This window comes from Rhinoraja longicauda, chromosome 6 (assembly GCF_053455715.1).
Source record: "Rhinoraja longicauda isolate Sanriku21f chromosome 6, sRhiLon1.1, whole genome shotgun sequence".
Lineage (NCBI taxonomy): Eukaryota > Metazoa > Chordata > Chondrichthyes > Rajiformes > Arhynchobatidae > Rhinoraja > Rhinoraja longicauda.
In genome coordinates, this window is record NC_135958.1 from 45,420,409 (window position 1) to 45,541,246 (window position 120,838).

At 44.4% G+C, this 120,838-nt stretch overlaps 1 protein-coding gene across 1 annotated transcript; it reads left to right on the top strand.

Annotated features, from left to right (window-relative positions):
* Window positions 1–28,718: 28,718 nt before the first annotated feature.
* Window positions 28,719–115,530, top strand: glp2r (glucagon-like peptide 2 receptor). Its single transcript, XM_078401568.1, has 14 exons — window positions 28,719–28,828; window positions 44,924–45,017; window positions 52,985–53,089; window positions 56,220–56,344; window positions 58,202–58,308; window positions 61,788–61,944; window positions 64,037–64,196; window positions 79,609–79,669; window positions 84,233–84,302; window positions 86,813–86,901; window positions 101,046–101,096; window positions 102,651–102,789; window positions 106,209–106,250; window positions 115,228–115,530. Exons 1-14 carry the CDS (start codon window positions 28,805–28,807, stop codon window positions 115,528–115,530), a joined length of 1,527 nt encoding a protein of 508 aa, XP_078257694.1. The 5' UTR covers window positions 28,719–28,804.
* The last annotated feature ends 5,308 nt before the right edge of the window (window positions 115,531–120,838 follow it).

Below are 120,838 nucleotides of genomic sequence, written 5' to 3' on the forward strand. Positions count from 1 at the left end.
ATGTAGGAGAATGGTAGGATCTGTGGGGAATTGATGGCAAATTGGGGAGAATTAAAAAATATGCAATTCCTCTAAGTTTAATCAGCAATATTTGGCTGATGGTCGGTGCAGACTTGGTGGACCAAGGGGCTTGTTTCCTGCTGCATCTCTGTCTATTTCCACAGATGTGCCTCTGCTTGACTTTCTGCCCATGACGTTCTGGTCTGGCAATCCGCCTGAAGTCTGGTGAGGCAGATTTCTGACTTCCTGTTGACATTAACCGTCAGTAATATAAAGCTCAGCCAATTAATATATTTCCATGCAAGACAAAGCTGTGGTTATTACAGCTGGAACAGTTGGTTAGTTGGGCTGGAGGAACACCTGAAAGGTGAGACTGCTCTTAAGACAACCTGAAGCCCATGAGAGGGGAAATGCAGCTACAGAGAGACTGATATGAAACGGAAATTAAGAACAGGAGGAATAGAATATAAGAGGGGTATCTGAATGATAAGCCTCTTACATTCTATTCCTCCTGCTGGCATAGGGTATTTGCCATTTGGAACAAAATGATAAGGGCGGTTAACGGTAGTTCTTAAACCCAAGGTTTTACTCTGGTACAGAAAGAAATGCACCTCCTCCAAACTCATCTATTGCATCCGCTGCTCTAGATGTCAACTTCTGTACATCGGCGAAACAAAACGCAGGCTTGGCGATCGTTTCGCTCAACACCTTCATTCAGTCCGCCTTAACCAACCTGATCTCCCGGTGGCTGAGCACTTCAACTCCACCTCCCACTCCCAGTCTGATCTTTCTGTCATGTGTCACCTCCAGTGCCATAGTGAGGCCCACCGGACATTGGCCGAGCTGTATGAACATTGACTTCTCCAACTTTAGATAGTTCCTCTGTCCCTCTCTTCCCCTCCCCCTTCCCAGTTCTCCCTCTATCTTCCTGTCTCCACCTACATCCTTCCTTTGTCCCACCCCCCTGACATCAGTCTGAAGAAGGGTCTCGACCCGAAACGTCACCCATTCCTTCTCTCCTGAGATGCTGCCTGACCTGCTGAGTTACTCCAGCATTTTGTGAAATAAATACCTTTGATTTGTACTAACATCTGCAGTTATTTTCTTACACAATGTAATAACCTCTCTCAAAAGGTCAGAAGCGCTAAATATAGTGGCAGTCGGCTAATGTCAATCCAGCAGATGTCTCTAGTAGAACCATGAACTGACACTAGGTATGATGCTGAGGCAACTTGACTTTGATCGGTACGGGTGTCAGGGGTTATGGGGAGAAGGCAGGGGAATGGGGCTAGGAGGGAAAGATAGATCAGCCGTGATTGAATGGTGGAGTAGACTTGATGGGCTGAATGGCCTAATTCTGCTCATGATACATAGATACATAGAAAATAGGTGCAGGAGTAGGCCATTCGGCCCTTCGAGCCAGCACTGCCATTCAATGTGATCATAGCTGATCATCCACAATCAGTACTTCATTCCTGCCTTCTCCCCATATCTCTTGATCCCGCTAGCCCTAAGTGCTCTACCTAACTCTCTTTTGAATGCACCCAGTGAGTAGGCCTCCACTGCCTTCTGAGGCAGAGAATTCCACAAATTCACAACTCTCTGGATGAATTTTTTTTTTCTCATCTCAGTTCTAAATGTCCTCCCCTTATTCTTAAACAGTGGCCCCTCATTCTGGACATCGGGAACATGTTTCCTGCATCAAGCGTGTCCAATCCCTTACTAATTTGATATGTTTCTATAAGATTCCTTCTCATCCTTCTAAATTCCAGTGAATATCTCGTGATCTTATGAGCTGTCACGTGCTGGACCGGTCCAGCACACTCCTGAGGCCCAGCAGGCAACAGTTTCTGTCCTAGGAAGGTGTTGTTATCCAACACCATTGGTGTAATGATCTGAGCCTCCTGTGAACAACTTCACAACAAGGAAGATAAGGCTCTGTCTGTCCACCCCTGGGTGCCTGAGAGTGTTTCTCCAGCATTAGCCCCACTCTGTCCCAAGGCCACAGCTGGATCACAACACGGTGACCATGCACCTCCTGGGGTTGTCTAGCCCACTCCTCTTGAATCCGGCAGCATTAACCAAGATTGGGCGAAGACCAGATAACTACAGCAAGCAAGAAAGCAGATCCAAACATGTGCCTATTGATCAATCAGGCAAAACTGATATCAAAACTTGTAATTAAGGTAAAATCAATAATCTTGCTGCAATCCACATCTAAAACTTGAGCTATTCTTTCCATTGTTAGGGAGGTGAATCTTTGAGCAGGATTTAGGATGTGACATTAATTGAGCAATGTGGACTTAGACAAGCCTTACACATTCCCTTATAAAATTTAAGATGAAACTCATACAAAGATTAAATTTGGCAACTGTTATTAGATGAATTACGGATAATGGTGAGTCAGAGTATTGGAGGGACATTGAAAATCTGATTGAACAACAACCTTGCTCTCAACATTATGAAAACAAAAAAGCTTATTGTTGACTTTGGAAGAGGAAAGCTGAGGATCCAGAAACCTGTCTTCATCAATGGCTCGGCGGTGGGGAGAGCCACATTCTCAGGTATATATCTCTGAAGATTAGTCCTTGAACCAGCACGTTGATGCATTTCAAAACAATTTACTCCCAATCAAGGCTTCTTCTTTCGTATGTCAACTACAACAATCAAAAGTGGTAATTGGTGCTTAAGAGTACTGTAGTTGGCACTTTGCTGCAAATTTTGCCAGTTCCGTACAACTACCCAGGGTGGAATCAAGGCATATAGTTCAAGATAAAAAAGTCTTGAAAAAGCAAAGAATTTATAAAAAAATAGAAATTTGTTGACAAGGATTTTGTGGCCTATTTAGTATTCACTCACAAGATGTGGGTAAACTGGCAAGTCAGTCGTTTTCACTTATCCCTAATTGCCCTTGTGAAATGGTCAAGAGTGACCTCCTGAAAGGGTTCAGTCCATGCAGCAAGATCTGACCGGCTCTGGGTCACGTGTTCAGAGGAGTCAAGGCATTCAGTCTGAAGAAGGGTCTCGACCCGAAACGTCACCCATTCCTTCTCTCCCGAGATGCTGCCTGACCTGCTGAGTTACTGCAGCATTTTGTGAATAAATCTCTTACATTCATCCAACCTAAAGCTCCATCAAGATGAGAGTGAAATTAATAAAACATAAAGCTGAAGCTTCTGAAATTCAATACTCGGGGATCTGTTGATGTCATAAGACAGTGAAACCTTTTCATTATAATCCCTTCATAAGTTATAACCATAAAGCTCATTGGCAGTTTCTTATTCTTTATTTACACCTAACAATGAAAACTACCAATGTGCCCTCACTGCAGACTGAACATAGAAACATAGAAAATAGATGCAGGAGGAGGCCATTTGGCCCTTCCAGCCAGCACCGCCATTCATTGTGATCCTGGCTGATCATCCACAATCAGTAAACTGTGCCTGTCTTCTCCCCATATCCTTTGATTCTACAAGGCCCGAGAGCTCTATCTAACTCTCTTTTAAATTCATCCAGTAAATTGGCCCCCACTGCATTCTGTGGCAGAGAATTCCACAAATTCACAACTCTCTGGGTGAAAAAGTTTCTTCTCACCTCAGGTTTAAATGGCCTCCCCTTTATTCTTAGACTGTGGCCCCTGGTTCTGGACTCCCCCAACATTGGGAACATTTTTCCTGCATCTAGCTTGTCCAGTTCTTTCATAATTTTATACGTTAACTTGTGCTGAGCAATAACAAAATGGCAAATGCTGAACCTGCCTCATTGTGCTGAGAGACATAGAGTTGACATTTCAGGTCAATGACCTATAATCAGAATGTACACCAAGCTACACTCCATGAGAAATTCAGTAGTTCAGTAAATATTTTACCAAGAGCACAGCAGCTCCATAAACCAAATGAATGTTAATTGCTGCTGCCAGTGCAACAGTTAACTCTTGCTGATCTTCGTCAAGATGGTCTTCAATTCCACTTCAATGGAACATCGGGGATGTAACTGCAGGTTGCACAAAGACAATGATTCTCATTCTGGCTCTCCATGCTTCTGATGGGAGATACATAGTGGAGACCAGACACATTGAGTCATATATAATGGCTTAGAAACATAGAAACATAGAAAACATAGAAAATAGGTGCAGGAGGAGGCCATTCGGCGCTTCGATCCAGCACGACCATTCATTGTGATCATGGCTGATCATCCACAATCAGTAACCTGCGCCCAACTTCTCCCCATATCCCTTGATTCCACTCGTCCCCAGAGCTCTATCTAACTCTCTCTTAAATTCATCCAGTGATTTGGCCTCCACTGCCCTCTGTGGCAGAGAATTCCACAAATTCACAACTCTGGGTGAAAAAGTTCCTTCTCACCTCAGTTTTAAATGGCTTTCCCTTTATTCTAAGACTGTGCCCCCTGGTTCTGGACTCGCCCAACATTGGGAACATTTTTCCTGCATTTAGCTTGTCCAGTCCTTTTATAATTTTATATGTCTCTATAAGATCCCCTCTCATCCTTCTAAACTCCAGTGGGGTGGGGTTGCTCTGCTGGTAAGGAATGATATTCATTCCCTTGCAAGGGGTGACATAGAATCAGGAGATGTTGAATCAGTATGGATAGAAATGAGGAATTGTAAGGGTAAAAAGACCCTAATGGGAGTTATCTATAGGCCCCCAAACAGTAGCCTCGACATAGGGTGCAAGTTGAATCAGGAGATAAAATTGGCGTGTCACAAATGTAATGCTACGGTGGTTATGGGAGATTTCAACATGCAGGTAGACTGGGAAAATCAGGTTGGAAATGGACCCCAGGAAAGAGAGTTTGTAGAGTGCCTTCGAGATGGATTCTTAGAACAGCTTGTACTGGAGCCTACCAGGGAGAAGGCAATTCTGGATTTAGTGTTGTGTAATGATCCTGATCTGATAAGGGGACTAGAGGTAAAAAGAGCCATTAGGAGGCAGTGATCACAACATGATAAGTTTTACTCTGCAAATGGAAAGGCAGAAGGGAAAATCGGAAGTGTCAGTATTACAGTATAGCAAAGGGGATTACAGAGGCATGAGGCAGGAGCTGGTCAAAATTGACTGGAAGGAGGCCCTAGCAGGGAAGACGGTAGAACAGCAATGGCAGGTATTCCTGGGAATAATGCAGAGGTTGCAGGATCAATTTATCCCAAAGAGGCGGAAAGACTCTAAGGGGAGTAAGAGACACCTGTGGCTGACAAGGGAAGTCAAGGACAGCATAAAAATTAAGGAGAGGAAGTATAACATAGCAAAGAAGAGTGGGAAGACAGAGCATTGGGACTCTTTTAAAGAGCAACAAAAGTTAACTAAAAAGGCAATACGGGGAGAAAAGATGAGGTACGAGGGTAAACTAGCCAATAATATAAAGGTGGATAGCAAAAGTTTTTTTAGGTACGTGAAGAGGAAAAAAATAGTCAAGGCAAATGTGGGTCCCTTGAAGACAGAAGCAGGGGAATTTATTATGGGGAACAAAGAAATGGCAGACGAGTTAAACCGTTACTTTGGAACTGTCTTCACTGAGGAAGATACACACAATCTCCCAAATGTTTTAGGGGCCGGAGAACCTAGGGTGATGGAGGAACTGAAGGAAATCCACATTAGGCAGGAAATGGTTTTGGGTAGACTGATGGGACTGAAGGCTGATAAATCCCCAGGGCCTGATGGTCTGCATCCCAGGGTACTTAAGGAGGTGGCTCTAGAAATAGTGGAAGCATTGGAGATCATTTTACAATGTTCTATAGATTCAGGATCAGTTCCTGTGGATTGGAGGATAGCAAATGTTATCCCACTTTTTAAGAAAGGAGGGAGAGAGAAAACAGGTAATTATAGACCGGTTAGTCTGACATCAGTGGTGGGGAAGATGCTGGAGTCAATTATAAAAGAAGAAATTGCTGAGCATTTGGATAGCAGTAACAGGATCATTCCGAGTCAGCGTGGATTTACGAAGGGGAAATCATGCTTGACAAATCTACTGGAATTTTTTGAGGATGTAACTAGGAAAATTGACAGGGGAGAGTCAGTGGATGTGGTGTACCTCGACTTTCAGAAAGCCTTCGACAATGTCCCACATAGGAGATTAGTGGGCAAAATTAGAGCACATGGTATTGGGGGTAGGGTACTGACATGGATAGAAAATTGGTTGACAGACAGAAAGCAAAGAGTGGGGATAAATGGGTCCCTTTCAGAATGGCAGGCAGTGACCAGTGGGGTACCGCAAGGTTCGGTGCTGGGACCCCAGCGATTTACGATATACATTAATGACTTAGATGAAGGGATTAAAAGTACCAATAGCAAATTTGCAGATGATACTAAGCTGGGGGGTAGTGTGAATTGTGAGGAAGATGCAATAAGGCTGCAGGGTGACTCGGACAGGTTGTGTGAGTGGCAGATGCAGTTTAATGTAGATAAGTGTGAGGTTATTCACTTTGGAAGTAAGAATAGAAAGGCAGATTATTATCTGAATGGTGTCAAGTTAGGAAGAGGGGATGTTCAACGAGATCTGGGTGTCCTAGTGCATCAGTCACTGAAAGGAAGCATGCAGGTACAGCAGGCAGTGAAGAAAGCCAATGGAATGTTGGCCTTCATAACAAGAGGAGTTGAGTATAGGAGCAAAGAGGTCCTTCTACAGTTGTACCGGGCCCTGGTGAGACCGCACCTGGAGTACTGTGTGCAGTTTTGGTCTCCAAATTTGAGGAAGGATATTCTTGCTATTGAGGGCGTGCAGCATAGGTTCACTAGGTTAATTCCCGGAATGGCGGGACTATCGTATGTTGAAAGGTTGGAGCAATTAGGCTTGTATACACTGGAATTTAGAAGGATGAGGGGGGATCTTATTGAAACATATAAGATAATTAGGGGATTGGACACATTAGAGGCAGGAAACATGTTCCCAATGTTGGGGGAGTCCAGAACAAGGGGCCACAGTTTAAGAATAAGGGGTAGGCCATTTAGAACGGAGATGAGGAAGAACTTTTTCAGTCAGAGAGTGGTGAAGGTGTGGAATTCTCTGCCTCAGAAGGCAGTGGAGGCCAGTTCGTTGGATGCTTTCAAGAGAGAGCTGGATAGAGCTCTTAAGGATAGCGGAGTGAGGGGGTATGGGGAGAAGGCAGGAACGGGGTACTGATTGAGAGTGATCAGCCATGATCGCATTGAATGGCGGTGCTGGCTCGAAGGGCTGAATGGCCTACTCCTGCACCTATTGTCTATTGTCTATTGTCCAGTGAATACAAGCCTAGTCTTTCCAATTTTTCCTCATATGACAGTCCCGCCATCCCGGGGATTAACCCAGGCTTGCCAAGCATTCTGAGATGCCTGTTTTGTATTTTTATCTAATATTGCCTGGCCTGGATTATCCTGATAAATGCAAAACTCCAACCTCTGAATTTGCTGTTAACCTGCTGGATTCTACATCCTATGCCCAGGTAAGATGATACCCCTGCTCATCTAAACCCTCAGTACTGCTGCCTCCATACCAACTGCAGTCCATGTGTAGTAGCTCTCTTCATGGATTCATTGCTATTACAGTCTGATGTTCAAGTTATACTAACCCTCTGAGTTCATAGGTTCATAACTCATAACAGCAGAATTAGACCACATCCCATCGATTCCACTTTGCCATTCAATCATGGCTGATCTATCTTTCCTTCTCAACCTCATTCTCCTGTCATCTCCCCATAACATAGAAAACATAGAAATATAGAAAAATTGGTGCAGGACTAGGCCATTCGGCCCTTCGAGCCAGCACCGCCGTTCAATATGATCATGGCTGATCATCTAAAATTAGTACCCCGTTCCTGCTTTTCCCCATATCCCTTGATTCCTTTAGCCCTAAGAGCTAAATCTAACTTTGATACCTTTACTCATCAACCTTTCAATCTCCACTTTAAAAATACCAAATGACTTGACCTCCACAGCCATCTGTGGCAATTAATTCTACAGATTCACCACCCTCTGACTAAAATAATTCCTCCTCATCTCCATTCTAAAGGTATGTCCTTTTATTCTGAGGCTATGGCCTCTGGTCCTAGACTCTTTCACTCATGAAAACATTGCTTCCACATCCACTCTATTCAGGTTTCTCACTATTCGGTAAGTTTCAGAGGTTCCCCTTTCATCCTTTTAAACTCCAGCAAATGCAGGCTCAGTGCTGTCAAAACGCTCATCATTCATTAACCCAATCGTCCCAGGAATCATTCTCATAAACGTTCTCTGGACCCTCTCCAACGCCAGCACATCCTTCCTCAGATTTGGTGCCCAAAACTGCTCGCAATAATACTCCAAATGTTGTCTGATCAGTGCCTTATAGAGCCTCAGCATCACATCCCTGTTTTTATATTCTAGTCCCCTTTAAATAAATGCTAACATTGCTTACATTCCTTACTATTGATTCAACTTGCAAATTAACCTTTTGGGAATCCTGCACCAGCACTCCCAAATGCCTTGCTCTATGATTTCTCAATCCTCTCCCCATTTTGAAAATAGTCTACGCTGTGTTTCATCTGCTACTTCTCAGTCCACTCTCCCAACCTGTCCAAGTCCTTCTGCAGATTCCCTGCTTTTTCAATACTTCCTGCCCCTCCATCAAATGCAAACTTGGCCTCAAAGCCTTGAATTCCCTCATCCAAATCATTGATATACAACGTGGAGTAGCGGCCTGCGGAACTACGCTAGTTACTGGCAGCCAACCTGAACATTTATTCCCACTCTTTGCCTTCTGCCATTCAGCCAACCTGCTATCCATGCTAGTATCTTTGACTCTCATCTTCTTTAGCAGCCTCACGTGTAGCTCCTTCTCAAAAGTCTTCTGAAAATCCAAGTAACTAACATCCATGACTCTCATTTGTTTATCCTGCTATTTATTTCCCCAAAGAATTCCAACAGATTCGTCAGGCAAGATCTCCCCTTCACAAAACCATGCTGACTTCAGCATATTTTATCATGTGCTTCCGTACTTGTAACCTCATCGTTACCAAAGGACACTAAAATGTGTGCAGACACTGAACTCGGGCTAATGGATCTATAGTTTCCCCTCTTTTACCTGAATCCCTCCTTCAACAGCGGAATAACATTTGCAATTTTCCAGTCCCCTGGGACCACTCTTGACGCTGGCGATTCCTGAAAGATCACCACTAATGACTCCACAATCTCCACAGCTACCGCGTTCACAACCTCGGGGTGTAGTCGATATGGTGACTGATCCTCCTGACTGTTGAAATCTCTGGTCTGGTCTGGGGGTCCCCTAGTGCAGACCTCCAAACCCGTAAGAAGAGCAGCAACTCTAAACCCCCTCTTATTCTGGCTGCTGATTGATCCCTGCATGGTTGGCCTCTCTCCCATTGGCCGTGTACATGTATGTGTGGCAACTGAGAAATCCAGTAGATGTCTCCAGTAGAACGCTGCACTGTGGAGCTGAGGCAAGTGTCACAGTTGTGGTACAGTGTCAGTATTAAAGGGCGGTCACGGTGGCGCAGCGGTAGAGTTGCTGCCTTACAGCGAATGCAGCGCCGGAGACCCGGGTTCGATCCTGACTACGGGTGCTGTCTGTACGGAGTTTGTACGTTCTCCTCGTGACCTGCTTGGGTTTTCTCCAAGATCTTCGGTCTCCTCCCACACTCCAAAGACGTACAGGTATGTAGGTTAATTGGCTTGGTAAATGTAAAAATTGTTCCCAGTGAGTATAGGATAGTGTTAGTGTGCGGGGATCGCTGGTCGGCATGGACCCAGTGGGCCGAAGGGCCTGTTTCCCCACTGCATCTCTAAATTAAACTAAATGAAGAGACAATGTAGTGCCTCCTCATGGCCATGTTGGGTAATACACATCATTGGTAACTGGTTGACCTTGACGTGTGACCTTTGGCGGGATGGCAGTGCAGGACAGTGGAGGCAGCAGCACATTTCTTGGTCCTGATACATTTTGTGAACATCTGCAAACATCTTCTGCATTTTGACACCATTGTGTTGCAATGTTCAATGTTTACTTATGCTTGGGATTGGTTATTTTAGGTAGAATGTTTATTTACGGTGTTATTACATAGAAACAAAGAAACATAGAAAATATGGAGGAGGCCATTTGGCCCTTCGAGCCAGCACCGCCAATCATTGTGATCATGGCTGATCATCTACAATCAGTAACCTGTGCCTGCCTTCTCCCAATATCCCTTGACTCCACTAGCCCCTAGAGCTCTATCTAACTCTCTCTTAAATTCATCCAGAGAATTGGCCTCCACTGCCTTCTGTGGCAGAGAATTCCACAAATTCACAACTCTGGGTGAAAAAGTTTCTTCTCACCTCAGTTTTAAATGGCCTCCCCTTTATTCTTAGACTGTGGCCCCTGGTTCTGGACTCCCCAATATTGGGACCATTCTTCTTGCATCTAGCTTGGATTAGGAGACCAAAACTGCACACAATTGCAGTATGTTTGCAATAAGCGTATTTCTGATTTCTACGCCTTTTTGTACTTGTAGTTTTACTCTTTCCCGATTCAATAAACCTGTGGACAAAAGAGTTTGCATCTTCAGTCTTGATAAAGGAAGGTGTTTAAGCTGACTGTCAAGATATACACAGTCGTATTTTGAGGACAGCAAAGTGAAACGGCGGCTCTCCATCGGATAGAATAATGCAGTCATAGCCAACAGTGGACACTACTGCAACGCCATGACACACGGCCAGTGCACGACTAACCAGGCATTCCTCACCTAACTAGACCATGGCTGAGGGAGCAACTTCGTTTACATGAAGCTGAGATTTCCATTCCAGCCACAAAGAGTAAAGGAACATGAAGAATGTAAGTGTTGGAGTACCTATCCTTTAAGAAAGTAATGGAACCACTAGGAGGTAGTGACCATAATAGACAATAGACAATAGACAATAGGTGCAGGAGTAGGCCATTCGGCCCTTCGAGCCAGCACCACCATTCAATGTGATCATGGCTGATCATCCACAATCAGTACCCCGTTCAAAAACTCAACCTGCAATTTGAGGTGAGTTGAAATCGGATGTGTCCCTATTACTGTTGAGGAAAGGTGACTACAGCGGCATGAGGGAGGAGCTGGCCAAGTTGACTGAAATGGGACCCTAGCAGGGATGACGGTGGAACTGCAATGGCAGGAATTTCAGTGAACAGTTCGGAAGACACAGGATCTTTTCATTCCAAAGAGGAAGAAAGATTCTAGGGGGAGAATGAGGTGACCGTGGCTGACAAGGGAAGTCAAAGACAGCATAAAACTAAAGAAGGCGTATAACATTGTAAAGATTAGTGGGAAGCCAGAGGATTGGGAAGCTTATAAAAAACAATAGAAGGTAACTAAAAAGAAATAGAAGGAAAAAAGGATGAAATATAAAGCTAAGCTAGCCCATGAAGGTAAGTTAAAAGAGGATATCAAAAGTTTCTTCAAATATATATAGATTGAAAGAGGCAAGAGTGGACTTGGACCGCTGGAACATGATTCTGGAGAAGTAATAATGGGGAATAATAAAATGGCAGAGGAATTGAATATGTTTTTTGCATCAGTCTTCACAGTGGAAGACACAATTAACGTGCTTGAAATTCAAGGGAGTCAGGGGGTAGAAGTTAGTGCAGTGGCTATTTTGCTTGGGCAGCTTACAACCCAGCGGTATAAATTTTGATTTCTCTAACTTCAAGTAACCCTTGCTCTCCCTCTCTCTCCGTCCCTCCCCGACCCTAGTTCACCAACTAGTTTCACTGTCCCACTGATCAATTTTACTGGTTGTTTGCCTCGTTGTCACCTTCCCCTCAGCCAACAATGAACCATTCTATATTTCCTTGATTAGCATCTGCTTTGATCTGTCATTTTCACACCTTACCCTTCCATATCTCAAGTATCCCTGTCCCCTGACTCTCAGTCTGAAGAAAGGTCTTGACTCAGAATGTCACCCATTCCTTCTCTCCAGAGATGCTGCCTGTCCTGCTGTGTTACTCCAGCATTCTGTGCCTATCTTTGGTGTAAAGCAGCATCTACACATATTAAATGGTGTGCTGGCAGCCTGGTGCACTCCTGTGTCAGCTCGGAGCATTAGAACATTAGTTGCACACTGAACAGGGATGTAATTCATCTTCATTGAGGCTGAGCAGCAGACCTCTTAAATAAATTCTAATGGAATCTGATATATCCGACACCATTTGACAAAAGGGTTTTAGTAGTGCTGATAAATGTCTGGTCTGGGATCCTTTCCCACTGTAACACATTGTTAGCATCACTTGCTGCTGCCACAGGGTAAGGTAAATTGGAAATGTTCACAGCATGGAACATAATACTGTGTAATTGCCTTTGTGAGGACATTTCACGAGATTGGGTCTGAGGCATTGAGGAGGACAGGGGGCTTTTCTCATGAGTTAGTTTCTAACAGACTGTACCTAACTTTCCAGTTCATTAGTGCCAAAGTGGAAATGGATGTCATTCAGCTGCAGATACATGCAAACTCAATTCAGAAGTTCAAACAATTCAGAAGTTCAAACGGGTATAGCTCGATCTTGTCGTGTTGGATCATTGGTTTCAAGACTTCTCTTTCTGATTTCAGACTGCTGGGGAGAATTAGTAACCGGTGAATGTGTCTATTCCTGGCCTTCCATGTTCCAACAAACACCAAGATTATTTCCAGCCTCATGACAATGCCAATAATCTGAGAGAGCAACAGCAATGGTTGTTGGGTTTGCCAGTGACACCAGTGGCCAGTGGAGAATGCCAGCAGAGCCAGTTTAGCCCATGGAGAAGATAAAATCAGATTTTAAATTCACTGGCAGGGGCCTATTCTAGCAGACACACAATGCTGGAGTAACTCAGTGGGTCAGGCAGCATCTCTGAAGAGAAGGCAGACACACAATGCTGGAGTAACTCAGCGGGTCAGGCAGCATCTCTGAAGAGAAGGAATGGGTGACGTTTCGGGTTGAGACCTTTCTTCAGACTGAAGACCCTTACTTAGTCTGAAGAAGGGTCTCGACCCAAAACATAAGCCATTCCTTCTCTCCAGAGATGCTGCCTGACCCACTGAGTTACTCCAGCATTGTGTGTCTGCCTTCTCTCCAGAGATGCTGCCTGACCCACTGAGTTACTCCAGCATATTGTGTCTACCTTCGATTTAAACCAGCATCTGCTCTTTTCTTTCCTACCTATTCCAGCAGAGTTGTTTTTGAATGGATGTTTGCAAGTGTCTGCACATTTTGCACTGTTTTAAACTGAATTAAACTTGTTACTTCCCATTGTTCTGTTGGCATGTTGAGTAATGCAACATTATGCTGTGTGAGAATGCAGGGCCTCCAGCAAGATAGTGAGGTAAAGTAAAAACGTTTTAATGTAAAGCCACAGAAGGACCTTGAAGTGCAGAAGGAACAAAGGTACGAGGAGGCTGACAAAATAGCACAGTGGGTAGAGCTGCTGTCTCACAGCACCAGGGACCGGGTTCAATCCTGACATCAGGTTTTGTCTGTGTGGAGTTTGGACAACGTGGATTTCCTCTGGGTGCTCAGGTTTCCGGCGAAGGACGTGCAGGTTTTTTAGGTGAATTGGCCTCTGTAAAATTGTCCCTATTGTGTAAGGAAGTGGAGTCACATAGAACTAGTATAAACTGGTGATAGTCAGCATGGACTTGGAGGGCCGAAGGGCCTGTTACCATGCTGTATCTCAAAACTAAACTAAACAGCAACCCATGATAGAGTAAGGTAGATTCAAAACTACCTGACATACGATAAAGTTATGTCGTAGGAAGGAACTGCAGATGCTAGTTTACACCGAAGATAGACACAAAATGCTGGAGTAACTCAGCGGGACAGGCAGCATCTTTGGAGAAAAAGAATGGGTGATGTTCTGGATCAAGACACTTCTTCAGATTGAGAGTCAGGGGAGAGGGAAACAAGAGATGTGAAAACATAGAACATAATACGTGGAACAAATGAATGAGAGATATGTGAAAGAGATATGCATTTCCTAAATCATCGTTGCTGGTTTTCACTTGTCTTTTGCATATCTCTCATTCATTTGTTTTATGTACCTTTCAATATTTCTCATTTCCTTCTCCGCTGACTCTTAGTCTGAAGAAGGGTCTTGACCCGAAACGTCACCCATTCCTTCTCTCCAGAGATGCTGCCTGTTCCACTCAACTTTTTGTGTCTATCACATGATTCATTTATTCTGTTGTCTTTAAGTTTCATCTGTTCTCTCTTCATTTACAATAAATTAAGGGAGAATCAGTTGGGTCTTGAGAATGGAATTCTTTATACCGCAGTGAAAGAGTGAATATGATTTCAAGATGTGAATCTAACAAAATTATGAATGATTTAACACTTATTGTCACATAGAAACATAGAAAATAGGTGCAGGAGGAGGCCATTTGGCCCTTCGAGCCAGCACCGCCATTCATTGTGATCATGGCTGATCATCCCCAATTAATTCCACTAACCCGTAGAGCTCTATCTAACTCTCTCTTAAATACATCCAGTGATTTGGCTTCCACTGCCCTCTGTGGCAGAGAATTCCACAAATTCACAACTGTCTGGGTGAAAAAGTTTTTCTCACCTCAGTTTTAAATGGCCTCCCCTTTATTCTAGGACCGGAACATTTTTCCTGCATCTAGCTTGTCCAGTCCTTTTATAATCTTATATGCCTCTTAAGATCCCCTCTCATTCTTCTAAACTATAGTGAATACAAGCCTAGTCTTTTCAATCTTTCCTCATATGACAGTCCCGCCATCCCAGGGATCAATCTCGTGAAACTACGTTGCATTGCCTCAATTACAAGGATGTCCTTCCTCAAATTAGGGGACCAAAACTGTACACAAGTCACAGTGAGATTCTTTGCTTGCACACCCGCGGTATGCAAATAGTCACCACATAAAGGGAGCAGACAAAGTTACAAAGCATCCCGCACCAGGTCCCCCCCCCCTCACAGTGGTCCCCTCATGCCGGGTCCCCCGTTGTTCTTCACCACCCACCTCCCCACCCACGCCGGGACCCCATTATTCTACCCCCCTCCCCACGGCAGTCCCCCCACACCAGGCCCTCCCCCTGACAGCGACGTCCTTACTTCCACGTGCTCTGTCCTCGTCCGTCGGTCTGATGACTCCTGGTGCCACCGTGGCGTGCACGCAGGCCCCAACTGAGTGCTCTATCAACCCAGACACTGACCCTTGCTCCGGCCCACGGGCTCTGGCTCCAGCCCCCCGGGGCTCTGGCTCCGGCCCCTGGGGCTCTGGCTCCGGCCCGCGGGCTCTGGCTCCAGCCCCTGGGCTCTGGCTCCGGCCCCTGGGGCTCTGGCTCCGGCCCCTGGGGTTCTGGCTCCAGCCCCTGGGCTCTGGCTCCAGCCCCTGGGGTTCTGGCTCCAGCCCCTGGGGTTCTGGCTCCAGCCCCTGGGCTCTGGCTCCAGCCCCTGGGGCTCTGGCTCCAGCCCCTGGGCTCTGGCTCCAGCCCCTGGGGTTCTGGCTCCAGCCCCTGGGCTCTGGCTCCAGCCCCTGGGGCTCTGGCTCCGGCCCCTGGGCTCTGGCTCTGGCCCCTGGGCTCTGGCTCCGGCCCCTGGGGCTCTGGCTCCGGCCCCTGGGCTCTGGCTCCGGTCCGCGAAGCTCCACCAACACTGCCAGGCTACGCTGCCCGTCTTATTCACGGAGGAACATTATCAGCCCCTGGTATTTTGAAGACAGGCACAAGGAACTACAGATACTGGAACCTTAAGCAACGCAACAAAATGCTGGAGAAACCTCATGGGTCAGCTTGCACCTGTAGATAGAAATGGATAGATGCTACTTCAGGTCGGGACCCTTTTTCAGACTGATTAGAGTAGGGAGGGAGAACATTGGAAAGGATAGTTGGGAACGGGACAAAGCTGGCAGGTGATAGGTGGATGTGAGAGGGGGGAGTGATTGGCAGATCAGTGGAGAAAGTAACTCTTACACTCAATGCATCTTTAATTCGTACACAATAGGTCAGATCAGGAAGTTTTATACCATAGAGGTACACATAAAGGCAGAAAAGTAATATATTTCTCAAAAAGATATCTAAAAGATAAAAAATTACCTCAAGGTCAAATAGAGTTTGGCCACAAATACCATGCCATGTTCAATATCTGTTTCTTGGAAGGATTTAGCTTGTTATTGGAAAATCCTGCTCCTTGGAGAAACTGGATATGAACTCGCATAAACATAATCATTTAACATATTCATTTAAAATCTGTTTCAAATCTAATGTCGAACTGCCAAGCATGCCACATTGTGGAGTGACACCATTACTTAGGTACTTGGGTCTGATGTGTGTGTTCAACTTAGCTCCCGTGCATATCTGTTACTCTGGAGAAAGGAAAACAGTCTGCTCCTAGAATATAAAGTGAATGTGTTGGCCAATATTATCCAAAGCATTAGGCTGCTTGTACATGTGGAGACTGGGGAATCCAGATTTGACTAATTGCATTTTTGATCAGCTAAAACAGCGTGAATAAAAGGCTTCAGTAATGGGTTGTGATCTCAGTATATATATCCATACGAGGTTTGTATACTTAACTACTTTGCGAGTAAAACGATAAAGCAAAACTACAATATGTGGATGATCTCAGTTCATTGGTTGTGCTTATTGGTTACCCTCCAAAATGGTGCGTGACTATTATAATAATTCCACTTCTCTCGCCAAATATTGCTTGCTTGTCATGGGCTGCTCCTTGTATCCTCGACCAAGAAGAGTGGAATCTTCCATCAAGATTGGACAGTTGTCAAGCACTCTAAAGCCATTCAACTGTCACTGTTTCAATGACCGGAAAGTTAAACACAGCCAGTTTAGATATTACTTTGTCTTTGGGCTTGGTTTTCTTAGTTGAGCATTTATCCTGGTGTTCTAGCACGTGCTTTGTCTTTTAATTGTAATTTGCAAAATTTTGTCTGCTAATATAATTGATTTTGGTATTCTTGATGTTAATGTATTTGTTATGATCAAACTGTAAACTGCCGTGAACACAAATAAAAGCCATGGAAAGAGTTAAATTTGTAATTCCCCTCATAGCGACAGAACTTTTCTGTGAGTTTGAGAAATATTCCTCATAGTAAAGAGGTCCTTTCTCAATCTCTCAGTCTGTTAAGACTGATCCTTAAAACATCGATCAGTCTTGGACCTTTAGAATCACACACGTACCCGTGTAAACACGTTCAACGATCTATGAGGAGAATATGTAAATTGTCCTGAATGAGTGGCAAGTAATTTATATTGAACCTTGGAGCAGACAATTCCCTCCAGCTCCTCTGCTAATGGGGCTATAATCTCAGAAACACAAGGAACTGCAGATGCTGGTTAACAAAAAAAGACACAAATTGCTGGAGTAACTCAGTGTGTCATAGTTATATGACGTGGAAACAGGCCCTTCAGTCCAACTTGCCCATGCCGACCGATATGCCCCATTTACACTAGTCCTATCTGCCTGCATTTGGCCCATATTCTTCTAAACATATCCCATTCATGTACCTATCCAAATGTTTTTTAAATGTTGTGATAGTACCTACCTCAACTACCTCCTCTGGCAGATCGTTCCATATACCTATCAGTTTCCAATTATATCATTCCTCCCTCAGCTTAAACCTGTTTTCTTGATTCCCTTACCCTGGGTAAAAGACTCTGTGTACCTTATCTATTCCTCTCATGGTCATATATACTTCTATACCTCCTGTGTCCTCCTGCACACCAAGGAATAGAGTCCTAGCCTGCTCAACCTCTCCCTATAGCTCAGGCCCTCAATAGACAATAGACAATAGACAATAGGTGCAGGTGTAGGCCATTCAGCCCTTAGAGCCGGCACCGTAATTCACTGTGATCATGGCTGATCATCCACAATCAGTACCCCGTTCCTGCCTTCTCCACATATCCCTTGACTCCGCTATCTTTAAGAGCTCTTGAAAGCATCCAGAGAATTGGCCTCTACTGCCTTCAGAGGCAGAGAATTCCACAGATTCACAACTCTGGGTGAAAAAGGTAATTTCTCATCTCCGTTCTAAATGGCCTATCGCTTATTCTTAAACTGTGGCCCCTGGTTCTGGACTCCCCCAACATCGGGGACATGTTTCCTGCCTGTAGCATGTCCAATCCATTAATAATCTAATATGTTTCAATAAGATCCCCTCTCATCCTTCTAAATTCCAGTGTATACAAGCCCAGTCGCTCCATTCTTTCATCATATGACAGTCCCGCCATCCCAGGAATTAACCTCGTGAACCTAAGCTGCACTCCCTCAATAGCAAGAATGTCCTTCCTAAAAATAGGAGACCAAAACTGCACACAATACTCCAGTTATGGTCTGAACTGCACAACTGCAGAAGGACCTCTTTGCTCCTTGTGTTATGAAGGACAACATGCCATTAGCTTTCCTCACTGCCTGCTGTACCTGCATGCTTACTTTCAGTGACTGATGAACAAGGACACCCAGATCTCATTATACTTCCCCATTTCCTAACCTGACACCATTCAGATAATAATCTGCCTTCCTGTTCTTGCCACCAAAGTGGATAACCTCACATTTATCCACATTAAACTGAATCTGCCATGCATCTGCCCACTTATCCAACCTGCATCCTGTCACCCTGTCACCCTGCATCCTCATAGCATCCTCCTCACAGTTCACACTGCCACCCAGCTTTGTGTCATCTGCAAATTTGCTAATGTTACTTTTAATCCATTCATCTAAATCATTAACGTATATTGTAAATAGCTGCGGTCCCAGCACCAAGCCTTGCGGTACCCCACTAGTCACTGCCTCCCATTCTAAAAGGGACCTGTTAATCCCCACTCTTTGTTTCCTGTCTGCCAACCAATTTTCCATCCATGTCAGTACCCTACCATGTGCTCTAATGTTGCCCTCTAATCTCCTATGTGGGACCTTATCAAAGGCTTTCTGAAAGTCCAGGTACACTATATCCATTGGCTCTCCCTTGTCCATTTTCCTAATTACATCCTCAAAAATTCCAGATAATTAGTCAAGCATGAATTCCCCTTCATAAATTCATGCTTACTCGGACCGATCCTTTTACTGCTATCCAAATATTCCGCAATTTCGTCTTTTATAAATGACTCCAGCATCTCCCCCACCACCGATGTCAGGCTAACTGGTCTATAATTCCCTGTTTCCTTTCTCCCTCCTTTCTTAAAAAGTGGGATAACATTAGCTACCCTCCAATCCACGGGAACTGATCCTGAATCTATAGAACATTGGAAATCAATCACTAATGCATCCACGATTTCTAGAGCCACTTCCTTAGGTACCCTGGCATGCAGGCCATCAGGCCCTGGGGATTTATCAGCCTTCAGTCCCATCAGTCCACCCAACATCATTTAATAACTCCAAAGGGTTTTATGGATAAATCTAGACTTGATGGAACTGTGGTCGTCATCGCTAAGTCTTGTTAACACCCAGTCCATACACGTCTGAGAGAAGGCCGACAATTAGACTTCAACAAGATACTGTTCATTGTGTGGTCTCATTACTCTAATCATCAGGCTGAACACCATGCCTTCTCCAAATGTTCTCTCCAGTGAACATCTCTCCTCAACCTATGTTATAAATCTTCCTTTAATCTACAAGATGCAGAGTTAGCCTCTGCACAAACATATTACATCTTTCTTTCCAGCCCCAAATATCATTAATCATTGGTTCTACCATTAATCACTATTAACATATATGCTACTGATTGTAAATTGTGCTTGTTTAGTCTACTGTAGAATACTTCCTAAATAAGTGATTTTGGATTCACAGTATTTCATGTTCTTTTTTTTAGCATTCAATACTCCAGCCAGTCACTCAATAATCATACTTCATAATGTCTTGAAATTCCTTTATCTGCAAAATCAAGGAGAAAAAAATGTCTGTCCTATGGCTTTACGGTTTTCATTCTGTGAAGCACACATTGCAATGACACTACTTACACTCTAGACGTATGTATTGTGCTAACCACCAGTTATAACTTTCGCAGGGTCCAGCATTTACATTTGCAAGAATAGACAGAGAAGGCATAACCTTTTTGTCAGTGCTGCCCACTCTGCAAAGTGGTGATGGCTGGAGGATGAGCCCAGACCCACCTGTGGCAAGCAGATGGGCTCTCCTGGATAACGGCCGTGATGATGCTCCCAGTAGATACGATACGATACGATGTGATACGATACGATGTGATACGATAGGATGTGATACGATACGATACGATACTATACGATGTGATACGATACGATACGATACGATGTGATACGATACGATATGATACGATACGATACGATACGATACGATGTGATACGATACGATACGATATGATACGATACGATACGATGTGATACGATACGATATGATACGATACGATACGATACGATACGATGTGATACGATACGATACGATACGATACGATACGATACGATGTGATACGATACGATATGATGTGATACGATACGATGTGATACGATACGATACGATACGATGTGATACGATATGATACGATGTGATACGATACGTTACGATACGTTACGATACTATACGATACGATACGATGTGATACGATATGATACGATACGATATGATACGATGTGATACGATTCGATACGATACGATACGATACGATGTGATGTGATGTGATGTGATGTGATACGATACGATACGATACGATACGATACGATGTGATACGATACGATATGATGTGATACGATACGATATGATACGATACGATGTGATACGATACGATATGATGTGATACGATACGATATGATACGATACGATGTGATACGATACGATACGATACGATACGATACGATACGATGTGATACGATACGATATGATACGATACGATACGATACGATGCGATGCGATGCGATACGATACGATACGATACGATACGATACGATACGATACGATACGATACGATGCGATACGATACGATACGATGCGATGCGATGCGATACGATACGATACGATACGATACGATACGATACGATACGATATGAAACGATAGAACTTTATCCCAGGAAGGTAATTGGTCTGCCAACAGTCATAAAACACAACAAGACACATGAAACATGAAATTAAATTGACAAGTGGTAAGTCCAGGATTGGGGATGTGCAAAGATTGGGGAGGGGAAGAGGAATTAGTCGACCCCAAGACAGAAGGGGAGGAGTTGTACGGTTTGATAGCCACAGGGAAAAAAATCTCCTGTGGCGTTCTGTCGTGCATCTTGGTGGAACCAGTCTGTTGCTGAAGGTGCTCCTCAGGTTGACCAGTGTGTCATGGAGGGGGTGAGCTGTATTGTCCAGGATGCTCCACAGTTTGAGGAGCATCTTCCACTCCAAGACCATCTCCCATGAATCCAACTCCACCTCCAGGATGGAGCCAGCCTTCCTGATGAGTTTGTTGATCCTGTTGGCTTCCGTGGCCTTCGCCCTGCTGCCCCAGCACACGGCAGCGAAGAAGATGGCACTGGCTACCACCGATTGGTAGAACATCTGCAGCATCTCACTGCAGATGTTGGAAGAGTGAAGCCTGCTCAGAAAGTACAGCCGGCTCTGTCCCTTCTTGTACAGGGCCTCAACGTTCAACGAAGAGTGAATAAAGATAATGCCATCATCAAAGTCCACTGAGCAGTAATACATTTGTGCAAAGAAATGATAAGGACATTACAAAAGATAATATGTCCATGTTCACTTATTGCACCTTCTTGCATTTTCCAAGACAGTGTCTGCAACAACCCATCAATTAGTGTGAAGACCACACAGTGGAAGTACCCACCATGCTCGTGATCCCCTGCCACTTGTGGACATGCAGAGGAATAGTTAATGTAGGTGCCCAGGCTCTCAAAGCCCCAGGCTACTAGGAAACCATTGCCCATGTCCCAGCTGCAGCCTCTGGAAGCAGTGCAATGTCACAGAAAGGGTGTAGGTGCCGGCATCTGTGCAGAGTTTCAACGTGTGCACGCAGGCTGCACCTAGGTCCTTATGTGTCCATGTGGATGGACGAGACCCTAGTTGGACAGAGCAGCCACTCAGAGAGCTGGGCAGAGCTGATAATCAAACAGACCATGCTTCACTCTGGTGTTCATTGCCCAATCAGCACTACCAGCAGCAGACATTGCACTGTGTCAAACACCAGCATTGCCAGTGTAACCTGCCACCTTATTAGTCACCAGAATGGTATGACATCTCATTGTTGATCAAATCCTTCTGCAAACTATTCTTCATGCTCGCTTGGTGGATATGCAACTCCATGCACGCATGGTGGATATGCAACTCCATGCATGCATGGTGGATATGCAACTCCATGCACGCATGGTGAATATGCAACTCCATGCACACATGGTGGATATGCAACTGCAGTAGGGTTTGATGGACTGCTTGAAACTAAACCCACATTGCTGGTGTGGTCACAGAGTCATAGAGAGATACAGCACAGAACCTGGCTCTTCATCCCACTAACTGCCCATTAACACCAATATGAGTCTAATGTCATTTTATTACCCCCTATCAACTTCCCTCAGATTCTACCACCCACCCACACAGTTGGGGACATGTACAGTGGATAACTAAACCTACCAAGCCGCAGATCTTGGGGAGGAAACTGGTGCATCCTTAAGAAATGTATGAGAAAATGTAAACTCCATCCCATGGAAAGCATACTGCTGGGTTGCATTACAGCCTGGTTAGGAACAGCTCTTCCTAAGACTGCAAGAAATTGCAGAGATGTTGATGTAGACCAATCCATCACACAGATGAAACTTCCCACCAATGATTCTACACTGCCTCAGAAAAGTATTCAACATAATCAAAACCATTCAGCATTGGAGGTCAGGATGGAACCCATATCTTTGAGATACTGTGCTCTTCTTTAGACTTCAGCTGTAGTTGACCGAGGAGGATCGGTGCAAATCATATTGAACCTTAGTATTCTTGCAAGAGTCCTTCAAATCACCTGGGAACATGAGGTACATGTGCTCACACTTGCCCAGACCTTTCTAACCACCTGGGTTATGAAATTGTATTGGATGAGGAAGCACTCACATATACCCAGGGCACACCTTCATTACAGAGCTAAAAGATCCACATGCTCTGCACAGACCTTTGCATACTTCCGGAGTGACAACACGTGAACACGTTGAATCTATGGCCAAGATGGGCCATGCGTGGGCAGGTGGGACTAGTGTAGAGGGGGCATCTTGGTCAGACAGGGCAAGTTGGGCAGAATGGCCTGCATCTGTGCTGTATGACTCTCTGACTTCCACAGCTTCCTCAGATGTCTCAGGAGTTCAGCATATCGCCAACAACCCTTACCAACATCTGCAGTGTCCAATGGCGAAAGGATCCTATCAGGATGCATCACAGCTTAGATTGACAACTGCTCTGTCCCAGCTTGCAAGAAATTGCAGAGAGTTGTGGATGCAGTCTAGTCCATCACGCAAACCAGTTTCCTCTCCTATTGATTCCACCTACACCACTCTGCCTCAGAAACACAGGCAAAATAATCAAGGGCCAATGTAACCCATGTTGTAGCCTCTTCTCTCCTCTCCTGTCAGACAAAGGACACAAAGCTGAAAAGCACTTACCACCAAAGTCAGCGATAGCTTCTCTCCCACTGTTATCAGACTATTGAATGGCCCTCTCACAGGCAGAGAGAGTGGTCCTCACCTCCCACTCTTATCTTATTCAACCCTATTAATATCTACATTTTCTCTGCAGCTGTAACACAATAATGCTGCACTATAATGCTGTAACACTATAATGCTGTAACACTATAATGCTGTAACACTATAATGCTGTAACATTATAATGCTGTAACATTATAATGCTGTAACATTATAATGCTGTAACATTATAATGTTGTAACATTATAATGTTGTAACATTATAATGCTGTAACACTATAATGCTGTAACACTATAATGCTGCACTATAATGCTGTAACACTATAATGCTGCACTATAATGCTGTAACACTATAATGCTGTAACACTATAATGCTGTAACACTATAATGCTGCACTATAATGCTGTAACACTATAATGCTGTAACACTATAATGCTGTAACACTATAATGCTGTAACACTATAATGCTGTAACACTATAATGCTGTAACACTATAATGCTGTAACACTATAATGCTGCACTATAATGCTGTAACACTATAATGCTGTAACACTATAATGCTGTAACACTATAATGTTGTAACACTATAATGCTGTAACACTATAATGCTGCACTATAATGCTGCACTATAATGCTGTAACACTATAATGCTGTAACACTATAATGCTGTAACACTATAATGCTGTAACACTATAATGCTGCACTATAATGCTGTAACACTATAATGCTGTAACACTATAATGCTGTAACACTATAATGCTGTAACACTATAATGCTGTAACACTATAATGCTGTAACACTATAATGCTGTAACACTATAATGCTGTAACACTATAATGCTGCACTATAATGCTGTAACACTATAATGCTGTAACACTATAATGCTGTAACACTATAATGCTGTAACACTATAATGCTGTAACACTATAATGCTGTAACACTATAATGCTGTAACACTATAATGCTGCACTATAATGCTGTAACACTATAATGCTGTAACACTATAATGCTGTAACACTATAATGCTGTAACACTATAATGCTGTAACACTATAATGCTGTAACACTATAATGCTGCACTATAATGCTGTAACACTATAATGCTGCACTATAATGCTGTAACACTATAATGCTGTAACATTATAATGCTGTAACACTATAATGCTGTAACATTATAATGCTGTAACACTATAATGCTGTAACACTATAATGCTGTAACACTATAATGCTGTAACACTATAATGCTGTAACACTATAATGCTGTAACACTATAATGCTGTAACACTATAATGCTGTAACACTATAATGCTGTAACACTTTAATGCTATAACACTATAATGCTGTAACACTATAATGCTGTAGCACAGAATGCTGTAACACTATAATGCTGTAACACTATATTCTGTTCTCTAGAAAAATAACTGCAGATGCTGGTACAAATCGAAGGTATCACAAAATGCTGGAGTAACTCAGCGGGTCAGACAGCATCTCTGGAGAGAAGGAATAGGTGACGTTTCAGACTGAAGATGGGTCTCGACCCGAAACGTCATGCATTCCTTCTCTCCAGAGATGCTGCCTGACCCGCTGAGTTACTCCAGCATTTTGTGATATTCTGTACTCTGGTTATTTTTCTCTTTACACTACCTGGTGTACTTGTATGTGGCGTGACAGTACTCATGTATGATATGATGTGCCTGGATAACACATAAACAAGTTTTATCACTGTCTCTTGGTTCACATGACAATAATAAACCATTGCCAATACGAATACATTCTTGGCATTTCTACACTACAGCTCTATATTTCATAGTCAGTATTTACATTCCTTTTTTTTGTATTCACTATTTTCAATTTCCATAACTTCACAGCTTTTGTCTTTCTTTGTTCATATTCTCGCCCTACTCCTTCCTGTCCGGGATGGAGTCCCTGGGCTGGCCATAGCAAGTATTCACGGGCATCTTTAATCTCCCCCTACTCCATTCTGGGATACCCACCTGCTTCAAGAAAACCACCATCGTCCCGTTGCTGAAGAAATCCCATGCCTCAATGACGACAGTCCAGTGGCCTTGATATCCACTGTCATGAAATGCTTTGGGATGCTGGTTATGGAATACATTAAATCCAGTCTACCAAGCAGCTTTCACACACTGCAGTTCACCTATTGCCACAACAGGTCCATGACTGATGCCATCTCCCTGTCGCTGGTACACCTGGATTAGAGAGACACCTACAGCAGACTTATATTCACAGCTCTGCTTTTAATACCATTACCCCATCCAAGCTCATCTAAAAACCCACAGATCGTGGAGTCAGCACTCATCTCTGCAACTGGATTCTCGACTTCCTGACCAACAGACAACCAGTGAGGATAGGGGACATATCATCCTTTACGATAATTCTCAACACTGGTGCTCCACAAGGATGCAACCCCTTCTTTACTCCTTGTACACTCACGAGTGTACAGCCAAGAACAAATACAACAATTTACAAATTCACAGATGACACAACTATAGTGGGTCGGATGTCAAATAATGATGAGAATGAGTACAGGAAGGAGATTGAGAACCTCGTGACGGTGCAAGGACAACAACCTTTCTCTCAATCTCAGCAAGACAAAGGAGACAGTGATCGACTTCATGAAGTGAAGTGGTACACGTACCCCATTATACATTGATGGCGCCAAAGGAGAGACGATGGAAAGCTTCAAGTTCCTAGCAGTAAATATCACCAGCAACTTGTCCTGGACTAGTTATAGCGAAGCAACGGCCAAGAAAGCACACCAAGGCCTCTACTTCCTCAGAAGGCTTAGGAAGTGCAACACGTCACCAATAACTCTCACAAACCTCTACAGATGAACCATAGAAAGCATTTTATCGGGATGCATCACAACATAGTTTGGGAACAGCTCCATCCAAGACCCCAAGAAATTACATAGAATTGTGGACGCAGCCCAGACCATCACATAAACCAACCTCCCATCCATTGACTCCATCTACACCTCACACTGCCTCGGCAAGGCCAGCAGCCCAGACCATCACACAAACCAACCTCCCATCCATTGACCATCTACACTTCGCATGGGTTCAACAAGGTCACCAGCATAATCAAGGACAAGTCTCACCCCAGTCACTCCCTCTTCTCCCCTCTCCCATCAGGCAAGAGTTACAGAAGTGTGAAAACACATACATCCAGATTCAGGGACAGTTTCTGTTATAGGGCAGCTGAACCATCCTATCAGCAACTAGTGATAATACACTAAACTAACTGAATGACTCTCTAATTGTCCTCTTTAACCAGCTCCACCTACATCATATCCCCATGTCAACCTTGGTTTCATACTATCAGTGATATCTCTTTGTCCTGTCCATCCCTCCCTTCCTCTACGTAATTTTACACAGACTTGGTTCCTTTCTTGGGCAGGAAGGAGCTGCAGATGCTGATTTAAACCAAAGATAATCACAAAATGCTAGAGTAACTCAGTGGGCCAGACAGCATCTCTGGAGAAAAGGGATAGGGGACGTTTCAGGTCGAGACCCTCCTTCAGACAAGAGTCGGGGAAAGGAAATGAGAGATATAGACGGCGATATAGGGAGATATAGAACAAATAAACCAAAGATATGCAATAATTAATGATGATAAAGGAAACAGGCCATTGTTAGCAGTGGGTTAGATGAAAACGAGTACAGACAATGAGATTCAATGACGATTTTGTAGCTAGTTCATCTCTGGAACGGCAATGCTTGTGGGGTGCTCCCGGTCAGCAGTGGTGAGTACCTAACGACAGTGGTCCAGGAGGGACAAACCACAAACCAGCAACAGGGTGTTGGGCGTCCAAGGCTCATCGATGCGCGAGGGCAATGAAGGCTATCCCGTCTAGTCCGAACCGACAGAAGGTCTACTGTGGCACAAGTCACAGAAAATGTTAATGGAGGTCACAGGAGGAATATGTCACAATACACAGTGTATCGCACCCTGCTGTGTATGGGGCTGCACACGGAGGACCAACAGCATATTAGGCAGCTGGTTATAATGTTTTCGCTCATCAGGTTTGGCTGATTGGTGTATATTAAACATGATGTAATGATGTGATGTACAATATAATATCCTGGTGAGTTCCTCCAGCATTTTGTGTCCATCCTTGGTGTGAGCCAGCATCTGCAGTTCCTTCCTACACGGTACATGCATTGCCTGCAGCCTGTTCTTCCGTTAACAACATTATCTAAACAATGTGAGTACTGACACTGCAGACTAAAAATACATAACCTGCTCAGTATCTTTCTGCTGCTTATGGAAGAGTTTCATGTGCAAAGTGCTTGCTCCTTGTCTCTACGTTGTAAGTCACTGCCCTTCTGAAATATTTCAATGGCTTGAGAGGATCCTGTGAAGTCCTGATATTGCACAGGGTAAAAGCTTAAGACTGGATGCATGACTTGCTCGACATAAAGCTTTTTTTTAAAACAAACTTTTTCGTTATTAACAATGTTTTTAACATGTTAGTTAGTTATATTTTGTTTTGTTAGTAAAAACAAACTTTGGGGAATTGCAGCATTGTTGGTTTTTTGGAAAATGTGGAAGAAAATTAAACTTAATTGATTCACCAACAAAATTAAGTTTTTTTTGTGGAAATAGATAAAGCATGGTTTTAAAGATGTATAGCATGGATCAATCAATGTGATGGTGAATGGGAGGGGTAGTCACATTATATGCAAATACAGTGTGGCTGTGTGGCTACATTTTATGGTAACTGCCTGTTTGCTGTAATTGGCAGAGAGCTGTTTCGGAGCAGGGGATGTACGAGACATCACCAGTTGCTCATTCAGTAGCTGTAGTCCTCTCTCTGGGGATTGAAGGGAAAACCGGGATCTGCTAGAATTCCCACTTCTTTATTTTGAGCTGGGCTGGCTACGAATGAAAACTTATGTTAATTTGTCATGCTAGGGTCTCAAGATCTTGCAACAGCCGACCACTAAAAATAAAGGGGACCTGAGTAAAAGGATCTGTCGGTACCTGAGTTACTCCTAAAGCAGATGTTGGACGAAGGTGTGGATCATTCTGGGCTGTGAAGGAAATTGGTTGTTCTTCGATGAATTTGAAGCAAACTACTCTGAAGCAATGGGGATCTTCAAGGGCAGAGGCAAGGATGAAGTTTCAAGTTTCAAGCTGTGGCTGTTTCCTTTACAAACTCCGAGGACTGCCTTAACACTTCTTCTCTGCATGGTGTTGCTGCAGATAATGCAGGTGAGATTGTGCAACTGAGAAAACAAAGTCTGGGTATATTAAAAGCAGCCATCTTGAGGAAAGAAAAGCGTTTTTATATGAATAAAACCGTGCAGGAACGGTACTAAAATTGTGTAACCCTTCAGTGTGGTATTTTGCCGGTTTACTCATCAGTTTAGAGGCAGGATGAGTTACACAAGGATTTGCGGTAACTTCTCTCTTTCATGGAAAGTTTTTAATTTATTTCTGTTCATTACCTTTGGCATATTTATTAGCATGTTTGCACTTTTTCACTAAATCCTTAATCCGTTTAAATGGTTGAAAAGTAGTGTTAAAATGCCACAGAACTTTCACTAATGCACAAAAAAACCATGAGGGAAGAAAGGTTTTTCACTTTCCTTTTAAAATCTACATTTCCTAATCTTACTCATTTGGAACATACTGTACAAGAATCTGTTTTTGCAGAAATTTCAATAAATGCACCTATTCTTTTTAATGAGGCAGTGAACAAAAGGAGCGAGAATTTTGCAACACCAGGAAAACCAGGTACTGAACCCTAAACCCACAATTAAATGACTGATATTCTCATGACTGTGTTATCCAAGCTCAACAGGCTAATTGAATTTCTCTAAAGCTGTTTTCTCCTTTAAAACCTTTGACAAACAGTAGACGATTTATATCCTATGACGAGAACAGCACATTCAAAAATAGAAGTTTGTTCTGAGATTTGAGTTCTGGATTATTTGCTCAAGATTACTAGTCAATAGCATAACACCCACATTAATGTTCTCAATGAAGGGGAGGTTATATTAACATCAGCATGCAAGCTGGATGGAATACTGTTTAAAAACTTTGAATGGCTGATACTGGAAAGATTTTGAACTTGCAAGGTGCCTGTGTTATTTCTACTAAGCACCACGTACTGTCCCTTGAACTGAATTTGTGTTGCACCACCTGAGTGATTTCAAATAGAGATTATCAGGCTGATTGTCGATTGGCAGTCAAAATGTATAGGAAGGAATGGCAGATGTGGGTTTACACCGAAGATAGACACAAAATGCTGGAGTAACTCAGCGGAACAGGCAGCATCTCTAGAGAGAAGGAATTGGTGACATTTCAGGTCAAGACCCTTCTTCAGACTGCTAGTGAGGTGTCATGGACATAGGTCGGGAGGGATTGGACTAGAGGGGATAGGATGGAGCCGAGGTATGTGGCAATAAATTCAGTGGGACTGGAGGAGGCAGAAACAATGGGCAATTCTGCCAGGGCAATTCTGTTAAGAAAGGATCTCGACCTGGAATGTCACCCATTCCTTCTCTCCAGAGATGCTGCCTGTCCCGCTGAGTTGCTCCAACATTTTGTGTCCATCTTCGGTGCAAACACGAGTATTATGCCCAAATCGCAACACCAAGAATATTTAATGTTTCACCCGAAAGTCTCCCTTTCGTTTTATCATCATTGTCAGCATTGCACAGATGTAAACACAATGATTCTGATCTGATAGTCGGTTAGAATAACAAAGAAATAGCAAATCAAAATCAGTTTGCATGTTGGGCATCATCGGATCTTGCACAAAAAAAATATTTATTCACTGTTAACTCTACTCGTGAAAGGGCAGGATGTTGAAATTATTAATTAAGAGTTGTTTGACATTTTTCATTGAATGTTTAAATTAAATTTAAATTATGCACAAATACAATGCAAATTATATATATTTTTTACATTTTAAAAAGCCTGTGTTATATGTAAATTCAAATGGGATCATTAACTGCACTTCAAAATGTCGACATGTATTTCTTTAAGAAGATGATATTAAAGTGAATTAATCTTACCAATCCTGTCCTAAGGTGGTAACGAATAACTGCAAATATCAGTCAACTTTTAGTGAGTCCAAAATAGGAAATAAAATGCTGAGTGTTGAGTTTATGAGAGAGTATGTACTGGCCACTTTCATCTCACAGAGTTATAGAATCATAGTGATACAGTGTGGAAACAGGCCCTTCGGCCCAACTTGCCCACACTGCCCAAACAATGTCCCACCTTCACTAGTCCCACTTGCCTGCACTTTTAGTCCACACCCCTCCAAACCTGTCCAATCCATGTACCTGTCTAACTGTTTTATAAATGATGGGATAGTCCCAACCTCAACTACCTCCTCTGGCAGCTTGTTCCATACACCCACCACCCTCTGTGTAAAAATGTTACCCCTCGGATTCCTATTAATTATTTTCCCCCTCACCTTGAACCTATGTCCTCTGGTCCTCGATTCCCCTACTCTTGGCAAGAGACTCTGTGCTATTGAGACCTGATCTATTCCTCTCAAGATCACCCCTCATCCTCCTGTGCTCCATGGAATAGAGACCCAGCCTGCTCAACCTCTCCCTATAGCTCACACCCTCTAGTTCTGGCAACATCCTCGTCAATCTTTTCTGAACTCTTTCAAGCTTGACAATATCTTTCCTATAACATGGTACCCAGAACTGAACACAATATTCTAGATGCAGTCTTACCAACGTCTTATATAACTACAACATGACCTCCTAACCTCTCTACTCAACACTCTGACTAATGAAGGCCAAAGTGTGAAAAGCCTTTTTGAACACCTTATCTACCTGCGACTCAACCTTCAAGGAACCATGCACCTGTACTCCTAGATCCCTCTGCTCTACTACCCAGAGGCCTACCATTTACTTTAAGTCCTGCCCTTTTTCGACTTCCCAAAATGCAACACCTCACACTTCTCTGCATTAAATTCCATCAACCATTCCTCCACCCACCTGGCCAATTGATCCAGATCCTGCTGCAATCTTTCACAACCATCTTCACTATCTGCAAAACCACTAACTTTTGTATCATCAGAAAACTTGCTAATCTTGCCCTGTATGTTCTCATCCAAATCATTGATGTAGATGATAAACAGTAACGGGCCCAGCACCGAACCCTGAGGCACACCACTAGTCACACGCCTCCAGTCCGAGAAGCAACCTTCCACCATCACCCTCTACTTCCTTCCATGGAGCCAATTTGCTATCCATTCGGCTATCTCTCCTTGGATCCCATGCGATCTAACCTTCCAGAGCAGCCTACCATGCGGAACCTTGTCGAATGCTTTACTGAAGTCCATGTACACAACATCTACAGCTCTGCCCTCATCAACCTTTTTGATCACGTCTTCAAAAAAATTAATCAGATTTGTGAGACACGACCTCCCACGTACAAAACCATGCTGACTATCCCTAATCAGCCCTTGCCCATCCAAATGCCTGTATATCCTTTCCCTCAGAATACTCTCTAGTAACTTTCCAACTACAGATGTTAAGCTCACTGGCCTATAGTTCCCAGCATTACCCCTACAGGCCTTCTTGAACAGAGGCACAACATTTGCCACCCTCCAGTCTTCCGGCACCTCTCCTGTATTTAAGGACGACTCGTAAATTTCCTCTCTAGTTTCCTGCAATGTCCTCGGATATATCTGATTAGTCCCTGGAGATTTGTCTACCTTCACACACGACAATACCTTCAGTACTTCTTTGACGGTAACTCTGACTGCTCTCAAGACACTTCCATGTTTCTTTTTTTGTGTGTTTTTGGGGTTGTGTAATTTTAATGCCTATTTGGTGCTTTTATTGCTGGACTGTGGGTGACTGAATTTCGTCCAATTTGGATGACAAATAAAGCTATCTTGAATCTTGAATCTTGAATCTTGAATTGACTGCCCCAAGTTCCTCCGTCCTACAGTCTCTTTCCTCGGTAAATACAGAGGGGGAATACTCATTGAGGACCTTGCCCATCTCCTGTGGCTCCACACAGAGGTGATCACTTTCACTCGTGATTTCTCTGAAAATAAAACTGAATATGCTGCTGTTTCAGTATTGTTGGTGCTGTACTATCATAGAGTCAATAATTGATCCAAATCCATATCTTTTTATTCATTTCAGATGTAAGATAAGTATAACCTGCCATCTCTATTGCCTGATGCACCAGCTAATCATGGCATTACTGAATGCTAGTTCAGAATAAAATTTAAAAATCCTTGCTCACCCTTCCATCCTTCTCATCCGCATTCTCCTGTTCTGTCCACCAGTTCGCTTTTCTCAATCATCTTTCTTATTTTTATCTTTATTCATCACTGCTTTTCCAATTTCTCTCTCCTATTCTATTTAATGCAGTTTACACAAATGTAAGAAATGCAATAATTTGCTTTTATTTTTTTGAATAAGTAAAATATTCAAACTAAGCTTTTATTTTAATGAAGCAACTTCTTCATTACTTTTCCGTAATCTTGAACATTTTCGGCATTTTGTGATAAACTTTGTTTCCTTCTCATCGAATTGTGTTTGTTTACGGCATATCCTTTTTCAATCCCCACCCACAATGCACCCAAAAGAGAGTTTGTCAGAAAAAGGTTTTTTTTCCTCAGTTAATTGGGCTTTAATCATCTGGTAGTGATCCCCGTATCATAGGAAATTTAAAACAAATACTTGTCACACTCTTTGACTCAATATACATAGTTGTATTTCCAAACAGGAGGTTTGGACCTGAGAAAGCAAGAGGCGCCGCAGTTAGCTTTGGCAATGAAGTCCAGTCCACCACATCACTCAGACCACACACTAGGTGGCAGTACACTAGCATCTCCCTGTGGGATCCACTTGAAGTCACATCTAAATCATGACATCTTATTTCTCTCTGGAGACCAGTGTTTCTTTAGTGGACAAAAGGGTGCTGGTGCTCATATATCATTTCACATGATGCTACTGGCTGCTGAACATGAATCTAGTTTTCAGCTTTGTCGAGGTGCAGGGCTGGTGTACTGACACATACTGTCACACAAATAGCACTGGCCAAAACATTGAATTTCATCTACCCTGGTTAAGTATCAGAGATTTTTCTCCACAGAACATAAAGTGTTAAGTGATACTTTTAATAAATAAATTCAAATTCATGAGGGGCTTAGATGGAATGGATTTGGAGAAATGTTCTTAATGAACCAGCGGTTTGGCAACTATATTGGAACCAGGGATTAAAAAGAATTAATAGAATGAAACTGAGACATTGTTATTGTTACGATCTAGGTAACATTGTAGTGCAGTAGTTACAGCCTTGCCTCATAATTCCAGAGACCTGGGTTCATTCCTTGCCTTGGGTCAGTAGTGCCTGCATGTTAACCTGTGTGGGTTTTACCTAAGTTCTCTGGTTTCCTCCCAATCCTAAACGTGTTTGTTGGTAGATTAATAGGCTACTGTAAGTTCCCCCAGGAATTTCAGTAGATGGCAGGACATTTGGGAATTGATGGCATGTGAGGAAGATGTTTTGAGAGCTACCCTTATCTTAACGGGCTGCAGGTCTTCTTTCACTGTTGCTCTGTCTTTTGTGGGTCTTAGCCGATTCAATGGTAACGTTAGAAGGAATAAATTAAATCCTTCAGATGAATAGTTTGCTGAGATAAAGGGAAATGATATGGAAGTGTGACTAATCGAGTCACTCTCTGAAAGAACTTGCACAGGCGTGATGACATAGCTTTTTATTCTGCTGTATGCTGCAATGTAATCGCCGACCTATTTCTGGTATAAATAGCATTTGCAGAATGAACAAAGACATTTGTGGGTGACATTTCGGGTCTCGACCCGAAACATCACCCATTCCTTCTCTCCTGAGATGCTGCCTGACCTGCTGAGTTACTCCAGCATTTTGTAAAATAAATACTTTCGATTTGTACCAGCACCTGCAGTTATTTTCTTACAAAGACATTTGTGGAACTGATCTGACTAAGGAAGCCAGACAGAATAATGCAAAGTGGAAATTTATTGCGTTGTCCAATGACAGGAATTGACTACAGGTACTACCTATACATGAACAAAAAAACAAACTGCTGGAGGAACTCAGCAGGTCAGACCATGTCCGTAGCAGGAATGAACAGATGATATTTGGGGTTGTAACCCTTCTTCAGACACGGTAGAGTAGAAACAGGCTCTACAGGGTTGGAGAATAATTAGGTTGGAGGCAGTGAAGTGGAGACCGCCGGGGGTATTAAGATCAGTGACAGTTGGGAAGATAGTGACCCAGTGACCTTCTGTGGGGTCATAGTCAAGGGTGGATATGAGGAGGTGTTCAACAGCTGATACCTGGCCTTAGTACAGTGGAGGTCAGCCTGCCAGACCACCTTGTCAGCGGGTTTGATGACAATATTGAGATTGTTACTGAATTAACTGTATGTTTAGAGGGGATTAAGAGTATGTGTGAGGGGAATGGAGAATTCATGTTGGGGAGGAGGCCATTCGGCTCTTCGAGCCAACACCGCCATTCATTGTGATCATGGCTGATCATCCACAATCAGTAACCTGTGCCCAACTTCTCCCCATATCCCTTGATTGCACTAGCCCCCAGAGCTCTACCTAACTCTCTCTTAAATTCATCCAATGATTTGGCCTCCACTGCCCTCTGTGGCAGAGAATTCCACAAATTCACAACTCTCTGAGTGAAAAAGTTCCTTCTCACCTCAGTTTTAAATGGCCTCCCCTTTATTCTAAGACTGTGGCCCCTGGTTCTGGACTCGCCCAACACTGGGAACATTTTTCCTGCGTCTAGCTTGTCCAGTCCTTTTATAATTTTATATGTCTCTATAAGATCCCCTCTCATCCTTCTAAACTCCAGTGAATAGTCTTTTCAATCTTCCCTCATATGACAGTCTCGCCATCCCAGGGATCAATCTCGTGAACCTACGCTGCACTGCCTCAATTACAAGGATGTCCTTCCTCAAATTAGGAGACCAAAACTGTACACAACACTCCAGATGTGGTCTTACCAGGGCCCTATACAACTGCAGAAGAACCTCTTTACTCCTATAGTGAAATCCTCTTGTTTCTTCACTGCCTGCTGTACCTGCATGCCAACTTTCAGTGACTGGTGTACAAGGATACCCAGGTCTCGCTGTACTTCCCCCTTACCTAACCTGACACCGTTGAGATAATAATCTGCCTCCTTGTTTTTGCCGCCAAAGTGGATAACCTCACATTTATCTGTATTATACTGCATCTGTCACGCATCTGCCCACTCACTCAACCTGTCCAGGTCCCCCTACAACCTCCTAACATCCTCTTCACAGTTCACACTGCCACCCAGCTTTGTGTCATCTGCAAACTTGCTAGTGTTACTTCTAATTCCTTCATCCAAATCTGCAATTTTCATTTATTTTCCAATAATCATTATATGTTATTGTAAATTATATTGTCAGATGAAAAGGATTTCTGTGCCCATGTATATAGATTAAAATTACCGTCAATTAAAAATTATCTCCAAAGTTATCTGTTGAATTATGCTATTTGGCCATGTTAAGATGGCAAAATAATCGTGAGGGAAATGGTTCCTCCATTGTTCTTGTGTAAGTAAGATGAAAAGTTCAGATAGAAGGCTGACCTGCAGTTGTACATAAACTCCATTGTAACCTTCTCAAAAATAACATGTGTGTCGAGTTAGTAATATGCACTGAATGTCATGAAACTGCAGGATTTGCCGAACAGACTACATTTGCTGCAGTATTTATGGCAACGTAATACTTTTTTATTGATGTATTCTGCCATTCTAACACAAAGGTTATCTTTGTGGGAATGGGGTCTTGAGCTGTGAACTGGGTTCAAAAATAACAATTATTCAAAAAAAATTTGGATTGTGGGCTGTATGAATAATTTCATTCAGAGTCAGCAACAACGTTTGACTCACTAGTAAATGAGTAGATGAACTATAGAGGAACAGCATCACACATTTCACTTGGGCAGCTCACAACACAGTGGTATGAATATTGATTTCTCTAAATTCCAGTAACCCGGGCATTCCCTCTCTCTCCATCTCTCCCCCACCCAAGTCGTACCAACATCTCGTTGTCACCCAACAAACAGCTAACAATGGCCTGTCTCCTTTATCATCATTATTTTCTTGCATATCTTTCATTCATTTGTTCTATATCTCTCCACTTCACCATCTATACATGTCATTTCCCTTTCTCCTGACCCTAGTCTGAAGAAGGGTCTCGACCTGAAACGTCACCCATTCCTTCTGTCTAAAGGCACAGAGATAGCCTGTCCCGCTGAGTTACTCCAGCATTTTGGGTCTATTGCTGGTAAATGATGCAGACAAAATAAGCATTACTTTGAAATCGAAGTCACTACGATGCTATTGATCCAATCACTTATTACATGTTTCTTCTATTTTGCCATGTCACATTTCAATGTACAATGATGAATAATATGATGGTCACTGTAATTGCAGATGAACAAACTTCAGTGAGGGATGATTTATACAAACCCTGCACTGGGTGTAGTAGCAAAATTATATCATGTGGTTCATGACACTGAATGTATTGAGGATATCATTCTCTCCTCCCAGCACTGCCACACTCAAGTCTTGCTTTCCTCATTTGCAGTCAGTTCAAACTTTACTGAAGCTTGCACCCCTCATGAAGGCTCATGTCTAAACATTCTTCTTAATTCTTGTGAACAGAGAGTTAGATAGAACTCTAGGGGCTAGTGGAATCAAGGGATATGGGAAGAAGGCAGGCACGGGTTATGGACGATCACTGATTGTGGATGATCAGCCATGATCACAATGAATGGCGGTGCTGGCTCAAAAGGCCGAATGGCCTACTCCTGCACCTATTTTCTATGTTTCTATGTTTCTATCTGTGGTGGGTAATTTCAAGTGCCTGGAGATTATGTTGCGGCTGCTTTTTCCATCATAACTCCCATCTTGAAAAGTAATGAAAAGTAGTGTTGAATATTATGGGCATCACAAGGACAAACAAGTAGGAATGTACTCAAGAAATAGTATGAGAAAAAGAGGAAGGTGGAACGTGTGGGATATGAAGGTTAGCACTATATTAAAAAAAACGAGCGTTGCTTATGGTTTGACTTTCAATACATTGTTGTTAGTTGGACGTCGACTGCCTTCAATGGGACACTTACCCAGTGTGAGGTTAAGGAAAACACAATTTGTTTGGTAAATGGGTGGTGATGGGAAGCAGTAGAAATGGCAAATATATTTGTGATCTCGAGAGATAGACCAGTGTTGGCCATTTGCCATGGCCATGGTCAGGTGAAATGTCCATAAGGGTGAACAATATTGTCAAGTTACTACAAGAGGATCTGAGCAGAGCAATGCTGATCATATTACAATGTGATATTGTGCTTGTAGTGGAATCTTGAGGAAAACACAAACTGCTGGAGTGACTCAGAGTGTCAGACAGGGGGGTCAGGTTGGTCATGCTTCCTGACCTGCTGAGCTACTCCAGCACTGTGCTTTTCTCTAGATGCGGGTTGGCAATGCGAGTTGGCAGCCTGACCAAATATTACAGCTTCCTCTACATAAAGGGAAGTTTGGGAACATTTTTTGAAGGCCAGGTATTTGCAACGTTGGCCATTCAGGTACTTGTCGGCAAGGTATTGGGCACATGTCTACTTGTCCAGTTTTTTGATACATGTTCAGGTTCACCCAGAATCATTGTTACAGACAAGCCTGCAATGAAAGTACCAAGCAGGGCAGTGAATTAGGCCAAGATGGGATATTCAGTGTAGGACAGTCCATTATGAACCATCTGAATCTAGTGTATCATTTGAACAGTGATTTAGCACAGTTGGAGCAATAGTAATGTTAAACAACCTCAATAGCAGGTTATTGAGAGGAGACATTGGGTGTAATGATGTTGCATCGATATCTCTCGTTTCCCTTTCCCCTGACTCTCAGTCTGAAGAAGAGTCTCGACTCAAAACATCACCTATTCCTTTTCTCCAGAGATGCTATTTGACCGGCTGAGTTACTCCAGCTTTTTGTGTCCATCTTTGGATATCATGAGAGGCAGTTAACTGGAGGTTTGGTATGGTGGTTGTCAATTTAAATAATTCACATAGCAGGTAAAAAGAAAAGGGCAAGGTCACTGTAATTCCATCTGGCACAGATGGTACTGTGCTGAAGCTAAGGCTATGTGGGTCTCAGGGAAGAAGGCTTGTTTACAGAATTGCTAAATAAACTGAATCAAGTGTAGACTGAGTTGAACCTTTTTGAGAAAAATTACTGCTTTGCAATGTGGAGCCGTTTTAAAGTTGCAAAGATATCGCAGGAGTCTTGGACTTCATGATGTCAGCTTGATACAGCGCAGCCAAAGTGTCATTAGAGAAGATGAGAACCAGTTATCACAAAATAGAAAGCCTTGTAGACAGCCCATAAATAGAAGGGGTTACGGGGAAAACTGAATGACTCCCAAAGTGACAACAGCAAAGTGAAAGGTCTGCAGTCTACAGTGAGTCAGAGTGGAGAATTGGACAACAGGCAGAATGAAAACAAAAGCAGATAGATAGAGAGCCTTAAAGCAATTGTAGTAAACGAGTTCATGGTATCATACACGATACCAAAATATTATCTATATTAGTTAATATAGTCATTGTTGTGCATTATTCACATGTGTTAAGCATGGTGTTAGCAGTTGTTGTTTAGAAACAGATGTAATACATTGTATTTCTAATCATCTATAGTTATGGAGAAAACAGTTAATACAACAATGATGAAGTTTGTAGAAGGGTCTCGACCTGAAATGTCACCCATTCCTTCTCTCCCGAGATGCTGCGTGACCCGCTGAGTTACTCCAGCATTTTGTGTCTACCTCCGCATAGAATATGAGATGAAAAATTAATGAAGTATCTCTGGAGAAGTCATCCACTGGCATTACTGGAGCTCTGTGTGGATCATGCAGTGTTATTGAATACAGTTCAACAGTTAAACATTTGTACTTGCGAAGACAAAGAGACTGAATAAATGATGTTTGGTTACTTGCAAATCTCTCTGTCAATAACTATTACATCGTATAATTTCATTTCAGTAGCTTGCAGTGAGCTGATGCAATAATTCAATGCAAATAAATAGTTGATTGTTGTCAGAGTTTATTACTTTTTAAGGGAATACGTTGTATTAATAAAGGAGTAAGCTCCTCTAGAAACTTTAACCATGTAACATGACACTGGCTGCATGATTACGACACTTGGGATTGACGACCTGCAATGCTGTATGTTTTGTTACTGTTTACCTCTGTTATTTGCCTTAGGAAACAGCAGCATGAAGTGCCCACAGATAATACAGACTACCAAATGTTTTGTGAATGTACTCCAACCCAAAGAATGGAGCCTACACTCAGAGAAGGCGAGCATTCAGCCACTAAAATTCATTGAGCAACAATATTTGTTATGGAAAGAGTCACTTGTCAATTTAAAAATAGTCAAGGCATAAACCAAAGATGGATACAAAAACCTGGAGTAACTCAGCGGGTCAGACAGCATCTCTGGAGAAAAGGAATTGGTGACGTTTCGGGTCGAGACCCTTCTTATGTCTGCATTAGTGATTTGTCATTTTTTAAATTATTTTCTCTAGGAATTCTATTAGATGAACTGTACAGCAAACCAATAAAACCTCTGGGTTTTATCTGTGATAGCCATATGGCATGTGATAGAAGCTAAGTCTGCTGAGTATCAGTCCAAGCACTGAACTCTGGTACATTACGCCTCATATATAAAGATGTAGGAATCTAAATTGGATGAGTAATGGATGAGGTTCTATTTAAAGGGACGTGATTGTGTTTGATAATTCCCATGTTACCAGAAGAGATGGAAAATGTAATTAAAACAAAATGAGGAATTAACTACAAAAAGTAATTTGTATCGTATCTGTTGTACTTGAATATTGCGATGTATGATGAAAACTGGTGACTATGGCAACTGTGGAAATGGAAACAAGTTTCAGAAACAAGTTGACACAATAATCGTGTTTTGCTTTTATCATCGCTCTTGGTTTTTGACTTGGACTAAAGTCAGTGACTAAAACAGAGATAATAGCCACAGCTTTGTGCTCAGTGTAATGGAGTCGGGTATTAACATACTAATAACATACTCTTGCTCTTGTATTTACCATTGATTTATCTTTGACAAAATATGCACTGGTAAAATAGAACATAAATGAAACATATGTGTAGGAAGGAACTGCAGATGCTGGTTTGAACCAAAGATCGAGACAAAATGCTGGAGTACCTCAGCGGGACAGGCAGCATCTCTGGAGAGAAAGAAAGGGTGACGTTTCATCATCATCATCATCATATATATACAGCCGGAAACAGGCCTTTTCGGCCCTCCAAGTCCGTGCCGCCCAGTGATCCCCGTACATTAACACTATCCTACACCCACTAGGGACAATTTTTACATTTTTTTTACATTTACCCAGCCAATTAACCTACATACCTGTACGTCTTTGGAGTAGTTTCGGGTTGAGACCCTTCATCAGACCGTGAAACATGAAACATACTTTATTTTCTAGCTTTTGTTTCAGTGTGGCATGCTGTTATGACCTGATTCTGGTGCAATCCATATATTTTGTTATATAATTGAAATGTCTCTTGACTTTTAGCTTGTTTCAATGATGTACATAATTATAATGCAGCAATAAAATTCTTACTTGCTGCATCTCCGATGTTACATTTTGGTGAATTGTAACTAAAAAAAGCGATAAAGTGCTGGAGTGACTCAGTGGATCTGGAAGCATCTCTGGAGAACATGGATAGGCGATATTTCAGGTTGGGACCCTTCTTCAGACTGATTGCAATAGGGAGGAGAAAGCTGGAAGAGAGGCATGGTGGGACAAGGCCAGGCAAGTGATAGATGGATGCACGTGAGAGGGATAAACAGATGGGTGGACAAAGGCCAGAGATGAGAAGAAAACAAAAGCCTGTGAGATAAGGAGAGATGATGTTCAATATGTGAAGCCAGAGGAAAGGATATAGGTGGAAGGGATGGGGGGAAAGGAAGAGTGGGGGTGGGATGGTGGGAGAAATGAGTGTACATCCTGGTGGGGCACATGTAAAAGAGGGGGAGAAACGGGGGTGATATTGTTGGTTAGCTACCTCAAATTGGAGAATACCATTGGGTTGTTAGCTACCAAAGGGGAATATGAGGATCTCCTCCAGTTTGTGTGTGGCCTCACTCTGGTAGTGGAGGAAGCCCAGGACAGAAAGGTTGATATGGGAATGGGAAGGGATGTTAAAATGCAACAGGCATTGGCGGACTAAATGTTGATTTTCAGCAAAACAGGTGCCTCATCGACACTTAGTCTTGCCACTTAAAGGAGGTCGCACTGAAATGTGGTGCACAGGGTTAGAGGAGTAGCACATGAACCTCTGTCTCACCTGCAAGGGTGTTCATTGATCCATATCAATATAAATTCATTCTTGTCAATGCACTCTGCAGCCGATGTTCCCGATATGGACTTCTTTACATTGGTGTTGCCTCATCTTTATTTTAATTATTATTAGTGTTTTAATTAGATTAAAACATTAGATTATATTTTTAAACAAATTTATTCTCTTTAGTGCTTTAATTTTTGAAGTATTTTCATTGTTTTCATTATTTAAATCTGTTCCAACTAGATGCAATTGGTTGTTTGTGCAATGATGTAACTTCTTAGCTTAGCTTAGTTTAGAGATAGAGCGCGGAAACAGGCCATTCAGCCCACCAAGTCTGCAGCGACCAGCGATCCCCGTACACCAACATTACCCTACACATACTAGGGACAATTTTACATTTATACCAAGCCAATTAACCTACAAATGTGTACGACTTTGGAGTGTGCGAGCAAACTAGAGATCCCGGAGAAAACCCATGCAGGTCATGGGGAGAAAGTACAAATAAATAAATATAGACAGAATGTATACAGAGAGCTAATTCAGTTTACCAAGGGCAATGATCACAGGCTACCAGTTTACAGGGAGAGGCCACTTTAGGGATTTGCTTGAAAAACTAACAAAGCAATCTCCCCTTTGTACAAAAATCCTGTATCGAACAATGCAACATCAAAGTCCAGTTGATTAAAACAACAACCCTTTCTCTGCCTACAAAACGATTGGAATTCATTGTATATAGACTGCACGCTCATGTGAACGTTACTATTGTGAAAAAGACTGCCTGGAGGAACACACCTCTTATATCACTTATAGCATGGGAATGAAAAAAAGTTTCACACTACGGAAAGTCATAATACAGATGTTTGTCTGGAAATACAATCCGCCCGTAAGGCAAGGTACGCATTGAAAACTCAAAATAGCTGCAGACTAATTGCTCCAACTACTGTAGCCTTGCATGCTTCACTTTTGTGAAGAGGTATATTGCTCAAAGCAATTCCATCATGTCCAGAATGCAGAGAAGGTCAAAAGTGAAATACGATCAATGTGTAATTTTGTGAGATTTGGTTTACAAATATAACTAAATGGAATGTATTCTCAAACAAAAGTAAACATTTTTAAAGAATCTAACTAAAAACTAAAAATTAAAAAAATTAAAATATCTAATGTACCATTTTATTTCCCAAGACTTGGCACATTGGTTTGGAAAAATTGCAAACCCACCTAAAGTTAAAAAGTAAGGCCCCTTTAAAAGACATTTGGAATAGGTACGGGGTTAGGAACGGTTTGAAGGATATGGGCCAAACACAGGTAAGTAGGTTCAATGTAAATGGGGCATCTTGGTCAGCGTGGGTAAGTTGGACCAAGTTTCTGTACTGTATGACTCGATGATTCAGTCTATTTGAAAAGCCATACTGATTTGCAAAATTTAGCACCTCATAAATTTGTGGAGCCACATGCAATAGCCTTGGGATTTGGTCTATGAAATAAATGGAGATGGTTAAGGTTGGTCAGTTTGGGAGTAAACGTGCACTCATATATGAATTCTTTTTTGTTGCCATTTAAAGGCCATCAGTACAGTCAGATTTTTGAACCTTTAGACTGTTTTTTCCTCACAATGATCAAATTGTTTCATAGGTTCTAGGAACAACATTAGGCCATTCGGCCCATCAAGTCTACTCCTTCATTCAATCCTGGCTGATCTATCTCTCCCTCACAACCCCATTCTCCTGTCTTCACCTCATTCTCCTGCTGTCGAGGAAATTGACGAAGACGTATACTTTGGGTTTTGCTTCAAGAGGCTTTTATGCATGATATCATGCAGAGATGGCAGCAGTTCACTGCTCACCAGTTCTCTGTCTTTGCAGCAGAATTAGCTGACAGTTATACAGTGCAGAAAACAACTTTTTTGGGGTAGATACAATTATACGAAAACATACTTCGTCCTTGACTATATGTTTTCCTGTTATTACCATCTACTACATGGTCATTAATCATTTCATTAGTCATACTATACTTTTTGTTTATGTTAATCTTATTCAACAACGGATGGTTAATACAAGTCAAACCTAATACAAGGACATTCTGCCATTATTCTAACTCATCTTTCAAGCAGACCTCACCACTGCCTTCTCCCCGAACCAATCATAAGCCCCCCTTCTCTGCAATGTTTCTGTGCTCCCAGCGGCAGGGGGCGTGGGTGATCCACCCAACTATTGCTGTAGTGTTGTGTTCACCAACGCTACGCGTTCCCATAGAATGGCCTGAGAAAGGCTACGCTCCCAGACAATGAGCACAGGTGCGAGGTCAATACTACGGGATAACGTGTCTGAAACCTGTTTTTGCAAGATTCTCATGATCTTCTCTACAACTGGTCAACAAGATGCTAATTGCCACATCCGCACACCCTTTTGTTACATTTAATTCCAACCATAATTAAGTATCTGGAGATTTAAATTTTTCTTCTACACCTGCTTTCCTCTTCGTTTGGTTTAAACAATCATTAAAAAAGAACATGTAGGTGGGCTACACTAAATGCCTACTAGAAATACCTAGCAGCCTGAAAACAAAAATTAAAATCTCTACTTAGATAATAAATCATAATATCAACTGACAGACATTTTGTCAAGAGTGTTCAAAAAGGCTGGATAATATATATTTTTATGATTTTCATGTGTTTCACGCCTTAAACATAACTGGTCCAATTTTCAGAAATTTAGATGGCGGTTAAGGATACAGTAAATGAAGTCACTGAAGTTGAAGATGAGAAGGGGAGATAAATCAAGATTTAATCTTTAAGTATTCCCTCCAGTTGGAATTATCTTTATTGCTTTCACACACTCTTTTCCTTTGGAATGTTTCTTGTTTAAGTTTCTTACATGGACATGTTTACATCTTCCATCCTGTTTATTCTGCAGGTCAGTGGCTCACTGCTGGAGGACACAATCAGTCACTGGTCCATGTATCGGGATCAGTGTTTGCAGAACCGAACCAAGTCTGGGGCCAAAACTGGTGAGCAACCTAACTTGATAGTTTCAATGATTCAAAGCCGAATTACTCTGTTTAACCATTTTCCCTCTTGGAAGTGGCCCACGTTGAGGGGAACAACAGAACTGGAATCTGGTCAAATTCTTTTAAGGAAGTACAGATTGATTGGTTCCATGGCACCAATTCATGTATGCAGTTATTAAGGGAGGGCAGAATCTCATCTGGCCAACATCATTCTAATGGACCAATAGTCTGCGAATGCCCATATATACAGTGAATATGATCAGATACTCATTGGTGGAGTCTATGGGGAACAGATCATCTCAGTCCAGTTTATTGTCACATGTACCGAGAGGTACATGAAAAGCTTTAGTTGCGTGCTATCCAGTCAGCAGAAAGATAATACAGGATTACAATCAAGCCATTACAAATTGTAGATAAAGTTAAATGCCGTTCCCATTTATAGATAAAGGAAAGTGTGTCAACAGTTCTACCTTGAATAATGGCATCGATGTGGGACTTACCAATTTTTTTTTAGATTTTTAGATTTAGACTTAGAGATACAGTGCAGAAACAGGCCCTTCGGCCCACCGGGTCCGCGCCGCCCAGCGATTCCCGCACACTAACACTATCCTACACCCACTAGGGACAATTTTTTTCATGTTTGCCCAGCCAATTAACCTACATACCTGTACGTCTTTGGAGTGTGGGAGGAAATCGAAGATCTCGGAGAAAACCCAAGCAGGTCATGGGGAGAACGTACAAACTCCGTACAGACGACGCCCATAGTCAGGATCGAACCTGAGTCTCCGGCGCTGCATTCGCTGTAAGGCAGCAACTCTATCGCTGCGCCACCGTGCCGCCCTGTACAGGCCATTATGACCTGTACTAAAATGATAGACCTTTTGAACTGGTCCAGAAGACTATAATTTCTAATCTCCCTCTATCAGAAAGTCATCTCAGGCATCAGAAGTACAAGGAATAAACTTATGCCAATCTCACATGCAATGAGCAAATAGTTTTTAAGAACATGAATAGGTAACATTTTGGGTCAGGACTCTTCTTAAGACTTTTCTATCAAGCTGAGCACTGAATTTTACGCTGGGTTTGCTGGGTTATCTTAGATGCATTTTGAAGCACATCATATTAAAATAAGTAAAGTAATTTGAAGATACCATAAAATACTTGTGTTTACCCAATTTATTTACCGTCAGGACATTTCACATGTAGATTGGAGGCGACAGTTTGACGGTCAGGTAAGCGTGCGAATTTTCGCAATGTTTATGTCCATCAGCGATTACATTTAAAGTAGGCTCCCAACCCAGATATGCAACCCAGAAACCAGATATGCATCTCCCATACATTTTCAAAGAATGCCCACACACTTTTCACAAAAATCCATTTAACAATAGACAATAGACAATAGACAATAGGTGCAGGAGTAGGCCATTCAGCCCTTCGAGCCAGCACCGCCATTCAATGCGATCATGGCTGATCACTCTCAATCAGTACCCCGTTCCTGCCTTCTCCCCATACCCCCTCACTCCGCTATCCTTAAGAGCTCTATCCAGCTCTCTCTTGAAAGCATCCAACGAACTGGCCTCCACTGCCTTCTGAGGCAGAGAATTCCACACCTTCACCACTCTCTGACTGAAAAAGTTCTTCCTCATCTCCGTTCTAAATGGCCTACCCCTTATTCTTAAACTGTGGCCCCTTGTTCTGGACTCCCCCAACATTGGGAACATGTTTCCTGCCTCTAATGTGTCCAATCCCCTAATTATCTTATATGTTTCAATAAGATCCCCCCTCATCCTTCTAAATTCCAGTGTATACAAGCCCAATCGCTCCAGCCTTTCAACATACGACAGTCCCGCCATTCCGGGAATTAACCTAGTGAACCTACGCTGCACGCCCTCCATAGCAAGAATATCCTTCCTCAAATTTGGAGACCAAAACTGCACACAGTACTCCAGGTGCGGTCTCACCAGGGCTCGGTACAACTGTAGAAGGACCTCTTTGCTCCTATACTCAACTCCTCTTGTTACGAAGGCCAACATTCCATTGGCTTTCTTCACTGCCTGCTGTACCTGCATGCTTCCTTTCATTGACTGATGCACTAGGACACCCAGATCTCGTTGAACTCCCCCTCCTCCTAACTTGACACCATTCAGATAATAATCTGCCTTTCTATTCTTACTTCCAAAGTGAATAACCTCACACTTATCTACATTAAACTGCATCTGCCATGTATCCGCCCACTCACACAACCTGTCCAAGTCACCCTGCAGCCTTATTGCATCTTCCTCACAATTCACACTACCCCCCAGCTTAGTATCATCTGCAAATTTGCTAATGGTACTTTTAATCCCTTCGTCTAAGTCATTAATGTATATCGTAAATAGCTGGGGTCCCAGCACCGAACCTTGCGGTACCCCACTGGTCACTGCCTCCCATTCCGAAAGGGACCCATTTATCCCCACTCTTTGCTTTCTGTCTGTCAACCAATTTTCTATCCATGTCAGTACCCTACCCCCAATACCATGTGCCCTAATTTTGCCCACTAATCTCCTGTGTGGGACCTTGTCGAAGGCTTTCTGAAAGTCGAGGTACACCACATCCACTGACTCTCCCTTGTCAATTTTCCTAGTTACATCCTCAAAAAATTCCAGTAGATTTGTCAAGCATGATTTCCCCTTCGTAAATCCATGCTGACTTGGAATGATCCCGTTACTGCTATCCAAATGCTCAGCAATTTCGTCTTTTATAATTGACTCCAGCATCTTCCCCACCACTGATGTCAGACTAACTGGTCTATAATTACCCGTTTTCTCTCTCCCTCCTTTCTTAAAAAGTGGGGTAACATTTGCTATCCTCCAATCCACCGGAACTGATCCTGAATCTATAGAACATTGAAAAATGATCTCCAATGCTTCCACTATTTCTAGAGCCACCTCCTTAAGTACCCTGGGATGCAGACCATCAGGCCCTGGGGATTTATCAGCCTTCAGTCCCATCAGTCTACCCAAAACCATTTCCTGCCTAATGTGGATTTCCTTCAGTTCCTCCATCACCCTAGGTTCTCCGACCCCTAGAACATTTGGGAGATTGTGTGTATCTTCCTCAGTGAAGACAAATCCAAAGTAACGGTTTAACTCGTCTGCCATTTCTTTGTTCCCCATAATAAATTCCCCTGTTTCTGTCTTCAAGGGACCCACATTTGCCTTGACTATTTTTTTCCTCTTCACGTACCTAAAAAAACTTTTGCTATCCTCCTTTATATTATTGGCTAGTTTACCCTCGTACCTCATCTTTTCTCCCCGTATTGCCTTTTTAGTTAACTTTTGTTGCTCTTTAAAAGAGTCCCAATCCTCTGTCTTCCCACTCTTCTTTGCTATGTTATACTTCCTCTCCTTAATTTTTATGCTGTCCCTGACTTCCCTTGTCAGCCACAGGTGTCTCTTACTCCCCTTAGAGTCTTTCCGCCTCTTTGGAATAAATTGATCCTGCAACCTCTGCATTATTCCCAGGAATACCTGCCATTGCTGTTCTACCGTCTTCCCTGCTAGGGCCTCCTTCCAGTCAATTTTGGCCAGCTCCTGCCTCATGCCTCTGTAATCCCCTTTGCTATACTGTAATACCGACACTTCCGATTTTCCCTTCTGCCTTTCCATTTGCAGAGTAAAACTTATCATGTTGTGATCACTGCCTCCTAATGGCTCTTTTACCTCTAGTCCCCTTATCAGATCAGGATCATTTTAACCACTTTTAAAATTAAATTTCTTAATACTGCTATTAGTAAACTGGAAGTCAATCCAGTTTATGCCTTGTTACCATGAAGCTTGGTTTTCAAGTAACCCGGGCAAGATGTTATATTTCAAAACTCTCAAGTAGTTACCGACTTGTCAGTGATTTCAGCGAAAATTAGGAAAAAAGAAGCATTGACAGCGTGGGGATTTTTGCGATGTTTCTGAAGACCGTGTAATCTCGACCTGACTCGGCATTGTCGTGGTCATTGTCGTAGGGTGAAAGAAAATTTTGGCGATCTGCTATGACTTTGACAGTCGCCGGCAGTCGCCTTAAAATCACCTAAAGTGGGACAGGTCCTTAACATCAGTGGTCGGAAAGTTACTAGAGAGTATCCTGACAGATAGCAGGTGGGCTGTAGAATGGTGGATCCTGACAGATAGCATGACAGAGTATCCTGACAGATAGCATGACAGAGTATCCTGACAGAATATCCTGACAGATAGCAGGTGGGCTGTAGAATGGTGGATGGAATTTAATACTGTACAGAAAAATGTGGGGTGTTGTATTTTGGGAAGTCTAACATCGACAGGACATACACAGTGAATGGTAGGGCTCCGGGGAGTGTTGTAGAGCAGAGGGATCAAGGAGTGCAGGTACATATTTCGTTCAAAGTGATATCACAGGTAGATAGGGTGGACAAAAATGCTTTTGGCACATTCGCCTTCATCAGTCAGAGTATAGAAATTGGGAAGTAATTTTGCCATTATACAATTTAGAGTATTGTGTTCAGTTCTGAGCACCATGTTATAGGAAAGATGCTGTCAAGCTGGAAAGGGTGCAGAGAAGATTTACGAGTATGTTGCCAGGAGAGAAGGGTCTGAGCTATAGGGAGAGGTTGAGCAGGCGAGGATTATTCCTTGGAGCGCAGAGGGATGAGCGGTGATCTTATAGAGGTGTACAAAATCATGAGAGGAATAGATTGGGTAGATGCACAGAGTCTCTTGTCTAGATTAGGAAAATTGAGATCGAGACAACATAGGTTTAAGGGAGGAAAGACTTAATAGGAACCTGAAGGGTAACTTTTTCACACAAAGGTGGGTGTATGGAACAAGCTGCCAAAGGAGGTAGTTGAGGCTGGGATTATCCCGACGTTTAAGAAACATTTGGACAGGTACATGGTTAGGACAGGTTTCGAGGGATATGGGCCAAATGCAGAAAGGTGGGACATGTTGGTCGGTGTGGGCAAGAAGGGCCTTTATCCAAGCTGTGTGACTATAACTATGATTATGACTATTAAATGCTATTTATTTCAAGTGAGTTTTGATTATGAATAATAAGTTGAGTTTTTTGGTTTTGGTTTTTCTTCCATTTGGGAGAGTTATTTGTGGTTTATTTTAATTAATGTTCAACAAAATAAGGCATTTTCAATCATTGAAAGAAAATTAGTCGTAATGTGCAAATGAATTGCACTGTCGATAATGGGCCAGAAGGTTGTGGAATTGTCCTGCCTTGCTCAGGCTGGCCTTTACCGGATACAAAATGTGGTATCTGTGTATGTAAACATCAATGTGAGTTATATGTACATGTGACAGAATGTCATCATCATATGTATGATATATACATACATGTCAGTTGCTGCTATTCTGCAATAAAGTAAACAAACGTGTTTTGAAGTTTGTGTCGTCTCCAAGATGTTGTCATGGATAATACTTATTACTCCTGCAATGTGGCTCCAGACCACCTAGACTGGAGGAGTGACCAAATGGAGCGACCCGCCAAGTCCAATAGATACCCCATGAGCAACTGAGCCATTAACAGCGTATCAAAAGGGCCTGAAAGTTTTTGATAATGTAAGACATTTAACGACTGAAGTGGATTTAAATAATCAAAAAATATACTGTATGAAGTATTTTAGAACGAAAATAGTTTTAGAACTAAAATCATAGTGGAGCGTCAGAGTGGTGCGGGGAGTGGCAGAGTGGAACAGACATAGAGTTGCTGCCACACAGCGCCAGAGACTCGGGTTCCACCCTGACTACAAGTGCTGTCAGGATGGAGTTTGGACGTTCTCTCTGTGACCACTTGGGTTTTCTCCGGGTGCTCTGGCTTCCTCCCACATTGCAAAGACAAACAGGTTTGTAGATTAATTGGCTTATTGTAGATTTATTGGAATAATTGGCACTAGATTAACCCTTGGTGTGGTGGATTGAATGAGTGCACAGGTGATCATTAGTCGGCCTGAACTCGGTGGGGCAACTTGCCTGTTTCCATGCCCTGTCTCTAAACTAAACTAAACTAAACTAAACTAAACTAAACTAAACTGAACTAATTAATGCAGTGAATTCAAAGCACCATGAAATGCTCAAAAAATACTTGTAAATAAATTAATGCAATTACTTTGAAATGTAAAACTAAATTATAGATGCTGGAAATCTGAAATAAAATAATTTTAAAAAGAAAGCTACCCAGCAAGATGGGCAGCAAGTGTGGAGAGAGTTTAGAGGAAAAATTCTGTACCCAAAGAGTTGTCTCTTTCTCCCTCTCCACAGATGCTTGCTGGACCTTATGTATTACTGCTGTTTTCTGGTTTTATTCATTCATTCACCTGCCCTTCCATTTGTGCACAAGGTAACAATCCCATTCAATTAACATAGCTGCCGAGGGGTCAAATGCATAATCCATCCCGCCCCACACACCCTACATTGGGGCTCCACTGTGAAAGAGTCATAGAGCTATACAGCTTGGAAACAGGCCCTTCAGCCCAAAGTGCCCATGTCGACCTAGATGCCCCATCTGCACTAGTCCCACCTGCCTGCATTTGGCCCATATCCCTCTAAACCTTTCCTCTCTGTCTAACTGCCCTTTTGTGTCTTTTCTTCCTGTCCTTGCTGGCAAGAGGCGAGTCCTCAAAATGTATAAGTGGTGAACATGACCACAAATCACCACGACATTTGACATGTGTTCTGACGTATCTTCCAGAGCTGTGCAGATGATGTAAACATTTCTTTGAGCATCTCAGTGGGTTGTCAGATGACAAAGCCCATGATTTAACATCGCTGAACGCACACACAGTCCTCATGTCTGCGTTGCATACTGGAAAAAGGAGAACTTTTCCATTTACAGAGTATTTTCACCATGGTCCATAACAAAGGAGGAAGCACAGCTGTGAACCTGAGGAAAGTAAGTCAGGCTAACTGCAATGTGCTAATGATAAATGAATCAGCATTTTTAACACAGTTTTTAACACATTTTTAACACAGTTCAAGATAGAAATTGGCAAGATCATTTGAAATAAAAACAGAATGCTGGAAATATTCAGTCGTTAGTGCGCATCTGAACACCAGAGCCTTTGGCAGTACAGCACTGGTGAGGTTGTGCAATGCTGGAACAATATCTGTGAATCTGTACTCTTCAGTTTAATAAATGACTGAAGTGGGGGGGAGGGGAAGGGGGGAGAGGAAGGGGGAGGAGGGAGGGGGAGGAAGGAGGGGGAGAGGGAGGGGGAGGAGGGAGGGAGGGAGGGGGAGGAAGGAGGGGGAGGGGGAGGAAGGAGAGGGAGGGGGAGGAGGGAGGGAGGGGGAGGAGGGAGGAAGGAGGGGGAGGGGGAGGAAGGAGGGGGAGGGGGAGGAGGGAGGGAGGAGGGAGGGAGGGGGAGGGGAGGGGGCGAGGAGATAGGTGCTGAACCAATGCAGGAGAGGTTTGGGTCCAAAGGGTCCACTTGATCTAGTTTAAGTTAAAAATAATACTCCTTATTTTTCCATTGAATTGTGTTAGTTTGGCTAATATTCAAGCTTAATGTTTTTTATCCATTCTATAAGATAGATGCTTCCCTTTCACTAGGACAGTGACTAAGGGCATGGAAATCAAGTGGACACACTTCTGATCAACGTCACCTTCTAAAACAAGAACTTAATCGTATTAATCCAACATTTTATTAAGCAGTGCAGTCTACTGCAATGGATATACTGTATGCAAGTGATAAACAGCCATCTAAATGGGATGTTGGTGAGATTCCTACCAATTAGTATAGTTCATGCTGTTACCTTGTGAGGATTTACACTGAGAATTTCAAAACTTGCTTCACTTGGCTAAAGGTCACCACTAAAAAGTCTGTTCCAAAATTATCTCTGCGATTTAGCTGTCTATCACTCATAAAACCGTGTTTCAGTTTTAGATTTTAAACAATATTTCAGAAACAGTTTGCTATGATAGCTTGAATAATTGAATATATTTGCATCCTCTAGGAATATTTTGTAATGAAACGTTTGATCAGTTTGTCTGTTGGCCAGCATCGTACCCGGGGAATGTATCAGAACCTTGCCCCTGGTATCTTCCTTGGATTAAACCAGGTACATTTTACTTCGGCACTTTACATTTATCCTCTGTCTTGTTTAGTTTTAGTTTAGAGGTACAGCACAGAAACAGGTCTTACCATATAACCATATAACAACTACAGCACGGAAACAGGCCCGTTCGGCCCTACCAGTCCACGCCGACCACTCTCTCTGACCTAGTCTCATCTACCTGCTCTCAGACCATAACCCTCTAATCCCCTCTTATCCATATACCTATCCAATTTACTCTTAAATAATAAAATCGAGCCTGCCTCCACCACTTCCACCGGAAGCCCATTCCATACAGCCACCACCCTCTGAGTAAAGAAGTTACCCCTCATGTTACCCCTAAACTTTTGTCCCTCAATTCTGAAGCTATGTCCCCTTGTTGGAATCTTCCCCAATCTCAAAGGGAAAAGCCTACCCACGTCAACTCTGTCCGTCCCTCTTAAAATTTTAAAAACCTCTATCAAGTCCCCCCTCAACCTTCTACGCTCCAAAGAATAAAGACCCAACCTGTTCAACCTCTCTCTGTAGCTTAAGTGCTGAAACCCAGGCAACATTCTAGTAAATCTCCTCTGTACCCTCTCCATTTTGTCGACATCCTTCCTATAATTTGGCGACCAGAACTGCACACCATACTCCAGATTCGGCCTCACCAATGCCCTGTACAATTTTAACATTACATCCCAACTTCTATATTCAATGCTCTGATTTATAAAGGCAAGAATACCAAACGCCTTCTTCACCACCCTATCCACATGAGATTCCACCTTCAGGGAACAATGCACAGTTATTCCCAGATCCCTCTGGTCCTTCAGTCCACCGAGTCCGCACCGACCAGCAATCACCGCACATTAACACTAGCTTACACACACTAGGGACAATTTTACATTTATACATTTATACCAAGCCAATTAACCTGTATGTGTTTGGAGTATGGGAGAACACTGAAGATCTCAGAGAAAACCCACACAGTCACGGGAAGAATGTACAAACTCTGTACAAACTCCATACTGACAAGCAGCTGTAGTCAGGATGGAACCCGGGTTTCCGGCGCTGTAAGGCAGTAACTTTACCACTGCACCACCATGCTGCTCTGTATCTGAGTAAAACAAAGCATCTCCCCAGTGGACACAACATGCTGGAGTAACTCAGCAGGTCAGGCAGCATCTCTGGAGAGAAGGAATGGGTGACGTTTCGGGTCGAGACCCTTCTTCCCGAAACGTCACCCATTCCTTCTCTCCCGAGATGCTGCCTGACCCGCTTAGTTACTCCAGCATTTTGTGTCTACCTTCAATTTAAACCTGCATCTGCAGTTTTCTTCCCTACAAAGCATCTCCCCATTGGCTTCTCCTTGTTCTAACTGGGTCTGACCCAAATGCTGGCTTTAAGCCTGTACTAACTTTGTAGCAATTATCACCCATGTAAGAAAAAGGCAGCCCTTGCATGAACTGTATATTTGATTTACCCCCTATCAAGTAAGAAGGGCCTGGAATTGAGTGAGTGCACCCAGTCCCTCTCTCCACAGATGCTGCCTGTCCCGCTGAGTTACTCCAGCACTCCGTGAAAAGTCACCCGTTCCCTCTCCAGAGATGCTGCCTGTCCCGCTGAGTTACTCCAGCACTCTGTGAAACGTCACCCATTCCCTCTCTCCAGAGATGCTGCCTGTCCCGCTGAGTTACTCCAGCATTTTGTATCCACCTGTGAAATTGAGTGATGTCTCTTCAATGGTCTAATAAACCATCCCACATCTCCACGCTGAAGTTCCAATGTGCTGCATCTTCAAAGTGGGTTTGGACAGCAATAATATTGCAACATCAAAATGTTATCTTCTCCCCAAACTTTGAACATCATACCATCAAACGTAATATGCAAATCATCATCCATAATTCTGCATCATTATTGGCAAACTTAATTATATTTTTGTGGGAAAGAAAACTGCAGATGCTGGTTTAAATCGAAGGTAGACACAGAACGCTGGAGTAACTCAGCGGGTCAGGCAGCATCTCTGGAGAGAAGGAATGGGTGACGTTTCAGGTCAGACCTCATTCTAAAGAAGGGTCTTGACCCGAAACGTCACACATTCTTTCTCTCCAGAGATACTACCTGACCCTCTGAGTTACTCCAGCATTTTGTGTCTACCTTCATTATATTTTTTATTTGTACAATAAATTCCAAATATAAAAGCAGTGTTAAAGTTATCTGTGTGGATTGTGTAAAATCTATTAATTCCACACATGTACAGATCAGAAACAAAACCAGCGTGGACAATTGTTGCAAAACATCACCCCCTGCTTCCTGCTAATTTTGCACCCCCTCCATCTCTCCATCTGCCTGACCTCATATGACAACGTACACAAATCCCTTAATTGCATTTATATTAATCCTGCTTGACCAAGCAAGGATTCAGTGTCTTATTCTCTTCTCCAGAAACTACTGCGATTACCAATATTCCAGCAGTTGAGGACCAGTTAAGTTAGGCAAGCCACCCATCAACAAACCACTGCTGCGAGACCCAGTTCACAAGAACCCAGTTCAGGTGAACTAGAAGCACACCGATAATGCCAGTTGTTTTAGTCCATATACTCATTGCTAGATGGAATATTTAGCAACTACAGACTTCACCTGCAGAAAAGATTCTTGGTCCATAATTTGTATCAAACATATAAAGTCAATGCCCGATGGGCAAGCAAAGGTCTTGGTCTACAGCGTTGAACCTGTACCTCTGCTATCACAAAACAATCCACACCTCCACTCCACCCTACCCCTTCCCTCTCTCCTACAAACCAATTAATCTCCAGAGAAGAAAGGGAAAATAAAGGAAAAGCCTATCCTTTTCATTTTTAGGCCATTAGATAATCAAGATCGTTCAAGAAACCAATTTTTCTTGGTTTCTTCAACCTTCAATTTCTCAGTTTATCAGCTTTCAGCCAATAATCTACAAGGTTCTACGTAGGAAGGAACTGCAGATGCTAGTTTAATTCAAAGATAGACACAGAATGCTGGAGTAACTCAGCGGGACAGGCAGCATCTCTGGAGAGTAGGAATGGGTGTCGTTTTGGGTCGAGACCCTTCTTCAGAATCTACAAGGTTCTAAGTCTTCTATCTAACCCCTGACTTACATCATTTTCTTTCCTTGCAGGCAGTACAAGGAGAGTCCACAGATACTGCCTGGATAATGGAAGTTGGTTGACCATTTCAAACTCCACTGTTATCTGGCGGGATCATACTGAATGTAATGAAGACAGCCAGGACATCCAGCAAAATGTATGTCGTCAGGATCTTTATAATGTTGGGAACTCCTGTTGCTTTCTTTTCGTGAGTTAAAACCATTCTGTGTGTTGACCCCACAAGTATGCAGGACAAAAAAGTTCAGGATAACATTATAACAAGATTAAAGAATTTATAATTCTCTGATATTTATCCTTTCAAAATCTTTGAAAATATTTACCTGACTCCTGCATCAATGTTCAGACTGCATATTTTTTATTTTTTATGATTTAAAAAAATAATAATCTGGTCATATTTTCTCTCAGTTTCTCACGAGATTACCAACTCATCATAAAAGCAGTTTGGTTACTCTACAGCTCAATTTCTGAAGAGTTTGTTTGAAATATGTTCCATAGCTGGCCATGCTCCTGTGAGATTCTGATGATGTTGTGTTCCATCACGATGCAGTTCAATGTGGATCATACAACTTTAATGCCATGCGTACATTCTTTTTGTGTGAATCAAGATAATGAGTGCTAAGAAGTTAGTTGATCTGCATCAATTTAATCTCATATCAAGAGACTTTATTTCTCATTTGCACCAGATATGAACAGAACAATGAAATTCTTACTTGCTGCTATCCAGGCACATTAGACACAACAACAATAATAATTTATCAGTTATTCTCAGTAAACTAGACCCCGATGGTGCAATAACCAAATTATATAGAGCAATTACGTACATAGAAGTGCAAAGTCCATAGTGGGTCAGCAGGGTTGAGCTGGTTGAGGAAGGGTGATGGTTATGGTTGTGCACAGTGGTTCAAGATCCTGATAGATGATGAGAAGAAGCTGTTGTTAAATGCACAGTTCTCAGACCCATGTACCTTCTTCCCAATGGAACATATGGATCTACATGAGGCCACACTACCTGTAGATCCCTGGAGGGGTAAGGAGAGCAGTACCCATGATGGACCAGGCAATGCCCATCACTTTCTGCATCCTCCTTCACTCTTGAGCATTCAAATTTCCAAACCATACCATGAAGCAACCAGTTAGTATACATGCCTCTGTAACGTTATAGAAGCCCAATAGCAAATGCGATGACACGACAAATATCCTCAAATTGCTCAGGAAGTAGAGGTGTAGGTTAGCTTTCCGTGTGATTGCATCGATGTTCTGCGCTCAAGACAGATCATTAATGATGTGTTTGCCCAAGAATATGAAGCTGTCGGCTTCGTCCCATCATCCCATCACCATCTCACCAACAAAGCCAAGTGTATGATCCCTCAGCATTCTCTTTCTGAAGTTTAGAGACACAGCGTGGAAACAGGCCCTTACACCTTTATAAGGTCACCCCTTAGCCTCCCGTGCTCCAGGTTAGGCTTAGAGGATTGGGGTTAGCGGGAGCTAAACTGGATTAGCCACATGAATGCATTGAACGTGCCAAAGTGGGACTTTAATGAAGAGCAACTTGCCTTATGACTCTCTAAACTTGAGAACTCTATGACCGAGAAAGACGTTGGCAGAACGTGCAAAGGAAGACCAATACATTCAAGTTCTCCTGAGCATTAAATAGTATCCTTACTTGGACCATTTGTATGTTACCACCTGGCGAAATTTCTGAACGCTCCATTTAACATCATTATAAATGTGCTTTTAGTATAAGGATTTTGATTGTATAAGACTGTTCACCAACTACTTCTACTGGTGTGGGAACTAAGTGACTATTTTCCTAGAAATGGCTCATGTCTTAAGATGAAATAAAATTATGAATCTGAGCCTTTTACGTGGATTACTCAATACAGGTATCATATATCTTACAAAGCTGGAAATACATTCCCAATTATTCCCATCACCAGAGAAACAACCCAACTGCTTTTAGTCAAGTTTTGATCATAGCTTTTCTTTGCAGAATAATCAGCATGGGTTCTTGAAAACCCTGCAACTGATCTACACTGTGGGTTACTCAGTCTCCTTGTCCTCACTGTCGTTGGCCATATTGATACTGCTGTGGCTTCGGTAGGTTCTCCATTTATATTACTTGTTAAACACTTGAAGATTGTGCTTAGGATAATACAGCTTTATGCTGTCATTATAGACAATAGACAATAGACAATAGGTGCAGGAGTAGGCCATTCAGCCCTTCGAGCCAGCACCGCCATTCAATGCGATCATGGCTGATCACTCTCAATCAGTAGTTTGGGTTTGTTTTATAATGTGTGCCAAATCTACTTTGATACAATAGCAAGGCACACATGATTAGTACAATATGATATCCCAAGCACCAGCCCATTTATATAAATCCTGCTGCTACATCTGACTGAATGACATGTTTAATATCACTCCTGCTCTAATGATGTGTTGTGACGATATATAAACATTCATTGCATCCATCATGACAATGCCATTGACATGGAAAACAAGGAGGATGAAGAGGTGGCACAAAGCCACAACCTTGAATGATATTTTAAAGACTAAGTTCTATGGTATAAAAAATCATTTATACATCTTGGGGTGTAAACTATGCTATTTATGGCAATTATTCTGAGTGAATTGGTGAATTGATCATGGGGAACAAGGACATGGCAGACCAATTGAATAACTACTTTGGTTCTGTCTTCACTAAAGAAGACATAAAGAAGACGTCGGCACGGTAGCGCAGCGGTAGATTTGCTGCTTTACAGCGAATGCAGCGCCGGAGACTCAGGTTCGATCCTGACTACGGGTGCTGCACTGTAAGGAATTTGTACGTTCTCCCCGTGACCTGCGTGGGTTTTCTCCGAGATCTTCGGTTTCCTCCCACACTCCAAAGACGTACAGGTATGTAGGTTAATTGGCTGGGTAAATGTAAAAATTGTCCCTAGTGGGTGTAGGATGGTGTTAATGTACGGGGATCGCTGGGCGGCATGGACTTGGAGGGCCGAAAAGGCCTGTTTCCGGCTGTATATATATGATATGATATAAATAATCTGCTGGAAATAGCAGGGGACCGGGGGTCAAATTAGATGGGGGAACTGAGTAAAATCCAGGTTAGTCGGGAAGTGGTGTTAGGTAAATTGAATGGATTAAAGGCCGATAAATCCCCAGGGCCAGATAGGCTGCATCCCAGAGTGCTTAAGGAGGTAGCCCCAGAAATAGTGGATGCATTAGTGATAATTTTTCAAAACTCTTTGGATTCTGGAGTAGTACCTGAGGATTGGAGGGTAGCTAATGTAACCCCACTTTTCAAAAAGGGAGGGAGAGAGAAAACGGGGAATTACAAACCAGTTAGTCTAACATCGGTAGTGGGGAAAATGCTAGAGTCAGTTATTAAAGATGGGATAGCAGCACATTTGGAAAGTGGTGAAATCATTGGACAAAGTCAGCATGGATTTATGAAAGGTAAATCATGTCTGACGAATCTTATAGAATTTTTCGAGGATGTAACTAGTAGAGTGGATAAGGGAGAACCAGTGGATGTGTTATATCTGGACTTCCAGAAGGCTTTCGACAAGGTCCCACATAAGAGATTAGTATGCAAACTTAAAGCACACGGTATTGTGGGTTCAGTATTGATGTGGATAGAGAACTGGCTGGCAGACAGGAAGCAAAGAGTAGGAATAAACGGGTCCTTTTCAGAATGGCAGGCAGTGACTAGTGGGGTACCGCAAGGCTCAGTGCTGGGACCCCAGCTATTTACAATATGTATTAATGATTTGGACGAGGGAATTGAACGCAACATCTCCAAGTTTGTGGATGACATGAAGCTGGGGGGCAGTGTTAGCTGTGAAGAGGATGCTAGGAGGCTGCAACGTGACTTGGATAGGTTAGGTGAATGGGCAAAGGCATGGCAGATGCAGTATAATGTGGATAAATGTGAGGTTATCCACTTTGGTGGCAAGAACAGGAAAGCAGACTATTACCTGAATGGTGGCCGATTAGGAGAAGGGGAGATGCAACGAGACCTGGGTGTCGTGGTACACCAGTCATTGAAAGTAGGCATGCAGGTGCAGCAGGCAGTGAAGAAAGCGAATGGTATGTTGGCATTCATAGCGTGGGGATTTGAGTATAGGAGCAGGGAGGTTCTGCTGCAGTTGTACAGGGCATTGGTGAGACCACACTTGGAGTATTGCGTACAGTTTTGGTCTCCTAATCTGAGGAAAGACATTCTTGCCATAGAGGGAGTACAGAGAAGGTTCACCAGAAAAATCTTAGTACTAATTCAGATAGGTTTTAGTATTTGACTCAGTGTCAAAGTCAACACCACCTTCATTCTTAGTAATCTAGCACTAGGATCCCTGCTGGTTACCTTTGACATCTGTTGCACAACATACAGAACATGCTGATCAACTGGCAAAGTGAAAAACCTTATATTTTAGTTGAGTGTTGCTGTTTTATTCACCCCTGTAAAGGAATCTGGCCGAGTAGATGTCTCTCAATAGTACAGACATTCCTAATGCACGCTCTTATTCCATTAGACACATTTATGGCAACCTTCTCCCAGTTTTCCTCCTGACTGCAAAGGTATTCAGAAGCTTGTGCATTGAGGATCCTTGAGAGTACTCTACCACCCACCTGCACCACCACCCTCTAGCATCAAAGGGGCATGCAAATATCTCCTTGCCAAATTGTCTAATTGTTGAAAGAATGCGGTGTAATTGTGGTGTGACCCTTGAACATCTTCTTCCTGAGTTCAGAACTGTGAGAAAGTCGGATTGTATAGGAGACCTCAGTTCTCATGTGGGTGCTAATGAATTCTTTAACATTTTAGTCAACTTCTCAAAATGGTTAATACCAAAAAACAAGTGCACACAATTTTTAAAATGTGATTTTTCATGGCAAAACATTGAATTCATCTTTCTAAATCTTTCTGAAACCTCTCAAGTTTAATCTGTCCCATTTCATATCCATGGACTACATTAAGCAATACTTTTTGTTGATGAACAAACAATATTTTGATATGGGAAATTATAGACTTTTATTCCCTTCAGCCCACTGAGTCTTTGCCGAACAGTGATCACACCATACACTAATCTGCACACACGAGGGACAATTTTACAATTTACCAAAGCTAATTAACCCACAGACTTGTACATCTTTGGTTTGTGAGAGGAAACCGGAGCATCTTGGGCAAACCCACGTGGTCACGGGGAGAACGTACACACTCCGTACAGACAGCACCCGTAGTCTGTAAGGCAGCTATGCTACCTTTGTGCCACTGTGCCATAAAATTACTCACACTTTCTCCAAGTTCAAGCATTTTAATGTAAAAATATAACAGCACTTCTGCTCAGCCTATACTCTGGTCACTGCTGCATGGAGTAGCATTCAAGGACATGGTGCCCTCAATCTATCTCTGTTAATTAATCTATTGGAGCACATGTGCAAATACTAGAACACAAGAATAATTACATTTCTAAGAAGATGCTTTATTCAATGTCTGTGCAGGAAATAGATTTATCCAGTTTAGATATAATAGATAAATGGATAATTTGTGTTACTGTTCCTTCTGTTTGTAGGAAGCTGCATTGCACTCGAAATTACATTCACGTCAATTTATTTGTTTCCTTTATCCTGAGAGCTCTGGCAGTTCTCATAAAAGATATTTTTCTGAAAAACACCTACTCAAAACGTCCAGATGATGAAATAGGTTGGAAATCGTTTTTTCAGAATGAGGTAAATGATAAATAACCACTTATATGCACTGTCTTCTGAGACTGAGTTTTAAAGTATTCGAGACAATAACATTGCAAATTTCCTGTCTTTTAGCCTACCATCTCTCCATCAATAACCCTTTTTCCCCTTTTACAGTTTATATAATTGCTATTCAGTTCAATATTCCAAATGAAATAATCTTTTTAGAGGCTTAAGTCGACAACTGAAACTGCCTCTTGATTTACAATTGATCTTAATAGAATAATCAGTGTTGCAGTGTTCTATACCCCACTATAAATTTGATAGCTATAAACAACTGTGTTTGTGTAGGAAAGAACTGCAGATGCTGGTTTGAATCAAAGGTAGACACAATATGCTGGAGTAACTCAACGCGACAGGCAGCATCTCTAGAGAGAAGGAATGGGTGATGTTTCAGGTCATGACCCTTCTTCAAATGGTCTGATATAACAATTAATATTACTATTGTTAATCCCTCTCCAGCAATGAACACTTCAAATATACCACACTGCCTCAAAAACCTCCAGTCCTTTAAAGCTTTTTTTTTGATGGAACCTTCCTTTCTTCACTCATCAAATTTTTAAAAATACATTGTTATAACCGAACTTGGAATAGATTTTTTTTTTTTTAAATTTCCTAAGCTCGGTCACATGGAAAATAATTAGGAGACATGAGGGTTTGCACATACTGGAATCTGGAGCAAAAAACAAACTGTGGGGAAGGCATCTGAGAAATGCTTAACCTGATGAATTCCTCCAGCAGTTTGCTTTTTGGCCGATAATAACCTCTTTTCAAGCTTTTATTCTGGGTCTTCCACATTTCATAAAATAAACTAGACGATATCTCTGCAGTATTAAGATGCAGGTTCTTATCAATGTAGTAGTAAGCAAATAATCAGAGAGTCATAGAGTCATACAGTGGAAACAGGTCCTTCAGCCCAATGTCTGAAGAAGGGTCTCGACCCGAAACGTCACCCATTCCTTCTCTCCCGAGATGCTGCCTGACCTGCTGAGTTACTCCAGCATTTTGTGAATAAATCGATTTGTACCAGCATCTGCAGTTATTTTCTTATATCACACTAACCAACATGTTCAGCCAAAATATTATGACCTGATGAGCCAAAACATTATTACCACTTGCCTAATATGCTGTTGGTCCTCCATGTGCAGCCCCATATGCAGCCGGGTGCGATGCACTGTGTATTGTGACACATTCCTCCCGTGACCACCATTAAAATGTTCTGTGACTTGTGCTACAGTCGACCTTCTGTCAGTTCAGACCAGACGGGATAGCCTTCGTTGCCCTCGCTCATCGATTAGCCTTGGACGCCCAACACCCTGTCGCCGGTTTGTGGTTTGTCCCTCCTCGGACCACTGTCGGTAGGTATTCACCACTGCTGACTGGGAGCACCCCACTTGCCTTTTCAGAGATGCTCTGACCCAGTCGTCTGGCCATAACAATTTGGCCCTTGTCAAAGTCGCTCAGGTCTTTACCCCTGCCCATTTCTCCTGCATCCAACACATCAACTTCAAGAACTGACTGTTCACTTATTGCCTAATATATCCCACCCCTTGATAGATGTCATTGTAACAAGATAATCAATGTTATTCACTTCACCTGCCAGTGGTCATAATGTTTTGGCTGATCGTGGTATATCTTGTATCCTATCTATACTCGTCCCACTCACCTGCATTTGTTTCTTATTCCTCTAAGCCTGTCCTATCTATGTGCCTGTCTAACCGTTTTTTAAAACATTAGGATAGTACCTCCACAACCTGCCTCAATTCCCTCATTCCATACACCCACCACCCTTTGTGTGAAAAAGTTACCCCTCAGATTCCTATGAAATCTTTCCCCTTCACTTTAAACCTATGTCCTCTGTTTCTCAATTCACCCACTCTGGGAAAGAGACTCTGTGTATCTACCCAATCTATTCCTCTCATGATTTTACACACCTCTATAAGATCATATGGAAAATTGTATACTGTTTTTGCATAAGTACCAAACATCACTGAGCCGCCTGTGAATCTCTTGTGGCCCATGTTAAAGTTTCATTGCACACTTGTTAGTGACAGTAACACTTTCTCTTTTCCAGGCATCTAATGGATGCAAGGTGACTCAGGTCTTCATGCACTATTTCGTTGGAGCAACCTTTTATTGGCTTTTAGTTGAAGGAATTTATCTTCATAAACTGATAGTCCTGGCCGTCTTATCAGAGAAAAGATTGTTAAAGCAATATATCCTCATAGGATGGGGTAAGTGGAACAGGTTCAAAACTGAATTGTATACGTCCTCCTCGCCTCGCTAAAACGTTTCACATTGTTTCTCCCACTGTAGTCACCTGCAGTCTTTTCATTCAGGGTGAAATGCAATGGCACTTTCCTTGACTTCTGTTTATACAGTTCGATAACCTCTTGTGTAGGAAGGAACTGCAGATGCTGGTTTACACCAAAGATAGACACAAAAAGCTGGAGTAACTTCTTGTTGAGGTAAACATCATGGGGACTCTGCAACCTATACAGACACCTTCCCAGGAAGCTCAGTGGTCACTCTTTAGTTTGTGAATCAGAGTTAAGCCCCATTGCAATGCTTGGATGATATGGCACTGTGGTGTTGGTGCACAGCACCAGCATGGAGATATTAGTACTGGTACCCTCTTGCAACCAAGAACACGATGATAGACGTGTAATAGGACAGGACATTATTCTGAAGAAGAGCAGGCACAATCTCCCTGATGTTCTCCTTTGTACTTTTTCCACAAGCAACGCCATTAAAACAGATTCTGTTCCTTAAATCATCTATATTTGTGTGACCATATAGAGTGTGTAATGTGCTACCACATGTCCTTCTAGTAGAACCTTGGACAGCACCGTGGGTCAGCAGTAGAGATGCTGCCTTACAGCCCCAACGACCTCATGTTCCCCAGAGATGCTGCCTGGCCCACTGAGTTACTCTGCGTCTATTCCCACCATCCCCACACAAAACTATTTGTCCACGCCTATAAACTGTGGAGCTCTTTTCTGATTTAGTGCCAGAGCAGACAGGGTCGCAGATCTGCTTCTTGTCAGACTGAAATCTGGCCTGGTTTTGTTTAGATTGTATGAGAAGGTTCTTAAACATTGTGAATTTTACACTTACTATTGGGTGTAGCAAGGTAAGCAAAAGAGGCTTTGCGCATTTGTCTGTTTCCCAGTTGCATTTATTCTATATTGAGCCTCCTCGTTTCTCATCTTTACAACACTGCCTCAGTCTTTATTTCTCTTGTATCATATCATCATATCATATATCATCATCATATATCTACAGCCGGAAACAGGCCTTTTCGGCCCTCCAAGTCCGTGCCGCCCAGCGATCCCCGTACATTAACACTATCCTACACCCACTAGGGACAATTTTTACATTTACCCAGCCAATTAACCTACATACCTGTACGTCTTTGGAGTGTGGGAGGAAACCGAAGATCTCGGAGAAAACCCACGCAGGTCACGGGGAGAACGTACAAACTCCTTACAGTGCAGCACCCGTAGTCAGGATCGAACCTGTGTCTCCGGCGCTGCATTCGCTGTAAAGCAGCAACTCTACCGCTGCGCTACCGTGCCGCCTGTGTAATAATCCTGTGAATGAGGCTGAGAGGAGGAGTGAGGGTCTTGCAGCAGTAACACCCGGAGCCCACCCAGAGCCGACATGGTGACTGAAGGTGGCTTAGGGTTGCCAACTTCCTCACTCCCAAACATGGTAAAATGTCACATCACCCCTCTCCCCTCCTCAGTGCAGACGGGACCCAGTTGCTGACAGAGAAGAAGCAGATTCTGGAGAGATGGGCTGAACATTTCAACCAGGTCCTCAATCACCCTGCTAATATCAACGACGAGGCCATCACTCGCCTACCTCAGATGGAGATCAACCAGGACCTTGACAACCTCCCGACAGAAGAAGAAGTCACAAAGGCCATCAAGCAACTTTCCTGTGGCAAAGCACCAGGATCAGATGCAATTCCTGCTGAAGTATACAAAGCAGGAGGCCCTGTCATGATGCAGAAGCTGACTGAACTCTTCCAGTCCATGTGGAATGAAGGGAAGGTCCCACAACAGCTGAAAGATGCCAGCATCGTCCACATCTACAAGAGGAAAGACAACTGCCAGTCTTGCGACAATCATCGAGGCATCTCCCTCCTGTCCATAGCTGGGAAGATCTTGGCTCGCATCCTGCTCAACCGTCTCATTCAACACCTTGAGCAGGGTCTCCTTCCAGAAAGCCAGTGCGGTTTCCGTGCTGGGCGTGGAACTGTCGACATGATATTTGCTGCACGCCAACGCCAGGAAAAATGCCAAGAGCAGCACAGCGACCTGTTCGTGACCTTCGTCGATCTGACAAAGGCCTTCGACACTGTCAGCGGAGATGGCTTGTGGAAGATAATGCAGAAGTTTGGCTGTCCCAGCAAGTTCATCACGATTGTCCGGCAGTTCCATGACGGCATGATGGTGAAAGTGCCAGATGATGGAGACGAGTCGGAAGCCTTTCCAGTGACAAACGGCGTGAAGCAAGGTTGTGTTCTTGCCCCTACACTCTTCAGCATGGTCTTCTCTGCCATGCTGACTGATGCCTTCCGTGACTGCCAGGATGGAATACACATCAGGTACAGGACTGACAGCAGGCTGTTCAACCTCAGGTGCCTGCAAGCTGTTACAAAGGTGAAGGAGACCATCATCAGAGATTTCTTGTTTGCTGATGACTGCGCCCTCAACGCCAGTATAGAGCAGAAGATGCAGCATGAAATGGACTGCTTCTCATAGGCCTGTGACAACTGTGGTCTCTCCATTAGCACCAAAAAGACTGAAGTTATGTACCAGCCCGCGCCTGGAAAGCCCTATCAGGAACCACACATCACGGTGAAGGGGCAGAACCTACAGGCAGTCGACAGCGTTACCTATCTGGGTAGTACACTCTCGCGAGTGGTGAACATTGACGCTGAGGTCAACAACAGGATTGCCAAGGCCAGCGCTGCCTTTGGGCGACTCCGTGGGAATGTTTGGGAGCGGAGAGGACTCAGCCTAACCACCAAGCTCAAGGTCTACCGTGCAGTGGTACTCACCACTCTTCTCTATGTCAGTGAGACCTGGACTGTCTACAGCAGACATGCCAAACAGCTCAACCACTTTCACTTCAGCTGCCTACGCAGACTCATTCACATCAGGTGGCAGGACAAAATTGCCGACACAGAGGTCTTGGAACAGGCCGGAATCCCCAGCGTCCACACCCTCCTACGGAAAGCCCAAGCCAGATGGGCAGGCCATGTCGTCAGAATGCCCGAGAGTCGACTGCCAAAACAGCTTCTGTATGGAGAACTGTGTCAGGGCAAGCACTCAGTAGGAGGACAGAAGAAACGGTTTAAGGACTGCCTCAAAGTGTCCCTCAAAGACTTGGACATCAACCTCAGCACTTGGGAGTCTCTTGCTCTGGACCGTCCAACCTGGCATAGCAAGCTCACCACAGGAGCCTGTGCAGCATAGAACAGACGCACTGCAGAGGCCCAGAGGAAACGCACCGCGCGCAAGGCCTGGGCTACCTCCACTTCCACTGCAGCAGCCATCCACTTGTACCCTACGTGTGGGCGTGCCTTCCAGGCCCGGATTGGCCTCATCAGTCACTTCCGGACCCACAGTCACCAATCCACCAACTGAAAGTGAAGTCATGGTCATTTTCGAACCCGAAGGACAAACAACAACAATGTCACATCACCGCTCCGTGCCCCACATGACCTCACCCAGCCAGCAGCCACGTGCTCCCGCCCCACCAATGGTGGCCGCCCGGGCCGGGAGGTGGGTTGCTATGCAACCTCCGTTAGGCGACGCCCGGGCCTCCGGACTTACAACGTCCGGAGCTAAAACATCGGAAACTTAGAGTGTCAGCACCTAAACTGTCGGGACCTACAACATCGGGACATACACGTCGGGACCTACAGCGTCCGGGCCTACAGCACCCCCGGACCTACAGCATCCACCCGGCCTACAGCTTCCCCCGGGCCTACAGCTTCCGGGCCTACAGCGCCTCCCGGCCCTACAGCGCCCCCCGGACCTACAGCGCCCCCCGGGCCTACAGCATCCCCCGGGCCTACAGCGTCCGGGCCTACAGCGCCTCCCGGCCCTACAGCACCCCCGGGCCTACAACATCCCCCGGGCCTACAGCGTCCAGGCCTACAGCGCCTCCCGGCCCTACAGCGCCCCCCGGCCCTACAGCGCCCCCCGGGCCTACAGCATCCGGGCCTACAGTGCCTCCCGGCCCTACAGCGTCCGGGCCTACAGCACCCCCCGGCCCTACAGCACCCCCGGACCTACAGCACCCCCCGGCCCTACAGCACCACCGGACCTACAGCATCCCCCGGGCCTACAGCATCCGGGCCTACAGCGCCCCCCGGGCATAATTAGGACAAGGTAGGTCCCATACGGGACAAACTAATTTAGCCCAAAATACGGGATGTCCCGGCTAATACGGGACAGTTGGCAACCCTAAGGTGGCTGCTGATGTTTCCTTCTGCACAACAGGAAATTGCCACCAGAAATTGACCAGCCTGGGGGACAAGAACATTTGGATTGGAGTTGACATGCTGCCTTCAAACACAGCCAGCACAAAACCCCCATAATTCTGAGAGCAGTTATCACACGGGCACCTATGTCACACGCATTCAAACACAAATATGCAGATTCATGAATACAGTCCTCTCCGTTCTCTAAACACATGCTCATACTGATACATACTCTCACACACATGCACAAACCCACAAAGAGGTGGAGGCTGAGGGCATCACCAAGCATCAACTCAGATTCTGGGAGGCACCAGTTTGAACAACCGAGTTAGAGGAGTTCATTGCAGATAAAGGGTCTTGTTTGTGCAGGAGCTGGAATTAGATTAGAGGCCCCTCAAGTCTACACTGTCATTCAATCTTGACAGATCTATCTTTCCCTCTCAACCCCATTCTGCTCCCTTCTCCCCATAACCCCTGACACCCTTACCAATCAAGAATCTGTCAGTCTCCACCGTAAAAGTATCTGTTGGCCTCCACAGCCGTCTGTGGCAATGAATCCCACTGATTCATCACCTTCCGGCTGATGCAGGTCATTGGGCACCTATTTACACTAATCCCATTCTTAATTTCCCAACATTCATATAAACCCCTAGATTCTACCATTCACATAAACAACATCCACGAGCAACTAACAGCGGCGAATTAACCTATCAAGTCTTTGGAATGTGGGAGGAAAGCGGAGAATCTGGGGAAAATTCACACGGTCACAGGGAGAATTTGGGAACTCTGGGCAGACATCATCCAAAATCAGCATTGATACCAGGGGACTTGCACTGTGAAGCAGCGGCTCTACTAGCTGCACCACTGCATGCCTGTGCCACTGCGCCACTGCGCCACTGCACCACTTGCCACTGCGCCACTGCACCACTGGCCACTGTGCCAGTGCACCACTGGACTTAACAGTGCCCGGTGCGGCCGCGGGACGTTTCAGCGCTCGGTGCAGCTCGGCCGCGGGGCCTTCCATCCCCTTGCGGGTCAGTCGCCTCGGTAGGGGTCGAGCTCTCTGTCCGTGGGCATGGGAGAAGAGAGGGGAGGTTTTGTTGCCTTCCATCACAGTGAGGGGGTGTTTGGAGTCACTGTGATGGATGTTTGTGTTGGGGTTGTGTATCTTGTGTTCTTTTTTTTGTGTTCTGTGACTGCTGGAAATGTAATTTTGTTCGGTATCTCGGTATCGAATGACAATAATAATAATAATAATAATAATAATAATGCATTACATTTATATAGCGCTTTTCATATACTCAAAGACGCTTTACAGGGATTTAGAGAACATAGGGAAGTGAATAAATAGATAAATAAGTAAACGAACAGAGAAAGGAGACAGAAGGTGAGGTGACCTTCAGTGGTTGAAGGCAGTACTGAACAGGTGAGACTTCAGTGATGTTTTGAATGTGGTGAGTGTGGAGGAGTCTCTGACGGTTTGGGGTACTGAGTTCCATAGGGTGGGAGCAGCGATGGAGAAAGCCCTGTCCCCCCTGGATCTGAGTTTGGTCCGGATGTGGGGGGATAGGAGATTGGCAGCAGCAGAGCGGAGGGTGCAGGTGGGAGTGTGCCTGTGGAGGAGGTCGGTCAGGTAGGATGGGGCCAGATTATGGAGGGCTTTGTAGGTCATGAGGAGGATTTTGTACTGGATTCTCTGGGGGATGGGGAGCCAGTGGAGTTTGTAAAGGACGGGGGTGATATGGTCACGGATCAGGGTGTGGGTGAGTAGACGGGCAGCGGAGTTTTGAATGTATTGAAGTTTACTGATGATTTTTGAGGGTGCGCCATAGAGGAGGCTGTTGCAGTAGTCCAGACGGGAGGTGATGAAGGCGTGGATGAGGGTTTCTGCAGCTGTGGAGGAGAGGCATGGACGGAGACGGGCAATGTTTTTGAGGTGGAAGAAGGCTGTCTTTGTGATGTGTTTGATGTGTTTGTCGAAGGAGAGGGTTTGATCAAAGATGATTCCAAGATTCCGGATGTGAGAGGAGGTGGATACTGGGAGACCATCAATATTGAGGATGAAGTTTTGGGTGGATTTGGTGAGCGTTTTTGGACCAATGATGATGATTTCAGATTTGTTGCAGTTGAGTTTGAGGAAATTTGATTGAAGCCAAGATTTTATTTCAGTGATGCAGTTTGTCAGTGTAGAGTGTGTGGTGGGGGAGATTGACTTGGTGGAGATGAGGAGCTGGATATCATCGGCGAAGCAGCGGAAGTTGAGACCATGACGGTGGATTAATTGACCAAGGGGGAACAGGTAAGATTTGTATTAAAGCTCTGTATTCCTGTATTCCTGATACAATAGCTGCTGGAACAATAATAATAATAATAATAATAATAATATTCATTTATTGTCATTGCAACGAGTACAACGAAATTAAAAAACAGCCAATCCTGACGGTGCGTACAAACATATATGCAATAAATGCAAAAACAAATAAATACATAAATACAATTAAATTAAGTACAAGATTTTTTAACGGTGTTGCCTAGTGCACAGGTAGTGTTCAGTTCTCGTATGGCCCTGGGGTAAAAACTGTTCTTAAGTCTGTTTGTTCGGGATTTGATTGACCTGAAACGTCGACCAGAGGGCAGATGAACAAACAGACGGTGGCCGGGGTGGGATGGATCTTTTATTATTTTGCCTGCTCTACTGAGGCAGCGCAGGCTGAACAGGTGCTCCAGGGAGGGCAGTGAGCAGCCGATGATTTTCTGGGCCGTCGTGATGACCCTCTGAAGGGCCTTCCTGTCCTTTTCTGAGCAGCTGGCATACCATGTGGTTATACAGTATGCCAGCACACTCTCGATGGAGCAGCGATAGAAGGACAACATGAGCTTCTCCTGCAGGTTGGTTTTCCTGAGGATCCTCAGGAAGTGGAGTCTCTGCTGTGCCTTCTTTACTGTGGTGATGGTGTTGGTAGACCAGGTGAGATCCTCTGCGATGTGCGTACCCAGGAACCTGAAAGCTGGTACCCTTTCCACGCAGACCCCATTGATGTAGAGTGGGTCGTAATCTCCACTGGTTTTTCTAAAGTCAATTATAAGTTCCTTTGTTTTGGAGGAGTTCAGGACCAGATTGTTCACTGAACACCATGCTGCCAGCCTTTGGATTTCATCCCTATAGGCTGTCTCATCTCCTTCTGAGATAAGTCCAACCACAGTCGTGTCATCCGCGAACTTGATGATGGTGTTGGTGGGATGGGTGGGGGCGCAGTCGTGAGTGTAGAGGGAGTAAAGGATGGGGCTCAACACACAGCCCTGTGGTGAGCCGGTGCTCAGTGTAATGGTGGAGGAGAGGTGAGGGCCTATTTTGACTGTCTGGGGGCGGTTGGTCAGGAAGTCCTTGATCCATTTGCAGATGGTTAGGGAAAATCCAAGGTCGGAAAGTTTGGTGACCAGTCTGCTCGGGATGACCGTGTTAAGCTACTGTAGATACAATAGCTGTTGGAACAAGCTACTGTAAATACAATAGCTGCTGGAACAAGCTACTGTAGATACAATAGCTGTTGGAACAAGCTACTGTAGATACAATAGCTGCTGGAACAAGCTACTGTAGATACAATAGCTGCTGGAGGAAGATACTGTAGACATAGAGGACAACTAAAATGTTCATTCATCATTGTCCAAAGCAGAGATCTGCTTGATGCAAGAGCAGGGACAGTGCAGACCACACACTACCCTGCCTAGTGAGTGAGTCTAATGCAGAGCACCATGCAGAACCATTACAGACAGACCCAAGGCAATGTGGTAATAAATTAACACTATCCTATACCCAATAGGGACATTCTTTTAACATTTACCAAGCCAATTAACCTACATACCTGTACGTCTTTGGAGTGTGGGAGGAAACCGAAGATCTCGGAGAAAACCCACGCAGGTCACAGAGAGAACGTACATAGAAACATAGAAACATAGAAAATAGGTGCAGGAGTAGGCCATTTGGCCCTTCGAGTCTGCACCGCCATTCAATATGATCATGGCTGATCATCCAACTCAGTATCCCGTACCTGCCTTCTCTCCATACCCCCTGATCCCTTTAGCCACAAGGGCCACATCTAACTCCCTCTTAAATATAGCCAATGAACTGGCCTCAACTACCTTCTGTGGCAGAGAATTCCACAGAGTCAAAACTGTGTGAAAAAAAACTTTCTCATCTCGGTCCTAAAAGACTTCCCCCTTATCCTTAAACTGTGACCCCTTATTCTGGACTTCCCCAACATCGGGAACAATCTTCCTGCATCTAGCCTGTCCAACCCCTTAAGAATTTTGTAAGTTTCTATAAGATCCCCCCTCACTCTTCTATATTCCAGCGAGTACAAGCCGAGTCTATCCAGTCTTTCTTCATATGAAAGTCCTGCCATCCCAGGAATCAATCTGGTGAACCTTCTCTGTACTCCCTCTATGGCAAGAATGTCTTTCCTCAGATTAGGAGACCAAAACTGTACGCAATACTCCAGGTGTGGTCTCACCAATGCCATGTACAACTGCAGCAGAACCTCCCTGCTCCTATACTCAAATCCCCTCGCTATGAATGCCAACATACCATTCGCTTTCTTCACTGCCTGCTGCACCTGCATGCCTACTTTCAATGACTGGTGTACCACGACACCCAGGTCTTGTTGCATCTCCCCTTCTCCTAATCGGCCACCATTCAGGTAATAGTCTGCTTTCCTGTTCTTGCCACCAAAGTGGATAACCTCACATTTATCCACATTATACTGCATCTGCCATGCCTTTGCCCACTCACCTAACCTATCCAAGTCACGTTGCAGCCTCCTAGCATCCTCTTCACAGCTAACACTGCCCCCCAGCTTCGTGTCATCCGCAAACTTGGAGATGTTGCATTCAATTCCCTTGTCCAAATCATTAATATATATTGTAAATAGCTGGGGTCCCAGCACTGAGCCTTGCGGTACCCCACTAGTCACTGCCTGCCATTCTGAAAAGGACCCGTTTATTCCTACTCTTTGCTTCCTGTCTGCCAGCCAGTTCTCTATCCACATCAATACTGAACCCACAATACCGTGTGCTTTAAGTTTGCATACTATCTCTTATGTGGGACCTTGTCGAAAGCCTTCTGGAAGTCCAGATATAACACATCCACTGGTTCTCCCTTATCCACTCTACTCGTTACATCCACGAAAAATTCTATAAGATTCGTCAGACATGATTTACCTTTCATAAATCCATGCTGACTTTGTCCAATGATTTCACCACTTTCCAAATGTGTTGCTATCCCATCTTTAATAACTGACTCTAGCATTTTCCCCACTACCGATGTTAGACTATCTGGTCTATAATTCCCCGTTTTCTCTCTCCCTCCCTTTTTGAAAAGTGGGGTTACATTAGCTACCCTCCAGTCCTCCGGAACTACTCCAGAATCTAAAGAGTTTTGAAAAATTATCACTAATGCATCCACTATTTCTGGGGCTACCTCCTTAAGCACTCTGGGATGCAGCCTAGCTGGCCCTGGGGATTTATCGGCCTTTAATCCATTCAATTTACCTGACACCACTTCCCGACTAACCTGGATTTCACTCAGTTCCTCCATCTCTTTTGACCCCCGGTCCCCTGCTATTTCCGGCAGATTATTTATGTCTTCCTTAGTGAAGACAGAACCAAAGTAGTTATTCAATTGGTCTGCCATGTCCTTGTTCCCCATGATCAATTCACCTGTTTCTGACTGCAAGGGACCTACATTTGTTGTAACTAATCTTTTTCTCTTCACATATCTATAAAAGCTTTTGCAGTCAGTTTTTATGTTCCCTGCCAGTTTTCTTTCATAATCTATTTTCCCTTTCCTAATTAAGCCCTTTGTCCTCCTCTGCTGGACTCCGAATTTCTCCCAGTCCTCTGGTAGGCTGCATTTTCTTGCTAATTTGTACGCTTCATCTTTTGTTTTGATACTATCCCTAATCTCCCTTGTTAGCCACGGATGCACTACCTTCCCTGATTTATTCTTTTGCCAATCTGGGATGAACAATTGTTGTAGTTCATCCATGCGGTCTTTAAATGCCTTCCATTGCATATCCACCGTCAACCCTTTAAGAATCAATTGCCAGTCTATCTTGGCCAATTCACGTCTCATGCCCTCAAAGTTACCTTTCCTTAAGTTCAGAACCGTTGTTTCTGAATTAACTAAGTCACTCTCCATCCTAATGAAGAACTCAACCATATTATGGTCACTCTTGCCCAAGGGGCCACGCACATCAAGACTGCTAACTAACCCTTCCTCATTACTTAATACCCAATCTCGAATAGCCTGCTCTCTCATTGGTTCCTCTACATGTTGGCTTAGAAAACTATCTCGTATACATTCCAAGAAATCCTCTTCCTCAGCACCTCTGCCAATTTGATTCACCCAATCTATATGTAGATTGAAGTCACCCATTATAACTGTTTTACCTTTGTTGCACGCATTTCTAATTTCCTGTTTGATGCCATCCCCAACTCTACTACTACTGTTAGGTGGCCTGTACACAAATCCCACTAGCGTTTTCTGCCCCTTAGTGTTTCGCAGCTCTACCCATATCGATTCCACATCCTCCAAGCTAATGTCCTTCCTTTCTATTGCGTTAATCTCCTCTCTAACCAGTAACGCTACCCCACCTCCTTTTCCTTTCTGTCTATCCCTCCTGAATATTGAATATCCCTGGATGTTGAGCTCCCAGCCTTGGTCACCCTGGAGCCATGTCTCCGTAATCCCAACAATATCATATTCATTAATAACTATCTGCACATTCAACTCATCCACCTTATTTCGAATGCTCCTTGCATTGAGACACAAAGCCTCCAGGCTTGTTTTTACAACACTCTTACCCCTTATACAATTATGTTGAAAAGTGGCCCTTTTTGATTTTTGCCCTGGATTTGTCAGCCTACCACTTTTACTTTTCACCTTGCTACCTGTTGCTTCTACCCTCATTTTACACCCCTCTGTCTCTCTGCTCATGCTCCCATCCCCCTGCCACATTAGTTTAAATCCTCCCCGACAGCACTAGCAAACACTCCCCCAAGGACATTGGTTCCATTCCAGCTCAGGTGCAGACCATCCTGTTTGTACTGGTCCCACCTCTCCCAGAACTGGTTCCAATGTCCTAGAAATTTGAATCCCTCCCCCTTGCACCATTTTTCAAGCCACGTATTCATCTGAAATATCCTCCTATTTCTACTCTGACTAGCACGTGGCACTGGTAGTAATGCAGAGATTATTACCTTTGAGGTCCTACTTTTAAGTTTATCTCCTAGCTCCCTAAATTCACCTTGTAGGCCCTCATCCCGTCTTTTACCTATATCGTTGGTGCCAACGTGCACCACGACAACTGGCTGTTCACCCTCCCCCTCCAGAATGTTCTGCAGCCGCTCAGAGACATCCCTGGCCCTTGCACCAGGGAGGCAACATACCATCCTGGAGTCTCGTTTGTACAGATCATCTGTACAAACTCAGTACAGACAGCATCCCCAGTCGGGATCGAACACGGGTCTCCGGCGCTGGATTCACTGTAAGGCAGGAACTCTACCGCTGCGTTACCATGGCGGCTGGTTGCCTAAAACTTTAGTTCATCATCTCCCTCCTCTTTGATCTCTTTGTGGCCTTCTGCACTGTTACAAGAAGACCCAAAGCAGCATTTCAGGAAGCAGCTTTTCATCTTCTGTCAGGGCAGGCTGCAGTCTTCCTGGCACAATAATGAATGCTTTAACTTTAGATATGTCATCTTGCTTGCTGTCCAGAGAGGTATCATTCCTGTGCTCCCACCCTTTGTGTCTCTACAAATATAGTCTGGTTACTGAGTGTTTAGCGGTTTGTCAGAAGCACATCAGTAACAAATTGCACAGCTGCAGGAACTCATTCTTATCACATCCACCATCTGCACTCCATCAGAGACATGTCCTTGGTTTCAACCACATTTTGCTGTGACCTCAACTACTTTATTTCTCTCGTTCTCAAGTCCAATGAAGGGTCCCCCATCTGAGCCGTTAATTATTTTTCTTTCCTCAGATGCTTCCTGACTTAGAAACATGGAAACATAGAAAAAATAGCTCCATTCGGCCCTTCGAGACCATTCAATATGATTATGGCTGATCATCTAAAATTAGTAGCCCGTTCCTGCTTTTTCCCATATCCCTTGATTCCATTAGCCCTACGAGTAGGCCTTCCCAGTATGTACACCCTACTCAGGCAGTGCAGGCTGCGGTGGCTGGGCCATGTCCACCTTATGGCTGTATTCCAAAAGACATCCTCTATGAAGAGCTGACATCTGGGAGGAGAACCATCGGCCGCTCCCAGCTACGTTACAAGGATGTCTGCAAGAGAGATTTGAAGGCGCTCGACATCGATGTGGAGTCCTGGGAGAGCCTTGCAGCTGACCGTACGAGGTGGAGAGGTATCCTGAACCAACATCTCAAAACGGGGAAGAGAAACTGATGAAGGCAGCGGCAGACAAGCGGGCACGCAGAAAGGAGCGCAGCAACTTCAACAAACCAGAGACCACACACAAATGTGACCTTTGCCACAGAGACTGTCACTCCCGCATTGGTCTCTTCAGCCACAAGCGACGCTGCTCTAGCCAAGGTGTGGAGCAAGCAGCCAACTAGGATGCATCACCCATGGTCAGCCATGACCGAGGGGGCCTACATGAAGAGTTAAATCTAACTCTCTCTTGAAAACATCCAGTGAATTCGCCTCTACTGCCTTCTGTGGCAGAAAATTCCACAGATTCACAACTCTCTGGGTAAATCTTTTTTTCCCCATTTCATTCCTAAATGGCCAACCCTTTATTCTTAAACTGTGACCCCTGGTTCTGAACTCCCCCAACATCGGGAACATTTTTTCTGCATCTAGCCTGTCCAATCCTTTAAGAATTTTATCCGTTTCTATAAGATCCCGTCTCATCCTACTAAATTCCAGTGAATACAAGCCCAGTCAACCCATTCATCAGATGTCAGTCCCGCCATCTCGGGAATTAACCTAGTGAACCTACGCTGCACTCCCTCAATAGCAATAATGACCTTTCTCAAATTAGACCAAAATTGCACACAATACTCCAGGTGCAGTCTCACCAGGGCCCTGTACAACTGCAACAGGACCTCCTTGCTCCTAAACTCAAATCCTCTCGCAATGAAGGCCAACATGCCATTAGCTTTCTTCACTGCCTGCTGTACCGGCATGCTTACTTTCAGTGACTGATGTACAAGCACACCCAGGTCTCGTTGCACCTCCCCTTTTCCTAACCTTGCTTATATTTTCAGCATTTTTCATATTTTGTTTTTTCTTATCCTACTCATACAAATCTGGCCTGCTGGACAGGTCCCACCACCTTGTCATTGGCCACTCATAGCATAGCTCAAGAAGCATATTGTGCTAGTAACTACCACGATTGGGCCATTTTGACTAACCCTATCAAAGACACTGCCTTTCTACCACACATCCCTTCCCCACCTTTCTCTGACTGAAGACTATTTTGCACCTCTCTTCCTCAGTTCTGCTGACCCAAATGGTTGGCGCGGTGGCGCAGCGGTAGAGTTGCTGTCTTACAGCGCTTGCAGCGCCAGAGACCCGGGTTCTATCCCGACTACGGGTGCTGTCTGTACGGAGTTTGTACGTTCTCCCCGTGACCGCGTGGGATTTCTCTGAGATCTTTGGTTTCCTCCCACACTCCAAAGACATACAGGATTGTAGGTTAATTGGCTTGGTGTATGTGTAAATCAGAATCAGAATCAGAATCAGAATAACCTTTATTGTCATCCAAAAAAAACAAGTCTTTTTGACGAGATTTCGTCACCCACTGTCCAACAATAAGAGCAATAAAATAAGCAATTACACACACAATCACAAACCAACAAAAAACAAAAAGAAACATCCATCACAGTGAGTCTCCTCCAGTCACCTCCTCACTGTGGTGGAAGGCCAGAATGTCTTTTCTCTTGCCCTGACGTCTTCTCCCGCGGTCAGGCGGTTGGAGTTGCCAGGCCGCGCTAGACGGTGAAAGGTCCACAGCGGGCCGACCCAAGCCCCGCGATTCGGGACGGGCGAAGACATTGCCGCTGCACATCAGGGCTCCCGACATTGAAGCCCCCGCCGGGTAAAGAAAAATCCCGCGGCCTATTTCAGGTCGCGCCTGACGGTGAAAGGTCCGCAGCGAGCCGACCCAAGCCTGTCCCTAATGTACTGTAGGTAGGATAGTGTTAATGTGTGGGGATCGCTGGTCGGTGCCGTCCCAGTGAGCCAAAGGGCCTGTTTATCTCTAAAACTAAAACTAAAACTAAAAGGTTAACTGTTCCACGGATGCTGCCTGACCTGCCGGGCTTTCCAACATTTTCTCTCTTCATGTTAATTGTGCGAGTTGCCCTCGAACACTCACAGCTGGGGATGTACATCGGCCTGCTCGGCTCGGCCCTGGGACTTTCCATCGCCCGGTGGGGGCTTCAAAAGTCGGGAGCCTCGATCGCCTCGTGGCACCACGGGAGAGGAATGAGGAGGAGATAAGACTTTTCTTTGCCTTCCATCACAGTGAGGGTGTGCCTGGAGCAATCACTGTGATGGCTGTTTGTGTTAAAAATTGTAATTGTGTGTCTTGTGTTCTTTATTGTCTACTGCCGGACCCTGACGTGAGAGGACGCTGGCGCTATTTGTTCGCCGCTTCTCCATCAGGACAGTTTGTCTGTTTGTTTTTATGTCTTGACTGTTTTTGTAAAGCGTCTTTGAGCATTTGGAAAAGCGCTATAAAAAATAAATGTTTATTATTATTATTATTATTAATATGTATGAAGCATTATGAAGCCATGCTTGTCCATGAGTGGCCTAACACTTGTTCATGGTGGGGCAGCACATGCTTGCAAACGTGTAGCCCCACTTACCCTTAGTTTCAAGTGACAACCTGGGAAGTGATAATATGTGAGGGGTTTCTGCTCTCCCAAGGTATCGACTGGCATTTATAGAATTAGAAGGCATTCGCTTTAGCTCCACAGTCTTACACAAACCTTGACTTGTCTAATGCACAAAATAATCAACTTTGGCTTGTGTTGCTTTCCAGCTGAATCTCGAGTGTAACTCGATAAGTAACCATGGTGTGAAGTGAACATATATATCTTTTGTCTTTCAGTGTTCCCACTATTGTTTGTCATACCTTGGACAATATCAAAGATTATCTATGAGAATGAATGGTAAGACAAATAATTAATAGCTAGATTATGTTAATATTTTAAGCCCTTGAAAGAGACTTGAGCTTTCCTGGACAGTATTCAAGTCAACGTTTCACTTGAGCTCTCCTTCACCTCATGTGATTTTCTCCTTTGCTGCCTCTATTTCTTCATAAATATTATTCTCATTTGAAATCCCATGTTATCCTCAAGTCAAGGTTTACTACAGTGTTTAGTCCTGTTCCAGCTAACATTTATTTGAAGTCCACAGATATATCCAAGTAGAAATGATTTGTGTCACAACAGTTCCCTCATCCCACAACAGTTCCCTCATCCCACAACAGTTCCCTCATCCCACAACAGTTCCCTCATCCCACAACAGTTCCCTCATCCCACAACAGTTCCCTCATCCCACAACAGTTCCCTCATCCCACAACAGTTCCCTCATCCCACTTCCTCATTGTATCGGGACCATTATTTTCATTATTTTCACAGTCCATCATCCTCCTCCTGGAATGAGTGGATGTGGAGAGGATGTTTCCACTAGTGGGAGAGTCTAAGTCCAGAGGCCACAGCCTCAGAATAAAAGGACGTTCCCTTAGGAAGATGAGGAGGGATTTCTTTAGTCAGAGGGTGGTGAATCTGTGGAATTCATTGCCACAGGTGAGTGGCAGAATCAGAGGAGCTGATGAAAATGTGAGAAGATTAGGACAGTGGAGCAGTACGGCAGACAGTGGAGCAGTACGGCAGACAGTGGGGCAGTACGGCAGACAGTGGAGCAGTACGGCAGACAGTGGAGCAGTACGGCAGACAGTGGAGCAGTACGGCAGACAGTGGAGCAGTACGGCAGACAGTGGAGCAGTACGGCAGACAGTGGAGCAGTACGGCAGACAGTGGAGCCACATGGCAGACAGTGGAGCAGTACGGCAGACAGTGGAGCAGTACGGCAGACAGTGGAGCAGTACGGCAGACAGTGGAGCAGTACGGCAGACAGTGGAGCCGCAAGGCAGACAGTGGAGCCACATGGCAGACAGTGGAGCAGTACGGCAGACAGTGGAGCAGCACGGCAGACGGTGGAGCAGCACGGCAGACAGTGGAGCAGTACGGCAGACGGTGGAGCAGTACGGCAGACAGTGGAGCAGTACGGCAGACGGTGGAGCAGTACGGCAGACAGTGGAGCAGTACGGCAGACGGTGGAGCAGTACGGCAGACAGTGGAGCAGTACGGCAGACAGTGGAGCAGTACGGCAGACGGTGGAGCAGTACGGCAGACAGTGGAGCAGTACGGCAGACGGTGGTTCAACACGGCAGACGGTGGAGCCGCATAGCAGACAGTGGAGCCACATGGCAGACAGTGGAGCCACATGGCTGACGGTGGAGCAGTACGCAGACGGTGGAGCAGTATGGCAGACGGCGGTGCAGTACGGCAGACAGTGGAGCCGCATGGCAGACAGTGGAGCAGTACGGCAGACAGTGGAGCAGTACGGCAGACAGTGGAGCAGTACGGCAGACGGTGGAGCCGCATGGCAGACAGTGGAGCCGCATGGCAGACAGTGGAGCAGTACGGCAGACGGTGGTTCAACACGGCAGACGGTGGAGCCGCATGGCAGACAGTGGAGCCACATGGCTGACAGTGGAGCAGTACGGCAGACGGTGGAGCCGCATAGCAGACAGTGGAGCCACATGGCTGACAGTGGAGCAGTACGGCAGACGGTGGAGCAGCACGGCAGACGGCGGTGCAGTACGGCAGACAGTGGAGCAGTACGGCAGACAGTGGAGCAGTACGGCAGACGGTGGAGCAGCACGGCAGACGGTGGTTCAACACGGCAGATGGTGGAGCCGCATAGCAGACAGTGGAGCCACATGGCTGACAGTGGAGCAGTACGCAGACGGTGGAGCAGTATGGCAGACGGCGGTGCAGTACGCAGACTGTAGAGCTGCATGGCAGACAGTGGAGCCGCAAGGCAGACGGTGGTTTAGCACGGCGGAGGGTGAAGCCGCACGGTAGACCGTAGAGCCGCATGGCAGACGGTGGTGCAGTACGCAGCCGGTGGAGCGTCGGCTATCCCCGGCAGCACGCCTGCCTCGCCCACCACGGACCGGGGAAACCCGCCATGAAGGGGGAAGCTGCCACACCCTGTCCCTGTTTGACCCCGAGGACTGGAGAACTGGAGAGGGGAGAGGAGGGAGTCGGCTGTGGTGGGTCGGTAAGAGGAACCGCGCCCTCAAGGCCGACTGCAGCGAGCGCCCCCGGGCACTAAGGCTGAATGACGGCCATGGCACAAGAGGGATGACGGATCGCTGGCCGGTCTGGGTCGGGGTGGCGGCTGGAAGCCCTACAGCAGCCTGGTCCTCAACTGGATTAGGCGTCGCTCCAGGAGACCGAGCGCAAGGATCTGACACAGCCACAGCACGGAGCGGTGAGGCAGTGATGGAGGACGCCTACAACTTCACTTGGCCAGGCCAACCCTGCAATGCCGCCAGGACCATGTGCCTTGATGGCCTTTAGCGCAACTTGCACTCTGAATATGGTGCTAGAACCTGGAGACTCGTGTATATAGTCTCAGCGGATTATTTCTATACATTTTTTACTTAATCTGGGATTGTGTTTATGTATTGTGATAATGTACAAATGTGATAATGTATGCAAAAACGATTTTCACTGTACCTCACTACATGTGATAATGAAGAGACATTCAACCATTGATCCATGAAGCAAGATAGGATTAGTGTAAATGGGTGCATCATTGTTAGAGTGAACTCTACGAGGGATGGGGTTTGTTTCAGTGCTATACACTGTATACCTTTGACTCTCGACTGCCTGACTAGCTGTGTACCTCTCATATCTTCTGTTTTTTACTTCAGACTTTCAACATCTGCCATTATTCAAATTTCACACGGTGTTTTCAGCCATGTGCAATGATATGCAGCAGAGACCTTCCAAACTTTGACAATAAGATTTTGATCACAGAGTCTCACACAATAACAAATAAAGAAACTTATGTTCCACACAATAAAGATCAAATGAACTTGGCTGGGAGCTGGCATTCATGGTTGACAATATAAACAGAAAACTCCACATAGAGTCTAGGAGTCATAGAGTAATACAGTGTGGAAACATGCCATTCAACCCAACGTTCCCACACCAGCCAATAATGGCCCAGCTACACTCGTCCCACCTGCCCGCGTTTGATCCATATCCATCCAAACCTGTCCTATCTGTCTAACGCTTCCTTAAACGTTGGGATAGTCCCAGCTTCAACTACCTCCTCTGGCAGCTTGTTCCATACACCCATCACCCTTTGTGTGAAAAAGTTTCCCCTCAGATTCCTATTAAATCTTTTCCCCTTCACCTTAAACCTTTGTCCTCTGGTTCTCAATGTCCCTACTCTGGGCAAGAGACTCCGTGCATCTACCCAATCTATTCCTCTCATGATTTTATACACTGAGCAAAAGGGATCACAACATAAAAAATAATGACCCATTTCACAATCAGTGATTAAATGAAGTAAATAGAATAATTTAACAGTAGTAATGCAATGATGTTTTTTTTCCAAAATTTAGATGTAACTAGACCAAGTGTACCCATTGGGCCCATTCCTCGTAGAGGGGGGACAGGGAAGGGGAGAGGGTGTGACTGAGTGAGCCCTGGACCCAAAACCTCTCCTGTATTGGTGTAGCACCCTCAACCCCCCCCCCCCCATTCAATCCCCTGTATCCCCCCACTGACCAACTCCATCCCCCCTACCCATCCCCACTTGCCCCTCCCATGGCCCCACCCCCACTTGCCCTTCCCCCAATTGCCCCTCCCCTACCTACTCCCCCCAGCCCTGCCTCCATCCCCATTTCCCCCTCCCCACCCCTACTACCCCCCTCCTCCTCACCCCCACTCTATGAAGTAAGCAGGGTTTTAACGTGGAAATTGTTTTTAAAAAATGGAAATTGTTCTCCCCACTCACACGCCCCATCCTCTCTACAACAGCGGAGGCGCGGTCCCGTTGGTGCTCCCGGCTCGGCCCATCGATCCTACCGGTGCGTGCACTGGTGTACGGGCGGGGAGTGACCCCCGGGTCGTGGCTCGCGCCTTGAGCAGTGTTAGTCGTGAGCTGCACGATTGTGTCGTGCTGCACCATGAGGGGAAGGCAGAAGCAAGGCATGCTGGGACGGGCGGCGGTCCTCTGGGGGGGCGGGGAGAGAGCGCTATCCTTGAAGACGTGCGTATCCCATTGCGACGTCACACGCTGAATACTGGCGGGGGAGGGGGAGCGCGAGCTGATCTCTCACAGGCGCACGGGTGAAGACCTTCAAGAAATGGGTTGGAAAGGAAATTTTTAAACTTTTAAATCTCTCTAGCTTTAAAAATGTAGCTTCAATTTGAATGAGAGTTGTTACATAATATGGCCAGGATAATGGTGAGTAACGTAGGCCAAACATTGTGGCGCTATGGTGTACCGTTTTGGCTGTGCGAACCACAAAAGTTATGGTGGACACATACACACAAACACACATACACACCGACAAACACATAGTTTTAGTAATATAAAGATAGAAGATTGTTAAAAATGCTGACGATATTTTTATGCATTAGGTGCTGGGTTAGAAATCGCAACATGGGCATATGGTGGATCATTCGGGGACCAGTGATATTTGCAATTATAGTAAGTATGGCAGCTTGTTGACATATTTGTAATTAAAACATTTTGGAAATGGGTCAATAGTCGTTGATCATGAAGTATCATATTGTGGTGGATGGACTAACCTCATGTGTCCACGGTCACTGCCACTTCACCACTCCTGCTACTAATCTGTATCTTTTAGTTCTGTTGTTGGAGAGAAGGAATGGGTGACGTTTCGGGTCAGACTTCAGTCTGAAGAAAGGTGTTGACCCGAAACGTCACCCATTCCTTCTGTCCAGAGATGCTGCCTGTCCCGCTGAGTTACTCCAGCAATTTTGTGTCAATCTTTGGTGTACACCAGCATCTGCCGTACCTTCCTACACACTGATGCTCTACAATCCATTTAAATGGGCCAAATGTAACAGTCACCTGTTGCTAACTTAGTGTAATTACATGCTACTCATTTGTGACTGGGTCTGATGTGAATAATATTACCCAACCACTAGTACATGGATTATGAGGCACAGGAGAGAACTGTTGACTTTCTTGGACATGCAGTTTGCATAGCTGTTGCCTTGCCTTGATTGCATTCACCTCCTCTTGTGAGTTTCCACTGAAGCCAATGGATCCAAATATTCAGAGGTGAATAGAACAGAGGGCTGATTGTCATGCATATCTGAGGAAGGATGTGCTGGCGCTGGAGAGGGTCCAGAGGAGGTTTACGAGAATTATCTGAGGAATGAGTGGGTTAACATATGATGAGCGTTTGACGGCACTGGGCCTGTACTCGCTGGAGCTTAGAAGGATGAGGAGGAACTTCATTGAAATTTACTGAATAGTGAAAGCCTTAGATAGAGTGGATGTGGAAAGGATGTTTCCACTAGTGGGAGAGTCTAGGACCAGAGGTTAGAGCCTCAGAATTAAATGACGTTCATTTGGGACGGAGATTAGGATGAATCTCTTTAGTCAGAGGGTGGTGAATTTGTGGAATTCATTGCCACTGAAGGCCGTGGAGGCCAAGTAATTGGATATTTTAAGGCGTAAGGGGTTATGGGAAGAATGGGGTTGAGAGGGAAATATAGATCAACCATGATTAATCGTAAGAGTAGACTGGATCGGTCGAATGACCTAATTCTGCTCCTATCACTTATGAACTTATGAACTTGAATGTAGAGCACTCATGATCAAGGATGAATTGCTCCCTCCCACACCCCGTATTTCCACAGTAACAGGTTTCATTCTCCTGATAAATTCTAGGTGAATGTTTTAAATTATTAATTATGTTCTCTTAATGGAGTACCTGGAATTTTGGAAAACATCAAGAAATGCTCCATGTAATTTTATCAAATAAGATGTATCTGATTCAGGTACTGAGACAAAAAATTAGCTGAAGAGTAATTTCTATTGAGTAACTGATAGGAGGTAGAGAGGAAAAGGGATGGTGTGAGAAAATTAGAAAGCCCGTGACCCCGATAGCTAAGTGCAGAAGGAACGAAGGACATCCTCAGCAGAACTCTGGATCAGCTCAAGTTTGCCTCCATTAATAGATGGGCATTAGAATTAGAGATACTCGAGATGGCAGCATGGTGGCGCAACGGTAGAGTTGCTGCCTTACAGCGCTTTCAGTGCCAGAGGCCCGGGTTCAATCCCGACTACTGGTGCTGTCCGTATGGAGTTTGTCCGTTCTCCCCTTGACCGCATGGGTTTTCTCTGAGATCCTCCCACACTCCAAAAGGTTTGTAGTTTAATCGGCTCAGTATAAATATAAATTGTTCCTAGTGTGTGTAGGATAGTGTTAGTGTGTGGGGATCGCTGGCCGGTGCGGACTCAGTGGGCAGAAGGGCCTGTTTCCTTGCTGTATCTCTAAACTAAACTAAACACTGGAATTGAGGGGGTATGGGGAGAAGGCAGGAACAGGGTACTGATTGAGAATGATCAGCCATGATCACATTGAATGGCGGGGCTGGCTCGAAGGGCCGAATGGCCTACTCCTGCACCTATTGTCTATTGTCTATTGTCTATTGTCTATTAACAAATGTAATAAAAATCAACATATTTCCGCTAGGCTGCAGAGAGACACAAGAAGCTGGGCTAACCTAACGGGTCAGACAGCATCTCTGGAGAAAAAGAATAGGTGACATTTCAGATCGAGACCCTTCTTCAGACTAGGCTGCCTTGGTTTAAGAGGGATTAGCAGTGTTCAAGGCAAACGCTGTGGCTTTGAGCACCAGGCATAACCCTCCGGATAATGAAAAGTGATCCTGGTCCATGCCTGCTTTCAAGTAAGATATTGCATTTGGTTGACAATGCTTCAGATGAACATGAATATTCCATTTCACTTCTCAAGTAGCAGCAAATTTCCTCTGTACCTTGACCAACGTGCCTCAACATTCCTCAACATTCCTCCTTCAAACAACTTCAGCAAAAGAAGAAGCAGTCTGTCATCCGTCTTATTTTTGAATAGTTACCTCATTTCTATACATCCTGTTTAAAATTTAACTGTAAGCAATAATTGCATTTTGATTTTTCTTCCTTTTTATTCTTTCTGGCAGATGAATTTCTATATATTCATCAAAATCTTGAAAACATTGCTTTCCAAACTGAAAGCCCAACAAAGGCGATTTAACGACTACAAATACAGGTACGTGATTTATTCCGAACCAAATGATTTTGAATGGTCTGCTGCATTTACAATGAAAATATGAGATACTCGCATTGACACTAAGAGCCAGCTGGCCTCAATGGACACAACTTCACTGAACGTTTAAAGTCCTTTTTCCCTCCTTTAAAATGTTTGGTGGCTTGACGTGAAATCTTGGAAGAGGTCAAGTTTACAGAGATTGATAACAGAGTCAGCCTCGACAATACAGAAATATTCAAAGGGATTTAACAAAGGCAAACAAATGGTTTGCTGTTACCATTTTGGCGTTGTGGTTTTGGTGGCAGCACAATTGACAGCCAAACTCTATGTCCTTAAAGCAGTGGCTGTATCTCATAGTTCGCCTGGGCAGCTTACAACCCAGTGGCATGAATATTGATTTCTCCAACTTCAGGTAACCCTTGCTTTCCGTTTCTCTCCGTCCATCCCCCACCCTCCTTCTCCGACTAGTTTCACTATCCTCCTGATAACTTCACTGACATTTGCTTGATTGTCCGCCTCATTGTCATCGTCCCCTCAGCTCACAATGAACCATTCTACATTTCCTTAATCATCGTCTGTTTTGATCTGTTGTTTTCACATTTCCCTTCTATATCTCTTGTCTCCCCTTCCCCTGACTCAGTCTGAAGACTGAAGTCCCGAAACGTCACCCAATCCTTCCCTCCAGAGATGCTGCCTGTCCCACTGAGTTACTCCAGCATTTTGTGTCTATCTTCTATGTACTTTACCTTGCCCCACAATAAGAGGATGCATTGTGGCCTTTCCTTACCTCAGGATTTAGCTAATCCTCAGTTTATTTCAGCCTAGGTCAATGGAACTAAGTGGGAAACCAAATTGCAATCAATAGTTTTAAAAATGATGGCAGTGCAAGCAGTGTTACTGTACTCTACCACCTTGCATTACAGAAGGGTCTCGACCCGAAACGTCACCCATTCCTTCTCTCCCGAGATGCTGCCTGACCTGCTGAGTTACTCCAGCATTTTGTGAATAAATACCTTCAATTTGTACCAGCATCTGCAGTTATTTTTTGATATTAACTAGAGGGATATTGGTCAGGCTTTCCTGATTCTAACAAGATCCAATGAGCTGCAAATAATTGAAAGTTACGTAAGGAATCAAGCTTGGCTATGATATTCCTCATCAGTCAGTTGCCGGCTTAACTTCACTATCTTGCTCTCATCGGCCACCTTGAGGCATAGTTTTAACAGCCAAATGACATCTGTGGAATTGAATCCAGCAAGAAGTGTAATACATAGATAGGGTGAACAGTCAGAACCTTTTTCCCAGGGTGGAGATGTCCAATACTTGAGGGCATAACTATAAAATGAGAAAGGGAGAGTTTAATGGAAATGTGCAGGGCCAATTTTTAACACAGAGAATCGTGGGGGCCTGGAATGCATCTCTGAGGGTGATAGTGGACGCAGATACAATCGTGGCATTTTAAAGGCTTTTAGATAAAAGCATGGAAGTGCAGGAATAGAGAGATATGGATCATATAGAGGCAGGTGAGGCAGGCAGTTAGACCTGGCATCATGTTGGCAACAAACATTGTGGGCTGAAGGGCTCATTCCTTTGCTGCACTGTTCTATGTTCAAAGCTAATACCTTCAACAGGATGGTTGGGGAATGGAGGTAAATTAAATGCTGATGATGACAAATAAATTATCTTCTCTTCTCAGAGGGTAAGGGATGATTTGTTTCCACTCTTGTTTGGGGGTTTTGAGATAGTTGAATGGTTCTGAGCGGGATCTAAATACTCTGCTACAAGTGTTTTAACGGTACTTGTTAACGGTACAGTATCAGGTGGGCTGTTCCAGCATGCTCCTTCTATAGTCTGTGAATGGCCTCTAGGTTTTCCTATTGTTCAGGAACCTTTCAGCTGCCCCTTTTCCATTTTGAACATAGTGGGTCAGCAATTCCTATGAGTCAGTAAGGATGTTACATTTTTCAAGAAGGCTTTGAGAACATTTTTGAATGGGTTAACCTCATAAATTCATAAATTCATGTGATCGGAGCAGAATCAGGCCATCAGGTCATGTCTACTCTGCTATTCAATCATGGCTGATCTATCTCTCCCTCCTAACCCCATTCTCCCCATAACTTCTGACACCCATACTAATCAAGAATCCATCTATCTCTGCCTTAAAAATATTCATTGACGGCCTCCACAGCCTTCTGCGGCAATGAATTTCACAGATTCACCACCCCCACGTCACCATCTCACTGTAATCTCTCACCAGCCAACATCTCCAGCAACACAGTCCGACGAGTGGAACTTAAGAAACAGGAGAACTTTGCCACTGACTTTCCTGCAGGAGAGGGGGTGTGAGCAGTGGTGCAGGAAATAGAGGAGATGCTGCCAAGGGCTGTATCATTGGTGAGGGAATACTGGTCATCCCATTCCATCCTACAGGATCACAGTTACCACCAGCTTCAACAAGATTCCTCCACCAGCCACATCTTCCTCTGTCCTCTCATTTCAGCACTTCATGGGTCCATTAGTTTCAGAGCTTCTGTCTGTTCTTCCATCCCCACCAACCATATTCCTTCTTACGGCATTTTATCATGACTACAGGAGATGGCCTTTTTACAGATCCTGCTGTTGTTTTACATCTTCCCTTCACACCATCCAAGGATTCAAACAATCTCTCCAGGTTAAGCAACGATCCATTAATACTTCCTCCAAACTACTTCACAATGTGGTCGCTTCCCCATGGAGGACACCAAATGCCACTTTGGGTGGCGTTGATTGGATGACCACTTTGCATGCGCTCAACATGGACAGACTAACACCTGACACTATTACACCCAATGTGCCGCGTTTAGATCACAATTCCAACTAGTAAAGAAGAAACAATAACGCCCTTGACAATTCAGGATATCTCAGAGAGCTTTACAGCCAAAGACAAAATGGTGAAGCTGAGAGAAGGTTCCAATGTAAAGAATATGGACAGCATGTCTCTGCACCACAAATTCCACCCATAACAATGAAATGAAGGAACATATCAGTTGTTTCAGGTTTGTTTGCGCTACATATTGCCCCAGAGACAAAGCAAACTCCCCTGCTTTCCATCAAAGTGATTACTGTGCACCCTTGTACACCGATGGGTGCAGTTTAAAGTTCATGTGATACAAACAATGGAGAATTCCACCAGATAGACACAAAAAGCTGGAGAGAAGGAATGGGTGACTTTTCGGGTTGAGACCCTTGTGTCTATCTTTGGTTTAAACTAGCACCAGTTCCTTCCTACATTTATAATTCCACCAGTACTGTTATCGCAGGTTAAGTACAGATTAAGTTAAGGTAGAGAGCATCAAGATTGGTTGTATCATGGCCCTGTTCACCAACTCGAACACCTAGGAACACTAGAGGTTATAAAATGTGACGGACTCCACCCGATCCATCATGGGTATTGAGCTTCCCCCACCGAAAGACCCATACAATCCTGCCCACACTCTCATTTCACTCACCCCATTGGAAGACAATATATGAGTCTGAAAACTGTGACCACCAGGTTCAAGAATAGCTTCTTCCTGACTAACATCAAGCTCTTGAACATTAACGACACTAACTGATGAACTGTGAACTATCTTGGGTTGAACGAAGGACTTCAGGCTTTATTTTGTACCAACATTGGGATTATTAAATGATTGATTCTTTCGTTTATTATATAATGGCTGTGCTGGCTTTGAAGAAGGTCCAGAGGGATAGGAGAGTATGGCCAAGTGTAATAGGGATCGATGTGAAGGGTGAGATGAGTAAGGAATTTAAAGTATTGTATATGAATGCGCGAAGTATAAGAAGTAAAGTAGATGAGCTTGAGGCTCAGGTTGGTAGATATGACATTGTGGGGATTACAGAGACATGGCTGCAGGAGGATCGGGCCTGGGAACTTAATATTCTGGGTTATACATCCTATAGAAAGGACATGCAGGTGGGCAGAGGAGGTGGGGTAGCTCTGTTGGTGAGGGATGAAATTTAGTCCCTTGTGAGGGGTGAGATAGGGACTGATGAGGTCGAGTCACTGGATAGAGATGAGGAATTGTAAAGGTAATGCCACTGTGGTAGACTGGGAAAATCAGGTTGGTTCTGGACCCCAAGAAAGAGAGTTTGTAGAGTGCGTCCAAGATGGATTATTAGAGCAGCTTGTAATGGAGCCTACCTGAGAAAGGGCAATTCTGGATTTAGTGTTGTCCAATGAACCAGATTTGATAAGAGAACTTGAGGTAAAGGAATCGCTTGGAGGTAGTGATCATAATATGATTAGTTTTAATCTGCAATTTGAGAGGGAGAAGGTTAAATCAGAAGTGTCAATGTTGCAGTTGAACAAAGGGGACTATGAAGGCATGAGAGAGGAGCTGGCCTAGGTCGACTGGAAAGGGATCCTCGCATGATTGATGGTGGAACAGCAATGGCAGAAATTTCTGGGCATAATCCGGAAGACACAGGATCATTTCCTTCCAAAGCGGAAGAAAGATTCTAAGGGGAGTAGGAAGCAACCGTGGCTGACAAGGGAAGTTAGGGATGGAATGAAACTAAAAGAAAAAATGTATAACAAAGAGTAACAGGAAGCCAGAGGATTGGGAAACTTTCATAGGACAACAGAAGGTAACAAAACAGGCAATAGGGCTGAAAAGATGAAGTACGAGGGGAAGCTGGCCAAGAATATAAAGAAGAACAGTAAAAGCTTCTTTAGATATGTTAAGATAAAAAGATTAGCAAAGACAAATGTGGGTCCATTGAAGGCAGAAACGGGTGAAATTATTATGGGTAACAAGGAAATGGCAGAAGATTTGAACAGGTACTTCAGATCTGTCTTTACTAAGGAAGACACAAACAATCTCCCAGATGTACTAGAGGACAGAGAATCTAGGGGGATAGAGGAACTGAAAGAAATTTGCATTAGGCAAGAAATTGTATTGGGTAGACTGATGGGACTGAAGGTTGATAAATCCCCAGGGCCTGATGGTCTGTATCCCAGGGTACTCAAGGAGGTGGCTCAAGAAATAGTGGACGCATTGGTGATCATTTTCCAATGTTCAATAGATTCAGGATCAGTTCCTGTGGATTGGAGGATAGCTAATGTTATCCCATTTTTCAAGAAAGGAGCGAGAGAGAAAACGGGGAATTACAGACCAGTTAGCCTGACATCGGTGGTGGGAAAGATGCTGGAGTCAATTATTAAAGAGGTAATAACGGTGCATTTGGATAGCAGTAAAAGGATAAGTTCAAGTCAGCATGAATTTATGAAAGGGAAGTCATGCTTGACTAATCTTCTGGAATTTTTTGAGGATGTGAAAAGTAAAATTGATGAAGGGGAGCCAGTGGATGTAGTGTATCTAGACTTTCAGAAAGCCTTTGATAAGGTCCCACACGGGAGATTGGTGAGCCAAATTAGAGCACATGGTATTGGGGGTAGAGTGTTGACATGGATAGAGAATTGGTTGGCAGACAGGAAGCAAAGAGTAGGAGTAAACGGGTCCTTTTCAGAATGGCAGGCAGTGGCGAGTGGAGTGCCTCAAGGCTCGGTGTTGGGGCCGCAACTATTTACCATATATATTAATGATTTGGATGAAGGAATTAGAAGTAAGTAACACTAGCAAGTTTGCAGATGACACAAAGCTGGGTGGCAGTGTGAACTGCGAAGAGGATGTTAGGAGATTAGGAGGTGACCTGGACAGGTTGAGTGAGTGGGCAGATGCGTGGCAGATGCAGTATAATGTAGATAAATGTGAGGTTATCCACTTTGGCGGCAAAAACAAGGAGGCAGATTATTATCTCAATGGTGTCAGGTTAGGTAAGGGGGAAGTACAGCGAGACCTGGGTGTCCTTGTACACCGGTCACTGAAAGTTGGCGTGCAGGTACAGCAGGCGGTGAAGAAAACTAATGGCATGTTGGCCTTCATAACGAGAGGATTTCAGTATCAGAGTAAAGAGGTTCTCCTGCAGTTGTATAGGGCCCTGGTAAGACCACATCTGGAGTATTGTGTACAATTTTGGTCTCCTAATTTGAGGAAGGACATCCTTGTAATTGAGGCAGTGCAGCGTAGGTTCATGAGATTGATCCCTGGGACGGTGGGACTGTCTTATGAGGAAAGATTGAAAAGACTAGGCTTGTATTCACTGGAGTTTAGAAGGATGAGATCTTATAGAGACATATAAAAATTATAAAAGGACTAGACAAGCTAGATGCAGGAAAAATGTTCCAGAACCAGGGGCCACAGTCTAAGAATAAAGGAGAGGCCATTTAAAACTGAGGTAAGAAGGAAATTTTTCACACAGAGTTGTGAATTGCTGGAATTCTCTGCCACAGAGGGCAGAGGAGGCCAAATCGCTGGAAGAATTTAAGAGAGAGTTAGATAGAGCTCTGGGGGCGAGTGGAATCAAGGGATATGGGGAGAAGCCGGGCACAGGTTACTGATTGTGGATGATCAGCCATGATCACAATGAATGGGAGTGCTGGCTCGAAGGGCCGAATGGCCTCCTGCACCTATTTTCTATGTTTTCTATGTTTCTATGTGTACCCAAGTGTACGTTAAAAGTGTGTGGGAAAGAACTGCAGATGCTGGTTTAAATCGAAGATAGACACAATTTGCTGGAGTAACTCAGCAGGACTGGCAGCATCTCCAGAGAGAAGGAATAGGTGACATTTCGGGACGAGACCCTTCTTCAGACCGTGGTGAGGGTTTCTGCATCCACCACCATTTCTACCGTGGGACTGGAGTCACTCTAACTCCACTCCTGTGGGTGAAAATACAAGCTCCTCGACTCCCCTCCAATCCTTTTACCAATCACTGATTCTCTGTCCACTGGTTTTTGTACCTTTCCTGCTCTCCCACCACCCCTCTCCAACCTTCACTGAGAAATAAATCATTCTTCTTTGTTTGTTACTCTAAAATTAAAAAAAGTTAATCCTATCTTTCCTCATAACTACAATTTTCTGTCCTGTCAACAACCTTATTAACCTGCCCCGCTCTCTCCAATTCCATCTCATCCCTCCTGTAATGTGGTTTGCATCAAACTGTTCTAACTATCATTGTATCCAGTTGAATCTGTGACAACCTGCCCTTACATTCTACACCTTCACTAAGAAAGGAATATTTTGCATGTGCCTTTTATATTGCCTTAGTAGTTGGTTCTGCTAAATTCAAAGATGCATGGACACTGCAAGTCCATTCGTTCCTCAACAGCACCAATGTCTCCATATTTATTGTATACTAGACCAAGTTGGGCCCAAACCACTCCTGCATTGGTGCAGCACCCTCTCCTCCCTCCCTCCCTCTCCTCCCCCTCCCCTATCATGTACTGCTTTGGCTGTAGTTCAGGAACAAACAAACAAACAAACAAATGAGATTTTTAGTTTATAGATATCTTTCCTACTTTGCACCTTTCTAAATATACCACTTTAACAACTTCTCTGCATTAAGTTCACATTTTACTGCCATAGTTTTCGACCATGTTTATCCTCTTATATTCTAAAGCTGTTCCCATTGCTGTCTGTTCAATGAGTCAGTGAATCCATGCACTGTGGTAATAATGCCTGGATAATCTGCTCGCAATGGTTAAAGCGTTGAGAGGAACACTCTTAAATTGAACCCAAAATGTATCAAGCATCAAGGCTAACATACTGTTAAACAACTCGAACCTAACATACCATGTGACAAAACATTTGCAATGGACATAAACAGTTCCTGTGCTTCGTATACTTATTGTCTTGTTCTGTATATACTCTTATGATTTATTCATTCAAAGTAATGTTCCCTCAATGTGGGAATAGATTGGACTCAGAGAGTATGGAGCTGTTTTGATGAATTTGATGCCAGATACTGGGAAATGTTAAAGGCAAGATTATATTATAATGCAAGCCCCCTGAAGAAGGGTCTTGAACCGAAACATTACCTGTTCCTTTTCTCCAGAGATGCTGTCTAACCCTCTGAGTTACTCCAGCTTTTTGTGTCTACCTGCATCTGCAGTTCCTTCTTCAGGTTTTTTTCTTCTAATTCCCCCTTTTGCAGTTTTAGTGTCAGCCCAAATCAGGTGCTCACTGCTAAAGGTTGCAAGGCTTGGCCGTGAATGAGCCTGGGAAGAGCAGATTCACCCTGGTCTGATCACTGTGAGGAAGTATTCATGAAAACAAGGCACTGCAGCATTGCCCTGACAACCTGCTGCACCTCAGAATCCAATTCTTACATGAAGAATGGCCATTAACATGAACCTCCAATGACAGCATCATGGAAGTATGCCCTGGCAATGTAACAACCAGCCCAGGACCAGCTGAGAGGGACGGGGACATTCTCTGTCTTGGCCCTTCATTATCAACTTGACAACTGGGAGAATCTTTCATTGAAGATAGACACAAAATGCTGGAGTAACTCAACGGGACAGGCAGCATCTCTGGAGAGAAGGAATGGGTGACGTTTTGGGTCAAGACCCTTCTTCAGACAGAAGTGCCCTTCATGTTGCACTAACTCCCCTCATCTTCCCCTCAGCTAACAATGAACCATTCTACATCTCCTTAATCGTCGTCTGCTTTGATCTGTTGTTTTCACATTTCCCTTCTATATCTCTTGTCTCCCCTTCCCCTTCCCCTGACTCAGTCAGAAGAAGGGTCTTGACCCAATCCTTCTCTCCAGAGATGCTGCCAGTCCCGCTGAGTTACTCCAGCATTTTGTGTGTATCTTCAGTTTAAACCAGCATCTGCAGTTCCTACATGAATAATTAATTCATCTACATGATGAGTATTTTGAAGAATGCATTAGTAATAAGGTCATGAGGAATAGGAGTAGAATTAAGCCATTCGGCCCACCAAGACTACTCCATTCAATCATGGCTGATCTATCTCTCCCTCCTAACCCCATTCTCCTGCCTTCTCCCCATAACCCCTGACACCTGTACTGACCAAGAATCTATCTATCTCTGCCTTAAAAATATCCACTGACTTGGCCTCCACAGCCTTCGGTGGCAAAGAATCCCACAGATTCACCACCCTCTGACTAAAGAAATGTTTCCTCTTCTTCCTAAAAGAATGTCCTTTAATTCTGAGGCTATGACCTCTAGTCCTAGACTCTCACACTAGTGGAAACATCCTCCCCACATCCACTCTATCCAAGCCTTTCCCTATTCTGTATTTTCAATGTTCCCCCCCATTCCTCTAAACTCCAGCATGTACAGGCCCAGTGCCGACGAACGCTGGGTTACTCCATCATAGGTGTAGATCAATCATATTTATCTCTGTCTATATAACCTTCACCGCATATCCTGTGCATGGTACACATTCCACTTTGAAATCCAGTCCAGGATTTAGGTAGGACTGGAGTCACTGACATAGTTTGTTGCTTATTCGGTTAGTTGTTTGTCTGTGAGTCTGTGAGCTGAAGTGAGGAACGCACAGGTGTGCTGCTCACTCTGCATGGGTTTAATAAATGTTTTATGGTTCACTGAATACTTTGTAATGGATTGATTACAATAGACAATAGACAATAGACAATAGGTGCAGGAGTAGGCCATTCAGCCCTTCGAGCCAGCACCGCCATTCAATGCGATCATGGCTGATCACTATCAATCAGTACCCCGTTCCTGCCTTCTCCCCATACCCCCTCACTCCGCTATCCTTAAGAGCTCTATCCAGCTCTCTCTTGAAAGCATCCAATGAACTGGCCTCCACTGCCTTCTGAGGCAGAGAATTCCACACCTTCACCACCCTCTGACTGAAAAAGTTCTTCCTCATCTCCGTTCTAAATGGCCTACCCCTTATTCTCAAACTGTGGCCCCTTGTTCTGGACTCCCCCAACATTGGGAACATGTTATCTGCCTCTAATGTGTCCAATCCCCTAATTATCTTATATGTTTCAATAAGATCCCCCCTCATCCTTCTAAATTCCAGTGTATACAAGCCCAATCGCTCCAGCCTTTCAACATACGACAGTCCCGCCATTCCGGGAATTAATCTAGTGAACCTACGCTGCACGCCCTCCATAGCAAGAATATCCTTCCTCAAATTTGGAGACCAAAACTGCACACAGTACTCCAGGTGCGGTCTCACCAGGGCCCGGTACAACTGTAGAAGGACCTCTTTGCTCCTATACTCAACTCCTCTTGTTACGAAGGCCAACATTCCATTGGCTTTCTTCACTGCCTGCTGAACCTGCATGCTTCCTTTCATTGACTGATGCACTAGGACACCCAGATCTCGTTGAACTCCCCCTCCTCCTAACTTGACACCATTCAGATAATAATCTGCCTTTCTATTCTTACTTCCAAAGTGAATAACCTCACACTTATCTACATTAAACTGCATCTGCCATGTATCCGCCCACTCACACAACCTGTCCAGGTCACCCTGCAGCCTTATTGCATCTTCCTCACAATTCACACTACCCCCCAACTTAGTATCATCTGCAAATTTGCTAATGGTACTTTTAATCCCTCCGTCTAAGTCATTAATGTATATCGTAAATAGCTGGGGTCCCAGCACCGAACCTTGCGGTACCCCACTGGTCACTACCTGCCATTCCGAAAGGGACCCATTTATCCCCACTCTTTGCTTTCTGTCTGTTAACCAATTTTCTATCCATGTCAGTACCCTACCCCCAATACCATGTGCCCTAATTTTGCCCACTAATCTCCTATGTGGGACCTTGTCGAAGGCTTTCTGAAAGTCGAGGTACACCACATCCACTGACTCTCCCTTGTCAATTTTCCTAGTTACATCCTCAAAAAATTCCAGTAGATTTGTCAAGCATGATTTCCCCTTCGTAAATCCATGCTGACTCGGAACGATCCCGTTACTGCTATCCAAATGCTCAGCAATTTCGTCTTTTATAATTGACTCCAGCATTTTCCCCACCACTGATGTCAGACTAACTGGTCTATAATTACCCGTTTTCTCTCTCCCTCCTTTCTTAAAAAGTGGGATAACATTTGCTATCCTCCAATCCACAGGAACTGATCCTGAATCTATAGAACATTGAAAAATGATCTCCAATGCTTCCACTATTTCTAGAGCCACCTCCTTAAGTACTCTGGGATGCAGACCATCAGGCCCTGGGGATTTATCAGCCTTCAGTCCCATCAGTCTACCCAAAACCATTTCCTGCCTAATGTGGATTTCCTTCAGTTCCTCCATCACCCTAGGTTCTCCAGCCCCTAGAACATTTGGGAGATTGTGTGTATCTTCCTCAGTGAAGACAGATCCAAAGTAACGGTTTAACTCGTCTGCCATTTCTTTGTTCCCCATAATAAATTCCCCTGCTTCTGTCTTCAAGGGACCCACATTTGCCTTGACTATTTTTTTCCTCTTCACGTACCTAAAAAAACTTTTGCTATCCTCCTTTATATTATTGGCTAGTTTACCCTCGTACCTCATCTTTTCTCCTCGTATTGCCTTTTTAGTTAACTTTTGTTGCTCTTTAAAAGAGTCCCAATCCTCTGTCTTCCCACTCTTCTTTGCTATGTTATACTTCCTCTCCTTAATTTTTATGCTGTCCCTGACTTCCCTTGTCAGCCACAGGTGTCTCTTACTCCCCTTAGAGTCTTTCCACCTCTTTGGAATAAATTGATCCTGCAACCTCTGCATTATTCCCAGGAATACCTGCCATTGCTGTTCTACCGTCTTCCCTGCTAGGGCCTCCTTCCAATCAATTTTGGCCAGCTCCCGCCTCATGCCTCTGTAATCCCCTTTGCTATACTGTAATACCGACACTTCCGATTTTCCCTTCTGCCTTTCCATTTGCAGAGTAAAACTTATCATGTTGTGATCACTGCCTCCTAATGGCTCTTTTACCTCTAGTCCCCTTATCAGATCAGGATCATTACACAACACTAAATCCAGAATTGCCTTCTCCCTGGTAGGCTCCAGTACAAGCTGTTCTAAGAATCCATCTCGAAGGCACTCTACAAACTCTCTTTCCTGGGGTCCATTTCCAACCTGATTTTCCCAGTCTACCTGCATGTTGAAATCTCCCATAACCACCGTAGCATTACATTTTTGACACGCCAATTTTATCTCCTGATTTAACTTGCACCCTAAGTCGAGGCTACTGTTTGGGGGCCTATAGATAACTCCCATTAGGGTCTTTTTACCCTTACAATTTCTCATTTCTATCCATACTGATTCAACATCTCCTGATTCTATGTCACCCCTTGCAAGGGAATGAATATCATTCCTTACCATCAGAGCAACCCCACCCCCTCTGCCCACCTGTCTGTCTTTTCTATACGTTGTGTACCCCTGAATATTCAGTTCCCAGCCCTGGTCCTCTTGTAGCCATGTCTCAATAGGTTAACCTACTAATTCCTGGGATCATTCTTGTAAACCTCCTCTGGAACCTCGCCAGGGCCAACACATCCTTCCTCAGATATGGTGCCCAAAATTGCTCACAATATTCCAAATGTGGCCTTATCAGTGTCTTATGGAGCCTCAGCATTACATCCCTGTTTTTGTATACAAGCCCTCTTAAAATAAATGCCAGTATTGAGCTTGCTTTCTTCACTACCGATTCGACTTGCAGATTAACCTTTTAGGGAATCCTGCACCAGTACTCCCAAGTCCCTTTGCACCTCCAATTTCTGGATTCTCTCCCCATTTAGAAAATAGTTTACGCCTTTATTCCTACGACCAAAATGCATGACTCCACACTTTGCTACACTATATTCCATCTGCCACTTCTCTGCCCACTCTCCCAATCTCTCCAAGTCCTTCTGCAGAGTCCCTGCTTTCTCTACACTACCTGCCCTTCCACCTATTTTCGTATCATCCGCAAACTTTGCCACAAAGCCTTCAATTCCCTCGTCCAATAATAACATAAACTGTGATTTACTGAGATCTAATTTCTGCCAGGTTAATTTACATTGCAACATTATCTTACATGTTTGAATTTCTACATTTCATTATGACATAGCAGGAAGCCATTTCAGCCCATTTAGTCAAACCTCACACCCAAACCTGACAACCAAGGATGTATTCGCAATCTTAAAGATGTATTCCCAATCTCACAATCAATCTCATTGCAGCTCCTGCACTATTTGCAACTGCACTTTCTCTGTAACTGTGACATTGATTTGCTTCCCCTGTATGAACTGCAGATGCTGGTTTAAATCAAATCTAGACACAAAATGCTGGAGTAACTCAGCGGGCCAGGCAGCATCTCTGGAGAGAAGGAATGGGTGACGTTTCAGGTCGAGACCCTTCAGACTGAGGAGCTGTACACCTGTGTATGGTTTGATGGTCCTCATGGATGGCATGACTTGCTGGAGAGCATGCAAAACAAAGTCTGTCACTGTATCTTGGTACACGTGTCAATGATAAAGCAATATCAACACCAATACTTCCCTTTGCTGCACGGCACTGTATAAAAGTCTCTTAAACGTATAATTGTGTCTGATTCCATCACCCCATCTGGCAGCATGTTTCAGACATCAACAATTCTCTAAAACAAATGTCCTGTCACCCGTAATGTTCCTATAAACTCCTTCCATTCACCTAAACCTGTGCCCTCTTGTTTTTGATACCCTTAGCATGAGAAAATATTTGGACTATCTTCCCTATCTGTCATGCTCATAATTTCATACACCTCCATCAGACCACCCAATAGCCTCTTTCACTCTCAGGATCAAGCCCAGCCTAAATAGCTTCTCCCAATGACTATGTTCCCCAGTCTAAGCAACATGCAGACAAATCTGCTCTGCACTCTCCCCAGCACGATCACGCCCATACTGCAGTGTGTCATTCAGGATACGTACAACACTCCAAGTACAGTTTGAAAGTTGCAATATATCTTTTATATTTCATGTGAAGGCAAAGCCCACCTCTCCCCCAACTGTCCCCACTACACCACCTTACATTCTGCTGACTCCAACCTACCCTCTTCTGATCCCATGTACCACCAGAACGACCTCAGACTCCTCTCGCTCTGCACTCTCCTTCCTCCACCTCCCTTTCCACTACCCCAATACCCCCTCAGCATCCCTCCAACCTCCCTCTTTGCTGACCCCATGCCGACATCCAACTCCAACCCCTGCCTTGTCTTCAAGGGATGTCCACAAACATTTCCCAAAGGAATCCCTGTGTGTGAAGACAGTCTAGGTGGCAAGATACTAAATGAATGCTTCTCATCTGTATTCATCAGGAAGCAGACATGGGGCAATTTTCGTTCAGGTCGCTGGATAATAAGGAGCAGGTCAGTATTAAGGAGGGGGTGTTAGGTGATATGGAATGCACAGGTGTTGCAAAATTCCAAGGATGGGATGAGACCTTTCATAGATTGCACGGGAACAGATCGCTGGGAAACAGACAAAGATTTTTGCAGCCTCATTTGCCACAGATGAAGTACTAGCAGCTTGCAGTTGTTCTTTTATTTTAGATGGTCAGCAGGGATAAGCCAGTTCACTGCAGGCCAATGAGCATTACGTCAGCGGTAAGGAGATAGTGGAGAAAATTCTAAGAGATAGGATTTACGTTCATTTGGAAAGTAAGGGGCTGATCAAGGATAAGTCAGCATGGTGTCACATGGGGGAAATCCTGCCTCATTCATTTGATTCCGTTTTTGAGAGGGTAACTATGAAGACTGGTGTAAGGTGGATGGCAGCCTTTACCTGGTTGATGGGCATCAGGACTTGTCCACATACGGGTGGGTCTGCACGTCACATCTATGGGAGCCAGTGTTCCTCCGAGATCCCTGTGCAGTTTAGCCTGGGACTGAAGATGGCCCCAGTTACCATGTGCTGCCATGAGGAGGCACTGCGAGAGTCTTGATGATGCAGAGGTTGTGTACTGGCAGGGGGAGTCTCACGCACTCACCTCCCGTATTCGCAAAAATTGCTAGCCAGCGGCATCTGGATTTATACCAGGGCACTAGACACACCCAACACCCCGTGGCTCACGCCACCAACACAGGTCCCAACTATGGGTTAAATAGCACCCCACTGCCTTGTGGGGAAGGCTCAGGAGAGCCAAAGGCACTGGAGCTGGAGTCTCTAAAGACAGTCGGCTGATCCCTCGTGCGTCCGCCTTCCGGCTGCTCCTGCAAACGAGTAGCTCCAGACGTAGCAGCCACGCCGTTCCCCTGGAATCAGCCTATCAGGTCGAGAGGGGGATGCAGACGCTGGGCAAGTTTGTATTCCCATTTACCTGCCCAGGCTCAGCGGCCAAATCAAATGGAGAGGGCATTTCATCCTTGCTGGGCACAGTGAGAGAGGGCATTTCATCCTTGCTGGGCACAGTAAGATGTAACCACTGATGAAAAATGCCCCTCTCCAAGGAGGACAACGCCAAGCTGCACCATCATCTCCCGCAGATGGATGGATGCCACTCTCCACTATAGCCTTTATCTATATAGACTTTAATAAGACCACGTTCCACATGGTAGGCTGGTCCAGAACGTTAAGGCACATGAGATCCCAGGCAAGCTGGCTAATTAGATCCAAAATTGTCTCAGTGATAAGAACAGAGGATGGTGGTGGAAGGATGCTTTTCTAATTGTAAGTCTATGACCAGTGGGGTACCACAGAGAACAATGCTGGGAACTTTATTGTTTGCAATGCATATTAATACTTTGGATGTGAAAGTTGAAAGTTAACAAGTTTACGGATGATATAAATATCGAAAATAGCTCGTGGCACATTTATCCATTAACTGACATAAATGCTATCAAATAATTAATCAGAATCTGGTGTTGATGTTGATGTCAGACCACCAGCACAAGCTAATCTCCGTGTTTTGTTCAATATTTTAGACTGACAAGGTCAACGTTGGTGCTGATACCATTGCTGGGGATCCATGAGTTTGTATTTACCTTCTTGCTGGACGAACACATTCACGGTTTACTGCTGCACATCCGACTCTTTCTTCAATTGGCCATCAGCTCATTCCAGGTACAAAAGATTCACCTTGTACTAAGAGGCTGGACATTTAAACTTGCAATCTTTGTCTCCCTTTATAAGAAAGGTGAGGAGCATTTTCTTTCTTATTTCAAACCACAATTTCCATGCTATATGAGTAATGGAGTTCTAGAGAGATGCTGTAAGGAAACAGGCCCTTTGGGCCATGGGATCCAGCACTCTTGTTTACCTCTTTTCAACCTTTTTTGTCCTGTATGTTGGAATCAATGCACCATGCGATTTTGAAGGGAAACCAAGCAATGCTAAATATTCTATATATCTACTCATTTTCTGGAGGATCTTAGTATCTCTGACAAAGTCAGCATTTAATTGTCCATCTCAAACTACCCTTCACTGGATGGTAATGAGCTGGCTTCTTGAACCACTGCTGAATTCCAATAACAATTTCCAAGTTGGGCCACTGGGAAGATAGTTCCAGGACTTAGATCACTGACAATGAAGGATTGATTCTATATTCCCAAGTCAGCATGGTATGTGCCTTAGAGAGGAACTTGCAATACCAATGCACTTGCTGTGCTTGTCCCTGTTACTGGTCGAGGTTGTGAGTTTAGGAGGTGCTGTTGTTTTATAGATACTACACACCGCAGCAAGTTTTCCCCTGGTTAGAAGGAAATGAATATCTGGGGTTGTTGATGGAGTACCAGCCAAGCAAGCTGTTTTGTCCTGCATGGTGCCAATCTTCTCAAGAATTGTTGAAGCTGCACTGATGCAGCAAGAGGAGGGTGTTCTATCATGAACCTGACTTGTGCATTATAGGTGGTGAAAAGGCTTAGGGGTGTGGGGAGATGAATCACTACCTGCAGGATACCCAGCCTTTTCAAGGCATTCAAGTCTGAAGAAGGGTCTCGACCCGAAACATCACCCATTCCTTCTCTCCTGAGATGCTGTCTCACCCGCTGAGTTACTCCAGCATTGTGTGTCTACCTATGATTTAGACCAGCATCTGCAGTTTTTTTCCTACCCAGCCTTTGACAGCTATTGTAGCCACAGCATTTACAAGGCTGGTCCACTTACATTTCTGCTCCTGAGATGGTGGAAATAATGCCATTGAATCTCAAGGTCAGGATAAACTCAAACAAAATCTCATCTGAATGTGAAGAATGTGAAGTTGTAACTGTTTTGTGGATTGAAGTATCTCAATGAGCATTTCAAATTGGTTCTTGATGACTACATTCCTTTATATAAAAGTAAATTGAATGATAGCAGAGGAGTGCTTTGGAGCAGGCTTGCTCACAGATTGTTTGAGGGCTGGTAAAGTGAGAGAACTTCACAAGAATCACATGGTCAAATGGTCAATGAAACCAACCGGTCACAACTTCAAGATGATTGAATCAGGGCCTGAGTCCCTTTGCTTGTCTTAACCTCATCCCTGGTTCATTGGATTATTTACCGTGGCCATGCAGAGCTGATCAGAGCTTCAGTATATTGCGCACTAACTATGGCGACGTCCATCTCAATGAACAGTCATGATCTTTCTCTTCACTTGTCCACCTCACTTTACATTTCAAAGTGCCGGAACTACTTTTTATGAAAGGCATTAGCTAGGGTTTGCTGGTTCTGATCTGTAGTATCCCTATTGCAAACATCTAGCTCTCAGCTGTTCTGTCAAACTCTGAGTGATTACAGGGCTTCATAATGCAAAGTAATATTTACCAGCCAGCACTCCTGTCCTTCGGTTGATGGGGATTACTTGTTCTGATCTATTAGTGTCCTTATTTCAAATATATCACTCACAGCTAGGTTCTGTCAAACAGCAAATGATTTCAGGACCTTGTTACGCAAAGTAATCTTTGCCAGCCAGCACTGCCCCCCGTTGGTGGCCATGGGTAAAGCAGAAGGCAGATGCCTTGTTGTGCCATACCTAACTGTTAGTAAACGCCTCTGTGTATTTAGAACCTATGACATCCGTTGAAGAATATTTAACCTGTTTTAGAGCCATTGACGTGCACCTCTTACGTTGGATGAGACCACAGCACCACTTTATACAGCAAAGCATTCTCCCAAATAACAATGAGAGAAAAGATCTATGTAGGAAGGAACTGCAGATGCTGGTTTAAACCGAAGGTAGACACAAAAAGCTGGAGTAACTCAGTGGGACAGGCAGCATCTCTGGAGAGAAGGAATGGGTGACATTTAAGAAGATCTCGACCTGAAACGTCACCTATTCGTTCTCTCCAGAGATGCTGCCTGTCCCGCTGAGTTACTCCAGCTTTTTGTGTTTATCTTCGACAGAAAAGATCTGTTCATCTGTTTCAGAGCTTGAGCTAAAATTAGCTGCCATTCTCAGTAACATTTGGAACCTTCTACTGACACCTTAAGTTTGGTGGTCTAGAAATGTATTCCACAAGAGAATGTTCTCCCAGCAGCCAACCAATTTCAACATAGCCCCAATAATGTGCAGGAAGGAGCTACAGATGCTGGTTTAAACTGAAGATAGACACAAAATGCTGGAGTAACTCAGCAGTAATCTCTCCAGAGATGCTGCATGTCCCGCTGAGTTACTCCAGCATTTTGTGTCTAGTCCCAATATTGTATTGTCCCCAAGGCACAGAGTCAATGATTGTTTAACCACTACACCTGGGCAGCATCAGAAACCTCCCAACCCAGAGGCAAGCGTGATATCAACTAAAACAATCCTGACACAGTGCTGGCATTGAATTGGGGCAGAAATCAGAGCATTTACCAAATTACAAAAGATCTTGTGCACTGAACAAAATAATGATTATACTTCTGCTGCAACTCAAGACTTAACCAGCAGTTCTGCACTGTACAGAAATTATCATGATTTTCATTCTAAATAAGGATTTGACAGATGACACCAGAGGAAAGTTTGATCCTGATGTCTTGTTCATTGCATCATCAAACTTGCCCAGATGGGTTAGGAACATGAGGCAGCTGTGGGTGGTGTGAGTTACACCTTGGACTCACAGATTCTTTTCCACCAAGATAAACAGAAGACTAAGCAATGGTTAATTAATATTGAAACTTCTGCAGGTGGATTGTAATGAAAAAGACCAATGTTATTATTATAATGATTTTAAAAATCTGTAGAATTGGAACAATACCTTATTGCATTTGAGTTAAAAACAGAAGGAGATGTGTGGAAATCAGTCGGAACTTACTGTCTCTCACCAGAAATCATTTTAAAAATGATTTTTGTCTTACTTTGTGGAAGAACAGCCAAAGCTGCATTTACTGTCTATTTAGACTAATGGTTGCTGTGTCAAACCAAACATACGTTACTGCTAAATAGATGTGGTTATTTGAGAAAAATACATTTGCGTAGCATTGTTAATTTCCTTCGCACTGCCCGTGTTAAATTATGTATATCATATTTACTGTCACTTCAGTAATGAGCTTTAAAACAACAACATTGTTTTCTTCCTCTGTAGGGCTTTCTGGTCGCTTTGCTGTATTGCTTTGCCAATGGGGAGGTAAGGAAAATAATAATAATAATAATAATAATAATAATATTCATTTATTGTCATTGCAACGAGTACAACGAAATTAAAAAAACAGCCAATCCTGACGGTGCGTACAAACATATATGCAATAAATGCAAAAACAAATAAATACATAAATACAATTAAATTAAGTACAAGATTTTTTAACGGTGTTGCCTAGTGCACAGGTAGTGTTCAGTTCTCGTATGGCCCTGGGGTAAAAACTGTTCTTAAGTCTGTTTGTTCGGGATTTGATTGACCTGAAACGTCGACCAGAGGGCAGATGAACAAACAGACGGTGGCCGGGGTGGGATGGATCTTTTATTATTTTGCCTGCTCTACTGAGGCAGCGCAGGCTGAACAGGTGCTCCAGGGAGGGCAGTGAGCAGCCGATGATTTTCTGGGCCGTCGTGATGACCCTCTGAAGGGCCTTCCTGTCCTTTTCTGAGCAGCTGGCATACCATGTGGTTATACAGTATGCCAGCACACTCTCGATGGAGCAGCGATAGAAGGACAACATGAGCTTCTCCTGCAGGTTGGTTTTCCTGAGGATCCTCAGGAAGTGGAGTCTCTGCTGTGCCTTCTTTACTGTGGTGATGGTGTTGGTAGACCAGGTGAGATCCTCTGCGATGTGCGTACCCAGGAACCTGAAAGCTGGTACCCTTTCCACGCAGACCCCATTGATGTAGAGTGGGTCGTAATCTCCACTGGTTTTTCTAAAGTCAATTATAAGTTCCTTTGTTTTGGAGGAGTTCAGGACCAGATTGTTCACTGAACACCATGCTGCCAGCCTTTGGATTTCATCCCTATAGGCTGTCTCATCTCCTTCTGAGATAAGTCCAACCACAGTCGTGTCATCCGCGAACTTGATGATGGTGTTGGTGGGATGGGTGGGGGCGCAGTCGTGAGTGTAGAGGGAGTAAAGGATGGGGCTCAACACACAGCCCTGTGGTGATCCGGTGCTCAGTGTAATGGTGGAGGAGAGGTGAGGGCCTATTTTGACTGTCTGGGGGCGGTTGGTCAGGAAGTCCTTGATCCATTTGCAGATGGTTAGGGAAAATCCAAGGTCGGAAAGTTTGGTGACCAGTCTGCTCGGGATGACCGTGTTAAAGGCAGAGCTGAAGTCGAGAAAGAGCATCCTCACATAGCTCCCCTGGTGTTCAAGGTGGGTCAGTGCAGTGTGAAGAGCAGTGTCGATGGCATCCCCTGTAGACCTATTTGCTCTGTAGGCAAACTGGTATGGGTCGAAGGTGGGTGGGAGGCTGGCTTTGATGTGCTGCAGGACCAGTCTCTCGAAGCACTTTGTGATGACCGGTGTGAGTGCTACCGGACGGTAGTCGTTAAGACCGCTGATGACAGGCTTTTTCGGCAGTGGGATGATTATGGCGGACTTCAGGCAGGGAGGGATGGTGGATTTTAAAAGGGACAGGTTGAAGATTTTTGTGAAGACCTCAGATAATTGGTCTGCACATTCCCTCAGCACTCTGCCCGTCACACCATCGGGGCCTGCAGCTTTCCTGGGATTCACTGCTCTGAGCACTCGCTTAACGTCATACTCCTGCACAGTGAAGGTGTTGCTCTCAGGTGCTGGAGAGGGTGTAATGTCTGCCACTGTAGCTTTCACCTCGAAACGAGCAAAGAAACAGTTAAGTTCCTCAGCCAACGAGGCGTCGCCGTCGGCAGTCGTGCGGTTGCTGGTCTTGTAATTGGTGATGTGCTGGATGCCTTGCCATACCTGCCGTGGGTCATTGTTGGAAAAGTGGTCCTGACGCTCCATAATGATGAAGTTCTTGCTGTGATGATAACATGAACATATTCTTGCTGTGATGATAACAGATAACGTGACTTAAAAGTCAGTCGGGAACAATTCAGTTTTGATTCTTGGTTGGAGCTAAGTCAACTAATTTCCTTTGGGGTGGGAAGAACATAGGAGGATACTTTATAACTTTGTGTACCTTGGGTATGCTAGCAAAGAATTTCACTGTGGCTTGTCACATGTGACAATCAAGTATTCATTCATTCATTCGTTCAACTAATTGGCGGCACTGCTGAAAGTAATTTATGTCCCACTGGTTAGGAACAGTGAAAAGGCGGCAAAAATAGTTACGGGAATGGTATATTTGAGGTAAAAAAATAATACCCGCCAGTGGTGCTCTGTGAACTGAGATTACTTGCTCTGGTATCATCTGTCAATTCCTTGTTTGGAATGAAAATCATGAGATTTCAGACCTTGGAACATTTTTGGGAAGTTGTCCCTGCACCAAGCACCAATTCAATTCTCAGTATTTTTATCACTATTTGTATTGTTGATTTTTTGTTGCAACGCCCATAAAACATTTTCATAGAACTTTTAATTATTAAAAGCATCCATCAAAAACCAAAGAAATAATCTGGATAGTTCATATCCTTGTGCGTCTATCTTTGCGTCAATGTGCCTGTTATTTCTGCTTCTGTCCATGTGATTGACCTGGGGAATTTCTCCAGTAATGCATTACGTCAAAATAATGCATTACGTCAAAAGATGGGCATTACGTCAAAATTGTAGCAGGAAATCTGGAATCAATGCAAGCAACTGTTCACTGCATTAGTGACTAAGTTTGCTGTTCTTACACTGAGCTGCTGACATCAGAGGTTCCCTGAATCATCATACAATTATGATGAGCATTTGGACACCACATCCACTTGGGCTATTGATGGGGCAAGCCATTCATGAAGAAGCAGGCCTCTTCAAGACCCATGAAGTCCTGTGTCGGAAGGAACTGCAGATGCTGGTTTACATCGAAGATAGACTCAAAATGCTGGAGTAACTCAGCGAGCCAGGCAGCATCTCTGGAGAGAAGGAATGGGTGACGTTTCGGGTCGAGACCCTTCTTCAGACTCATTTATTACGGCCTGCTGCTCACCTGTGGGATCACTGTTCAAGGATAAGTAGGAGGAGGTGGCTGGGAATTGGTGCCTGGCCTCAGTGCGGTAGAGGTCAGCTCACCAGACTACCACTGCACCTTCCATGAGAAGGGTCTCGACCCGAAACGCCACCCATTCCTTCTCTCCAGAGATGCTGCATTTTGTGTCTACCCATGAAGTCCTACTTGGTAAAGTTTCATGAGGCCCTTCCTCAGCAGGTGGTGGCCTGTGGAGACACAGTCCAGCACTGGAACCTATTAAGCCTGATGCCCTTCCAATTCGGGGTATTCCGTGAGTCTCCCAGTTATCGCTGTTAGTCCACCATGCCACAGCTTGATTTCAATGACAACCCAGTACCACAAAGCACTACCCTGACCCCAGACCAACCTGATCCTCCCCACCCCAGGGATCATCTGTGCACCCACAATCCTCCACCGCCCAACATTATCATGGCCTGGTTTATTTAGAATATCTGATCATTTATTTATTTATTATATTTTTCATTGTATCGTTGCTTTTGATGTACTGTAAAGCTGCAGCAAAACATTGTACTGTTCCAATCCCAGTGCAAATGACAATGAACATTCTTGACTCTTGAGCTGACCCTTGCCATTCTTATCCTCCTGCTATTGAGCTGACAAGCTGCTTCCACAGAAATGTCAAGAAGGCATGAGAAGTTTCACAGCAAGACTGTGTGCTTTAGATGGAGTGTAACTTTCCCTACTGTTTTTTTAATTCCAGGCAACCATTATCTTTGTTCCTTCCAACCACAGATCTACTTGCTATTTCCACTGCTGTCTTGTAAGCTCGGTCAAATATACAATTTTCATGCCAAATACCTTGTCGTGGCTCTGTCTATCATTTCAACAACTGCCCAAGTCAGTCTTTCTCACTAACCCCTTGCTGTGTTGCTCCCATTTGTTGAGTGGGGATGCTGAATTTATACCACCACTGTCTCAACTGGCTGTGGGCTAAAATACTGCATCAACTTTATAAAAGGAAAATCATTTTACAGAGCTCGCAAGCACAATGTTTCAGAGTCAAACTCTGTTATTAAAACTGCTTTGCTCTACTACTGCAACGTTGAATGCTGCACATTCTCCTCACACCATCCTCCCTCACGAATGTTGTTGCCCCAAAGGGCACTTCTTCCTGCAGGTTACGTGTGGCCCACATGCTTGACTGTATACCCGTACTCTGCATGTGAAGCCTGCCTGTAGTATAACCATCTTATTCTCTGCAGTTGTGCATCATGCCTACTATATTTCATTTATTCATATATCGCGTGGGCATCTAACAGCCCAATAGTATGAATATTGATTTATCGCACTTCAGGTAGCCCCGGCATTCCCTCTTTCTCTATCCCTCCCCCACCCAAGTCGCACCAGCTTCTCGTTTTCATCCTACAAACAGCTAACAATGGCCTTATTCACAAAATGCTGGAGTAACTCAGCAGGTCAGGCAGCATCTCGGGAGAGAAGGAATGGGTGACGTTTCGGGTCGAGACCCTTCTTCAGACTGATGTCGGGGGTGGGACAAAGGAAGGATATAGGTGGAGACAGGAAGATAGAGGGAGATCCATACATCCCCTCCACCTGCCCCCCTGCCTCCATCCGACCCCAACCCCCACCATTGCCGGGTGTTCACCATCCCCCCTGACCTCCCCCTTTCAGACACCGAACGGTCAGTCCTCAGCAGAGGCCTTACCTTTGTTCCCCTCCGCCCCCACATCAACGAGTTCCGCGTCCGCCATGACGTGGAGCTCTTCTTCCGCCGCCTCCGCCTCCGAGCCTTTTACCACGGGAAGGAGTCCTCACCCCCCAGTGATGACCCCTTCTCCCGTCTCCAATGGACCCCCTCCTCTTGGACCCCCCGTGTGGCCAACTACCCTCACTAGAACTTTTTATCTCAAACTGCCGGCGTGACATCAGCCGCCTCAAATTTTCCACTCCCCTGGCTAACTCCAACCTCTCCCCTCCTGAACGTGCAGCCCTCCACTCACTCCGCAACAACCCGGACTTAATCATTAAACCCGCTGACAAGGGTGGGGCTGTGGTAGTCTGGCGTGCTGACCTCTACCGCACCGAGGCCAGACGACAACTATCAGACACCTCTTCCTACCATGACCCCACCGATAAACACCAGAACTTTATCAGCAGCACCATCACCGACCTCATCACCTCCAGCGATCTACCCCTCAGTGCCTCCAATCTCATAGTTCCCCAGCCCCGCACGGCCCGATTCTACCTCCTACCCAAAATCCACAAACACAACTGTCCCGGCAGACCCATTGCCTCTGCCTGCTCATGCCCTACCGAACTTATCTCTACCTACCTCGACTCCATCCTATCCCCCCTGGTTAAATCCCTCCCCACCTACGTCCAAGAAACCTCACACGCTCTCCATCTCCTGGATAACTTCCGGTTCCCAGGCCCCCACTCCCTCATTTTCACCATGGATGTCCAGTCACTCTACACCTCCATCCCCCACAAGGATGGTCTCGAAGCCCTCCATTTCTTCCTCGACTGTAGAACCAGCCAATCCCCATCGACCAACACTCTCCTCCGCCTAGCAGAGCTGGTTCTTACCCTCAACAACTTCTCCTTTGACTCCTCCCACTTCCTCCAAACCAGAGGCGTAGCTATGGGCACTCGCATGGGCCCTAGCTACGCCTGCCTCTTTGTCGGGTACGTCGAACAATCCCTGTTCCAGACGTACACTGGCCCCATCCCCGAACTCTACCTCCGCTACATCGACGACTGCATTGGTGCTACCTCTTGCACCCATGCAGAACTCACTGACTTCATACACTTCACCTCCAATTTCCATCCTGCTCTTAAATATACCTGGACTATCTCTGACATCTCCCTCCCATTTCTGGACCTCACCATCTCCATCACAGGATACAGACTAGTGACGGACATTTACTACAAGCCCACCGACTCGCACAGCTATCTGGACTACACTTCTTCCCACCCGGTCCCCTGCAAAAAGTCTATCCCCTACTCCCAATTCCTCCGTCTACGCCGCATCTGCGCCCGGGATGAGGTGTTTCACACTAGGGCTTCCGAGATGTCCTCGTTCTTCAGAAAACGGGGCTTCCCCTCCTCCATTATAGATGAGGCTCTCACTAGGGTCTCTTCTACATCCCGCAGCTCCGCTCTTGCTCCCCCTCCCCCCACTCGCAACAAGGACAGGATCCCCCTCGTTCTCACCTTCCACCCCACCAGCCAGCGGATCCAACATATCATCCACCAACATTTCCGTCACCTACAACGGGACCCCACCACTGGACATATCTTCCCATCCCCTCCCCTCTCTGCGTTCCACAGAGACCGTTCCCTCCGTAATTCCCTGGTCCACTCGTCCCTTCCTACCCAAACCACCCCAACCCCGGGCACTTTCCCCTGCAACCGCACGAGATGCAACACCTGTCCCTTTACCTCCCCCCTCAACTCCATCAAAGGACCCAAACAGTCTTTCCAGGTGAGACAGAGGTTCACCTGCACCTCCTCCAACCTCATCTATTGCATCCGTTGCTCTAGATGTCAACTTATTTATATCGGCGAAACCAAGCGCAGGCTCGGCGATCGCTTCGCTGAACACCTGCGCTCGGTCCGCATTAACGCAACTGATCTCCCGGTGGCCCAGCACTTTAACTCCCCCTCCCATTCCCAGTCTGACCTCTCTGTCATGGGCCTCCTCCAGTGCCATAGTGAGGCCCGCCGGAAATTGGAGGAGCAGCACCTCATATTTCGCCTGGGCAGTTTGCAGCCCGGTGGTATGAACGTCGACTTCTCCAACTTCAGATAGCTCCTCTGTCCCTCCCTTCCCCTCCTCCTTCCCAGATCTCCCTCTATCTTCCTGTCTCCACCTATATCTTTCCTTTGTCCCACCCCCGACATCAGTCTGAAGAAGGGTCTCGACCCGAAACGTCACCCATTCCTTCTCTCCCGAGATGCTGCCTGACCTGCTGAGTTACTCCAGCATTTTGTGAATAAATCGATTTGTACCAGCATCTGCAGTTATTTTCTTATGCTAACAATGGCCTGTTTCCTTTATCATCGTTATTTGTTTGCATATCTTTCATTCATTGTTCTTTATCTCTCCACACCACAGTCTATATCTCTTGTTTCCCTTATCTCTAACCAGTCTGAAGAAGGGTCTGAACCCGAAACGTCACCCATTCCTTCTCTCCAGAGATGCTGCCTGTCCCGCTGAGTTACTCCAGCTTTTTGTGCCTATCTTCATGCCTATTGTATACATGCTTGGATCAATTTGATGCCTCAACTCCATGGGTGTTTTGTGAGTGGGCTATGATTGGACCAAGCATCCTAAGCTCCCAATTCAGCACCATCCTGATGGCCTTTGACAACCTACACTGGCGCAGAGTTTTACTTTACTCATTTTTAAATATCACTGATAATTACAAACTTTTTTAAAAAGCGATTAATTGATTAAAATAATAAAGGATTTTTAAAAAATGCTTAAATACTTAAAATTAAGAAATAATGTAAACATGATTACATACAAACGTATAAATCAAGAATAGGCTATTTGGTGTTTCAGGTGTGCTCTACCATTCAAAAATGATTGTAGCTGATTCGATGGCAACCTTCACTCCCGCATTCCCATTTGCCCTGGGAACCTTGCATCTCCAACTGCTTATCAAGAATCTATCTGCATCTGGTTGAATTGAAAGATGCAGATTCCACCTCCCTTTGAAGAAGAGTTTCAAAGACCTACAATCCTCTGAGGAAAACTCTCAGCTCCTCTCTGTCCTAAATGTGTGACCATTATTTGGAAGCAGTAAACCCAAATTCTGGGTTCTCAAACAAGAGGTAACAGCTTCTCCATATCCATTCTGCAAGGTTGAGCAGGATCTTGTATCTCTTTAGACTTTACTTTAGACTTTAGACTTTAGAGATACAGAGCAGTAACATGTCCTTCTGCCCACGCCAACCAGTACACTACCAATTTAAGAGGACAATTTACAATCTTTACTGAAGCCAATTAACCTACAAATCTGTACGTCTTTCGAGTGTGGGAGGAACCCAGAGCATCCACAGGGTCACAGTGAGAACATACAAACTCTGCACAGACAGCACCCATAGTCAGGATCTAATCCAGGCCTCTGGTGCTGTAAGGCAGCAACTGTACCTCTGCGTCACTGTGCTACCCCTAATGAGATCAAGGTCTCTTAATCTTCATAAATATGCAGTGAACTGAAGAAAAAATATTTTTAAAAACATCATTCGTTTTACATTTCCAATACGTTTATTCCACATCTAAAGTGTATTAATCCACTCCACTCATTGTTATGGACTGGCAAGTCCAGAAAGCCGAGGAAGAAGTCAACCATCTCCTCTGCAGTGCAATCTGTACATCCCTGCTCCAGTGCATGGACTTGGGAAACCAAAGTACATTGGTGTGTACACTGGCTTTATCAGGTCTATTCATTCACCTTCAGTGCAATCTGACCCCATGCCCATTACAATCTCATCAATATTCTTTGGATTAAATCTTAATATAATGATTTTTATTTTAACAATGACCTGCTTAATTGCCCAAGAAAGAATAACTTGCCATCAAAGGAGTAAAATGAGGATTGGCCAGTTTAGTTCAAGAGTGGGTGGGTTTGCCATTTAGGTGAGGATGGAGGTCTAGATCTGCGTTTTCCAGACTTTCAATGAACAAGAGGCAATTCCAATGACATTTCAGGGATGCAGGGAAGATGCTTTCACTGTTTGAGGAGTCCAGAACCAGAGGTCACAGCCTCAGAGTGTGGGACATGCTGTTTAGTACTGAGATGAGGTAACATTTCTTCATTCAAAGGATGATAACCTTCTCTAAGGATTGTGGAGTCTCACTTATTCAAAACTTCCTGGATATAGTAGAGGAATCAAGGGATGTAGATATTGTGAAGCAATGATTCAAAATCACCCACGATCTTGATGAATGGCAGAGCAGGCTTGAAGGACCAGAAGACTACTTCTGTTTCTAATCCTTATGTTCTTAGTTAAGCCCAGTAACCTGAAGCACATTCATTTTGATTTTACAATAGGTCCAAGCAGAACTGAAAATGCGTTGGAGATGCTGGCTGCTGGCAAATGACTTTGCGTGTTTTGGCTGTATCGTGGGCAAGCACTTCAAGTACCTGGGAAAATGCTCCAAGCCCAGGTCAAATAGTTACATCAACAGCAGCAGCTACTGCTACAGTGACACCAGAACATCCAGTGTGCAGCTGAGCACAGCTCCCATGTCAGAGCTGCAGACACAGAAAGCCACAGCGATGGAGCGGTTTTCCCAGACCAGTGACTCCGAAAGCAGTAAAGGAGAGATGGAAGTTAGAAAGAGTCAAATCTAAACGCCAGGTTTAAGAGTGAAACAGGACTGAAAGGTGTGAAGGCCTTTAACACATGAAGTCAGCAATTATATGTTTAATTTTTACATGATGACTGACCTCCACATTCTGCTGTAAATATCGCATCGTGCATATGATCCTTCTGGTGTTTTCAAGGCTGTTACTATCCACGGAACAGGACTTCATGGGATTTGATTTGCAGTTGATGCTGCCAGCTAACAAACACAGAACTTCTGCAATTGGCTTCGGTGTCCATGAGTTAAGAGGCAGAAAGGGATTTGTGGACAAGGTGCAGATGTTTGAGAGTGCCTGAGAAAGGTTGCAATGACTTCCTAATAACGCTTGTGGTGTTACCCTGCACTCAACTCAATGGGGCCTATTGTTTTGCAAGGTGTCAGAGATAATAATAGATGTCATAATGCAACCAAGTAAAAATGGAACAAAGCTTGTACATATCGCACACTGAAGTATACATTCCTCTTACCTTCAATCTTAACAACATATTTTACACTCCATGCATTTTTATTATTGTAAGTGTGAATTTTCTTAAAGTATGTCATCTCTATGTTGAAATAAAAGTCTATTAAACGGCACTATGACACTTCCACCAGTTCCCATCTTTCAGTGATTGTTTTGTTAGACACAGGATTACTGTCCGTTATCAATACAACAGTCTACAAAGTAAATGGTGCTTGTCAGTGATGACAGCTGACCCATTTCTACAAATGGGACACAGGTACCAAGTCTGAAGAAGGGTCTCCACCCGAAACGTCACCCGTTCCTTCTCTCCTGAGATGCTGCCTGACCTGCTGAGTTACTCCAGCATTTTGTGAATAAATACCTTAGATTTGTACCAGCATCTGCAGTTATTTTCTTACAGGTACGAAGCTATCAGTATCTTCATGTCCCCTTCTCTGCTGGAATTGTCAATTAAAAAAGTGATGGTCTGCTGGTTGTAAAGAAAGGCAGGTGAGAGGGGAGAGAGCCCAACTGTATCACATAGAGGGTGGAGGGTTAATGAAACAAGCTGCTGGAATAGGTAGTTGAGACAGGTACTATAACATGTAAGTAGGGATTGCAGATGCTGGTTTAAACCGAAGATAGACACAAAATGCGGAGTAACTCAGCGGGACAGGCAGCATCTCTGGAGAGAAGGCTTGAAGCTTACGTGGACAGTCACTGTGCATTAGTGTTAGCACACGGCTCTGTGCTGACATGGGCTAGAAGGAGATTCGTGACTACTTGTGGCACAGAAGGGAAGAATGTGGAGAAGATACGCAACTAGGACAGGTGACAGAGAAACGCAGCAAAGTGGGTAGTGGGCTGGAAGATATACAAACATTGGGAAATAACTGCACAGATTAGGTTGTGAAGGAGGCAGCCATCAACTCAACATGTGGGAAATCAGGAGGTAACAGGGGCCACAGAGGTTGAGGAGTTTGATATCACCAGTGTACAAGTGTTGGATGTAGGCCAAGGTGGACTGAGCGTCAGTGTTCAGTGAAACGATCGCCAGGCCTGCACTTGGTCTCGTTGATATATAGGAGTCCACACCCAGAACAACGGATACAGTAGATGAGGTTGAAGGAGGTGCAAGTGAACCTCTGCCTCACCTGAAAGACTACTGGGGTCCCTGGATGGAGTTGAGGGAGGTGGGTTGGTGACAGATGTTGCATCACCTGTGATTGCAGGGGAAGGTACCTGGGGAGGGGGTGGTTTGGGTGGGAAGGGGAGAGTTGACCAGAGAGTTGTGGAGGGAACAGTCTCTGCAGAAAGCAAAAAGGGGTGGAGATGGGAAGATGTGACTAGTGGTGTGATCCCGATGGAGGTGGTGAAAATGTCGGAGGATTAGTTGCTGTATTGCTGTATGCGACGACTGATGGGGTCTTCTTATCGAGTCCACATCTCAAGATTGGAAATTGTTGAGCCAGAGATGAACACACTTCTCGGCATCAGCAAACAATGGCATCTTGTGCGTCTTGTGTGTCTTGTGTGTCTTGTGTTTCTTGTGCGTCTTGTGCGTCTTGTGCGTCTTGTGTTTCTTGTGCGTCTTGTGTTTCTTGTGTTTCTTGTGCGTCTTGTGCGTCTTGTGTTTCTTGTGTGTCTTGTGTTTCTTGTGTCTTGTGTGTCTTGTGTGTCTTGTGTTTCTTGTGTTTCTTGTGTTTCTTGTGTGTCTTGTGTTTCTTGTGTGTCTTGTGTTTCTTGTGTCTTGTGTTTCTTGTGTGTCTTGTGTTTCTTGTGTTTCTTGTGTTTCTTGTGTTTCTTGTGTTTCTTGTGTTTCTTGTGTTTCTTGTGTTTCTTGTGTGTCTTGTGTGTCTTGTGTTTCTTGTGTTTCTTGTGCATCTTGTGTGTCTTGTGTTTCTTGTGTTTCTTGTGTGTCTTGTGTGTCTTGTGTTTCTTGTGTTTCTTGTGTTTCTTGTGCATCTTGTGTTTCTTGTGTTTCTTGTGTTTCTTGTGTTTCTTGTGTTTCTTGTGTTTCTTGTGCGTCTTGTGCGTCTTGTGCGTCTTGTGTTTCTTGTGCGTCTTGTGCGTCTTGTGCGTCTTGTGTTTCTTGTGTTTCTTGTGCGTCTTGTGCGTCTTGTGTTTCTTGTGTTTCTTGTGCGTCTTGTGCGTCTTGTGTGTCTTGTGTTTCTTGTGCGTCTTGTGCGTCTTGTGTTTCTTGTGTTTCTTGTGCGTCTTGTGCGTCTTGTGTTTCTTGTGTTTCTTGTGCGTCTTGTGCGTCTTGTGTTTCTTGTGTTTCTTGTGCGTCTTGTGCGTCTTGTGTTTCTTGTGTTTCTTGTGCGTCTTGTGCGTCTTGTGTGTCTTGTGTGTCTTGTGTTTCTTGTGCGTCTTGTGCGTCTTGTGCATCTTGTGTTTCTTGTGTTTCTTGTGCGTCTTGTGTTTCTTGTGTTTCTTGTGTGTCTTGTGTGTCTTGTGTTTCTTGTGTTTCTTGTGCGTCTTGTGTTTCTTGTGCATCTTGTGCATCTTGTGCATCTTGTGTTTCTTGTGTTTCTTGTGCGTCTTGTGTTTCTTGTGTTTCTTGTGTTTCTTGTGTTTCTTGTGCGTCTTGTGTTTCTTGTGTTTCTTGTGTTTCTTGTGCGTCTTGGATGTGGTGGTGGAAAGATTAGTGGAAACAGGGCCGCAACTTGACCCCCAGCTGATGGGGTGAAAGGTGAGGAGTAAGGGAGACTCTGTCCCTGATGCAACTGAGGGGAGGAGGAGCAAGAGCGGAGCTGCGGGATACCGAGGAGATATGTATGAGGACCTGATCTATGGTAGAAGAGGGGAACCTCCATTCTCTAAAGAATGAGGACATCTCGGATAACCCTATCTATATTTGTCCGCTTTTGGCTCATAAATCTTTCCTATCCGCGTACCTGTCTAAATGTCATTTAAATGTTGTTATACCACCTGCCTCAACTACCTCGTCTGGCAGCTAGTTCCATACACCCTCCACCCTCTGTGTGAAAATGTTGTGGCTCAGGTTCCTATTAGATCTTTCCCTTTTCTCCTTCAACCTATGTTCCCTGGTTCCTGATTCCCCAACTCTGGGTAAAAGACTGTGCATTTACTTTATCTATTCCCCTCATGATTTTATACACCTATAACCGATCACTCCCCACCCTTCTGCGCTCCAAGGAATCATGTCCTACCCTGCCCAACCTTTCCCTTTATCTGAAACTCTCAAGTCCTGGCAACAAAATCTCAAAAATCTCCTCTGCACTCTTTCCAGCTTAACAACGTTCTTCAGGGTAACTAAACCCACCCACAATACTCCAAATGTGGCTTCACCAATGTTTTTCCCAACTTCTATACTCAATATCCTATGAACTGATGAAGGCCTTCTTGACCATTCTATCTACCTGTGACACCACTTTCAATGAACTTTGTGCCTGCACTCCTAGATCCCTCTATTATTCAAAAATTCCCATGGCCTTGTCATTCACTGTGAATGTTCGACTTCCCAAAATGCCACATCTTACATCTGTATTAAATTCCTTTAGCCATTGACTCTGTACAATAACATCCACATTTGTATCATGTGCAAACTTACTAACCATGCCTTCTACATTTTCATCGAAATTGTTGATATTATCTACAAACAGCAATGGGCCCATCAACGAACCCTGAGGCACACCACTAGTCACAGGCCTCCAGTCTGACAAAAAACCTTCGGGTCCCGACATGAAACGTAACCCATTCCTTCTCTCCAGAGATGCTGCCAGTCCTGATGAGTGACTCCAGCATTTTATGTCTGCCTTCCACCATCACCTTCGGCTGCCTTCCATGAAGTCAAGCTAATTCTCTATCCAATTGGCTAGCTCTCCTTGGATCCCATGCGATCTAATCTTCCAGAACAGCCTCCTTGCAGAATCTTGTCAAATGTGAAGATAGGTGGAGGGGCAGGCAGTGTGTAGAGGAAGCAAGGACTCTGTAGAAGGACTTGGACAGGTTAGGAGAGTGGGCAGAAAAGTGGCAGATGGAATTCAGTGTAGCAAAGTGCAGAGTCATGCATTTTAGTAATAAGAATAAAGGCGTAAATTATTTTCTAAATGGAGAGAGAATCCTGAAACCGGAGGTGCAAAGTGACTTGGGAGTGCTGGTGCAGGATTCCCAAAATGTTCATTTGCAGATCGAATCAGTAGTAAGGAAGGCAAATTCATTGCTGGCATTTATATCAAGAGGACTGGAATACCAAAACAGAGATGTAATGCTGAGGCTTGCTAAGGCGCTGGTCAGGCCACTTTTGGAGTACTGTGAGTAAATGTGGGCCCCATAACTGTTCCTTCCTACCAGCATCTGTCTCACCCCTCCCTCCACTTCCCCATCTTAACTCTATATACTCCGTGCTGCTGCAGGGTCTCAACCCAATACATTAACCATTTCTTAGTTTGACCACTAAGTTCTTCTAGCAGTTTATATTTAACTCAAGTTAGTTTCTGGTTCTGAACTCCACAAGATGGGACCTGAGGATATGATAGAAGATGACTAGACTGTGATGAAGACTGCTTCAATATTCATAGAGACGTGGCATCCAGGAATGTGTTGGGTTCCATGATCTGCCAATGTGAACCATTCCCATTGTGATGACAGTTGCTCTTGTCTGCAGGGACAGACATCAATACTTCAGAGTGATTATGTGCCTTGCTGCTTATAAGATAGATAATGTACATGGAAATCATGAAATCTCTCTCTCTCTCTCTCTCTCCCTCTCCCTCTCCCTCTCCCTCTCCCTCTCCCTCTCCCTCTCCCTCTCCCTCTCCCTCTCCCTCTCCCTCTCCCTCTCCCTCTCCCTCTCCCTCTCCCTCTCCCTCTCCCTCTCCCTCTCTTT

Bases quoted from the DNA above. Each gene is read 5' to 3' on its own strand.
- glp2r (XM_078401568.1), top strand. From the start codon at position 28,805: ATGGTGTTGCTGCAGATAATGCAG. The intron at 56,345-58,201 runs GTATGTCGTCAG...TTTTCTTTGCAG, and splicing joins GCCAGGACATCCAGCAAAAT to AATAATCAGCATGGGTTCTT. The intron at 61,945-64,036 runs GTAAATGATAAA...TCTCTTTTCCAG, and splicing joins AATCGTTTTTTCAGAATGAG to GCATCTAATGGATGCAAGGT.